This window comes from Asparagus officinalis, chromosome 10, assembly GCF_001876935.1.
Source record: "Asparagus officinalis chromosome 10, Aspof.V1, whole genome shotgun sequence".
Lineage (NCBI taxonomy): Eukaryota > Viridiplantae > Streptophyta > Magnoliopsida > Asparagales > Asparagaceae > Asparagus > Asparagus officinalis.
In genome coordinates this window covers 19,678,438-19,814,928 of record NC_033803.1, presented here as the reverse complement: position 1 = coordinate 19,814,928, position 136,491 = coordinate 19,678,438, and the positions used below count along the sequence as shown (strand labels likewise).

At 39.1% G+C, this 136,491-nt stretch overlaps 2 protein-coding genes across 2 annotated transcripts; one reads left to right on the top strand and one right to left on the bottom strand.

The window, feature by feature from the left end:
* LOC109825202 lies at positions 17,595 to 60,184 on the top strand. The gene is given in 8 exon segments (XM_020391984.1): positions 17,595 to 17,810; positions 17,812 to 17,860; positions 23,859 to 23,897; positions 28,356 to 28,493; positions 42,525 to 42,664; positions 42,750 to 42,853; positions 55,293 to 55,402; positions 59,531 to 60,184. Coding segments are annotated over 8 exon segments (1,029 nt in total). The 5' UTR covers positions 17,595 to 17,754; the 3' UTR covers positions 59,924 to 60,184.
* Positions 72,818 to 75,696, bottom strand: LOC109825880 (probable transcription factor At5g61620). Its single transcript, XM_020392789.1, has 5 exons — positions 75,348 to 75,696; positions 74,003 to 74,217; positions 73,827 to 73,910; positions 73,631 to 73,720; positions 72,818 to 73,298 (listed from the first exon to the last, which is right to left on the bottom strand). The coding sequence occupies exons 1-5, from the start codon at positions 75,559 to 75,561 to the stop codon at positions 73,068 to 73,070; spliced, it is 834 nt and encodes a 277-aa protein (XP_020248378.1). The 5' UTR covers positions 75,562 to 75,696; the 3' UTR covers positions 72,818 to 73,067.

Here is a 136,491-nt window from a genome sequence, read left to right as displayed (position 1 = left end):
AACCTCCTACAGCTCCTCTCGTCCCCCACAACCACCGCCAGCTCTCCTTGCAGCCCACGACCAGCGAAGCCCTCGCCCATGCGTTCGCCTCGTCGTCGAACCCCGGTTCCCTCCCTTCGTCGTCGAGCAGCCCCTCGCCGTCGATGCCTCTCTCAGCAACCCCCAACGTCTAGATCCGTTCGCCTCACCCGCTATGCGTGTCGCCAAAGTAGTAAGCAGCAAGCAGCGGCGCTGTCGTCTCGTGCACGGGCCCGTAGTCTCGCACGTCAGCGTCGATTCGTTCGACGAACCCCCGAGGCAAGATCCCGCTCCTCTTGACTCGTCAATTCCTATTCATATCTATCGTTAATTAGTTGCATAAATTAGATTATAAATTGTTATTATCTGCGTGGGCTTGTTGATGAATTGGTGAATTATCTGTTTATGTTAATTTATAATTTTTATTATCTGCGTGGGTTTGATGAATAATATTGAATGGATAGAAATTATGTGATAAATAGTATTTTATTTTGGGTAACAGAATTATTTTAGATTAATTATAATATTTTTAGAATTTTTATCGTGGAAGAAAATTATTTTAGAATGATAAATATTTTTAAAGAAGTTATTTTGGTGAAAGATTATTTTTGTGTTATGATTGTGTGAGTGATAGTTGTAGAACACGATATTTCATGTACATTGACACCGATTTGTTGACATTCTTATTTACACTCACTCATGTCATATAAGCACGCCTGATTTCATCGCTAGCTTATATAGTCATGTTCATCATATGATTTACATAAGATTAGTTGTATTTATTTATTATTTCTTGTTTTGTTGAGAACCGTTAGTAGTTCATGTCCTTAGTTGCCCAGCGTGTCGTGTACAAGACCTAGAGACTTGTGTATTGTTGACTTAGAAAATAAGAAGAGTTGGGATGGGAAGGTCTGGGTTCATGTTATCGGATATGTTGTTGTTTATTTCCAGGCTCGCACCAGTGAATCGTTTCGCACTGGGGTGGGTCTGAGGAGCAGTGATCAGATATGTTTATTATTATTTCTAGGCTCGCACCAGTGAATCGTTTCGCACTGGGGTGGGTCTGAGGAGCAGTGATCGGATGTGTTTATTGTTTATTCCAGGCTCGCACTAGTGAATCGTTTCGCACTGGGGTGGGTCTGAGGTGATGTGATATTGTGATTGTTGATTATTTCCAGGCTCGCACCAGTGAATCGTTTCGCACTGGGGTGGGTCTGAGGAACGATGATATTGTGATTATTGATTATTTCTAGGCACGCACCAGTGAATCGTTTCGCACTGGGGCGGGTCTGAGGTACTAGTGAGATGTGGTTGTTAACCAGATATCTGATAATGTGAACTTTGACTCTGTGAGAGATGTAAACTAGTGACCTGTATAGAATGGCTAGTTACATGACCTCGTTCTTGGCTAGGTATGAATTCTTGTGAGAGGTAGTCCAGTTGTGTCTCTTTTCATACATAGATAGGAATTAATATTTAATTATTTATAATTTGAGACATATGGTATATACATGAGGGTTTCCTTGTTTGGATTATTTTCGCTAGCTGCATGATCTCGTTACCCGTTTGATTTATGGATTCTTATGTTTATCATGTTTTAGTAGTGTTTTCGCATGTCGGTTTTTGTGGAATTTCCAGTTACACATTCTTTTATAAATTCTGTTATCGTATCGTATCCGTTTTGTTTTTCATTGTTCTATTTTCCTTGTGGGGTCTTGCCGTGTGCCTTGCACCCTGACGTACACCTGTTTTCTCTGGTGTACGTCAGACTTAGAGGAAGAATAGGTTCAGCTAGGAGATCGCCAGGAGCCGGAAGATCCTCAGCAGCTGCTTGATCGATGTATTTTTTGTATCTCTTCAGTATTCATTTGTTCAGATTTGTATAAGGGCATGTTTGACCCGTATTTTATGTCTCGGATGTTATCCCATTTGTGATATGATATTTTTATTCTGAGTTTGTCTATTATATTCTTGCTGATTGTGATCGGGGACCTGTGACTTCGCATTGTATTTATTTCCAGACGCTTAGCGTATTAGGTTGAGGAGAAACATTTATTTTTATTTATTCTCATTGATCTAATACGTCGCGGGCTTGTTCACGTTCCGGTTCCCGGGTATTTTGGGAAGCGGGGCGTGACACCCGTGAACTAGAGGGTCGGATCTGGGTGACCCGCAGACTGAAGGGTCGGATCTGGGTGACCTGCGAATCGACAGGTCGGATCTGGGTGACCTGCGAATTGGCGGGTCGGATTTGAGTGACCCGTGTTTCGGCGGGTCGGATTTGAGTGACCCGCGCGCTGGAGGGTCGGATTTGGGTGACCCGCGCTTTTTGATCTTTTCGGCCGCCGTCTTAGACTTTGGCCTCCAAGTTTGATGCAGTCTTGGTTTTTTCTTGGCTATATCCTTCTGCATCTTTTGTGCCTTCTGCATAAGAATTCGCACGTGCGCAAGCAACGCACGACGTTTCAGGATCCATTCTTCGAGCGTTGAACGCGTCCTTTTGATGCGGACCCATTTATTTATCGTTGGCTTGGAAAAAAGGCCATTTGTTAGCTGTTGAGGGGGTTGGCACCTTCTGGACTTCAGATCCGCTTCGTAACGTATCCCGTCAACTGGCTCCAAAGCATTAGCAAGTTGACACGCACGGCGTTGGCGCTACCTTTGGTGAGTTCTTTTCGATAAAGTAGGCGTGCCTTCAGTACTCAACTCCCTAATTGAGGAGGAGTTCAGATATACAGATCCGGTCTTGTTGGAGGCCGGAGGGGCGTTGTAAGGTGCAGCTACCGCAGCAATGGGGACGTTGATCTTCCTGCGCGTGCGAGAGGCGGAATATCTGGAGGAGGAGGAGGACAGATGCTCCTCGAACTTCAGTTGGTCGAACTCGTATTCGACCACTTCTTTAACCGGGATGCAGATCCGAGGTTACGACACGACAGTTTTGGCAGCGAAGCTGTTGGCTCCCACTGTGGTCGCCAGTTTGTTTTCACTGAAAGCTTCCTTCATCATTGATTTCATTAAACTTCAAACGTTACAAATGAATTCAAATAACGGAAATAAAACAATTACAACTCCCTTGAAAATAAACACAAGATCCGTTTATCGGCTCTTGCTTATGTGGGTTCTTCGCCGGTGCCGGGGTTTATCCGTGGACCGCCTTAGATCTGGATCCGGTTGATGGAAAATTAGGCAGAGCTTCACCTTCACCGAGGGAGTGTTTGATTCGAAGCGCTGAGATCGACCAAGCGAAATCAGTAGCTCTTCTCGAAATCAAGACCAAGCATGATCTCAAGGAAATAAGGGAAACGGACGTCGGATCTCTCGAACTCTCATTCTTTATGCCGAAGAACTCACCAAGATCTGTCAACCCTTGCTAAAATTCGTGCTCCTTTGACTCCTCAATTCGGCAGCACCTCCTCGTCTTAATAATTAATTCCCCCCTGAAAAGAGGCCATAGGCCTGTATTTATAGGCTTCAGTTTGGGGGTTTTCGGATAAGAATGGGTGATTTGATCTTATCTTCAGTTAATAACGGTCTAACCACGTTTGTAGATGATATCTAGGTAGTTAAGAACCCTTGGAACAGATAAATTCCGAGAAAACCACGTAAAACCATCAAAAAACGCATTTTCGGGTCAAAACAACACGACAGACGGATCCGTCCCGCTGGGGCGTGGGTCGGACGGGCCCGGCCCGCAGTTACTATAGCACCAATCCGACCCGTGGTTACTGTAGTCTGTAGGGGAAAATCCGACCATGCGGTTACTATAGCAGAAATCTGACCAGCGGCTACTGTAGCAGAAATTCTGACCCACGGGTACTGTAGCACCCGCGGTCACTGTAGCAGAAATCCGACCCGCGGCCACTGTAGCAGAAATCCGACCCACGGCCACTGTAGCAGAAATCCGACCCCGGGCCACTGTAGCAGAAACCCGACCCGCGGTACTGTAGCAATAATACGAACGTAGTTACTGTAGCAGAAAAATCTGACCGCGGTTACTGTAGCAGAAAATATGATCTGCGGCTACTGTAGCAGAAATCCGACCCGCGACTACTGTAGCGCGGGTACGCTGTTACTGTAACGCAGTATTATAGCGGCCTTAACTCACTCATCCGACCTCGGAATGAGGTGATTCAAGATGAGTTAGAAAGCTGACGAAGAAACCTTCAACTTTTGTCTTTTGAATTTTTCCAGCTTCAAATTGTATCATGGTTAAAATGTCAATCCTTTGTGCGGGCCATTTTGAGATGTTTGACACATTCTGACTTCTCCGGACTTGTATTGCACATTTCATCATTCCGTTGACTTGTACAATCCAATGACTCACTTTGTATATTCGTTAGCTTCCACGGGACCGGATAATCCTTTCCTGACTTGAATGATGATGCTTATCGTTTGCATTTCGCCTCGAGCTGTGTACGGGAACCTATAAGCAATTATTAACGCCTACACCAAAGGGGGAGAAAATTAAGGAGTGAGATTGTTTGTGAGTATATTGTATTCATTTTCAATTGGTTTTATTATCTTACTATGCACATTGGTAAATTGTTTGTCATCATCAAAAATGGGGAGATTGTTGGGTCTCTTGTTTTAATAATGATTTAACAAATAATTTATAACTAATAGTGTGTTTAGCGTTTTGTTTTGTATTGTTTAGTACATACAGGTATATTCAAGAATTTGAGCAAACACGATATATTGAAGCCATGCATAACAAGTCAATCTACTCAAGTCCAAGCTTCAGAAGAATCTCTCTTGGTATACTTAGTATAGGATTATATTATGTGTGTTAATTCTATAAGCTCAAATATACACACACATTACATTTGTGAATTTTCATGAATTATGTGTGTTAATTCTATAAGCTCAAATATACACACACATTACATTTGTGAATTTTCATGAAAATAGGCGTTTTTATACAAAATACATTCAAATATGTTTTGGACTTTACAAACCTTGTCTATAAATTTTATTATGTCCATAAAACTATTTCACAAGTTTTCATAACTTGATTTGAGCCAAAATATCAAAATCAACATATTTGAAAAACATGTATTTTTGTACTTTTGAATATTTCTGAGTTTTTACAAATGGTAAGAGCAATTTGAAAAACTCTTTTTCCAACATGTTCATATTCATGATTATAAACTTTTCCCAAAGTTTTATATTTTTAGAATTTATTTGCTACTTTTAATAGAGCCTTGAAACTCACTTTCAAAAATCAATTCAGGCTGATAACTGGTTATCAGTCGACTAATCAGTCGACTAATGAAAGTGCCTGCAATTGTCATTTTACTCTCTGTTGTGTTTTGGTCGACTGACCAGTCAACTGATGAGATTGTCAGTCGACTGATAAGATCGTCAGTCGACTGATGAGCTGGAAAACGCATGTAACAGTCAGCTTATCAGTCGATTGATGCATTCCGTCAATCGACTGATAAGCTCCAACGGCTATATTTCCAGTCTTTTGCAGTTTTGTCTTTTTGCTAGTTTTTCTTGGGTTTTGTGCCTTGGTTTTTTCATCCTATATAAACCCCTATTTGTTCTCATCTGAAAAACTAACTAAGAGGTTTTATAACATGAGTTTGAAAGTGTTTAAAGTTTGTTTTAAAAGTTTCTAAGGTTGAGTTTACAAGGAGGAGAATTGCATTTTCAATTGAGGAATTCATCCTCAATCTTCTTCAACCTCTATTGTATTTATAGAGAAGTTTTCCTAACTCTATTCTCTTGCAATTTGTTTTGATTTTCATATTATCATTTTATTGCTAGTTTGCTAATTGAGTTAGTTTTTTTATACTCATATTATCACACACACCCTATTTGAGCTTGTAGCATTTCATACATCATATATTGGGTTTTGGGATTGTGATTTATGAGATTGAGCATTCATTGAGTTCTCATCCAATTAGAGAACATTTTATTGTAATTGAGCATTATTGTGAGTTACACATTGTATTACACTTGTACACCGAGAGGAGTGGTTGGTGAGAGACATGGTCAATTCTAAGAGGAGTGGCGTCGGTTGTAAAGCCTAGAGAGAGGTTGTAAATCCGAGCACTTAAGAAAGAGGATACAGACTAGGCCAACACTTAGAGGGTGTAGAGTGTGATTGTAAGTGTGTAGTTATAATGTTTTCGGTGAACTAGAAAACCGTATTGTGAGGTGTATATGTTATTCGGGTGAGCGTAGAAAACCTAGTTGTGATAGTGGATTTCTCCCCGGGAGTGGGGAGCGGAGATGTAGGATGGAAGGTCCGAACACCGTGATCATATCTTGTATTTGTGTTTGTCTTTTGCGCACTATTACGTGTTTATTTACTCTTGTTCATATATCCTTGCATATATTAATTTGAATATCAATATTGTTAGGATATATTTGTTAATAAGTTTTAATCGGCATTAATATCTAATAAGATTAGCAATAACCCTATTCACCTCCCTCTAGGGAACTTTCACTTGATTCTATACACTCATTTGTTACTCAAAGCTCTCTTTCCCATTGGCAACTTCGCAAGTTCCCAAGTCTTGTTAGAGTTCAGGGACTTTATCTCATCTTTCATAGCAAGCTCTCACTTGTTTGCATCATCCACTCGACACGCTTCATCATAGCTTTCTGGCTATCCATCGTCACTCAATAATAAGTAGTTAAAATGAGCTTTGGACTGTAGTGATGGATACTTCGGATTTGGCTTTGGAACTCTTGTTGACTGCCTCAACTCTTTAACGGGTGAACCATCACTACAACAAAACTGTTTTTTTATAGCGTTGAACGATAGCGTTTATGTTACAAGTGCTATAGATTTTTTTTTATAGCGTTGAACGATAGCGTTTATGTTACAAGTGCTATAGATTGTATGTGTCTTATTTTTTGATAGCGTTTGTAAAATTTTAAACGCTATAAGCTCTTGATGGCAAATTTTTTTTTCTGACGCGTCGTTGAATACTTAAACGGAGACTGAAAATTAAAACATGCCGCCCAAAATTTTCATTCGTCTCCTCCCCCAAATTTCATTGGTCCCGCCCCGAGAAAAAAAAACCCTAACCCAAAAAAAATCCGCACTCCTCTCTTTCAGACCCACTCCTCTCTTCCCTTGCTCGCCTCAGCTCTCCCCTCACCGTGCGCTCCCTCTCCTCTCTCCTCTCCCGCTCCCAGCAAAAGATCGCCGACCTCAGCTCTCCGGTTCTGGTGCGTTTTCTTCTCCGTCGACGTTATTAAAGAAATATAAGAATTGCCCATGAGTTATGATGTGTAGAAGTTATGATGCGAAGAACCCTAACCAAAACCCTAATGGCCTGTTTGGATGGAGGGTAGAGAGGGGGAAGGGAAGGGAAATTTTATTTTAATCTTGTTTGGGAGTTTTATTTTGGAGGGTAGAGGAGGGGAATGGAGGGGAAATTTGGCCCAAATTCTTACACCCCAAATTGGGGTGTAATGGAGGGGAAGGGAAGGAAGGGGAAAAATTCCCCTTCCTTCCCCTTCCTTCCCTTCCCTAAGTAAACTCCCAAACACACCATAAGGGTTTCTAGGGTTTTTGCTCACTGATCCAAGATGGTAAGCTAGGGTTTCTAGGGTTTCTCTCATTATCTCCCTTTTGCAATTTTTGCTAATTTATTACGTTTCTTGGTTTGATCGTAGTCGGATATAAGGAAGTGGTTCATTAAGCAGCACGATAAAGGCAACGGCAGCGCTGCGCCCAAACCCACCAAGCCCCCGGAGAAACCCTCGGCTCCTTCTGCCGTCGAGAAACCTGTGAAGTCCTCACCTTTTGCTTTTCTTTTATATTCTTTGTGTAGTTTGATCTCAGAATTTGAGAATTGAATCGTCTTGATGAGAAAATAGGTTGAACGAGGTCAAGAGAGGAGGAAAACCAGCAAGTATTTTGTGAATTCTGACTGTTCTAAAGAACAGGCGGCTAAAGCTGTTAAAGATGAGGTTATGACCGAGAAAACTATCCCGGCGAAGAGGAAGACCACACAGAAGAGTGGGGAGGATGTGAAACCCACGCCGGTGAAAAAGATCCATAAGGTAGAAGAAGATGATGACGACTTTGAACCGCCATCCAGCGAGAAGAAGAAGGTCGTTGAGGCTAAGCCGCCCAAGAAACCAATTGTGAAGAAATCTGTTGTTATGGATGAAAGTGATGATGACAATGAAGAAGTCGAGGAGAAAGAGGTAAAGATGCCGACGAAATCGGGTGGGAGAGGCAGAGGCGGGAGAGGATCAGGTGCGGGTCCCGCGGCTTCTGCAGGAAGGGGAAGAGGAGGAGGGGGAAGGGGTGTCTTTGCTTGTGATGTTGGTTCAGGAAGTTCCGGAGGGTGCTCCTGAATGCTTGGCTGGCCTTACATTCGTTATAAGCGGCACACTTGATAGGTACATTGTAACATTGCTTCTCAAAATTGGAGATTTCTTGCTGTTTTCACTATATATATCTTAAGGATGCCTAACCCTAACCTTGATAACATGCCCCAATGTGTGGGTTGTCCTTTTAAGAGGCAATACCTGGGTTGCCCTAATAACATCTTAAAGATTCGTTCCACTGCACTAAAACTTCGAAGTTATAGTCAATTTTGTACCCTTAACACATAAATTTTTAGTTCCACCTATTGAAGTATATTTATGTCCTTAATTGTGTTCATTTCTTCTTATTGTTGCTAACAAAATATCTAAATTTGGCTATTGTTAAATTTGAAGTTTGGAACGGGAGGAAGCAGAGGATTTGATTAAACGGCATGGTGGGTGGGTTACTGGGTCTGTCAGCAAGAAAACTATAGGTTATTTTGTATCTTTGGTTTTGGTTTAGCCCGATTTTAGTGGTTACACTTTATGATTGTTGATGTTTATTCACAGAATTTTCTTTTAGCTGACGAAGATATTGGTGGAAAGAAATCAACCAAAGCCAAGGATCTGGGGTATGAATGATCTTATATTTCTTCTGTCTTTTCTCTTTAATAATACTTCTTATCAGTTTTTATTAACTTCTTCTGATGCATGCAGTACCAAGTTTTTAACTGAAGATGAATTGTTTGACATGATTCGAAAATCAAATCCTGCTAAAGCTCCAGTAAAAGAAGACCTAACAAAGAAACATGAAGAGAAGGCAAACAAGTCTCATATAAAGAGCAGTCCTATGAAGGTAAAGGTCGAAGGTATGTATTTAGCATTTGAATTTGTTATTGTGTCTGTCTATATAAATATATATGTACATACATGCATAAATGTACACACACATATTAGTTATTGGAAGGCTCGGTTTATCATTGAAGCACTGGCATAACCTACTCCACAGTTAGCATATTGCACTTAAACCTGCGAAAGTCCAGTAGGCTTTGTAAAAGTTATAGAAGCTTCTACACCTGACATTCGGTTCAGTTTTCAAAAGATATTAGTTTTTGAGCTCTGAAGCGCAATATATCTGGAGCTGGAGCAAAGAGACGCGAACCAATTGAGCGATTCTACTCTTAAAATTGTTCAAAAGAGTGATGCTACAGCCAAAGTGTGATTTCAGCATTCCTTTCATAGAGAGTGCATGACTGTAGATATATCTCACATACCAACATATCCCGAAATCACCTTAGAATTCCAACTAGGATATATCGCTGACTCTAGCATTCCTGTGCTTGTTTGCCGCGTGATCGCTTTAGAGTGCTTCTAACGATAAATTCTTCACTTAAAAGCTGGATGATTTTGTATTTTCAGTTTTTAAAGAGTGTATCAAGCATGTAAAATTTCCAGCCTCCCTTGTCAGATCCTCGTCAAATTCGTCAGATCCTCGTATTCGTCGTCTTCCCCGTTCGTCATCTTCGCCGTTCGCCGTTCGCCTAGGCGTCGTCATCCTCTTCCAGGCGTCGTTCGTCATCTTCGTCGTCAGATCCTCGTCCAGGCGTCAGATCCTCGTCCAGTCGTCATCCTCATCCAACTCCAACATATATCACAATGATGTTTAACAATAAAAGCTCTTGTTACAAATTAAGTTCTTCTAATTTCTCACAATCATTTTCTCTGTAGGAATTGTGCTTGGAGTTTTCGAAGACAACAGGTTCAAGTCAGAATCGAAAAAAGCATCACTTAAGTCTGTAGATATTATTGGCTTTGGTTCCGGGCCATATTTGGATAACAAGCTCAAATTTGCAAGTGATGTTTGCTCTGGAGTGATTTTCGGAAAAGAGCTAGTAAATGCACCAGCCAATGTACTTACACCTGGTAATTAAGAAATAACAGACAAGAATTACATGAAGCTTGACGTTTGATTTGAGAAGTATGAGGTTTGAGCTTACCCTGGCCCATGCTAGGGGTCAAAATTGCTTTTTATTATCTATCTGTTAACTTTTGTCAAAGATCTAGGATAAAATCTTCACTGTTATTATGTTGTTTGTCATTGCAGGTAAACAATACTGATGCAGAACGAAGGCTTACTCTTGCAAATGCTTTGGTTTATACCTGTAACCAAGCTACATTAACAGGTGCTTGTATAGTTGCACTTGCACTTGGGCCTAGTATTGCAGGTACAGTGATTACTGACTTTAATTATATATATATTCCATGAGTTTAACTATGCTATTGTGGTAATTTTGAATGAAATCTAGCCAGAGGGTTAATTAATTTCATTTGTCGAATATCCGTTTATATCCGTGATCATATCCGATCCGATTCTCAAATATCCGAACCGTATCCGTTTCCGATAAGTGCGGATATGGTTAATGTTTTTTCTTACCGAAGATAATCCGTATCCGTATCCGTATCCGTATCCGTATACGTTTATAAAAAGCGGATATGAATATGGTAAGTGTTATATCCGAACCGTATCCGCTCCGATAACACCCCTAAATTCATAAGTCATTTGGAAGCATCATAGATGAAATGATCATTCTTATATTTGTGATAATTTGCAATACTTCTACACATTTTCCTTATATTGGTGGCAACATTCAGCTACCCTTGCTGGTTATGAGCAGCAAGATGTCCATGAGTTCTTCATCTCAATGCTTGACAGGATTCATGAGAAAGAGCAACCTAACCATTCAAATAAAGGTATTGACTCTTTGCTATCATTAAAGCCAGTTTTTCATGCAGAAATTAATAAAGAACAAATTATTATCTTCTTATTTTCATTAATAACAAATTTAAACAAAATTATTAAAGAAATTAATATAAGCTTGTGATTTCTAATTATTGGTGTTGTTGTTTTCTGTTTTGTGTCCTTATAATGTTCATGGCTTTAGGATCTCATTATTGGTGTTGTTAATTTCTGTTTTTGCAGCAGTACAAGTACTCAATTGCTGAAGATGATGAGTCTCCCAAGTCATATGTAATGCAACAAATTTAGTTTCTGTTATTCTGTGTACTATGGTTAATTTCTTGTACTCCATGTTGGACTATCCAAAGGCTAGTATTTATTTTTTGACACATTTGTGTTGACTCTTCTTGTATGCTACAACTTGGTTATGTATCAGTTTGAACCTTTAAATGAAATATTTGCTTTAATGGTTGTCACAATTGGAAGTTATTTCTAGTTCAACCTCAAAGGTTTATAGGCACAACTGAAATGCTATAAGAAGTGGAAACAATTGCTGAAATGCTATTAAAAAAAGAAAGACAACATTCACTGAAATGCCATTGTAGTAACTCAAACGCTATTAAATGTAAGATAATAGCAGCGTAGAAATGCTATGAATGAAAACTAACTAATAGCGTTTTTTAACCGCTATGAAATATATTTGTCATAGCAATATAGAAACGCTATTAAATACTCTTTTATAGCTACATAAAAACGCTATGGTTGGAAACTAACTAATAGCGTTTTTCAACCGCTATGAAAGATATTTGTCATAGCAATATAGAAACGCTATTGAATACTCTTTTATAGCTACATAAAAACGCTATGGTTGGAAACTTTTTGATAGCGTTTGGGGAAACGCTATGTAAAGCCATAGACCTACTATAGCGGGTTCTGACACAGCGTTGATTAAAACGCTATGAAATAATACCATAGCGTTTTTCGGCCGCTATGGTAGATTTCAGGTGTTGTAGTGTGCATCCTATACATCTACCTCCTCTGAAGTAGTTTCCTCCATCATCTCTTCTTCAGCTTCTTCTCATGCATCCTCATTAGAACTAGATTCAAAGTTGATTCCTTCTGGAACATCATCTGGCTCAAAGTATGTAGGCTCTGACTGCACTGAGCTTGTGGACTTAAACAGCATCACAGTCTTTATATAAGACTGCTTCATTGAATACAATGTCCCTGCTTCTGATGACTTTCTTGTTCTGTTCATCCCATAACTTATAGGCAAACTCATCACCACCATAGCCAATAAAATAGCATTTCAAAGACTTAGCGTCAAGTTTGTTTCTAACATGATAACTCAAATGAACATATGAAACACATCCAAAAACTTTTAGGTGAGAAAGGTTTACCTTCTTCCCACTCCATACTTATTCAGGTATTTTGTGTTCCAAAGGCACTGATGGTCCCCGGTTGATTAGGTAGGCAGCTGTGTTGACTGCTTCTACCTAGAATTACTTTGAGAGTCCTCCTTAAAGTCGCATGCTTCTAGCTCTTTCAGTTAATATTCTGTTCATTCGTTCTGCTATGTTGTTTTGCTGAGGTGTACCTAGCACTGTTCTCTCCAATCTGATGCCACTCTCATAGAAAAATTTCTCGAACTTTGAATCTTCATATTCGCCTCCATTATCTGATCGCAATTTCTTGACCTTCAACCATGTTTCATTTTCTACCATAGCCTTCTATCTCTTGAAGACTTCAAACACTTCTGATTTGTGTTTCATGAAATAGACCCAAGTCTTCCTCGAGTGATCATCTATGAAAGTCACAAAGTATAAGCTTCCACCAGCGGATTGTATTGATGCTGGACCCCACACATCTGTGTGAACTAGCTCAAGCTTCTCTTCCTTCGGTGTTCTGCCAACTCTTTTAAGACTTATTCTCTTTTGTTTCTCGAAGATGCAACTTTCACATAAGTCAAAATCAGCCGACCTCAAACCTGGTAACTTTCCTTTCGGCTGCATAACCTTCAGGCTTTTGCTACTCATGTGACCAAACCTCTGGTGCCACAAATTTGAATCTTTTTTACTTTCAACCACTGCAATGGATCCACATGCATTTGTCATCATGTAGAGAGATCCACTCTTCGTACCATAGGAAATAATCATAGACCCTTTGGTAACATTCTACGTATCACATACGAAGGTTGATGTATATCCCTTTGGTAACCTTCTACGTATCACATACGAAGGCAGATTCTTCCTTAATCTAGGAATATGACTCACATCATTCAGCTTCCATATAGACCCATTGAGTTCAATTTGCACCGTTCCTTTTCCAACTATATCACACGGTTGATCATCGCCAAGATAGACTTTTCCTAAGTTTCCTGAAACATAGTTCTCAAATAAATCTCTATTTGAGGTAGCATGAAACGAAGCTCCTGAATCCAGCACCCATGATTCTGTCTTGCTCTCTAACGAGCAAATAAGGGTATCATCTGATTCTCCTGAGACGACGTTCGCTTTAGTCTTGTTCTCCTTATCTTTCTTGGGCTACACTGATTCTCATAGTGCCCAAACTTGCCACAATTCTAGCAGTCAATCTCTTTCTTGCTTTTGCGATTTCTGGATCTTGACCTGCCATTCCTTGAATTAGGTCTACCACGGTTATTCCCTCTATTTTTGTTTCTATTCCTGCCTCTACTCTCAAAATTCAATGCCGACCCTGAATTAGAAACTCCTTCTTCTTGTCTTCTTATCTCCTCAGTCATAATCATGTCTACAACTTCTGAAAACTTCACTTTCGGTTTTTCACATGACCTGCTAATCGAAATAACAGTGCCCTTCTAACTATCAGGCAACTGACCAAGTATTAACAGAGCTTGAATTGCATCATCAAATTTAATATTGACGGAGTTTAGTTGATCCGTAATCTCATTAAACTCATTCAGGTGTTTCTTGAATTTTTGGCTCTCGGACATCCTCAAATTAAACAGCTTCTTTATGAGATGTACCTTATTCACCGCAGAGGGTTGTTCGCGCAGCTATTAGATCCGCCGTCGAATTCTGATTCTTGATGTTGAAAGCTACAGATTTGGACAAGGTCAACCTGATTGCTCTAAGGGCCTTCCGATCTAATAGCTTCCACTCTTCATCCTTTATATCCGTCGGCTTCTCTCCCAATGGCAGATATAGATCCTTTTGATAGAGGTAGTCTTCCATTTGCATCTTCTAGAACCCGAAGTTTGTCCCATCAAACTTCTCGATCTTGGACGTCTCCTTCTCAGATCACATGTCTCTAACCTCAAATTACCTGCACCAAACCTGGTCGCTCTGATACGACTTGATAGGGTTTTAACTAACCCCCAGATGTGATTTGGAAATAAAGATGAGAGAGAGGAGAGAGAAAAAACAATCACACAAAACACACAAGATTTACGTGGTTTACTTCTTGATGTGAGAAGCTATGTCTACGGCCGCCGCAGGAGAAAATTTTACTATTTTCGTTAATCTTACAAGTTTCCCTAATATCCCCTTTAATAACACAAGGATTAATACAAATATGATTCTAAAACAGTTCAGCAAAAAACGAGCCTAGGCCCAAAAAACCTGACTCGCGGTTGACCGTAGAAACAGTCACGGTCGACTGCAGATATAGTCGCGGTCGACCGTAAAAAATCCCGAGACCAAATCTGATTACATGGTTTGGCGCGGTCGACCGCACATGATGTCGCGGTCGATCGCAAAAAGTCCAGAGACTTTTTGTGGACCTGTGCACGTTCGCGGTCAACCACAGCGCCACTCGTGGTCGACCGTGAAGCCTACAAGCTGATTCCTTCATCGTTTTGCCTGACCTTCATCGCCGTCGTTCTTATTCCTCCATTTTTTTATGTTTCCTCTTCAAAAATAAGGTATAGAGCAAGTCGGATAGTTAGGCTCCACATATCCTAACAATGTCCTTGTGGGATTAAGTGAAAAAATAAAATATTTTGGGGGATTTTCTAAAATTCCCATACTTATTGGGTGGTTTCAAAAAATTTAGACCTCAATGTCAAATGACTAAACTTATTGTAGGTTTAGTGACATTTATCATAATTTTAAATCCCCCCAAATTACTTCATTCTCCTAAGTTTGCCCTTCTGCTTAACGAATAAAGCATCGACATAGAATATTTTGTTAAATGAATGAATACTTTTTAAAAATAACTAATCTATTCTTAAATAAATAAATTTAATAATTTTAATCAAAATTTAATAGCCATTAATTCATATTTTCTTTGCCCAAAATCCCATAAACTAGATGATGGCAAAATATGCAATATGCCTTCTCTTTTTTTCCTTCTCGGTAAATTTTTGCAAAATCTCACAATCATGAATCCAAGTCAAATCGATTAAGCGACATCAAAACAAGTCAGACACATTAAATTTCATTTAGCTATGAGAAATATTCTATTTAGTGTCATTTATCCTTTTAAGAAAAAAATTTAGATATATATTTAGTGTCATTTATCCTTTTAAGAAAAAAGATTTTAGATATATACACCGTGAATTATAGACATTTTTAAAATTTGCCCATTAAGTCATCATAATTTTAAATCCCTCGAAATTACTTCATTCTCCTAAGTTTGCTCTCAAGCTTAATGAATAAAGCATCAACATAGGATATTCAATTAAATTAATGAAGACTTCTTTAAAATGGCTTGAAAATTTAAAATTTATAAAAAAGCCTAAAGTTTTCAAAACGGTACAAAAAAAATCTAAGAATTACAAACAGCTCCATAATTATTTTTGAATTTTTAAAAAACACCCTAAAACTTTTAAAAGCTTCAAAAAATACCCTAAAAATTTAAAACTTACAAAAAATTCTTTAAACAGACATATAGTAAATTGATAACTAGGATTACAAATATCCCCTTAAAAATTTTAGAATTTTATAAAAAACATCCTAAAACATTCAAAAGTAGCAAAAAAACCTTCTAATTTGAAATTTATAAAGAAAACCATGAGAATTTCAAACCTACAACCGTTATGCTGAAAATGTAAGAATTACAAGCAGCTCCTATAAAATTTTAAATTTATAGAAAACAACCTAAAAGTTTTATAAATTGCTACAAACTAGCTCAAAAATTAAAATTATAAGAAAACACCTCTCTATAATTTTTTTATCTTTTCAGGTTGTAAATGTCAAAATTTAAGGGTATTTTTAAGTTTTAGGGTATGTTTTGAAAATTCCAAAATTTTCAAGGTGCTCTTTGTAACCTAGATTTTCAATTTACTATTGTAGGTAAAAATGTTTTAAGGAGTTTCTTGAAAAATTTTCATTTTATGGTGTTTTTTGCACCTTTTGAAAGTTTTAGAGTTTTTTTTGCAAATAAAATATTTGTTGAGGTCTATTTGTAATTCTTATGTTTTTTCAGTGCACTGTTCTTGGTTTAATATTTTAGGTCCTTTTTGCAAATTTTAAAATTTTGAGGGTTGTTTGTAAGTTTTAAAAGTTTTAGGGTTTTTTGTGCAAATCCCAAAATTTTTAGAGCGCTATTTCTTATTCTAAGATTTTCAATGTACTATATATGAATTTGAAATATGTACACTTTATTGTGAATTTTAAAATTTTGAGGGTGTTTATTGTAATTTTAAAAGTTTAAATTTTTTTTTGCAAATTATAAAGTTTTATGGTGGTGTTTGCCATTCATAGATTTCCTCTGTTCCTTTTAGGTTTGAAAATTTCAAGCTTTTTTTGTAAGCATTAAAATTCTAGGGTGTTTTTACAAAATTTTAAAAGTTTTAGGGTGTTTTTTGTAAATTTAAAACTTTTCAAGGCCAATTGTGTGTCTTAAATTTCAGTTTATTCTTTTATGTTTGAATTTTTTTGTAAATTTATAATATTTATGGTGATTTTTTGTAAGTTTTTAATATTTTATTGTGTTTACTACAAATTCTAAAACTTAAAGCCTACAAATTCAGTCTATAGGTTGTTGTTGGAGTATGCAAGCCGCAGAATATAAAACTTAAACAATCAAGAAACCCAAAATCTACCAAGCAATCAAGACAAACAGCAAACAATAAGATTTAACGTGGTTCCACGCGATCAAGATGATCCGTGTACGTCCACTGGGAGAAGGGGGAAGATATTATTTCTTTTGAGAAGAGATTACAAGAGGTTGAAACTACACACCCCTAATAATGATGGAATATAGATCTCTTTTTTTTTTCTTGTTTGCAAACCCATGGATTGATACAATATATATAGAGATTGATTTTGCTCAATCCTATTAGAATTCTAACTTGAATCCTAATTGAATTTCCCAATTCAATTAATTCATTCAATTCAATCCTAATTAGAATAGTATAACTAATCCTAATTAGAGTCCAAACTCAATCTTGCTTATCAACTGATTTGAGTCATCCCCAACTCAACAGTTGCAGCTTTAAAGTTTAAATCTATGCAACTCGATATTTTAAGTCTCTCAAATCCTAATGTTATTACAATTAGGTCCATCCATAATAAAAATATCCTCATTTAATATTTCTTTAAAAGATTATTCGCAAAAAATACTAACTTATCTATATTAGAACGCAAATGCCGCGGCAAGATCAATTTTGATCGTCACTTTTTTCAGACAACACCGGTAGAAATTTACAAATAGTCCAGCTGCGAGAAAAGCCTCACTTTTCCTCAGCTCCCAATATTTCATACCGATCATCGAGAGTTTAGGGTTCGCAAGAAAGAGAGATGGCAGAGGAACAGGAGATACGATCAGAAGTCGAGGCTGTTCTGGCCGTCTACGGATCTCGCCGTCCACATCAGGCCTCGCACCGCCGACGATTCAACCCAACAAGTAATCCTCTCTCTCTCTCTGGTTCTAGGGTTTGTCTCTAATTCAAGATTTCTGTGCTGCAAGTGATTTGATTGTTATTATGTTCTTATTGATTGCTAGGTTTTGCATAAATCTCGCAGTTAAGCTAAAAGTTTAGTCTTTTTTTTTTCTTCCGAAAGTTCAATTTTTGTGAAGTTTTTGTAGTAGAGTGAACTGAACATTGATGAATGTATCAAGGAAAATAGTCAGTCTTTACAGAAGTACAAGAAAGACAAGTTCTTTCAGAGATACAGATTAAACCTCAGAGAACAGCACATCTACTTCATTTCGACAAAATCCTACAAAAACAACAGAAAAACTACCGAAACAAGCTAGAAAACTAAACTTTAGTCTATCAAATACATAAGAGGAAATTAACATCCATCTATGTGAACCACTATTATAAATAGCGGTAAATAGCTCCGCAATAACGGCGCTAATAGCGTTAGCGGTCCCTTCCTACTACACTATGCCGTCGCCTAATAACGGTGACATATTACGTAATATACGTTTTTTTCTTGCAAAATCGGCCAATAGTGCACCATAGCAGTGAGTAGTGGGCGATTGCGGGCAAAATCCGTTTTTTTATCGCTATTTAAAAGCGGTTTGAGATTTATTTTTTTAAAGTTAAACTCGACCCGCAACAACTACATCCCACCGCCTCCCTCGCTTTCCGGCATACTCCCGCCGCCTTCCATAGCCTCTGGCACCTCCATCAGCACTTCCTCTCACCTCCTCTCGCCGTAAGCTCCTCCTAGTGCAGTCCTCTCACCGCTTAGCTCATCTTCTCGAAGATGACAACTCTTTGACTTCTCCAGTTATCTTCGGTATGATGTGATGATTACATGTCTATTTCATGTTTAGAATCTCTTTAAATCATCAAATGCACTTTTAGATTTTCTAAACTTTTTTTATAATTTTTTTTAATATTTATACATATCTAAATTAGGTCGTTATTTGACTTTGCGTTTTTATCGTTATTTTACCGCAATAGCCCCAAATAGCCTTAGCGATGCCTCACCGTTACGCTATCCGATATCGATAACCTTGATGTGAATCTAGCTTAACATGGGAAAAACTAAGTAGAAAACACAAATGAGTAGATTCATCTTACTATAAGGTAAGAGAATCCAAGGAGGAAAATGTTAGCAAAGGATAAGAGGCTTAAGAGCTACATTTTATCATTACCAGAACCTTGGTTCTCTCGTAGAGAGTTTTATACAGGGTTAAGTGGGGAAACTGGTTAGATTTGGAGCTGTTCGGTCTTGCATCAATTACTCCCCCGATGAAATCGATCTACCTTGGCCAAGGTCGAACCAGGATCCAGCAGAGGTAGCAAATGGCGCGGTGCAATGATGAAGCTAAGATTTTTTTTCTTCCGTGGGCCAACGTAACGATCATACTAGACAATTAATCAAAAAGCAAAAAATGACGATGTATAAGAAACTCTCATATTTTTAAGTAGATGAAAGAAAAATCTGGAATAGAAGTTTTATCAAAAATCATTTTCAGGAATACTTGAGGCATTTCAATATATCCACCAATCATTGAATCAACATGCTCCAATGTTCTAAAGTTTCTTCTTAACTACAAAGAAGCATGGAAAAATGTGTAATACCAAAAAAGAAAGTATCTTGTGTGTATTTACAAACATTTACATAACAATATAGATATCATATTTAGTTTCACATTTAACCAAAAGCTACAACATACTTATGCTCAAAAGGTGCATAATACATTTTTAGAAAAAAAATTAAGAAAAAAGATATTATATCACAATTATCATATTACAAGAGTCATAGTATTTTTGATAAACAAACTTAAACTAGCTAAGTTGTCGTCGACATTCTTTTAATTGAACTAAACTCCTCTATGATTGCATCTGTGCAAAATTTCTTTGCACTTTCTTTGTCCATGTACGAAATCAAGGAATAATTAAGAATTCATTTTCCATCTTACTTCGAAGCTTTGTCTTGACTATCTTCATGATCGAGAATGCTCATTCTATAGTTGCCATTGATACAGAAAGAGTAAACGCAAGCCAATCAATCTATCAATAAGTGGATAAATTGTTGACTTGCTTGTTCTCGGCAAGCCTTGACATAATCCGTGAATGTTAGACGACATTTATAATTTGGAATGATTGCAAACATCATGCTCATAATGTTGAAGTTCCACTTTCAAGCGCACTGACTAGTTCTTGCTCTAAGAAATCTGTAGTATACTTTTCTGCTATCTTAGAAATGTCACCAAATTTGAGTGACATAAATCTCTCTCTAAAGCGGTGCTAAGAACAAGTAACTCCACTTTATGCTCATTGAGTCTGTTATCTAGTTCTTACAATTAATAATCAATTGTTATAAGAAAACCAAGTGTGCTCAACACCAGCGGGATCTTCTTGCCTTAGAGATGGGCCACACCTCGCAACATATCGAGAACCCATATCCGGGAGCTCAATATAATGTTGGTCGCAAAATGATTTAACTTTCTTAAAGAAAGCATTCCAACCAACCCGAATATCAGAGATTCTAAATCAGTCGTTTCATGCTTGAAACAAGATGCGTAGCATTCAAAACGTCTTGAGATTGACATTGTAAAGCTTGACAAAGACGATAAGTGATTTCCATAATATCCTTCATAAGATGTTAGATGAAAGCAAATTCAAGTGATAATAGATGATCCAAAGCATAATCCACATCTCCACATTGAGAGAAATTTCCTTCCTTGGTAAGGCCATCTAGAGCCATAAAAGTTGCATTAAACATCTTTAGCCTTGAATCTAGATGAGAACTCCATCGAGTATGTCTGACACATTTTAAAGTGCCATTAAGTCCTCTTTCGGTCTCAACTTTATTATTTGCAATCATGGATGCAAATTTTCAGAGTGAACATCCTCTAATTCATCATTATATTTGCTAGATGTACTAACAACATTGATGATAAAAACGAAGGTGTCGAAGAATTAATGAACGGAAGATACTTTTCAAGATGCCGTAACCAACGCAAGTTGGAGGCGATGAGCTTAGCAATGAATATAATAAGCTTGTGGTTATTGCTTGCGAATTAGAGCTTGCAAGGTATTCCATTCACCTGTCATATTACTAGCCCTGTCATATCCTTGCCCTCTAATATTTTGAACATCGAACCCATGATGAGAAAGAACATAAAAATGTCATTGTTCAAAGCCGCGGTGTCTTGTACATGGACAAGACCAAAGAAACGTTCGTGTATGAATCCATCTTTATCCACAGATCTCAAAACAATGGTCATTCGTTCTCTTTTAGATTCATCATGTAATTCATCAACAATGATGCAAAATTTTGCATCACCTATTGCTTCTCGAATTTCTCTCTTGACTTTGCAAGAAAAGACATGAAAACTTTTCTTTTGAATATGTGATGATGTATAAGATGGACTTCCAGGAGCTTTGTCTAAGATAACATTTGAAAATTTTTCATCGTAAGAGGCCAACAACTTTGTAAGTTCTATAAAGTTGCCATGAGAGAATTCATGTTTCCATCATGACCATGAAAAGCTCAAGCCTGAAATGTAAACCATTGAATTATGTCCATTGATACTCGAAGTCGTAGCCAATTTATCACAACTTGTTCATAAGTATGCTTTTCAGCCAACTTTTCAATGTGTTGAGAGGCATTTTTTAAATCATTGCTTGCTTTTACAACATTTTTATGGAATGACTTTGGGTTTTTTCCGATATGTCATAGAAAATCCCAACTTTTCCTATTATTGACTTTCTTCCAAGCTCTAAAGCCTCCTTAAACATATGTATTTTTTTCCAACTCGACCCATTGGCTTGATAAAAAGATAACGAGATAAGCGGAAAGCTGTATCACTAGGTGGAGAATATTCAAGCCACTATGGAAACAATTCAAACAAAAAATGGGAAAAGTGACGACGATGCTTCTCTAGACCTGATACATGATAACTTTGAAGTTTGCATTGATATGGATCGGCTCTCAAATAATATTGTCAAATCTTATCTTGTTGGTTTACATTATATTTTCATATCGGTGAGTGCAATCCTGGATCACGCTCCGAAGAAGAGAAGTCAATTGTTTCAAGTTCAAACTTTTGGAGTTTTTTAGGGCGAAGTAATGAAGTTTCTTGAATTAGAGTTACATGTTCATTATGTATGGGTTGTTGAAGAGATCTTCTCTTCAAATGCATCAATTGTATTTGGTTTGCCCATAACCGCAAACTACATATAGGATTACTTCATTAGACTGAATCTACCTACAAAGAAATTATTGATAATGATAAGATTCGCAATCTTCATATATTTGATTAAAATTATTTCAAAAGTGTTAAAGTTTTTATTTCATGCATCATTATATATAATCAAAAAAATAAATAACTTCTAGAATCTTACAGGAAACACTAATTCCACACTCAAATTTCTTTTAGAAGTAGACAAATACCAAATTTGAACTTAATAAAACAAAACTAATAGAGATCTTAAATAATGACAAAAAATTTCCCTTAAATCACTGACCATAGGTAGGTTCATAAGCATCTGTAGGGCAAAGAATTAGAGAAATAATCCCCTAAGATGAAGAGGGTCTAAGAAGGCGATCATCATCTCAGAGTCGTATACTCAAGAATCAAAGTCGGAGGGGCTTGTCGTGGTTTTGAAGCGGAGTATGTCAAAGAGCTCAAAGAGATTGATTTAGAGCTGGGTATAATTGATTAGGTTTGGAGAAGGGAATATGTTGTGAACGGGTTGTGTTATAAATGGGTTAGGTTTGAGTTTGAGCCTTTGATCTTTTGTGTTTGGGCCTAATTGCTTGCTCAGTTTCCAAGTAGCTCACGATTTATATACTTGAGACTACTATCTCCTATCGTTTTTGCAAAAATACAAGGGGAACGTGGCCACCTGCTCCCCATCTTTGCCAGTGGTGTGCTGGTAAATGACAACAGATGGCAGTTGGCGATGTTAACACCTAAGGTGGGTGAGGCAAGGTGGCCTGGTGGCGGAATTTATCAGGTCGCGCGTCAACTCAAGTGATAAATTTCTGGGACATTCTGTTGAACACTTGATGACATCATTAGGTAGGTGGAGAGGGCCTAACATATATGAGAGTTGTGGCAATCATAGGCCGAGGAGGAAGGGTGGTGGCAGTGATCAAGTTGGCACGCCATGTGAAGAGATTAAAGTTCCCTTGGATATTCTGTCGGCCATGTTGCAAGCATCCGCAGAGGTGAAGCTGATCAAGTTGGCACGCCATGTGAAGAGATTAAAGTTCCCTTGGATATTCTGTCAGCCACGTTGCAAGCATCATTGTTGGCGGGTGGAGAGGGACTCAAAGGTGGGAGTGTGGTAGTTGAAGGCGGAGGAGGGGATGATTGCAATCATTGGCCGCAGTGGACACGGCCTGCGACCTAGCTATGATGTCGTTAATGCATCAAACATCTGTTACATGACTTAAGGAACTAATTAAATGTTTCTCTTTCATTTCTATGAACAAAATTTTAAGAAACACAAGTTCTTTACACTGATATAGATTAAACCTCAAAGAGCAATGTATCTATCATTAGAGTTCATAACAAATTCAAATTCAAATTTCTCTTAAACATCTCTGGTTGGGAGTGAGTTTAATAAAAACCTACCCTCTCTTGACTTTTTTTTTTCAACAATGTCAATTTTCTTTACTTGATTCAGATTTTAATTTAATTGGATTATTTTTCTTGGTGCTAAGCTTATAATATTTTTACTATTTTAATTTCTCTTTTGAATTTCAATATATTAACAATTTTATCTTATCATAATAGTAGCTTCCTTTGTCAATAATTTGAGTTTATTAATGAATGATGAAGAAGGAGTTACTAATACAGTTAATTTGATTATATTGTTAATAGAAGCAATTCTTTAAATTCTTCTCAAAATTTCAAATATCATTTTCTACTTCTTGATGTACTAGTCTCCTTGTGGATTTTGAGATATATTTTTGTTTGCATGCAGTTTGTAGAAGTAATATTGGGGCTTAAATTAGATGGGCAGGTATGATTAAACATGCTGAAATAATTTTATCTTTTATCTTTATACACTTAAGCATAATATCTTGCGAATTTTTTAAATTTATAAATATTTAATCTAATGAGTTTTAGAATGTCCATAAAATTTTGACATTTTATATAATGAAATGATGAAGCAATCAGACCGAGAAAATATTGTCCATATATATGTGTGTGTGCGCGCGCGTTAATTTTCGTTCCTTATGCCATCTATAGTGTTTGCCTTCTGTTGTTTGAAACTTTAACATTTTTGGACCATGCTCTCGATCTGACTATGGTTTTTATCTGGCTTCTTGCTATGACTATTTTGTTGAGGAAGTGATACTACCATGAATAAAGAAGAGTATGGATGAAGGAGGAAATGGTTTTTTTAATCCTAATGAACCCGTATTATTAGGAAATAGCCTCCAAACTGTCTTACTTTCTTTTAAACCATACATGACATAAGGAATTTCATCATTAAGCCCCATTGCAATGTCTCTAAGATTATTCTCATTATGGAAACATAAATAGCAAACTTGATATGTTAAATGTTAGATCCTATGTTGTATGGACACAAGTATTGGTACGAGTGCGGATACAGGTATAAGACACGGCAAATTCATAACGAACGGGTTATGAGGAGCCGACTATATACGCATATTGAACAATTTATGTAAGATCGATATTATTTTTTTGTTCTTATGTTATGAGAATTAAAAGTCCAATAACATTTTTATGTTTCTTTCATTTAGATTATGAATTGGAATAAAACCATTGTTTTTTAGTTAGCTACCCTTATGACCTTTAAAATAATAGTTCTAAACTAGGTATGACCTGAAATGAACCCAACCCATGTTCAACGAGAAGTAGTTGTGAAGTGTAGGATAAACATCCATGAAGTGTATGACGAGTGTTCTAAATTAAAACATGCATTATATGATTGAGCATACGTTTGAATGGATGTATGTGTATGTTCAAGGAGTGCCCTATGAGTATCATTATTTGGTACAATACGGGTATGACACAAGATAGAAGTACCCACAACGTGTCCAAGGAGTGTTGGTGTCAGGTATATCTCGGGTATGAATACGGCTTCATGATAGAGGTACCTGCATAACATAGGCCGGATATCATAAGTTATAACATGTGGAGTGATGCCTAGAAGAGTGATGCCTAGATTCATCTGTAGGACATATAGTTCTACTATTTTTATTTATCTTAACTATGTTACTTTGATATTCTGTGCATGAACCTAATCAAACTGGCTGACTTTCTCATTATTGCTTTATAGCTGAAGTATCCAATTGATGTAGTGCCTATTTTACAACAGCAGGATAAAAGAGGAGCCTTCATCAATGATTTTTACATTGGCTTTATGAGTTCGTGTGCATACTCTTTAGCTTTGTTTAGGGGTGAACTCCTTTGCTAGATTAATGACTATTTCCATTTCCTCCATATTTGTTCTGATCCCTCTTTCACTAAATATCCTATCACTTCTAGCTGGTGTATATGTCAGGGTATTGGTTTAGACCACATTTATAAAACTTGGTGATTCTTCCTCAGCTTGCTCTCAATTAAAAGCTACCTCAACCTTGTGGAATGCATGAATATTTTATCTGATATTTTAGTGTCTTGTTGCCTATCCATTTCAATGTTCTCTATCTGGTTAAGCTCATTTTGGGCATGTTGTTACATGTGAGTCGTATTTGATCTTTCCACTCCCATCTTCTTGTTAAATTCTTTGAAACCATCCTTAATTTGACCGGGTCACCATACGATGAATGATTGATCTTGAAAACGTGAAAATGGTCTGGTATTGGAATTACACCCCCAATTCATATAAGTTTTCCAATTTGCATGTGTCTAGATTTGTGTTATTTCTAAATGTTTAGATTCTAGACATTTCCTTCGTAGTCTACTTTAATTATTGTCCCTTATTTAGTTTCATCAGATAAAAGATTAATGAGCATTGATATACACCAATAGATTGTACTTGGATTTTGTAGTAAGGCCATGAATAACTAATGCAAAGAGGTAAAATCTGACTATGATGTTCCCTGATTCTTTGTTCCCCCCTCAATCTCATCCAATCTATTAATGTAGTAGGTAAATAGCTTGCATGATAGAGCTCCTTGCCTAAAAACTAGAATTGATCTTTGCAAATGACTTTTTTTGCTCAATTGTTCTTTCTTTAAAATTTCGCGATATCTTCAAGTTGTTTCTTTCTTTCTCTCTTTAGTTAAAAGTGTTTTTTATATTTAGCGTCATGAAGTTTTTTGCTCATTCCCATCAACTAAAACTCATCAACAATCACATCATGACTCCAAGCTATTACCTGTTCCAGTTATTTGGATTAGGTGTTGAAAGTAGTATGTAAGAGTTTCTTATTAAAAAAAAAAAGCTAATTAAGCATTGAAAAGAGGGTTTTGTGAAGAACTTCAATAGTTGGAACACCTCTATAAGAAGTCGATCACATGTTTATGATTTGTTATTATATGATGTCGACCCTTCATGTGTTCAGAATTTTCATAGAAGTATGTACAAGAGAGGATGATGTAAAACGGGGGAGGGGGTCTATCGGAATCAGCGATTCAATTCGAATAATACAACGTTTCGCTAAAATTCATGATATTCGGTAGGAAATTTAATAAAACAAACAGTTAAGGTGACCGATGGGTTTTAACAAGATTTTCAATGATAACCATAAACAATTCCAATCTTGAATAATTTATTCGCAATATCAATTATCATTTTCGCAAGTTCTAAGATCAATATTAATTTTTCAACAGTCACAAATTCAGTTCTCTCAACTCACAATATAATTTAAGCAATGAATATATGATAAGAGTTTAGAGATTTAATACGCATGCAATTAACTGATAAAAATGAGATTAACAGAAAATAATAAGAAAGCGAAACCTTCGTATCGGACTCGAGTTGGAATCCAAACAGATCTGAAACAGACTTTGAATTACATACGAAGCATTAACGGGTCTGTTACTATACGGGTCGGGTCTGAACTGAAATCAGATCCCAAATGAACAGTGCGATCTGATTAAAAGTCGAATCCAATTAGATCAGGGGTCTGATTAAATGGGAACGGATCTAATCAGCGCCTCCTCTGCGTTGGCCTCAACCTGTGGGAAAGAGAGAACGACGAAGGACGCGACGATGGCGGGACTGAACTCCGACGAAGGACGACGCGGGCCGGGCTGGTGACTCGTCATAGGACTTGCAACTGATGGAGAGCGGAGAGGGGATCTCGGGTGTGGAGGCGGCGCTGCTCGGGTTGTCGGCTTTGGAGGTCAACAGGGGTTTCGAGGCTTGAGGAGGTGGAGATGATCGGGGGGTTTGGTTGCTGTTCTGGGCAGTGAGGACAGGGAGTTGGCGGTGTGAATCTGGGTGGAGGAGACAAGGAGTTGGTGGAACGGAGGTTGAAGGAGATGAATAGGAGATTTTGGTGATTGAGTTCTTTTTTTTTTTACGTGCGGCTGAGAACAATGAACAGAGAAAAGAAAACTCGGCTAGGGTTTCACACCCATTGGTTTCACACCAAAATAATCAGCCAACAATTTTCATTTTTATTCATCAATGATTTTTTTTCATGATTACAGCAGGGTTTATAAAGAGAAAATATTAGAGATTTACAAATCTCTCACAAAATCAAATCTCTCAAAATAAAATCTCACCAAATAAAAATTCCCTCAAATCACTCAATTACCAAAACTGCTAACTACTAAATTTAACCAAATTCGAAATTCAAATTTAAACTACTAAAAACCGAAATAAATAAAAACAAAAGTCAAATAACAACTAATATGGAAGCTTGTCCTCATCAGAGGACCCTAATACAAACCTTAACTGTGAGTTGAGAACTGGTAATCCTACCTTTTAATCTCGCAGGTTATGCTCACAAAACTAATGCAAACTTTAAATTAGTCTACTAAGTCTAGTGCAGAGAAGTGTCTAGTAGAGCAGGGAGGACAATAGTATCTACTATAGATCACATTCGTCCCCTAGGCATGAAGTGTGCCAAAGAGCTAGAGAAACTATGCTATCTACCTTTGCATTACTTGCCATCATCTTTTTCAGTGTTTCTTATTTCTAAAAAATATTTGAATGTTTGATTATTATGTGAACAGTGCACATGTGACTATGTTATAAAGAAATTGATATCAAACTATTGAATCTTCTTTTTCTCCTTTTGTCTACTATTTTTCAAGTTATTCTGCTATCTAGGCTCATTTTGTGTGCGTCAATTGTACATTTTATTATTCCGTTTTCAACTTGAAGTTTTATGTTCTTTTTCAACTAGCACAGATCTTGGACTTATTGTTGTTCTCTGAAAAACAATGCTGCCAAAATATTCTTAACCTTTTTGGTCCTCTTTAGAAGTTGTTCTAATCTTTATAAAAGTAACTTAAAATGTTGTTGCTTCTAACAAGTTGAAATTTTTTGACAGTATCCAGATAAACCTCCTTATGTATATATAGTAGACATGAAGGGTCTTGATGACAAACGACAATCATATTTGGTTACAAGGATAAATGACAAAGCCCACGAGCTCTCTTCATACCTGATGCTTGTAGCACTTTGTGAGGTACCTATTCTTTGAACTTTTAATGTTAATGGTTGGTGGCATATAAGTAGTGAACTAGCATGATTACTGGTACATTGATGTGATAATGTCTTTATCTTCTTATAGGAGCATGCTTTTTGTGTTGTCTTCCCCAGAGGGTTAAATATGATACCTTTTGCTCTTTTATAATTACTAATACAACTGAGGACATAATCGCATCTCGGGAAGCAGAAACGTTTACTAAATTGCATAAATGTATTAGGATCAAGAAATCTTTCTTCTTTTCACAATGGAAGACACGGTACAAGCTTCTTCATGCTAATCACCACATGAAGCAGAATCTTTCCCAAGATGTTAAGTAGGAGCAAGTGAGTCTGACTTCAAGTAGGAGCAAGTTAATAAGATGCAATGGCTTATATTTTGTATACTAGTGTCTTTAGTAAGTCAAGAAAAGAGCTCTTCGAGACTGTAATTCAGCACAAGTGGTGGTCTCACTGCTCTTGCAAAGTGACCAGTGGTTAACACAACCAGCTTCCCGAGGCGACTCCTAGCATGCTTGAATACCTTATTATCGGCACCACCTTGGATGTGCATGTAGTGGTTTTACTGTCACCATTGCCATCTCTGCTTGATGCCGATCACACCTAGCACAAACCAAGTTTGATTGGTGGTTTCCTTTGTGATAAAGCCCCTACCCTTAGCGCTGCACGCATCACCCGGTAATCTTGGAGTGAACATCCTATCAGAACCAGTCTCACGGTTACAATTATGCGGAAGAATAGCCTCTTGACATGTGTATAACCGTATGAGTACCAACCCCTTAATAGAGAGCTGCTTCTCATGTTTAGCCTCTGTTAGAACTAACAATTTTTTTTCCTAAAATACTAAGCACTGTCAGTATCCTGATGAGAAATGGTGTATCCCACTAAACTAATTCTTGTATCACATTAAACTAAAGAATCCTACCAAACATTGGTATCTCACAAGAATCCTCTAAATGTTGGTTTTTTTTTTGTGATGGCCTTCTTAAGTTCAAAAATATCACAAAGTCCCTTTCAGTTTGGCAAATTTAAAAATGTCATTTAACCCCCTTTAAGTTTGGTATGATCCAGAATTTTTTTGTTATGGCCTTCTTAAGTTCAAAAATATCACAAAGGCCCTTTCAGTTTGGCAAATTTAAAAATATATTTTAACTCCTTTTAAGTTTTCAAATTAAAATTCTAATTATTAATTTAAATTAACTAAGAATTGAACTATCTAAATCCCTAGCCCTAATTTAAGAAGCTCTTTAGAAAATTACCTTTAAAAATATTAAAAAGGACATAAAAAGGTTCTTTTTAGTAGGGGGTTATCTGATACAACTTAAGCGTCATTAAGCGACATTTTTAGAGTTTAAGGGAGTATCTCAGAAACGGTAAAAACTTAAAGGGGGTTAAGTGACATTTTTAAACATATGTAATGTTATCTCGAAAAGGGCCAAACTTAAGTGGGGTCTTAAGGAATTTACTTTTTTTTCCTTTAACCAATTTCTTGCGTCTTGCCAATCTTCCAAGGATTAGTTTATTCACAACTAAATAGAAACTTTATCTAACGAGCAATAGAAAATTTGGAAGTGATAGAATAGTTTCTGGAGGTCTTCTATAGAGTTTCTCGTATGTTCATCATTGAACATATAACATAAAAAAAGATAAATTGGATTTCATGTGCCATCATCTTTAAACAATCAATAAGAAAAGTAAACTCAAGCAATGCTGCCAATGCATAATACAATCAATATCTACTACTACAATGTCAGGAAGTTAATGTTAGTTATGCAATAAAAGAATTTTCAAGTAGTCTTATACTCCATCAAATCTTTGATGAGGAACATTGAGCTTGATAGAATTAACAAAGAAAATATTGAGCTTCATATGAGTATGAAGTTGCTCCCCTTTACATCGATATCTTGATCTGTACAAAGATATACTCTATTGGTACATGAAAAGCTAGATACAAAATGGGAACTAGAGCTAAAATTATCAGCAAACCTTGATAATCATCAAAGGTTAACGTTCGCAGTATTGCTTGATTTTGACTCAAAAAATTGAAATGCTAAAATAGTTAAATAATCACTTGTAGTACCTTTGTCTAGTCTAGTGTAAACAATACGGTCAAGTATTAATCAACCCCGAGTAAAAGATCACTATGAAAAATAAGTGGGACATAATCACCAAACATTTAAAGAATTGCTCTAAATTCTTTATAAATCTTTTCATTTATGTCTGGAATCACTATAATTCCTACTATAATAAATACACGAGTCATTTGCAGTCCGTACATTTGTTCACATAATTATTACAAATGATGCAATATGATTGGGATATACTAATTCTATATGATAATTTCAACAAATTTGGAAAAAATATACACTTGTCACTAAGGATATGAATTGAAATATTCAACTACCAATAAGGCTCTGGCATAAAAAATGAAGTAAAGTAAATCTAAGTAGGCAATAAACGAACTTGAGAGCGAACCATAGATTCTAAAATGAACCACATGCAATGGGTTCTTCTTAATACTTAGAACCTTCTTAGACTTGTTCTGAGTTGATGAGCAGTTAAGTTGACCTATTTTCACAAAATAATATAGATATAAACTTTTGGTGATGCAGCATATAAGAGGAAATAAATAATATATTATATACCTCTATCTCATTTTCTCTTTAGTAAGTGGGAACATGTACTTGCATATCTTGAAACAGTGTTTCTTTGGAATCTTCTCTTAAGTATGCACTGTAGTCTACAATGGGCTATAAGTAGGGGTGCTAAACCGTATCCGTATCCGAGGAAATATTCGTCACCGTATCCGTTAGGACACAGATATGGTTAGTCAAATCTATAACCGATAGGATATGGTTACGGATATGGTTTTGTAGTGAAATGTTCGGATCCGTATACGAAATATCCGAATACATATTAGTCATACTCTTACGATAGTTTTACTTTTTAGATTATGGATTTGTGGTTAATTTTGATGATCAAGATATCTAATCTTAGCTTTTCGGTTATAATGAACATAATGACGAGCTCTTTCGTATCACATTAATTATGTTTTTCTCAATACTATCTAATTTTCTCATATCCGTTTTGTATCCGCATGCATATTGTCTTATATATATGTATATGTATGTATGTATGCATGTGTATATATATATACATGCATACATATACACACATATGTATATATATGTATATATATATGTGTGTGTATATGTATGTATGTATGTACACACACACACACATACATACATACATACATACATATACACATATATGTGTGTGTATATATATATATGTACGTATGTGTATATGTATGTATATATATGTATATATATATGTATATATGTGTGTGTATATAAATACACACACACACATATATATATATATACATATATACACACACACATATATATGCGCGCACACACACACACACATATATACATACATACATACATATATATACACACACACACGCATACATATACACACATATATATAGACATATATGTGTATATGTATGTATGTGTATACACCCATATATATATATATATAGAGAGAGAGAGAGCAAGACTTCTATCAGCTTAAGTGGATATGGAATAGTTGTCCACCAAACTTTTTAGCCACTCATTTATTAATATAAAAAATCTCTTCATATCATGCAAGGATCCCTAGGCAAGATCCATGGATAAAAAGTTTGGTGGATAACTATTTCCTATCCACTTAAGTTGACACAAGTTTTCACCTATATATATATATATATATATATAAAGAGAGAAATTCTTATGTCAACGTAAGTGGATCATCCACCCGTTTCCTTCATTTTCCAAAAACGATTTTCTTTCACTTTTTTGTGTTTCCTTCACTTTCATGAAAAGTGTTTCTTGTATTTGTTTCGCCAAAAAATATGGGCTGAAAATACTTTCCACCACTTTTCTTAGTTTGGTTTAACTTGAAAAAAAAAAACAATTGATGTGTGAATAGATTCCCTCATTTTCTAGTGTTTAGTTCAAACTAAAAAATCAAGAAAACTTGATTATGGTCACCATGGTGTGATTACCACCCATATAAGACAAAATATTAACAACAAAAATTAAGGCACACAAAATATAATGTAACGCACTTAATTGGCTGCAAATTCAAAAAAGCAAGCAAACATTGCCTGAAATTCAGAAGTCAAACATACGACTCGACTTGGCCAACTCGATTGAAACCAAACCAACATTGCCTGAAACGAACTTGACTTTGACCAAACCAAGTTTGAAAATATCCAAGACTGAACCAAGGCTGTAACCAACTCGAGAGAAACCAAGACTCCAACAACCTAAGATTGAAATCAAACCAAGCCTGACAATCTTTCATGAAACTAAAGGCCAAGCACACAACTGAAACCAAACTCCAAGCAACAATTGAAACCAAAGGCCAAGCCTCTACATCACTACTCGAAAATAGAGGCTCAACTACTTTTCACCTACTCCAATATAGATGTAGGGACCGGATCAGTCCACATCACTACCAAGTTCAATGGAGCAACTTGGTACCAAGTTTCTCTATTTTTCTCTCTCTATATATATGTATGTATGTATGTATATGTATGTATGTACATACATACATAAATATATACATACATATATGTATGTATGTATGTATACATACATACATACACATGTGTTCTTTACCCTCTGAAGTAATCACTTCTCTAGCCTTATCTTCCATGACTCCATCCTTAGCAAATAATATGTGTTCTTTACCCTCTGAAGTATCATTTTCTCTAGCCTTATCTTCTATGACTCCATCCTTAGCAAATATGATCCATCTCTTTGACAACTAAATTTCATTGCATGCCCAATAGATTTAGTTTAACAAGTCCAGGACAAGATGAATTTGGGCATGAAACTTTATAGTTGTTAAGTGCAAGTAAGTTGACCTTTAAATTCTTCTTCAAAGACTTTGTAGATATTCCTCGTATATATAATTTTGCATATATATATATATATATATACATACATACATATATGTGTTCTTTACCCTCTGAAGTAATCACTTCTCTAGCCTTATCTTCTATGACTCCATCCTTAGCAAATATGATCCATCTCTTTGACAACTAAATTTCATTGCATGCCCAATAGATTTAGTTTAACAAGTCCAGGACAAGATGAATTTGGGCATGAAACTTTATAGTTGTTAAGTGCAAGTAAGTTGACCTTTAAATTCTTCTTCAAAGACTTTGTAGATATTCCTCGTATATATAATTTTGCAGGTTGTTGTAAGTTGTAACATAGGCGCATCAATGAATAAAATCTGTTTAGAATGTTTTGGTTTGAAATTTTAATATATTTTCTTCTCTTGAAATGAACACATTGGTCTTTCATATTGATTGATCTGTATAGATAGTTTTGGTTGTCGACCGGACATTGCAATCTTAATTTTTTTAAATAACCAAACAAATGAAGGTATTATTTCATCAAAAAAGAGAGCGTCACCAAATACGACAGTTTGTTTGTGATGATTTATGCCAATAATTGGAGCAAATGACACACCATACTTGTTCATATTGAAAGTAGTGTTAAGAGAAACATCACCAACTTATGTGTAAAAATAATTGAATGAGTATGGTCCAAAAAATGTTTGTGAGTGGCTCCTTATCAACCACTTATACAACTTAAAAAATGAGGGATCTTCTAACTGGTTAGTATTTTAAAAGAACATGTGCTTCTCCCTTTTCAAAATCTCTTTTATGTACAGGCCGTATGTAATGTTTTGATCTAGTGAAAGAAACCCAATATTATGGATGCCTCGGAGTTCTACAAAATAATCATATACTTGAGTAGGTCTTGGACTCAAATTATTCATGCCTTCTATTAAGTCATGTTGTGCCGACAAAATTTTTATTTGTGACCTAAACATGTGAGTCTTATACGGGCTTTCAAGAAAACTCGTACAAAACATGTCCCCTCACGGTCGACCTTAACTGTAGTTATACCAAAAAAAGTTATTCTTTCAGTTGAATGTGGTTATTTTGTTACGTAAGTTGAATGCTCCTTACAAACTCCTTTATTGCATACTACTAGTTAATTGTAGATTGGTCCATCACTTCTTTTTTCTAGACTCCTTATTCGAACTCTAAAATCGCTTCCTTTTACATATGAGTTATAAAATTCATAAGCTTCATTTTCTGAGTAAACTTTCATACTATCTTCTAGTTGTGATCATGAAATTTCACTTTTTGAGAAATGTTATGTTGCTGATACATCAACAATATCAATCAAAATTTTTGATTCAATTCCAAACTATTGTTATCTTTCAAAAGTTTGAGATCACAATGTACATTTAGTTGGTCCTGAGCTTCAAAATCATGACCACTATTTGCATCTAGATGTTCATCATCATTTGATTGATTCATTTCTAAAATACAATTGTCAAAGTAAAGACAATTGAGTCATTTTGTACACAAACACATAATTAAATATCTTTATAGTCATCTACCTACACTAGATGAAATATTTTGATTAAAATTAAGACATAATAAAATAAAAATGGATGAGTAAAATAAAACATAGATGAAAAGAATTCTTGAAGAATAGCAATAAGACATCCTTGATGTTGTTCTTCGTTGCTACACTCACACATCATCTTCAAGCTATTTTCCTAAGCTTCTCTTTAACAATGGATAGAGGAGAGAACGCATAAGATGGTTAGGGTTCTAGGTTTTTGTTCTACCAGAGGCTAAACGTGAGAAGCAACTTTCCGTTAAAGGAGTTGATACTCATACACGTGTCAAGAGGCTATTTTTTCGCATAATCAGAACCATGCTAGTTCTAAACTTTTGATAGGATATGCACTTGTTAACTTTGGGCAAAACATAGTGCTATTATGTGTGAAACCTCCTTTAGGAGGACTAATACAATTCAAAACACTATATGCACTACAAAGGGATAAGTCAGACCTGGAATTGCATGTAGCATGCGGCATAACCTGACTGCTATCACGCCATTGTGCACATTCCTTCTTGCGCTAGTGCGTCTTCATGTGTGCCTTTTGGTTCTGTTGTAGTTCAGTAAGAGGTTTTATTTATAGCTTAAAGCCTATGTCAAGTCATTGGAGAAAATTTCATCGATTGAATGAGATCAAATTGCTTATCAAGAATGCTCTTCACTAGATATTCAAACATACCTCTGATGTATTTGTCCTTGTCTTCATTTGGCACCAATACTAAAGCTGATGAATGACAAAATCTATAGAGTTTTTAAATTAAGAATCTAAAGAACCGATGCAATGTAGATGAAAAACTAACACTATAGAACTGTAAAAATATTACTATGAATAATGAAATTATAAATCCAAAATAAGTAAACTAAACACCAATAATGATTGTAACTATGAAAAGATTAGTTCGAATAGATCCAAAGCACCTAAGATGTTCATGAACGATTCTCAGTTCCATTTGAGTACTAAAAGATTGAATTGAATTCCTAGAATTAAACCTGCAAAAGATATTTGATTTGAGGATTTTACCAAATATCAACCTTATAATCACAACTTTGTGATGATTTATGCTTGTTCGAACTTGAGAAGAGGAGCTTCATTGTCGAAGGTCTGTGGTTGTCAACGAAGAAGATGTGAACTCAAGCGATGACCTCTCTCATCGATGGCGAAATCAATAACTTGGGTTTAAATTGGAAAAAAATGGAGTTGATTTCAACAGTTGGAGATGATCGGAAGTGGCGGTCTGGTTTGCTAGTGGTTAGAATAGCGATGGTGAGGACAAGGTTGGTGTTCTATTCGAGATTGCTTTAGGAGTTGGGGTTTCTGACTTTGTTCGCAAGAAGAAGTGATGGATTTTCTTCAATCGCATGAGAATAGAGGGAAGGGCAACTTGATGACATGGCTAAGGAATTGAAGGCTAGAGTTGTTTTGAATAGAGATGGAGGCTGATATTTAATCTGGAGATAATTATGCTATATACCGAAGTTCATGGGGATGAATAATGCTTAGCTACAACTCATGCCCAAAAATTTTAGAATAAAGCAGAAAATGTGAATTATAACTAGAAGATAAAGTAGCCATGTGGCCCATTGCAATGACTCTGCTTATATATGAGCGGTACAAATCCAAAGTATTATCTGGACAACTCTGGATACGACCAAAGCTTTACCCACCGACTACTTTTTAAATCCACTCTCTTCCAAAATTTTATTGTGGGTTTTTTTTGCCTATAAACCCAAAGTTGTACCCCAATTTATTTGTAAGCATCACTTCCCAAGAGTCCTTTGTCTACGAAAGTTTTATCCCCATTTATTTTTAAACCCATTTGCTTTCAAAATCAAACCCGGAGTTGTACCCCAATTTATTTGTGTGTGTCACTTCCCAATAGTCTTTTGTCTACCAAAGTTTTATCCTCATTTATCTTTAAACCCACCTGCTTCCAAAATCAATCTTCAACCTAAAGTATTTAATCACGTTAAATTAAAATTTACTTCTATTTTAGTAATTTTGTATAACTAGACAAAGTGTTATATTTTTGCAAAATCTGCTATATTAAGTGATTAGGTGTACAATACATTTCTAAAACAGATGCTTAAATCATTATTTATCGTGACTTTTTACAAACTAATACCGCAACGACATCGTGAGAGACAATTTTCCTGTTGAGGAAAGATTTTTAACAGGGTGGTGGACCTTTTTATAATGTTAATTATAAAATTAATTCAAAAATATTTTTAAAAGGTAACAAATGAGAAGAGACGCGTGACCTAATTTCTGACCTTTTGAATAAGATAAAAATTCACATACATGTTTTGCACCCAACAATTCCCTCTCTACATATGAATATACCTAATCATGGGTCAAGTTCGGGCTTAGCCCGAGCCGAACCCACCAGGCCCTGAGGGGATGAGCCTGGTTGTGCCTGATTTATACAGGGCCAGTCTGGAGCCTGGAATTTCGGGTTTGGGTGCTGCCTAAACCCAGCCAGCTGGCTCGACCCTCTAGGCTTTCGTCTGAGCCAAGCCCTTTTTTATTTTTTTGATTTTTTTGATTTTTTTCAAACTAATAAAATAACAAAATATTATATATACAATAATATTGACAAAAGAAGATAAACTTATTAATAAATTAATAACTAGATACATACTTCTAGAATAAAAGAGTTGCATACTCAAAAGAAAGCATTTATATTAAAGGAAGTATTACAATACTATAGAAAATAGAAAATAAATATTGAGCGCATGATTCCATTAATTTCTTCAACCTCGGGATGGTTTCGCTCCTCTTTCTTCGAGCTTCATTTTTAGCAACACTTAGCTAATGTTTTTTTTTCATTTCATAAAACATATATCTCAAAGAGAATCGTGGCCTTTCCCTATGCATATGAAGTTTTAGATGTCTACATAAATTTCTCGAGCCACCGCTTGTTGGAGCTTGTAATACTATCTAACATTTGTTACATATAGCAACTCTATTAGCACCCTTACCTTTTATTGTGAAGTTTGTAAGTCTAAGATTCGCTGACTTTCAGAACTTGATTTGAAAATGAGAGTATTAGAACTTGAGAGAGTTTGAGAAAACAATGAAAAGAGAAGTCGGGAATATTAGTGTGAGGAAGAAGTGAGGCATGAAGGATATTTATAGATTTAGAAATCATTTTACAAGACCCCCAAAAAATATTTAAAAAATAACATAAATAAGAGACCAATTCCTATTGTTTTTTATATACTGAAGATGTTTTTTTAAATTAGATGCTCATCCCATTGTTTTTGGCCCAATTTCTAAGTACCTTTTTCTAAATTTTAATTTTTTTGGGCTTCAATGGGCCTCTAGCCTATTTATATTAAAAATCCCATCGGGTTGGGCTAGCTTTCGAGCTAGCAAACCCGATGGTCAGCTCTAATGTGGACCCATAGTAAAATTTGACATGACTAGTACCCAACCTTAATGCCAATTAATTTCACTCACCACCTTTGTAGTGCTTGTTATGCAGTCATTGTTGATTTTAACTGGTTTTTTAAATAAAACTTACTAAAAAGTTATTTCTATTGTTTAAAATGTATATGTTTTTTTATAACTAAATCCCTGGTTCATTTAGATAAGATATCATGTACCCTTTGACTTTTAAGGTGTCTCAAAAGCCCCATAACATCCTAACTTTTTTCTATGTCCCATAAACTAACTTTTTTCAACATACCCTTTCCCAGATGTTATCGAATGAAGTAGTAAACAATCCAAATATCTTTTAAGAGACACTCCAATTATTAGGCTAGTAACTCTAGTTAACCTCAAATTAGTTTTAAATTAGAAAGAGAAAGATAGATAGCGAAGGAGAGGAGAGGATGTCACGTGACAAGAGAGGATGTGTAGTGATGAAGGAGATTGTTGGCGGGCAATGATAGAGTGAACTAGGGTTAGAGGGAGAAAGGGAGAGAGGGAGGAGGTGGTCACTGGCGACTAGCTAGGAAAAGGCATCGAGTTAGGATTATGGTTAGAAAGAGAGGAGAGGGGACAACATGTGAGGGGGAAACATGGAAAAGAAAAATGATTGTTAGCGATGGAGGCGAGCTAGGGTCAAAAGAGATGGAGGGAGGGGAGAGAGGAGGGGAGGCCCGGAGGGCATCACAAGCAACAACTGGTCATGGTTAGAGGGAGGGTTATAGTTTGGGGGGGTGGGGAGGGGGAGAGAGAGAGAGTAATGTAGGGAAGGTGAGGGTTGTTGATGAACGCCTAGAATTAGGGTTAGAGAGAGGTGGGGAAGGTGGGGGTTGTTGATGAACGCCTAGAATTAGGGTTGGAGAGAGGTGGAGAAAGTCGACAAAGGAGTAGCTAATAATTGGAGCTAGGGTTTGGGTTTAAGAGAGAAAATAGAGGGGTACATGTGCAAAACTAAAAAGATGCATGCACAAAATATTATTGTTATTAAGCTCTTGTTGCAAGATTTATTCAAAATACCATAAGTGAGTGATTAGTAAAGATACTAAAGCATTATTAGCAAAAGTTACAGTTTGTAGTATATATATCATGATGATAAGTTTGAAGTTCTGACTTTCAGATTTGGTTGTGGGGCTTATATTTAGAAGCTTTTTAAGTTACGTTAACTTTAGCTAGTTTTTGACTTATGTGATAAAATTTTTGTAAAACATGTATGAATAAAATAGTCATTTGCTTGTTCAAATCCAGCTTATTTAGGCGATCTTTTAAGCTAATTTTCCTAAATTTGTTTAAAAACCTACTTTAAGAAATCCACAAACACCTTCGACATTTGGAGAAAGTAGCCAGTGCATTGACTGTACCACGCCATTAGTACATAAACCATTTGTTAGTTGAAGTTCGCTAACAACATCTTTATTCTTTGATTTCTGACTCGAGTAGCTCTGAGGAGATCCACTGAAGACTTATTTTTTTTATTAGAGCTAGAGGTGTGACCAACAATACTTCCCCCATCCCCCTCCTATCTTCAAGAACCTGCTTCCAAGCACCACCACCATCTTCATAATCTTGCTTTCTGAGATAAAACTGGTTTCTTTTTAAGAGATAAACTTATGTAAGCTTCAATTAAACCTTTTCTACCTCCAGTAAATTCGAGTTCAAATTCCACTTATTTATCCAATTTTCAGGGAATCGGGGTTTTCAGATTTGTTGTTTAAGCTGATTTTTCATGTCATCTCTAATATTGCATTCGTTATTATCAAATGTCACTACTGTCTAGCAATGCTCCAGCTCAAAATCAAAGTAAAGGTGAGAACTTTACCTCCAATGATCATAGAACCCAAAATCTTCGAGAGGTAATTTTAAAACTATCTAGTTAACTCTAAAACTAATAGAAAATGCTAGTTTCACATACGAACTCCTAATAGAAAGCACAATGGCTTCACGTCTTTGAGGAATCACTCCACAATCTTCTCTTAACCTAATTTTCTTTTTTCAAATAAAAATCTCATGCTACATTTCTCAACTTTATTTAACTTTTCTTCATAGTTTTCTAATTACTATGAAGTTCGTAACCATATAATAGGGTTTAAGATCCTATCTCTACTAAACTCAAATTAGAATTTTAAACTCGAACAAAATTCTAATCCTATTATAATTCAAACTCAAAATTGACTCTACCTCAGAATTAGAATTGAAATCAAATACTAATTTAAACTTTTAAATCTTGCTAACCTAATCTGCTTACAAATTTATCTATCCAAATTACTTCTTCCATTAGGTCAAGACTCTTCAATGAATTTTAACTTAATCTTCAATTGTCCCACATCAGCGAAGCTAAATTATATATTTTTTTCCTCATATCCATCAAATCCATAAATAATATACTTTACCAAGTTTCAGAAGATTAAATTTACATGAAGGAGAAAGCTGATGTTTACCCATGATAGTCATGGATCGGTGAACTTGATCGTATATCAATTGATACGGGATGAAATCATCGTCTATAGGAGGGAGTGTAAACAAATCCTTTAGTTTTTGTAGACTCAAAGAAAGTCTTGAGAAAGGAGGGCTCAATAGAAATTTATTAATGTTTGTTTTGTCTTAGTGGACATGATGTCACTGAGCACATGGGCTTTTGATTTATTGCGAAAGTGGGTTTGGACCTTTTGTTTGGTGTTCTAACAAGCACATATCATAGGGGAGTTGTGTAACTTGTGTTCGTAAGGTTTTTCTTTTATATTTATAAGATCCTCGATTTGAATATCGTTTGTAGGTTTAGTTCTAGGAATTCGATTCAATCTTTCATCGTAGGGACTTGAATCGTTCGTGAACTTCTCATGTGTCTTTGGTCTATTCGAATTAACCTTTTCATAGTTACAATTATTGTAGGTGTTTAGTTTATTTATTGTTGATTTATAATTTTGTTGTTTATTGTTTTATTTTTGCCATTCTTTAGTCTTCGTTTTGCATCTGCATTGCATCGAGTTCTTAGATTATTAGTTTTGAAAACCTTATAGATTCTGTCCTGCATCAACCTCCTTTGGTTGATGGTTTTATATTGAACTAACTAAGAATTAACTGTTTTCAGTGACCGTGATACTGGAATCATAATTTTTTTGCGAAGTTTCATGGACCTTTTTTGGTGTTGATAGGAAGATTATTCTATTGTATTTTTTCCTCCTTTGTCAAGAATAGGATTATAAGTCTAGCTTCTTCCTTGACATGTGACTGAAAGATTTTTCTAATTGAATAAGGTAGTTGACGGCTTCTTTTTACATTAGGAAATGGTGCCCCATGTTCAACCACAGAAGTGATTTTCATAGTAAATATGATGTGTGCCGGCATTATTTTTTAAATTGACTTTCATAAGTGAGATAGTTGATAGCTGAGATAAAGTTTAGGCTTCCCATAGTTTGGGGTTTTGGGGCTAAATATTCCTCTATATATTCCGAGCTTTAGTTTCAGTAGTGTTATTTGATTGATAATCAAATAATAAATGTTGTTAGGTGATCCTTTAAAATTTGTTTCTCAATCATGTCTAATAGTAGGGTGAATTAGTTGAATCATGAAGGCTTTGATCTTCAAGAAGAATTTGTTTCTGTATGCCTCAGATATATGCTATGTTTACAAAGTTTTGTCAGGAAATCCTTTCAAATTTTCATTTATCACACTGACATACTATATTCAAAAGGATAAAAATGATAAGATTGAAACATATGTACGAACTTAAAATTATGGAAGTGATAACCCTGTGAAGCCTGTCAAAATTTTAGTTTTTCATCAATGCGTTCATGTCCTATATTTCTTCACTTATTCTCTTATCCAGGACTGTACTTTCAGAGTTCTGTCATCTATGCAATCACTATATAACACCGTAAAAGATCTAATTCTGATGATTAACAAAAATCCTGTGCAATTAAATGAGGAACTGTGGCGGTGAGTAGTTCTTCACAATTCAGTTGGTTTTACCTTACTTATTCCATGTGTTAATTCTCCAGGGCATGGATGTTGAATAATTTCTTAACCCTGAATGCATAACCATGAGAGTGCTATTTTATATCATTGAAGCATATCTAATAATTTGAAACACCAGGAAGCGGTGGAGATTCTTTCCAACATGAACCATCCTGAAGGAGATTGCCCATTGTGCCTATACCCTTTGGTCAGAGAAGATAACTCTGGTACTGCTTTGCCATTTATGAAGTTGATGTCCTGCTACCACTGCTTCCACAGGTAGATGCCGTTTGATGTTTTAGTGTGAATGGTTGTGCACCTTTGTGATTAACCTTTGATATTTTATATTTCCAACTTCATGTAGTGAGTGCATAATCAGGCTGTGGAAGTGGTTTCAAGAACAAAAAGAAACCAAAGAAATGAACCAGGCTGATGAAGCTTCTGCTGTTAGTGTAGGAGATGAAAGAGGTATGCACTCCTTTTTGTGGTAGTTTTTGGCTTTTGGAGCTTTTTTTGTCATCCAAAATGCTGCTGAAGATACTGTATTGGGGGCATTACATTTTAAATATGTACAATAGAAATTATATTTCGAATTCTCCATTCATCTATGGAGGGTCGTTGTTGGAAATTAAAGAGGAGATAATATTTTCTATATTATTCATCAACTGAAAGTGCCTTTATATAGACTTACAAAACAACTTAATCACCATAAAAATCTAAACTAATTTCAGATTTATTAGCCACTACTCCACTAACAAAATAACAACTAAAGACAAAGTCAACTTTGAATCAGTCTTCAACACTCCCCCTTGATTCAAAGTTTCTTGTCATTCCTTTTGAATCTTCATAGAGCACTTCTCTCCATAATCTTGTAAAGCATTTCTCTTCACTTTGTGATGCACTTCTCATCTCAATCTTGTTGATGCACATAATCACCAACATTCTCTTAAAGGAGCACCTCTCTCCACAAATATTGATAGAGCACTTGTCTCAATCTCTCCATGGCGCACATCTCACCATGATTCCTAGAATAAAATTTCTTCTTCAACTGCTGTGTTTTGCTTTCTGACGCCAGCAGCAGCTAGGTCAGCTACAACTTTTTGTGATCCTTCTGAAGCTGCCTTGGATCGATAGTACTTGACAATGGGCAGCTTGGGAAAGACAAATGCATAGAGAAGAACACAAAGCAGTCCCAAAATGCTGAGATTCCAGAGAACAGCATGGCTCCCTTGCGTAGACCATCTTGAGAATTCTCAAAACCTGCTTTTGTAATGAACCTCAATGCCGAGGTCATAGCACCTGATGCAGCTAAACCAGCAAGAAAAGACTGAATAAATTCTGGGCACATCAAAGACAGATCACCAACCATTCCACCTTGAGCAAGAGCATCTGCAACTCCAAATGCTCCACTTATTGTGCATACTCCAATAAAAGGTCCAATTCCTCCTTTACCAGATGTTGCCGCATCCAAAACAATAATCAAAGAATTGAACATGGTGGCCACATGTCTCGATCGAAGCAAAAATGCTGCAGTTCAGATACCAACAAGCTTCAGATATCAGCGGAGTAATGATCAAGATCAGCGACGGGGAAGAGGACGAGGTTTTCGTCCCGATCCATCAAGCAACGAATTATCAACCGTGATTCAAGCTAGCTTGGAAACAACAGCTGCAGATTCTTCTATTGCTCAACCAGGCTCTGATACCATGTTGGAAATTAAAGAGGAGATAATATTTTCTATATTATTCATCAACTGAAAGTGCCTTTATAAGGCTTACAAAACAACTTAATCACCATAAAAATCTAAACTAATTTCAGATTTATTAGCCACTACTCCACTAACAAAATAACAACTAAAGACAAAGTCAACTTTGAATCAGTCTTCAACAGTCGTTGCTAGAGACCCATTTAGTGTAGTGTACTTTTGAATTGTGGAAAGACCAGATCTGTACTGCTTCACGTGTTGGGAAGGGGGTCATTACTTTTTAGCCAATAAATTGTTTAAATGTTTGTGCTCTATGTGATAATTATCCATTTTTCTATGGAGGGTCGTCACTAGAGACACATTTAAATGTAGTGTATACAATTAAAATTATACTTCAGATTATCCAGTTGTCTGTGTAGGGTCGTTGATAGAGACCCATTTAAATGTAGCGTACTTCTTTTGAATTGTGGAAAGACTCAGTTGTTGGGAGGGTAGTCAATTACTTTTTAGCCATTAAATTGTTTAAAAGTTTGTGCATGATGTGATCGTTGTGGTTTTGGTGTATGCTTTGGTGGTTTAATGCATCACCACCGAGGATGCATGAATTTTCTTGTGAATGTATGCAAATGTTTAGTTTATCCATGAAATCTCCAAGATAGGAAAGGCATATAGTTCACATATGACACTAGCAATCTGTGCAGGTGAAGCTTTGTGGTCATACCTCAACTAAACAACTGTTATTTTTAGAGTTTCTTGCAGATAGAATGTCATGTTGTCCAACGTATAATTCTGAGATATCACTTCAGCTATAAGATTAATTGGCCAAACCATTTTGCGTTTGCATCCTTCTGTTATGCTTGTGAAAATATAATAACCCCGTGTCGTGGGAGATGGTCTTCTTTGAATGCAAGATGTAGTGCTTTCTTTATGCTGCCATCTAAAGAATTAAGACATATGGCATGTCATCAGGATTCTTTTTCCTTGCAAGAAATGACATTAAAAAGGAAAAATATCTGGCATTTTTCATTAGAGAACATTTGTTTCTAGTTTTTGCAGTTCCTACTTTTTAGGAACTTAGAACTTATTTTTTTTTCTTGGTCAAAACATTTGGAAACATGAAGGTGCAAATAGCACAAAAGAAATAACTTTATAAAAATGATGAATCTACCTATTTTCAATAAAACCGTAAGTGTGAGCCTTTTAAATGATTTGTGTAACCTACACACAGTTTCACATATTATCTTTTAGTGATCCACTGATCCAATTCTCAAAAGCATCACCAAGAAGATCCTATGACAATATGTATACACAAAAACAAGGTCTCTAAACACTGTTGGTTCTTGGACTACATAGTAGATAACATTTTAATATTTCTTTTATTATGTAGATTATGGATTGAAAAATTGCTCAATTTTGAACTAGATACCCAAACAGCGACTTAAAATCATTGTTCTGAATTGGTTATGGGTTAATGAACTAGATCCATGTCCAACAAGTTTGAGGAAGTGGATGTGAAGTGTAGGATGTACGTTAAAAAAGTGTAGCACGCGTTATATGATAGAGGACTTGCCCAAATATATGTATGCATATGTTCAAGGAGTGTCCAAGAAAGTGTCGCTGTTGGTATGCTTCAAATAGAAGTCCGCAAGTAACAAAGTTAACGTTCAGTATAGACACTTACAAAATTTTTCTTGCGCAAAAAAAAGAAAAAGAAAAAAGAAAAGAAAAGAACACTCACAGCTTATAAGTTCCAGTTTAACCTGTTACTCGACTTTGCAAGATTTAGTTCATTTACTTGGTGATTATAGTGCTTATGCTTGGATCCCACCAGGTGATGATGGATGGTGGCTAAGAGGAGGTCTATGTTCGAAGCTAGGTTACCCGGGCACTTTATTTTGGGTGACTTATCTGTGTAAGACATGTGTTCACTGTTTTAAAAAACCTCCGCCTAGTCCGCTTAGGTGTACGCCTAGGCCTAGGCGGTACCTAGGCCGCCTAACTAGCGCCTAGTGCCTAGACGGTATTTATACTATCCATCTAGATTTTACGAGCGTTTAGGGGAGCATTGTCTGCTTACGTGGATTGTACCTTGTAGGCCTTGATTGTGATTTTATGCGTTCTAGTCTACACGTCCTCCAAACTCCATTAACCTCCAAATATGAACACCTTCACTATCTCCTCCGACCTTCAGCAAAACCTCATCGACAACCACTTAAATGAAGAAAGAGAAAAAACGCCCAGAAACCGCTTAGGCGTCCGCCTAGGTGACTAAGCGCTGGGCGCCAAGTCCGACATCTAGAAGCGCCCAACGTGTAATGTAACATTGCATGTGTTGGACAACGATTTTCCACTACTGACACGCCATGGACATGTGTGGTTCGAAGCAAAACCCGATTTCTCTAAACTAGATTATTTGGCTTATCGAGCTCAAAACCAATATGTTTTAGACCAAAAACCAAACCCAGTGCTTGAAGATTTGAAAAATACTCATTGTATCACATGCGAGTAAAACTAAACTTTTGTTGTTAAACCTTAATTCTTAGTTTGACTTAATTTGATTTTTAATTGTTATAGATAGTAAAAAAGACATAAATATTATAGGTATTTTAATTCAACTTTTGGTCTAATGTACATATTATAAGCTCACATTATGTACATTCTATGTGTGTTATAAACACGTTTGTGTGGATGTGTATGTGTGTGGAAATATATTTTTAAAGAGGCACTTTAGACTCAATCTAAAAATGTATCTCTTGATACATGGATTAGATTATTTCAATGAATGATCCGCTCCATTCATCATGATCTAAATGTCTCAAAACATCTATAAAATAAAAATCATGATGTTTCAATACTTCTAAGTTCTAACACATATTTTCATGGACAAAACTTTTAAAAATGACCTTTTTCGAAATAATATTAGCAAAATGGACCTATCTATACTAAAATTAGCAAAACCGATCATTTTTTGGCAGCGCATCTGGGTAGAAAATGGTCGATTTTACTGAGAGAATGTTTCGGATGTATAGTCCTGTGTAATTAGTGCGCACTAATCTTCTCAAAGAGTACACACGGGACTAGCAGCCCCGTGTTTTGGGCAGAGACTTTGGAGTGCCCAAATGATTTACATAGGACTGCTAGTCCCATATTTTGGGCAAAGAGTTTCAAGCCCCAGAATGATTTACATGGGACTAGTAGTCTCGTGTACTCTCTGAGCCAAAAACAAAATGCATGGGACTAGTGGTCCCGTGCATTTCTCGGGCAGCACTTCACATTTGCACGTTTTATGTGCATTTCATGTACAAATTCAAAAACTATCTCACATTTTGTGTATTTCCTGTACAAATCCAAAAACCGTCTCACATTGATTCATATCGTAATAAAACTAACACAAACCACATTTGCATTTCCTCACAAACTCATTTTAAATTCCTACTCGATACATATCGTAATAAAACTGTTAAAAAATGATACATACACTCCACACAAACATCGCAAACATTATATAACCCTTCTCATCTCACCACACATCACAAGAAATAACTTAGCACAAATAGTTTCAAGTGTTCTTCACATACTACCTCAATACATATTAGAATAAAGCCAAGATACAAATAATATACTTCGTAAAAAAACATTGAAAACATACCAAATATAGGTTTGTAAAGTAGATAACGAAAATGATTAGTTTACATACATCTAAGAACTCTTTTCCTCCTCTGTCTTGTTTCTTGGACCTATTCTCATCCTCTCCCATCTCCATTATCCCGAGCTTGGACGAGTTCGTTATCCGATTGTGTTTGTGGTTGTGACGAGACGTATACATGTCGTGAAGATCCAACTTCATCGTCGTTTCTGCTATGTCCTCGTCTGTCATTGTGGTTGACGTGTGTATAAGATATTGATATTATCCTGTGTCATGACCTCTCATCCATCATGAAGATCTTCATGAGTTCGTCTTAAAGGCTTGGTGAACCCTCTGCACTATTGACTGATACTGAGATGCATGTGCTCCGGGATTCATACCGACGACAAATAATGATAGGCCATGATTTGCAATGGATTCGTTATCATCTACAATTGCTATCTATAAATAAGTTAAAAAACGCATGTTAGCAATATCGAGGAATACCAAACAAATGGACTTGAAAATTATCTTTGAAAATATTTACAAATTCTCTCATCTATACCCCTAGGCACGTATCTTTTTTGCAGGTCAGTATCGACCGGAGCTATGGTCGCATTTATTATCCATCTCCTAGTTATCCCCCAATATCAATTAATGTAATCTGATTCCTGAGGAGTTGGATCAATCTGCTCCACACTATAAAATGCTGATCATTCCATCTATGTATGTACTGTCGATGATCATTTGCTCAGTCCTTCTGATGTCCTCCTTTCTTTGTCTTCCTCTCTATTTTTTTAACAAATTTCGGAACATGTGCACGACTAAATTGTCGAAGCACGCGATCCGGCAGATGCATCTCTATAATCTCAAAACATATAAGAGGAACTCTCTCCATATAACTTGGTGTTCTGTGCATACCTGTGGTAGGCAATTGAGAAAAGCGTTGTACGTCTCTGATGAGAAATGGAAATTATTACGCATATTATTAGCATATTTTTAAACTTAAGAGACCTATAAAAGAAAAAGCTCAACATTTAACTAAGAGCCAAGCTCATTTCTGTAGAAAGGATATCTGAAAAACCTTCATGCAATCAAGCTTATTTCTGTGAAAATCTAATTGTCTAGCCGAGATCTCATCATAACAGTTTTGGATGTTCTATCTGTGTTGTTTTCAAATTTTAATCTCTCTTATGACAACTATAATTATATTTGCTACATTAAAAAATTGTTATCTGCATCCTAGTGAAATTTGTCCATCTAATTGTATGAATGCATAGCCTCGGCTTCAAAACAAGTCTCTTTCATGTCCAAACTTACAATAATGTTAGACACCCTTTGAGCTCTTTGTTTTGCATGAATGCAACCTTAGACATTTATTTATACAGATATACTAAAACATTACTACCCCACGATAATGTACCGTAGTTGTCCAAGTCCTCGAGGAGTGGTAACCACCCATCATGTTCATGAAACACATTACAATTTATTAAAAGAAGCTAATTCAATTAAATACAGATTCAAATGACAAATACACTTACCTCGCATATACTTTATCTTTACACGAATCGGAAAATAATAGCGAACAGATCATGTGCATAATATATGCACGTGCATGTTGCTCAGTCATATTATGTTATGCATCAGTAGACAATGACTCTAAGAAGGCCTCTTTCAACCACTTCAGTTTAAGATTCCCTCCAGGAATTGAGTCCGAATCTACTCCTAACCGCTGCTTGCATTGTGAACCACATTCATGTCTGTCATTGCTAGTAACACAAGGACCGTCAACACGGAGACCGGGTATGATAGATACGTCTTGCAGAGTAATGGTCGACTCTTCAATGCGTAAATGGAAAATGTTAATCTACGATCTCCGTCTATCTATCAAAGCGGTGAGAAGGGGCTAATCTAGCCTCATCCATCGTAGCTTTAAACATGTCAACAAACTGGCCCGTCCTACAGCTGTAATGATACGCTCATCCTCTAGTGGCCAACGGGTATGGTCGAGGCTATGATCATCCATGATGAGATCCGGGCCTCTCTGTAGAGCAAGGAAATAGAGTATAAGAATACAAGATTTAAAAGTATAGAGAAATTAACAATAGGTATTGAACAAATTGATTACCTCTGTAAATGATATGATCTCGAAATGGTGTCGAGACTGGTCATAAAGGACTTCATAACTAACTGGCCTGCGTCGCATGGCGTAGATACCTGCACATATAATTGATTACACATTAATAAAACTACATACTAATTAAATTTCTTAATTAACATATATTAAAATTAGTAATCTTATTTAGTACCAATTAATTGCTATCTATTGGGTCTAGATGGACAACGAGGTCGATTATGTCCCGGTTGTTTACAAATACTACATTTATTATGTTTCACAACTCCTCGCCCTTAATCCATAGTTCCCCTAATGCGTAGATCATGGTCGACCTGCTTGTCTCTTGTATTGAGGTGGTATTAAACGTGGTCTATTATATTCAGGCCAAATCAACTATCATCGGGAGGATGAACTCTCATTATATGCCTTTTGGTAGTAAAGTGTTGAATACTATGGCGAGCAATACCGGTAATAAGGAATTCTAGCACCTCCAATTTGATTGGAAGAAGCCGCTAGAACATATGCACAAAGCGTCTTTTTGCAGTTGTGGCATTTTATAAGTGCAAGTGCTATCTATATCAAACAGTTTAACGGTGTAAGTACTGTTACAATCTTGTAACTACCATTTGTTGTCATTGAATGCAGTAATTTGACATGATCTTGCAGCCACAATTCTTTTATGCAAAATGGACTTATTTTTCAGTGTGTAATGTATTGTCCATTCTACGCCATCATTACGTCTTTTATTAAAGTATGCGTATAGGCTATGTGTTGTCCATTCTACACCATCACCACGTCTTTTGTTAAAGTATACGTTTAGCCTATAGAATGTTCTCGCAACCAAGGATTGCATTGGCATAGTTCGTGCTTCTTTAAGTACGTCGTTAAAGCTCTCAGAGCAATTATTTCTCATCATGCAAAATCACACCTCACCATCTTTACATAATGCCCATTGATGCTCGAATTGCTGCTTTAAGTTATATTCAATCCAGTTATGTGCATCTACTGACAATGACTTGATTTTCTCCCTACAATGTTCATACATCAATGTGTTTGTTGCACACCCAGCTTACCACAAAAGATTTTATAAATTAAGCTCACTGTGTTTTGTTTTTGAAATTATCTCTGATGTGCTTTAAGCAATATTGATGGTGATGTGGTGCACAAAACCCTTATGCAATATACTTATAATTCTTTTCATCCTGTCTGAGATAAAAGTAATTGTTTTCAGCATTTGAACACGAATTAACCTGTATATAAGTTCAAAGAACTACTTTCAACTCGATATATCCTCTACCTCCATGACTGCAAATGCTAAAGGAAATAAACTGCCATTTGCGTTTACATCGGTGGCCACAAGCACGCCTTTATAATTGCTATATAAATGTGTGACATCGATGCTCAATAACAGACAACAAAAAGTAAAACCCTTGATAGCAGGATCAAATGCACAAAATATTCGAGTGAACCTCTCCACCCTAGGTGTGATCTCTTCAGACATTATTTAACCTATCCACACTAAGTGCGATCTCTTCAGATATTATTTCATATTCAATACCCTGATTATTTTGCTTGATTGCTTCAAGGTATTGTGGAAGTAATTCATAAGATTTATTCCAATCTCCAAATATTTTAGACAATACTTTTCTCCTTGCATCATATTATGCCTTATATTTAGATATCTTAATGCCCCGCGTGTCATATGCTCTTTGAAATATCAGACCTATTTTAGATCAAGTTCTGGCCCACTTCAGGCATAATTATCTTAAATATATAAGAAGATGTCGCTTTATGATCAACATCCATCAACGGATTACAACATGTATGAAGCCTGCAGTATCTAGAGTTACAAATTGCCCATTTGATGATTTTCTCACAGCTGCATTTAGCTTTCAAGGACATTTCACGTTTCTCTCATCCTACTCACTTGCATGCTGTACTGGAATCTTCTCGTTAAAGTAACACTTGGTAGTTTGTTGTATCAGATTTTATCGGCTTGAATTTGACCTGATTCTTGATGGATCGTTCTCAGATTGCATAAATCAACAGCTCCTTGTTCTCGAATAGATCTCTTTTTTAAAAGTGAAGTACTCAGACCGTTGAAAATTTAAGCCAATATTAACAAATTTAGCTTGGGAGGTATTTATCCAATCCTTAATTTGGAACTCATCACGCAACAGGTCTTTAGATAACATAAATATTTTTCTAGAACCTTCCTCATACATAGACATACTTTTCCAATGCCGAGACTTCCATTGAAGAAGTAAATAACGGGTATTGAGTTCGCCATCGAAACTGAAAGATCAACATTACATCATAATAATCTATAGTTGAAATCAAATTCTCGATTGAAAATCAAATTTAAAACCCCAAATTCTAGTTAAACCCTAATTTTAGCCAAACCACATTATTCATCATATTTCACAAAAGAAAACCTAAAACTTTCACCACAAATTTTATATCCCAATTAAACCTAAACCCTAATCAATCCATATCATTCATCAAGATTCTCACAAAAAAATACAAATTGCACTACAAATTTCATAGAACGCATTAAAATTAAACCCTAAATCAAAATCTATATCATTCATATCAAAATCAAACCCTAACCTAATCCATCCATATCATTCATCAAATTCACAACTAGAAAAACAAATTGCACCGCAAGTTTCATTTCCCATTTTAAATTAAACATTAAAACAAATTGCACCACAAATTTCATATCCTAATTAAAATAAAACCCTAAATCAAAATTATAGTTGAATACTATTCCTAATCAATTCATATCATTCATCAAAATCCACAAGAGAGAAAATTTTCACATTGATCAAGGATTGACATGGCCTAATTGGTGAAGGGAGGCGTCTAACTTTGGTGAAGTCACAGAGGTAGAGACGAGCATGGTGGAGTCAAAGTTGGAAGTGAGAGTTGGATGCGAGACACGAGCGTGGTGGAGTCAGAGGTGGAGGTGAGATGTTGAGGTGAGCTTGGTGGACTCAGAGGTGGCCTTGGAGCTTGGTGGATGCGAGCGGTTGAGGCGAGCTTCGTTGGTTTGAGGGCGTGAGAATTGGGAGTAGAGAGGTTAGGGCACGAGAAGTGGGTTAGAGCGTGGAAACAGAGTTAAAGACATGGGCGGGTGTTTTATTGGGGGTGGGGGGGATATACGAGACTGCTAGTCTCATCTAATTCGTTCGCTAGTTTAGCGCTTCGTAATTGCATGGGACTAGTAGTCCCGTGTAATTTCAAACATCAATTTTGCAAAATCGAGCTCTTTTTGGCAAGCAGTGATGAGCTGGCAAAAGGAGGTCGATTTTGCTTATATTGTTTCAAAAAAGGTCTATTTTAAATTTTTTTAAACAATCCTATTTTCATTGTCTGCAAAACCGTTTATTTTATAATCACTTAATGCATAAGTAAGAATAACTCAATATGCCTTTTTTTGTTTATTTACCATCCAAAACATATTAGATCGAAATGAACGGAGTGGATCAGTTGAATTGATTGCATATAACGTAGTTTTTTAAAGGTGTGTCCTTAGATTGAATCTAAAATGCCTCACTGGAAACATATTTCCACACACATATAGAAATAGAAATGTATAACCTTTGTACTAAGGAAAAAGTTGGTCCTTGATAGTGAGGTGCCCAAAGCTTAACCACTTATATTAATGGTCCCACTTGAAGATGTCCTCTCCAACCCATGTGCAACAGGTCTCCTTTGAATGTATGGATAAGAATGAGTCACCTCACTACTAAGGATCATTTATGGTTCTTCGTGCGCGCATACATAAGGGTAAATCAAAGCAGCTCAACTGGTTCAAAGAACTTGTCCTTTCGGCCTATTTTGACGATAGATTTATTCTAGAAAACTTTCACCCAATTTTGATTATGTTATGAAAGAAGCATGGCTCATGATGGGGTGTGTGTATGTATGTATGTATACACACACATATGAGAGAGAGAGAGAGTAAAGCTCTTGTAAACGTAAGTTGATAGAAGCCATTTGTCCACCAATTTTTTTATCACTTAATTTTTCATTGAGATTTGTGTTAGCATGTGATACACATCAAGGCACAAATCTTAAAGATAGTCTTGATGTGTAGGACAAATCTCAAAGCATAATGAACATATAAAACAGTTGATGGACAAGTGCTTCTATCCACTTAAGTTTATTCTAACTTTACCATGTATGTATGTATTGCACGCATGCTTTGTGTGTTTGTATGTCTGTATGTGTGTGCGCATCTGTATGCATATGTATATGTATATTTGTATGTGTGTGTCCCCATATCCTGCCTTCTACAAATTTTTTGTGCCCGTGCCTGCACCCATATCTGTGTAACCTAGGTTTGGAGAGATGGAGAAGAGGAGAAGAAAAGGGGGTGGTTAGGAATGGGGGTTGGCCGATGCGATTCTCATGTGATTGGTCAAAAAAAGGCAAGTTAGCAATTGATATACGTGTTGCTTGGAGAATTCCAGTTGTTCCGTAGGTAAACTATTGGCCGCATGTTTCCATGTTTCACTTCGAGAGAGGGATATTAGTCTCTAATGCCTCAACATCTATCTTTGTATAAATTTTAAGGAGTATCTAGGAGGATAATAGCTTCACTTGAAGTTGCAAGATGGGCGACGAAAAATTTAAATGTGAATCAACATTATACAAATGATATGCATTCCCTAAAATAGAACAAAATTAAAAAAACTAGTTGCATTCTAGATGTTCTTCCCATGCTTCATATGGCAGTAAATGAACATTTACAAAAAACCATTAAATATTTAATTTATTGTAATTTGATGCATTGATAAAGCATGTGGAAGCAGCTAGTTTTTTAACTTTTGTGAAAGTAGCTAGTTTTTTAACTTTTGTAGATATTTTAAGTGACGTAATGTTAACGTTCTAAATTCTGAAGCCTGCCGTTGGAGAACAGCCAAGTAAACAACTGAGTTATGTGCTGCTTCACAGCTACCAAAATAGATTACCAGACAAATTTAAAAAAAAAGTATGATAGCATAAGAGTCCTTTTCATTACTTATGATGAGATTAAGGTTCTTCTGACTTCGTATTGAGAATCATGGAAATGCGACTCAATTCCATGATAACATTGGAAATTCAATTAATTAGGTATCTCTGTTATTTGTACTCTACCTAATTTTAACTCATATATATGAACATTTTGATAACATTGTGGGTATGACTCAATCCTCACATCATTATTTTACTCCGTCACCTATGTAGATATATCAAAAATTAGATGACTACTCTTTTTCTCCTATTCCATACCATGTTTGGCGGTTTTTGTTAAAAAATGGTGAAACTCATAGTTGATGGAATAAGTTATGCTTTATTTTTGACGGAGTGAAATGAAATGTATGTTGGTATATCATTATTTTTGTTGCACTGTGTCAACCCCTGTTGTGCTTTACAAATATGAGTGAGAATTTTTTTTTTTTATCCAGCTCAGGTTTGCAAGTAAAACAGCAAAAGACAAATTGTCCGGTTTGTCGAAAGGAGTTTGATGCAAAGGATATGGAACATATTATCGGTTATCTGGGCACGAGTTCATCTCAGTCGGTATGTTCACTGCATTCATTCTGTGAAAACAAGAGAAAACTTATATTTGGAGTATAAATTTCTCTGCTAGCATGAGATTTGTATTCTTTACTCTGTTATTTTGCATTAAAATATTCCATGCCTAACTTAACCATAAAAAGAAAATGATTGCATGACAATTTACCATTATTGTGGGAAGAAAAATTAATTTTCTGTTATCTCTCTGACCGGAGCAGAATACTTCTACGTCTACTGTGCTTTATTCTTGATTTCTACACCTTCTTTTGTTTTGTTCTTGTTATAGGCTTCGGAAAGGCTCTTACTTCTTACTATTACATTGTGTGTTAGATTTGGTGGAGAGAAGTTGGTGAAACAATTCAAAATATCATGTGGGCATAAGCTAAAGTACAGACATATGGTCACCATCAGATTATGTTACCTACTAATGAAGTAACAACTTCTAGTAGCACAAATACATAAGGTACCTACCATGATAACTAAATGCTCTCTTAATCCCAAAGCGGGTACTAAAGGCTGTATAAGATTAATGAACTAGCAAGCTAAGAAACAAACAGAAGATTTGTAGTATATGGGTCGGGTGACGTAACTGGTGCTCAAATCTAATAATATTTGTAACAATAAGAAGATTTGTAGCAGATGGGTCGATGAGGTAACCAGATTAGTAGCAGATCAGTCTATATAAATAGAGTATTGTCATCAACAAAGTGAAGTTCTGGAGAAAACTTTGTGCTGCTTAAAACATCTCTCTCAAATACATGCACGAGCACCCGCGGTTTGGTATCTGTTTTGGAGTGTCATGTTCGCTGGTCCAAATCAATTGAAGTGGCTAATTAACTACTATTTGACTGAACTGTACTACTTTCAAAGTCTGGGAAGCCTCAGTGGATCAAACCGTTCTGGTTGGGTTTAGATTACTTTTAGTTTTGTTAAAATGAGATGTTCATTTAATTTGTAGTTCTGGGAGCGTTTACATGTGGGTGATTGAGTTCATTTGTTTCATTTACATCAGTTTTATCTTTATTGGACAATGTTATTTTAGATATATTTTGGATTTTTTTGATGGAGTTTTTACTTAGTTATTGTTTATGTTTTTAAAAACAAAAAAAAGGTAAAGCTAGGGCCTTAGGAAAGAGCAATAGAGATATTGGTAAATTTCTTTTTTTGGCTATTAATTCTTCAGGGAAAAGCATTTAATTCTTCATCAGTTTGCTTCTTTTCTTCTTTCCTTTATTATTCATTTCCGGTTGTTCAGATGTGAAATTATCTAATTCTTTTTAACTTTTTCTCCATCATCGACTCCATTCATTTTCGTAGCAGGGCTTCTTAGAAAATCACTGTATCCTGAATTGAACATAATTCCGAGATATTCATATCTGAAATCATCTATAATTTCAAAGCAGAATTTGAATTCAAACTTTGCTTGTCGGGCTCTTAATTAAAGAGTTTGTATTCAATTATTTTTGTCCAAACCAAATTGAATATTCTGGTAACCTATTTGTTCTGTTTGGTTTAAATGTTTAAACAGTTTGTTCATTTTATTTGAATTATATTGGGGAATTCTGCATCAAGATGTTGGACAAACTTGCAATTCAAATATTCAATTAAGAATTCGATTGAAGAGTCATTTATTTCACCAGTTCTTTTATATTTCCTCAATGTTTTTTAAAACTTTTTATGCATATTAAAGATCATACTATTTATATTCGTATAAAGTGCAGAGGTCAGAATGTTTTGTACTCAGCGAATATCCATAAGTAAAATGATTGAACATGTGATTTATTGTATATGATTCACTTACTAACTGGATAGTGAAATCTATTTAATTATGCTTAATTGACCATCCAAATTAAATCTGGCAAGTAGTTGTAGGAGAATTATCTGAATTAATTTATAGTTATTCCTTCCACTTCCACAAACAGTGTGACACCATCACTTTAGTTCCACATGGACTAGTGTGAAGAAATGTTAGTGATTTAAATAGAGAAGCCCAATGCCCAAGAACAACTAATGCTAGCATTTTGACGGTGGATTTAGCCAACCCACGAGTTACTCTCCGTGGACCCATAGCTTGCACGCGCCAACGGGCCCGTAGGCCTGGGGCTATGTGAGACTAAAGTGGGAGTGTCACAATCATCCCACCTTACAAAGACGACGTGCTCGTCATCACGACATGACAATTGGCACATCCCAGTATCACTACCAGGCGATGTGGACTCTAGAGGTGGTTCCTACGGGTTCTAGAGGTGGCTCCCACCGCATCCACATGGTGTAGCACTTAACCCCGTATAGCACTTAGCTCCACACTTCCGGCTGACAACTGCTCTGATACCATTTGTCACGCCCAAGCCCAAGAACAAGTAGTGCTAGCATTTTGGCGATGGATTTAGCCCAACCCACGAGTTGCTCTCCGTAGACCCATGGCTTGCACGGGCCTGTGGGCCTGGGGCGTGACAAACAGTGTGTTATTAGTATATGTCAAACATTATCTTAAATCTTCCCCTTGATATCGGGCCATGCAGAAAGGTCTTCAAACAAGATGTTATTGGAAAGGAAAATTAGAATAGAGTTTTAAAAACACATTTCAAATCATTAAACCATCGACATGACATTTTAAAACCCGCTATTCGGGTCAAACAATCGCTTCATCCAAAAGCCTAGCCTAGTGGGTTGTTGCCAATATTTATGCATGAATGAACATATCAAGAGCTTACTCAATAGGGTAGCTCAAATAATACTCAAAATAGTGTAGGTGTCAGCAGAAGATTGACACATGGAAAATAAGTGATTACTCAAATGTCAACAATAGGACGAGTCACTTTACATAAAACACAGATAAAGATCATTGGGTTCTTTGGCAAATTAAGGGTTCAGCTAGATGGAAAATCAAGTCACATTAGCTTCAACTAGATTAAGACAAGAAATTGACAAAAGTTTAAAACATTTAGTTACAGATATCAGGCAGCGGAGTAGCTATTTTCTCTTGGATAGCCAGAAAGGAGTGTGCACTGTTGGGCTGTTGGCTTATTGGCTAGCGTATATCACCTTTAAAGGCTATGTTTGAATATGCTATATTTGGATATGGATTTGTGTCGAAATTGTGTTCTTATTCATTTAATATTGATTATTGAGAACTGTTTGAGAGGTTACTTCACTGAGATAACCAAATTTAGTTTTTGAGCCTGATAGAGTTTGGAGCTTTTGTTGGTCATCGCATCTATTCTTATTGAGATACCATTCTTTTTTAGAGTGTTACTGCAGTGGTTAGCTTATTGGCCGAGAATCTCGGTGTCATATAATAATGTTATTGTATACGCTTATTAGCAACGATTTTTATCTGACAGTTTGCCAGAGGTGCAAGGCCTTGTAATATAAAATTGAGGCAAAAGTTTGTTGAAGGCTAGATCTCCCTTCAGGACATCAGATATGGTGGAAAATCCTAGGTGGAGGTGGTTGAGTACTTACCGTAGATTGTAAAAGGGCTAAAAGCTTGGATATAATGGTGTTGCACGCTGGCGTTTTGTTTAATCTATAAATCTATTTCATAAGATATCATCTCATATAAAGACCGGACTAAGTTTAAGCAGGAAGCTGATTACCAAATTTAACCCTCCTTTGTCCTGCGTTGAACTGTCAATCAGGAGCAAAATATTAGGCACAAACCTCCAGCATGAAGGTAAGTTAAGAGTGTATTTCGTAGTTTACACAAAACTTAGCTTGATATCCCTATGATATGAAGCCGTTTGTTCTGTTGCTTATTATTTTATCTGTGGATCTGTTTCATAGATCTGTTTCATAGGATATCATCTTATGTCTATGCAGCTAAGTCTTTTGCAAGATGTGAGCTACTAAATTCAAACTTCCTCTGTCCTGCCTCGGGACTATCTGTGAATGAAACATAGACACAGCACATACAAAATTGTTTTATGTTGATTGACTGTGTAAATTTTGCTGATATCTATCAATTTTTTGTTGGATTATCTTATACCCTAATCATTCGAATTTAGTTGTAAGATTTACTGTGGGGGCACCAGAAATTCTACCATTAACCAAAATAATTTCACATGCCATGTCGTTTAGTTTATAATAGCCATATAATGCAATGCTGACCACCCTATTTTCTGTCACCAGAGTTGTGCAAGCTTGGACATAGATGAAGATGAAAAATCTTATCTCCAGTCTGAGTCAGAGAATAACAGAAGGGAGAAATTTGAGGCCCTGTTAAAGCTACAACAAGAAAATAACGGTCTCATTGAACCGAGGAAGAATCTTGCGATACTGCCCGGAATGTTCCTCCCTGAAAATGTGACAAAACCTAGCACATCAAAAGAAACCGAGAATGAACAATGTGTAGATGATGCTTCTGGTGCAAAAATTGAAGTGAAATCTGGACACTCTTTGAACAAAGCTTCAACAAGCAGGCATAGCCACAGAGATTCGAGAAGAAAGAACAAGTATCAGAGTTCAAAAAAGCCACCTCATGCACCACCTAATAGACAACAATGGGTTAAGAGAGAACTATAAAGGTATTAGTCATCAAAGTTGCTCTTGCTTTTGAGAAGAAAAACTATTTATCTTTATGGATATTGTGTGAAGGAAAGAAGCCTTACAGTTGTGTTGCACAAATTGTTAACTTGGAACTGTATGGTACGGGCAGGAGTATATTCTACTTTTATTTCCTTTTTCGTGTACTCAAATGTGTTTGCTTCTCGGGTAAGTGTTGATTCCTATCATGTTACTTCTTCACGTGTCAATGCTTTATTTGTTCTGAATTTAATTTAGTTTTCAATTGCTCTTGGCTGGGGGATTAAACAAAGTGATCTCCTTTTCGCTTCGCCCTTTATTTCGTTGGGGAGCTATATTACCATGTACGGATGGAACATGCGCGCAGCGATGCTTGCTTGTAAAACTTTTTCTGTTGGGGAGCATGAGTGCTTACTTTATGGATGGGTTGAAGTTAACAAAACCGCCCAACTTTGCGGGGTTTTGCACGTACGCCCCTGGGGTATCTTTATTACACTAAACACCCCCAAACTATATACGGTGTCTCATACTATCCCTTGAACTTTAAGCTTTTCCGCATGGACGGTGTTAGCGGCTGCTGTAAACTGACAAGCCACCCATTTAAAAATAGCCAATATTAGCACCGTCAAGGTTTGTTGGGGGTTAAAAAAAGTTTAGCGGGGTATGGAGAGACAAATTTGGGAGTGTTTAGTGAAATAAAAATAGTTCAGGGGATTATATTCCAAACCCTTAAAGTTAGGGTGATTTTGTGAAATTAACCCTTTTTGGATCTTCTACGTTGAGCACACTTCATGATTCAAAGTCAGGCTTATAAACGATCCGTTGAGCTTTTCCATGATATTTCGAAGTAATCATGATCATGGGCTGAAAGCACCTCTTCTGAATTTTAACTAGGACGCAACTGAATTACTATTTTCTCCCAAGTCGGTATTTTCTCACTCGGTGTAGACTCCAGCTGTACATATGTTTGTCACGTCTCATATTTAAAACGTCAAAATGTTGGTTGGCTTGGTGACCCGGAGTCGGCTCGTTTTGTGGATTTTCAGGCTTAAACTTGTTCAAACTTCGCTAATTACTACCACTAGCAGTTTTCATGGTGGGTCAAATTTAGGTGAGCTAACCAATCTCCAAGATTTTTCTTGATTGGGATAACCTAGGATCGTCCACTATATTTGAACATCTAACATACTACTCGGCATCATAATTTCTAAACCCCAAAATTTTGTCCGCTTATTCCTAGAATAATTACAAGTAGTTTCAAGATAACTATCATTACTTTGGACCTTTTATTCCTTTAGAAAGTACCTAAAAATTAGGATAATTATACAAAAACTGACTTTCAGCGTGAATTTATACATAATCCACTTTTAAAGTGAGCTTGTGTTTGCAATCAACCACCTTCCGGTCAACTTTTTTTCCTCTAAAAACTCAAAAATACCCTTAAAAACTCACATTTAAAGACAAGCGACTCATTTTGTTAATGCTTATGTCTAGTTAGGATACAAGTCATATATATTGGATGTGAAAATTTTAAGTTTATTGTTGGTTTTTTAGTGAAAAATTAACTAGGAGGTGGTTGATTACAACACAAACCCATTTTAAAGATGGTTTATGTATAAATTGACATTGAAAGGTGGTTTCTATATAATTATCCTATTTTGAAGGCGGTTTCTGGAGGGGAAAACCGTATACTTTCGTAAATCATACAAATGTTCGCTCTTTGTGGAAAATAAATCATAATCATGCACTCAATGATAATTGATTATTAATTACAGCAGCAGACTTTTCACAATGTATCTGCAACAATTTTTTCTTCCTTGCTAGAATCCTTTGTCTAATTCAGTCAAACGGAGTAAGAATGAGATGACTCCCTATTATGAAAAGTTTGAAATAGTTCAAAATCATATAATAAAAAAAGTAATAATGCCTCTCTTATGTGTGGAACATTTGTGGGATCATAGACTTGACTCATAACCATTCTGCACCAACATTGGACAAAATGAAACGGCTAGTCATTCCAGCCACAAGAGATCTTAGACCAATATCTATATTATTTTTTTCCATATATTCCAAGAATGTGACATTTGATTTGCTAATGAATATCAACAAGATCCATATAGTGGATAATTACATCTCCACTTGCAAAAGGCATTCAAGAATATGATGTTATTCTCCTAATGGTTGGCTTCCCTACATGATCATGAAAGACCATGACCATTGAATAATTCTTAATTATTTTTATTTTCTGATAATATTTTTTATTCGCTGTGAGAGAGCAACTCATTTGTTATTGGATATTGCCGGCAAAATGATTGATGACGAACGAGTGGTCATGGCGAATGACAAATCTATATATGTAGCAATGAAGATCCAATGGATGGCAAAATAGAATGGTATACTTTTGGCTATGCTTTCTCTTCCTATTGAAACGCTTTTCTATTTCTATTGAAACGCAAAACTCATCATATTATCTTTGATATATAGTTCAGAAAGCCATAAAGGCCATGCTCAGTAGTCTAGTGGAAGTCACATCATGAGAAATCTGATTCATAACGTGACTAAGCCATTGTTGAAGAAGAAAAATTGCTAACGGAAATAGTGATTAAAAAAAATAAAAGTTGCAACAAAATGATGATAGTTATCTTAGCAAAGAGGTTTTTTTTTATTACTTTTATACAAAGATACCCAATTCTAAACATCTTTATTAAATATCGCATAATTTTTCGGACACGTGAACATTTTTTCTTCACGCTAAAAGGTAAGCCGTCATTGTGAAATATCAAGAAGAGTGTTTTTCTAATGGGTGTTCATGAGCACTTATTAGAGGATAAGAGAGAGAGAGAGGGGGGAAAATATTAAGTCCACCCGGATCAATGATATTAAATATGCACCAAATGAATATCAGATCATTAGATAAACCATTTCCATTGGATATTCTATAAATAGAGAAAAACGATAAATAAAAAAATTAGTGCAAATCGCAAAGGACCATTTCTCTCTCCTCTCATCTCCAAATGTCCTTAGAAAAACATTAAAGAATAAAATAAAAATAAGCAAAGGATGTTTTTAGGTAGGTTTGGGTCAGTTGATTTTCTAATGAATACCAACAATCATAACATGCTTTCATTATTATTATTATTATTATTTGTTTATGTGGTTGAATGACGTTAACTTAATTTAAATCTCACGTCTTCCTGTTCTTAACGCAAGTTAGCTAACACAACCCCATGAATTCTCTATATCAAAGGAGTCACCCACTTGAAAGCTAAATTCCAAACAATTTTAACATGGCACGTCTCTTTAATTAGCGTCTGGCATTATAACCAAGTCTTACGTTTCCTGTAATTAAAAAAGCGTACTTAATTCATTTATGATGATTGACACAAATGACTTGTATCTTATCAGTCTCATGATAAATTAGGGAGTGTTAGAATGAGTTATATACTATAGTAATGCGTGGAAATTAACAAGGTCTTCTTTTAGATGGAGAATGTAATACTTGAGCCCTACAATATTTGCTAGCAGCATCAGATATGACTCCATTAATTTATGCGATGAATTTGCAATTAAAGTGCTCGCTACGGGCGTAACACTTGCAGATGGATTTGGGTCTTTTCCGCTGCGAACTGGTTAGCACAATGTTTGCTTCCTTATCGTAACCCTCCAATTATACATAACATTGTTAATGATTCATTATAATTACTAATCTAACATTATGGCTTACATGGGTTGAACACAGTCCCACTCTCATTCAAGGCAAATCTTCCTTGCTCTTCATCAAATGATGTGTGATTAATAATTAATTAAAGAAGAACTGCTATATCTATAGCCATATAAGTAGGTAGCACATTATTATGTCAAGAGATTTAAGAGATTAGAGAGAGAATAAGGCACCCTTATAGCGTTTAGTAAGATATTTTTCTTTTCTCCCATAACCAATGAGGGAAGGAACTTTTCTTGCTGGACGATAGCTGAAGTCACAAATTTGATATTTCTAATTGAATTTAGAAGATATTTCTTTTCTTAAACTCAAGATATGAAGGCAAATTATTGGGATGTTGATAATAGTGTATTGTAGTGGGTTTTAGTCCCACATTAGTTGTGAGAACACACATCAACCTCCTCTACTTGTATAAATATATGTGTACACTCAATATTCAACCAAAATGGAAATTTACCCAATATTCTCTCTCTCTTACTTTAACATGATTGTAGGCTGTCTAAAAATCACAATAGATAGTTGATCCCCCATCAAACACCGATGATGGAAGTTACAATCTGACGACTTCCAGAAGGCTACAATTTGAGGACTTTCACGTAGATGTTACAATCTGACGACCTTCACAACAACTAATGAAAGCCCCAATTCAACAGCCTTCACAATCAACATCGGGAGTTACAATCTGACGACTCTCATATTTTCAAGGAGCCAAGACGAAGATTACAAGAGGACGATCTGTGCAAAGCTCTAGCAAAAGAAACTACAAATTGACGGTCTCTTCATATTAGAATGCAGATATCTCTCAAACCGTAAGGAATTTGGCGAAACAGAGGAAGCGAACCGAAGCCTTTGGCTCGGTTCGGATGACCCCGTCTCGTTGAGATAGCCGATTTTCATATATAATTCGTCCAATTCCGACTTACGGTTTGAAAGTTATGACCTGTTCTTCGCAGCAAGTTATGTTCTGAAGTCCGTCTGCAAGACTGGACTTCGTCAGAACATCGGACTTAGCCTGAAGCTCGCCGAGCCCACCTAAGGCTCACCTCTGCATCTAAGATTCAAAACGCAGAGGTCGTTCCCGCGTTCTAAACTCAAAACGCAGAGGTCGTGGCTGCGTTCCAGATTCAAAACGCAGAGGTCGTAGCTGCGTTCCAAACTCGAAACGCAGAGTTCATGCAGAACCCAATTCTGCGTTCCAGGTCCAAAACGCAGAGTTCATGCAGAACTCAACTCTGCGTTCCAGGTCCAAAACGCAGAGTTCACCTCTGCGTCTCAGATGCCAAAACACAGAGTTCACCTCTGCGTCTCAGATGCCAAAACGCAGAGTTCATCTCTGCGTCTCAGATGTCAAAACACAGAATTCATCTCTGCGTCCCAACTGTGCGTCTCTAATTTACAGAACGCGTGCGGCCTGTGCGTTTCCAATCTCTAGCAGAGATTTAACTCTGCGTCTCATCTCTAAGACGCAGAGTTAAGGTCCAGAACGCCAATTTAGGCGTTTGACTTGTTTAAACACAAGTTGAACGGCCTCAAAACCGTTTATCCCACGTTCTGAGGGATTTTCGCCCCACTCAGCCCATTGAGGAGCGGATTAAGGGGGTAGTTACCACCCTTAATCTCCTATAAATAGTGGGAAACTCAACTGAGTTCGGATCCTTCTTTTGGGGGGAGCAAAGAAGAGATCTTCGTCTAGCTTTGGAGGGGATTTTCTCTCATCAACAAAGGGAAATTCGGTCAAGGGCTGGCATTTTCGGATCTGGGACTTGGCAGCAAAGAAAGAGATCTGCATTCATCCTTTGGAGCATTCCTTGAAGCCTTCGGCCTTGGCTTGAGAACCGATTCTCGGTTCAAATCAACTCTTTTTCAAGAGTTTCAAACTCGATCGGAGTTATCAACTCATCAAGATTTTTAAACTTACTTTGCAAGTTCTCCACAGCGTCAAATCGTGAGGAGAAGACTACGTTCCAGTGAATCAAGACGTGCGGAAATCGTGAGGAGAAGACTACGTTCCAGTGAATCAAGACGTGCGGATCGTCAACGGAGAGCAAACTCGACACGAGCATTCGAGTGAGGCACTCCATCGCCACTGTGAAGAACCCAGTTTTAAACAAAGGGGAGAATCAAATTCATTCTCCTCTCTTTTGTAATCGGAATCCAAATTGTAATTGATTTTAAGAGGAATACAAGTCAATTTTTCTTTCATTGTCTTTTTACTGCAAATTTCCAACAAACAATGATATTAGAGCTAGGGTTATTATTTCCCTTCCAATAATTTTTTTAACGCTTCTGCGTTCTTTAGCCAAATCTTGGCATTGCTGCTTTGCAGTCATTTAACGCTTTTTTTGCAATCCTCTTCTAGATTTTTGGCATTGCCGCTCTGTGGCTTCTTAACGCATTCCGCGTTCTCGTTTAACCTTCGGGTTCCATTTTAATCTTCGGGGTTATATTTTAAACATTCGGGTTTCATCCTAACCTTCGGATTCTATTTTAAACATTCAGGTTCTATTTTAACGGCATTGTCGTTTCAAAATCATCTCTTGATCTTAAATTTACGGCATAGCCGTTTTTCAAGACCGTTTCTCGGTCTCAAATTAATAGCATCGCCGTTTCAAGCCGTCTCTCGGCTTCAAACAAACGGCATCGCCGTCTCAATCCATCTCGACGTCTCAACGTCTCAACACCGGCATTAATCCGTTGTAGGTCTCCGGCGTGAGCATCAGATCCGGCCGATCTTCAGGACACCTTGGTCGCCGATTTCATTCAAGGATTATTATCTTGAACTTTGAATTGATGCTATTATGGACTCTTCACTGGCACTTGCTTCTCAGGCTCGGTCTAAGCTCTTTTGCACCTATTGCAAGAAGGAGGGACACCGCTTTGAGACATGTTTTTGCTTCATCCTGAGTTACGTTCCTCAGGAACTGGCCGTAGTCAGCGATCCCCTCAATCCCGATTCTCTAGTGCACTAGAATTACCGGTCAATGTTATGTCATCTACCACTTCAGACCCTACCATTTAAGCTATTACAAATATTAGCCGTCAAATTACGGATCTTCAGCATACCACCTCTCCATTTGCTGCAACACTCTCTGATATTCGCCGTCAAATTGAGGTTCTTCAAGTTATTGCAAATATTAGCCATCAAATTGCGGCTCTTCAGCATACCACCTCTCCATCTGCTGCACAACTCTCTGATATTCACCATTAAATTGATGCTCTTCAACATAGAGCCTCTACATCTACCGCACAACTCTCTGGTATGCGTCTTGTTGGTTCTTCACCCAACCCTTCGGTCTCTGGTATGAATGATCTCTGGATTTTTAACTCTGGCTGTTCTTTTCATATGACTCGTAATGCTTCCCTCTTATCTTCTGTCTTCACTTCCTCTTCTCTTCCCCTTATCTACACGGTTGCTGGATAACCTTTGTCTATCACTCAGTATGGTTCTATCATCCCACAAACTGATCTATCTGGTCGTTTAACTCTTGGCCCCATCTATATGGCTTCTCAGTTGTGTTTGAATTTAATTTCTGTTAGCTCCTTATGTATGGATGACCTACTTGTCTCATTTTCTTCTGATAGTTATATTGTGCAGGATCCACAGACGGGCAAGACTGTTAGGGTCGGTCGGAGGAGACACAAGCTGTATTTTCTGGAATATCTTTACCTTCCAAAGTCCATATGTCCACGTTCTCTTATTGCTTCTGTAAGTCTAAAATCCTCTACCTTGCTTTCTGCAGATTTGTGGCATAGACGACTTGGTCATTTGTCTCATAAAAGGCTAAAAAGTCTTATCCAGTCCGGAGTACTTGGTCCTTTATCCTCTCGTTCTCATATTGAGTCATGTACTGGTTGTAAATTGGCTAAATTCATTGCTCTAACGTTTCCAACCAGTACATCTATTTCTACTTTCTTATTTGATTTGGTTCATTCTGATATCTGGGGGCCAGCTCCTCTGCCTTCTTCATCTGGCTACTTATATTATGTTAGTTTTATTGATGATTTCTCTCGTTATACATGGGTCTACCTACTTAAAAATTGCTCTGACGTACTTGTTGCTTATCAATCCTTTACTACGACGATCTTCACTCAATGGCAAGCTCGTATTAAAGTTTTTCGTTCTGACTGTGCCAAAGAGTACCTATCCTCTACTATGCGCTCTATCATGTCCTCTCATGGGACTATCTTTCAACAGTCATATCCCTACACTCATGAACAAAAAGGTGTTGCAGAACGTAAACATCATCATATTCTCGATACTGCTCGATCCATGCTCATTTCTTACTCTGTTCCTAGTCGTTTCTGGGCTGAGGCCATTCTCACCTCTACTCATGCCATTAATATCACTCCATCTACCTCTCTTTCTGGTGCTACTCCTCATAGTCGTGTTTATACTCATCCTCCCCGTTATGATTTGGTCTGTATTTTTGGTTGTCGATGTTTCGTTCTTCTGCCATCTCACGAACGTGATAAATTGTCTCCCAGAGTTGTTCTATGTATCTATTTAGGAATTAGTTCGGAACATCGAGATTATCGTTGTTATGATCCCGCATCTCGTCGAGTTCATATATCTCGACATGTTCAGCTCGAAGAGGATTCTCCATTTTATTCTGTTTCCGATGATTTCAATTTTCTCCATACTACTGATCGTTCTTCTCTGTTAGCTACATCACCCACTTCCTTACCTTAGTTTTCCTTTCGGGATCTCCCTGAAATCGCTCCATCTTCTTCTGTGGACTCTCCCTCACCCGAGCCTTCTCTTCTACCATCTGATCCCTATCCCGTAAGCATGACACCCACTCCAGAAAATATTGTTGACCTATATACACCTGTACCAGCATCTCCCCCGCCTGAGGTTCCTCTAGCTCTTTGTCGAGGCAAATGCCCACATGTCATGCATGCACAGTATTCTTCGGTTACGTCCTATTCATCTATCTTTCATAATTTTCTTGTTGCTATTTATACTAAAATTGAGCCAAAGTCCTTTCAAGAGGCCGTTCAATTTTTAGAGTGGCGACAGACTATGGTTGAGGAATTTTAGGTTTTTCAACAAACACATACCTGGGATGTTGTTCCATGTCACCCTGGCATCTCTTTAGTTGGCAGTAAATGAGTTTATAAGGTCAAGTATCGTCCTGATGGCAGCATTAAACGTCGGAAAGCTCGTTTAGTGGCTCGAGGTTTTACTCAGCAACAAGGTATTGATTATGAGGAGACTTTTGCTACTGTTGCTCAGATGCCCACCGTTCGTACTCTTCTTACGGTCACTGCTGCTCATCGTTGGCCCTTATACCATATGGATGTCAAAAATGTTTTTCTCCATGGCTCTTTATCTGAGACAGTATATATACAACTGCCTCCAGGGTCTAATATTCCTACGATACATGTATGTCTCCTTCGCCGTGCTATATATGGTCTCAAGCAGGCATCCCGCGCTTGGTTTGAGTGTTTTCATGATATCGTGCTCAAGGCAGGCTTTATGGAAAGTCATCAAGATACTTCTCTGTTTGTTCGAACTACATCGCGTGGTAGAGTTTTATTACTTATCTATGTAGATGATATGATCATTACAGGTGACGATGTGGCTGGTATACAGTACGTAAAATCTCAGTTGCAACAACAGTTCCACATGAAGGATCTTGGATCTCTTCGATATTTTCTTGGTCTAGAAATTTCTCAAGACCCGCAGGGTGTACTACTGTCTCAACAGAAGTATTTCTCGGATATTCTAGATCGAGCTGAGCTAACTGACGATGCAACTGTCGATACTCCACTCCAACAGAATGTCAAACTTCGCTCTACTGATGGTGAGCCCCTATCTGATCCTACTCGATATCGACATCTTGTTGGCCAGTTGGTCTATCTGTGCATATCTCGACCAGATATCTCTCATGATGTTGGCATTGTCAGTCAATTTGTTAGTGCCCCACGTTCTGTATACTATGCTACTTTATTACGAATTCTTCGGTATCTCCGGGGTACTAGCACTCGCTCTCTTCTGTTTCCTGCTACATCCAAGTTAGAGCTTTCTTCGGTATCTCCGGGGTACTAGCACTCGCTCTCTTCTGTTTCCTGCTACATCCAAGTTAGAGCTTTGTGCATATTCTGATGCTACTAGCACTCGCTCTCTTCTGTTTCCTGCTACATCCAAGTTAGAGCTTTGTGCATATTCTGATGCTGATTAGGTTGGTGATCCCATTACCAGGAAGTCTACCACATGTTATTGTATATTTCTTGGTGATTCCCTAATTTCTTGGTGGAGTAAGAAACAAGATGTTGTTGTTCTTTCTAACACTGAGGCAGAGTATCGTACAATGTTCACAACAGCTAAAGAGATTATTCATCTTCGTCGTCTTCTTGGTGATTTCGCTATTTCTGTTACGACTTGTACTCCTCTCTACTGTGATAATAAGAATGCCATCCAGATTGCTAATAATCCAGTATTTCATGAGAGGACTAAACATATTGAGATCGATGCTCATTTTGTCCGTCAACAAATTATCAAGGACAAGACAATTCTACTTCCTCATGTCTCATCCGCTAACGAGCTTGCAGAGTTCTTCACAAAAGCCTTACATGTTCATCGATTCCAGTTTCTTGTAAGCAAACTCACTTTGTTTGCTCCAATATGAGTTTGAGGGAGGGGAGGGGGGGTTGGGGGGCTGTTGATAATAGTGTATTGTAGTGGGTTTTAATCCCACATGGTTGTGAGACTACACATCAACCTCCTCTACTTGTATAAATATATGTGTACACTCAATATTCAACCAAAAGGAAAATTTACCCAAGATTCTCTCTTATTTTAATAGAATTATTTTAATAAAATGGGTTGATGCGATATCTCATATTCCAAAATCTTTTTGCGCAATGAGTCAGCCATTTGATTAATGGAATGTGCTCCTCCTCCTCTCTCTCTCACGAGTCATCGTGCCAAAAGAAGAAGGTTAATTATCCTTCTTTGAGGAGATCAGCTACCAAACAAAGTTTTGAGTTCAAATGCACATGGTGCGTACTCACACTCATCAATCAAGATGCTTGCACAACGCTTCTTTTTTTCCCATTATCAAGGTAAAGAGGCTTTTGCTCAATCAAACTCGCACTTGTACAAGATCCAGGGGTATGTATAGATTTATGTATCCCTAGTGCCTGTGATGACATGGATACTGGTAAATGCAACTGTCCTAAAAGAACATTAAGAGAGAATTCTGCAAATTGATGATGAAGAAAGTTGAGAAAAGATTCTGCTGTACGGATTTTTTAAGATCTCGCAACCCCGAAAAACCACCTAAACGTAGCAAATAAAATCACATAAGATTTAACGTGGAAAACCCTCAATAAAGAAAAACCACGGGATCAAAATCAATTCACTATCACCTCCAAATTATAATCTTTTGCACGGACAAAGACTGTCAAACCCTCTCTCTCTTTCTCTCTACACTTCTTCTTCTTAGTTTTTGCTCTAATAATAGAAGGACATATATAGGGAAACCAAAACTCTATCTCTAGCCTAACTTCCCAATTAGAATAAGATTTAAACTCCTAATCATGAAGGAACCCAAACTCCTAATCATGATAGATCTCTAACCCTATCTAATTTTCATGAAGTCCTACGAAGAGTTAAAAACACTATACTAACTTGGAGTTTGAGTTGATACCCAACATCTGCAATTATGATAATGATAATTATACCATCTATTTTTTGATTAGCGGGCTTCGAGATTTGAACATTGATCCAATGGTAGACATTGTTTAGTTACATCATTAATACAAATGATTCGAGGTCGCTAGACATTGTGCAGATGCATATTAATACAAGGAATTAAGACTGCAAGTTACTTCCACCTACTCGGATGTAGAGCCTGTTAGTCCTCCGATTTTATTTTAGCTTAACATTCTAGTACAAGTTCACAAAATATATGAAAGATCACAACCGTCCTTCATGGCCCCAAAGCGAAAATCGTAAGTTCTGATTCTGGGGAAGTTTGCCAAAAGATACTAGATTCCTTGCTCCGTTGACCACAACGACGTCGTTCTTGTTGAAGTTGGTTATTTGTTGTCAGCTTTGGAGTTGAAGGGAACTCGTTTGATGTGGAACCCAACTCGTTAGAGAGGGATCAGGGGGCAATCTTTGATAGAGCCATGCTCTGCACAACAATGTCATGGACGTGTCATCCCTAGCATTTAATGCGGGGATACGGTGATCTAACATCGGACATTGGTCACCAACCACCATCATTGCGCCGTCATCCCTGTGAACCGCACGCAAGGTTGGGCCCACACAGGGCTATGCTTGCGCGGAGTTGACACACACGCAGGGTTCAGCTCCCGCGAGGCTAAGCGCCACTAGTAGGAACTAATTGCTCACAAGGGGCTAAAAGCGTCACTCGGAGGTAAGCTCCGTTTGAGCTAGCCCGTCCTCCTCCTTCGAGTTGATTTCAGGCCTGCTTTTTAGCTTTTTTTTTTAAGATTTTACAGTTCTGTATCCTTATTGGCCAACTCGCGATCTATCTCGATTTCATCGAGCCCATTGATCACGCTGAAGGACCAAAGTGCCCATGGTGGGACCCACGTCTGTATTGCCTTCCAGAAGCAAGAAACAAAGCAAAAGCAGCTCATCTTGCCTTTGTTGTTAGGAAAATGATAGGGACACACCCCCAACCACAATCTCAACCACACCCCCTCTCTCATTTGCTACAGTACACCGGGCCCCACATGGGATTTTAAAATTTAAAATCTCATGTGGAGCCCGGTGTACTGTAGCAAATGAGAGAGGGGGTGTGGTTGAGATTATGGTTGGGGGTATGACCCTAATGCCACCCTTGTTGTTAATCAACACAGCCTGAGTCGTCCGTAGAGCAATGATTTACATGGAACATACGTATCACAATCACGGTTTTTTGGATCCGGATACTCTGAAGCAAGCTAAGGTTTCAACGTGAGAAGAATTCCATCAGCCATTCACGTACCCGTCACTCTAAAGTTAGTAGGTGGCTGTCTCTTCTCCACGCTTTAGCCTCCACCCACCAAAGCAAAATACTCCCCAACCAGCTCACAATCTTCAATCCAATCATGGACCGCAGGGGTCTCATTCCTTCACTAGTAAAACTATCTAGATTCTTATCCTCTTATCAAAAGCGAAGCCAAAAAGCCAAGAAAACAACAAAAATACAAGGGAAACACAACAGCCACCCAAACATCATCCCATTTCACATTTGTTTATCGCAGCACAGAGGCCTCTGCTATTGCTGCTCTACCTTAAATTTTGGGAAGAGACAATGACATGAGTGGCACTGAGAGAAGCATTTTAAGTATGTTGTGCTCGGAGATGAGTGACGTTAATAACCTCCATTATAGGGCATCTGTTTATTGATAAGCATGTTCGAGGGGTAGAAACATGTGTATAAATATAAATATTGAACAAATTTAAATCACCCAAATTGCGCCCGTGGCATTATGCGAAGGTAATATAGCAAGAGGCTGAGGCTGAGGAGGGGCAATGCTGAGCTCAAGATCATTGTTGTCTACTGAAGGAAAATTTATCGGTTGCTGAACTGGAAAATTTGCTAGAGGGAGCTGGAGGATATCTGACCCAACTGGTAGAGTTGTAGAGCTTGCGTAGAGCCTTGAGTTCACTTGATCGGTGAAGCTTGTGTTCTGTATAAACTCAATCATTAGCAATGAACATCATATAGGATAAGAAAATTGGAGTGAAGTAGAATAACTTAAAGTGAACTGAGGGCGATGTCCACCAACCATTTTATCCACTGATTTTGTTTTAAGGTTCGTGGTCGTGTGAATACACATCAAAGCACACAACTCAAAGATATCTTTGATGCGTATCAAACACCAACACAAATCTCAAAGCAAATCTAACATATCATAAGAGTTACAAAGTCACTAGACAGAGACCTCAATTCACTTATGTTTATTAATACTTTTACTTGACAAAATTGCATGGTTAATCAAATAATCAAGAGACTGCTGACATTTTTATGATTCGAAGTGTTGGTATCCTTTGTTGCCATGATAAAGGCTTGCAAGGGTTCTGCAACTCCAACGAAAGATGGTGCATTCACCTAGTAGTTTAGGACAATTGGACAATGTTAGTTTGCTCATATCGTAGAGCCAAAGAGGAACCAGAAGAAAAGAAATTTGAACTTGTGGATTTACCAACTGACCAACCTGCGATTGATTATTATTCCTTTCAGCATCATCAACTTTATTTGAAGATAATTCAGTGGGAGTTTCAGTAAGGGCAAGGTTAGCCTGTGGAAGAGTTTTATCATGAACTGAATGGTATGTCAAAGAGTAGTATATATTACGAGTATTTTAATGGAAATGAGCGAAAGAAAGGTTACATTATTATCATTGATCCCCATGTCAAAGAGGCTAGATCGCCTCTTCTTTTTATTGGGATTACTCTGCCTAAGGAAATACTTTTGAGCATGACTTGCTACTTGAGTCGGAGTTCTCGTTGTCACAAAGTTCTTCGAAATTCCTCTCCAATCTCCCTTGCCAAGCTTTTCGAGTCCGGCAAGAAATGTCCTGTGTTCTTCTTCGGTCCATGGAACTCCTGAATGAGTAAAAATTCTTTTTGAGATTAAACTCCACATCATCATCATCATCATCATAAGTTCATAACTACTCACCAAGTCTAAAATTTTACAATTGTCAATAAAATGGATAGTAGTAACAGTCAGGGCATTACGTTAATACATTCTCTACACATCTTTTAAAGAAAAGGGGCCAACTACTTTAGATCAGTCACATTGTTGCATGAAATAGAAGTTTTATATGAGTTAATTCTTGCGTTATTTCTGTACTCCTATTGTGCTTTATATCTCAGAACAATTCATAGCTCTATTGGATACTTCATGTAATTTTCCACTGACTTCTACTTTAATTGTAAACTACGCAAGTGATCGCAAAACCATGACATCAGTCAAGAGGAACCTTGTAAACTACTTAATTGACAAAGCCTTGTAAACTACTTAATTGACAAAGCTAATGCCTATAATGAATTCATTGCAAACTAGAAAACAACATTAGCAAGATTACACAATCCATAGAGAACCTAATAATATCCATCTCAAGAAACCCAAACTAGCAATAAGCTTTTCTTATCAACGGACTAAAAAATAAAAATATAAACAACTCGTTTGACCAAAAGATTTGCATCTGTGATTTCTGAGGGGGAGAAAGCCACGGATTCCAAGTCACAATCTTATCCGTCAAGAATCAGCTGCTATAAGAATTGCACAAGATATCCAGCATCCAATTACCTAAATTATCACTACTAAATAAAGGTAGGTATTAATTGGAAGAAACAATCTTTATCATATCTTTATTTTAAAGTAGAATAATTTGGCATTTTGAGAATAATAAATTGCAGATAACTCCCCTCTCTCTTACGAATTGAGGGGTGCGAGGTGCTAATAAATGAGTTGAGGGGGGGACGAGTTACGAATTCATAAAAACCCATGCTTATATTGATTCCACATCCTCGAAAAATCCAAGGTATTCACATAACCGTACAAATATAGGACAAATCGAACAAATCAAGCCAACTCAAAAGTTCCCGTAAAATGGAAAAAAATAAAAATAAACGAATCCCTCAACTAAATCTCGCCGAAGGAATGAGACCCAGGAATCAAATCTCAATATTATCCCCAAAATTACGACTTCTAAACTCGGAAAAGTTACCTCTTTTCCTCTCTGGTCGAGCCCTAGTCCTCGAGTTCTGAGCGAGGCCGCCATCGGACAGGTACCCACTATCCAGAGAGCTCTGGTTCGCTGCGCACGACGCCAAATCCCCAGTGCTCTTGCTCTTTCTCATCACCTCCTCCTCGATTGGCTCCCCGACCGCCGCCGCCTCGATTAGGACGCCGAACAGCTTCAGTCCCTTCTCCTTCTCCATCGCAGCGATGTCCCTCCCCGCACGAATGTTGATGCAGCGATCTTATTTATTGGGTTTTTTTTTCAGCAGGGAGGAGTGGGGGCAAACGGCGGAGAGAAATAGGAGGAAGAAAATGGAGTAGTTGTGTTGGAAAACGTAGGTTATTATTTTATGGGGGGAGGTATATCTTATATAGGAGCGCGTGTTTGTAAATGGGCGCGGATGCGTGAGGAATTACGAAGATGCCACCTCATCGTGTTTTTTTTAAATGGATAATAATTTTTGATTAAGAATTAGTCAATGATGCTTCATTTGGATTGGGATCGGGTAACCGCCCAAGATGAGTTTTCGTCCATGATATTTATGGTGACCACCCAGATTTGGAATTTTATATACTAATATATATATTAATTTGTTATATGTTTGATGTATCATTAAGGGGCTGTTTGGTTCGTTTCCTTGATATAGGGAAATGCAATTCCATATAAAAAAATACAAGTTTTGAGTTTTTCAAACTTTTCCAAGAAATGGATTATTTTGCTTTGGTTCGCACATAAAAAATAGTGAGAAACCAATGTATTTATTTTTCTTGTGTTTGGTTCGCATAGAAAAAAAGGAAAACTTTTGTAAACAAAGCAGAGAAGGAAAAAATCTGACGTGGCAGAGTTTTCATCAATTTTACTCGGTTGGGGAAGAAAATCGGAGAGGGAAAAAAATCTGAGCTGGCGGCGATTTCAGCAGAGTTTTCCCTCTTCCATCCGAGCGAACCAAAGCGGCACAAAGAAATGGACGGAAACAAAAAAAAACAGACGTGGAGGACTAAAATCTGACGTGGAGAGGTTTTCTGAGTTTTCCACCCCTTATAATAGCAAACCAAACAGCCCCTAAGGGTAAGTTTCAAAAAAAACCCTAAAAAGTTTAGCTGGTTTTGAGATAACCGGCAAAATTTAGAAATGTCACTTAGTCCTTAAGGTGCCGTTTGGCAAAGGATTAAATGGGGGATTAAGGAAACTTAACCCCTTCTTAAGGGTTAAAGTGAGTTAACCCTTCATAATTTACCAAACACAAAAAAAATAGAAGTGATTAAGCCAACCCTTCTAGATGGATTAAATGAGTTAACCCCTCAAAATAAGGGGTCTACTAATACTCGTATTTAGAATGATTAAGAGTTAACCCTTCTAATTATAAAGAAAATAGTCAAATGCTTGTTATTCCCAAACACTAAAAATGGTCACAATGGCTAAAATAAAACTTATATAATGAGTTAATAATTTAGTCTTTCGGATTATCAAGTAGGTTAACTATGTTAATCATTCTTCTTAATCTCTCTTCCTTAACCCTTAACCCTTTACCAAACAGAGCCTAACTTATCTAAGATAAACCCTCTACCTAGCGTTACACCTCACTGTGCATATGAAAAGATCATGAATGAGTAAATGACCAAACTCTCTTAATTATTTGAAATGTAATTTTCAAACCCACCCCCTCCCCCCTAAAAAAACCCCAAACACCAATCACAAAAAAAATAATAAAGAGAAAAATGTGTCGAGGCCCCAAAAGTAGTAACTACATGTGACCAGACCCCCACTTATTTCTCCCGTGTGGATCAGCCCCAAAAGTACTGTTTAATGTGTCAAGACCCCTCCACGTCAGCAGCATACAAAAAAGAGATTGTATTTTGGAAAAAAAACCAGAAATTGTCATTCTCCTTCTTCCCTAAACGCCTCGTCCACAAAAGCACGGAAAGTCACGTTCTATTAATGCGATCCGACGGAAGAAATTGAGGCCCCCCCCCCCCCCCCCCAATCTTTTTTTACTCTATCATGAGCAATAACTAGTTAGTTGTTCATTACTATTCCCCAGCCCAAAATTCTCTTCATTACTCTTTCTATTACTCCTTTTATCCTTAAATTCGATCCATTACTCTTACATTCCCTTCATAATGGCTAAGAAGGCTATCATCTGCATTGTCTCTTTGCAGTATTCTTGAAGATTAACTCTTCAACCACCATATTGGATCTCAAATTTGATGTGTCAGAGAGATTAGATCTTCCATATGATTCATTAACTTTGTCATACAAAGATGAAACAAACGAAAGCTTCAAATTTCCTATTGAGAATGAAGATGACTTATCGTTTATGGTGGAGCATTGCACAATATTGGATTTCATGTTAGTTCTAATGGATATTTAAAGAATCATCTGGGACAAGACTAGTAAGTTATTGGATTTTTTTGATGCTATGATCAATATTTATTACGTTAAGTGTAAAATAAGTTCATGTTAGTTCCATGTTAGTTCTATGTTATGTGTAATTAGAGTTCATGTTAGTTCTAATTGCAGTTCATATTAGTTCTAATTGGAGTTTATGTTATTCTAATCAATTTCTTGTTAGCTCTAATGGATTTCGTGTTAGTTCTAATGGATTTTATGTTAGTTCTAGTTCCAGTTCCATGTTAGGTCAAATATACAGCTCGTGTTAGATCTAGTTGAGTTCGTATTAGTTCTAATGGATTTCGTGTTAGTTCTAATATATTTTGTGTTAGTTCTAGTTTCAGTTCCATGTTAGGTCAAATATGCAGTTCATGTTAGTTCTAATTGAGTTCGTGTTAGTTCTAATTGAGATTGTGTTAGTTCTAATGGATTTCATATTAGTTGTAAAAGCAGTTCACATTAGTTAGTTGAAATCGTGTTAGTTCTAATTCGATTCGTGCTAGTTCTAGTAGAGATCGTGTTAGTTCTAATGAATTTTGTGTTAGTTCTAATTCCAGTGCTATGTTAGTTCTAATATGCAGTTCACGTTAGTTCTAATTCGATTCATTTTAGTTCTAATGGATTTCATGTTAGTTCTAATTTAGTTCTAATGGATATTTAAAGAATCATCTGTTTCTTGAAAAGCTTACAGGTGAATCTCTTTTAATCCAATATTGTGCAATACTCCACCATAAACGACAGATCATCTTCCTTCTCAATAGGAAATTTGAAGCTTCTGTTAGACCCTAGAAGGGGAAGAGGGGGGGGGGTGATTAGTGTCTTATGCTAATCTAATATGATTTTATGCAAATAAAAACTAATTCAACAAACTATTCTTGCAAGATAGATATGTTGGGGAATCCGAAACAATCAAATCGGATCCTTGCCCTTCCGGACCTTGTGTTGAAAGTAGGAAAGTAGAAAATTCACCACAAATAAAAAAGATAAAAGAGACGAACACACAGATTTAACGAGGTTCGGTAACGTGACTACGTTCTCGAGAGCCACACCACATAATTCCTTTATTAATTGAAGAAGAATTACAAGCTCTCAAACTAGGATTTTATCTCTCTGAGATTCTCTCTCTTTTCTACAGTCAAAAACTCTCTTTTTTCGTGCTCTATCAAACCCTAAAACATTTAGGTATTTATATCAAACTCAGCCCAAACAAAATTCCTAAACAGTTTAGGAAACTGTCATAGCGTCACGGTCGATCGCTAAGTTCCCGCAGTCGACCGTGAAAATTAGCAGAGCCTAGAAAAGTTACAGGGTTTGGCGCGGTCGACCGCCAAGCCAGGCGCAATCGATCGTGATCAAAAAACAAAAACTAAAATCCTACAGGGTTTGTACGGTCGACCAACACGGTCGACCACGATCAGCTCCAGACTCTTCAGAGCTCCTGTGCACGTTCGCGATCGACCGTCGCAAACTCGCGGTCGACCGTGGATCAGTCTGGTAGTTTTCTTCCTCGTTCTGATTCCAGCTTTGGCTTCGACTTTGGGTCTATAATTTAGACTAACAATCTCTCACTTGGAGACCAAAGTGCCTTCAGTGAGTTCACCCGAACTCTCCCCTTCTTCACATGTATCTTCTCCTCCCTTGAAAAATTCTTTCTTCAATCAACAATATCCCGACGATCTCGCCGATCCTCATAGTGTGGCTCCGCCTTCGTCTTCTACTCGTGAATGCCAACTGAAGTTACGCACAACTCCAGTTTCTCTATGGTGACTGCCTTCGTCAACATGTCCGCCGGATTTTAACTCCCCAAAATCTTCATTAAATGTAACTTTCCGTCTTCAACTAGCGAGCATATAAAATAATATTTAACGTCGATGTGCTTCGTTCTGGCATGATATACTGGATTCTTGGTAAGATGTATAGCGTTCTGACTATCACAATAAAGAACCCCTCTCTCTTACTTCTAATCCAACTATTCCAAGCACCCGTTCAACCAGATCATTTCCTTGATTGCTTCGGTCACCGTGACATACTCAGACTCGGTTGTAGACAAAGTCACAATCTTCTGCAGATGTGAGACCCAGCTCACTGCTGTCAACGCTAAGGTATAAATATACCCCGTAGTGCTTCGTCTCGTATCATGATCACCGACGAAGTCCGCATCCACGTATCCCTGCAGCACCAACTCCTTTCTCCTGAAACATAGTGGGTCATTAGTTGTTCCCCTCAAGTACCACATTATCCACTTCACGATCTCCCAATGCTGCTTCCCTGGATTGCTAGCAAACCTGCTCACAACTCCCACTGCATGGGTAATGTCCGGCCTCGTGTAAACCATCACGTACATGAGACTCCCAATGGCCGAAGAATATGACACCCTGCTCATATGCTCTCTATCTGCATCTGTCTTAGGTGATTGCTCTTCAGATAGCTTGAACTGACATCCAAGGGGCGTGCTAACAACCTTAGCATTCTACATATTAAACCTCTGAAGTACCTTCTCGATATATTCAGCTTGGCTCAAACTCAATGTCCCTTTAGCTTCATTCCTACTAATTCACATCCCTAGAATCTGCTTCGTTGCACCGAGATCTTTCATTACAAACTCCTTTGCTAGCTGCTTCTTCAGACTGTTTATATTTTCTAAACACGGTCCTGCCTTTGCTAGCTGCTTCTTCAGACTGTTTATATTTTCTAAACACGGTCCTGCTACCAACATGTCATCAACATATAATAACAAGATAATTGCTACCAACATGTCATCAACATATAATAACAAGATAATGAAGCTGGACTCGAACCTTTTGAAATAACAGTAATGATCCGAATTACATCTTCTATAGCCATTGTTTTGCATGAAGTTTTCAAACTTCTTGTACCACTGTTTCAGAGCCTGTTTCAAACCATATAAGCTCTTCTTGAGCTTGCACAACATCTCTTCCTTTCCTTCTTCAATAAAGTCAACATGTTGCTTCATGTAGATTTTTTTATCCAAGTTATCATGAAGAAAGACAGTATTCACATCTAACTACTCAAGAAAGAGGTCTTCTGTAGCTACCAAACTCAATACCACTCTAATGGTTGTGAGCTTCACAACAGGGGAAAGTATCTCCGTGTAGTCCACTCCTTCCCGCTGTTAAAACCCCTTCACTACTAATCTGCCCTTAAATCTCTTGCTTCCATCACTTTCTTGCTTGACCCGATAGACCTATTTGTTATGTAAGGCCTTCTTCTGTGCAGGTAGCTGGGCTAACTTCTATGTCTCATTAGTGAGTAGAGAATCCATCTTCTCCTGCATCATATGCTCTCACTGCTAAGACTCACTCACTTGCATTGCCTCTTCATAGCACTCCGGCTCACCACTGTCTGTCAACAATAAGTAGTCAAGAGACAAAAGATATCTGGGATTTGGTTTGGATACCCTGGATGACCTCCTAAGCTCCACACCCTGGGTAGTTTCTTCTGCACCTGGAGCCTCCTCCGTTCTGTGGTCAGAACAAACATCATCATCCCTATCTGGAAGTTCCTCTATATCCATGTACCCGGATCCACCTGCATCTGAAGTGCTGCTCCCACTGCTTTGGTTATCCTTGGCATTTTCCATGTTCTTGTACATCACCTCCTCATTGAATATCACGTCCCTGCTTCTGATGATCTTTCTGTTCTTCTCATCCCAAAGATGATACCCGAACTCATCAATACCATATCCAATGAATGTGCACTTCTGTGACTTAGCTTCTAGCTTGTCACTGATATGAATATAAGCCATGCAACCAAATACCCGCAAGTGTGAGAGATTTATCTTCTTTCTACTCCAAACCTCCTCTGGAATCCTAAAATCTAATGGAATTGGTGGCTCGTGTTTAATAAGGTAAGCTGTTGTATATACCGCATCCGCCCAAAATGTCTTAGGCAGACCTGCATGTAATCGCATGCTCCTGGCACACTCCTTCAAGGTCATGTTCATCCTCTCTGCAATGCCATTCTGTTGCGGCGTCCCTGGAGTAGTCCTCTCTAAACGAATGTCATTCGTAGCACAGAACCTCTTAAACTCCTCCAGCTCGTAGTCTCCACCATTGTCTGATCTCAGACACTTTACCTTTAGATTTGTCTCGTTCTCCACTATAGCCTTCAACTTCTTGAAGACTCTAAACACCTCTGACTTGTGCTTCATGAAGTAGATCCACACCTTTCTCGAGTGATCGTCGATAAAGGTGACATAATATCTCGAACCGTCAAAAGAAGACACACTGGCTGGACCCCATACATCTGTATGAATCAACTCTAGCTTCCCAAAGATGCAATCTTTATAAACCCCGACTTCCACGGCGTTGATCTCGGATAGCTTTCCCTGTGAATGTAAGATATTCACCCCCTTCTCGCTCATGTGCCCTAGCCTATTGTACCATAGATCTGTACTCTCTTTGCTAGCTATAATTGCGAGGGTGTTACTTGCATATAAGGTGAGGTAGAGAGTTCCTAGTTTGTTGCCTCGAGCAACAACCATCGTACCGTTGGGGATTCTCCACGAATCCTCTGTGAATATCGAAACATAGCCTTCTGCTCCAAACCGTCCCACCAAAAGAAGATTCATCTTCAGCTTCGGCACGTGTCTCATGTTCTTCAAGGTCTACTTAGAGCCCTTCATCCGAGTCTGCACTTCGCCCTTTCCAACAATATTACATGGCTTATTATTCCCCAAATATAATTTTCCAAAGTCCTCTGCTACATGATTCTGAAAGAGCTTCCTGTTAGCAGTGGCGTGGAAAGAGGCACCTGAGTCGATGACCCAAGAATCTGAGTCGCTATCCATAGCAAGGATCAAGGCATCCTGCACGATGTGAGCCTCTTGCTTACCAGCATCCTTCTTTGGACTCTTACAGACTGAAGACATATGACCCTCCTGGCCGCAGTTTCAACACTTCCCTTTAATAGGTGTAGGCTGTCTAAAAATCACAATAGATAGTTGATCCCCCATAAAACACCGATGATAGAAGTTACATTCTGACGACTTCCAGAAGGCTACAATTTGAGGACTTTCACGTAGAAGGTTACAATCTGACGACCTTCACAACAACTAATGAAGGCCCCAATTCAACAGCCTTCACAATCAACATCGGGAGTTACAATCTGACGACTCTCATATTTTCAAGGAGCCAAGATGAAGATTACAAGAGGACGATCTGTGCAAAGCTCTGGCAAAAGAGACTACAAATTGACGGTCTCTTCATATTAGAATGCAGATATCTCTCAAATCGTAAGGAATTTGGTAAAACGGAGGAAGTGAACCAAAGCCTTCGGCTTGGTTCGGATAGCCCCGTCTCGTCGAGATAGCCGATTTTCATATATAATTCGTCTAATTCCGACTTACGGTTTGAAAGTTATGACCTGTTCTTCGTAGCAGATTATGTTCTGAAGTCCGTCTGCAAGACCAGACTTCGTCAGAACATTGGATTTAGCTTGAAGCTCGCCAAGCTCGCCTAAGGTTCGCCTCTGCATTACAGAGTCAAAACGTACAGGTGGAACCAGCGTTATAACCTTAAAACGCAGAGGTTATCCTTGTGATATAACATCAAAACGCAGAGTTACGGTCCAACTCTGCGTTTTCAGCCTAAAACGCAGAGTTCACCTCTAAAACGGCCCAACTGTGCGTTTTCAACCTAAAACAGGCTCAACTCTGCGTTTTCAGTCTAAAACACAGAGTTCATCTCTAAAACAGCACGACCTGTGCGTTTTCAGCCTTTAAACAGGCTCAACTCTGCGTTTTCAGCCTAAAACGCAGAGTCCATCTCTAAAACAGCACGACATGTGTGTTTTCAGCCTTTAAACAGGCCCAACTGTGCGTTTTCAGGCCTAACTCTGCGTTTCAGGTCCAGAAACGTACAGTTCGGGCCCAGAACGCTGTTTTCAGCGTTTTGACTCGTTCAAAGCACTAACAGAACGGTTTCAAAACCGTTTTCCCCATGATTTAGGGAGCTGTTTAAGAGGGGGCGGTTACACCCCCACTCAGCCCATTGAGGAGCAGATTAAGGGGATAGTTACCACCCTTAATCCCCTATAAATAGTGGGAAACTCAACTGAGTTCGGGGCTCTTGGATCTTTTCTTTTTGGACAGCAAAGAAGAGATCTTCGGCTAGCTTCTGATCGGATTTTATCTCATCAACAGAGGGAGATTCGGTCAAGGGCTTTTGGGATCTGAGACTTGGCAGCAGAGGGGGAATTTCTTGGAGATCGGATCATTCTCCAACAGAGATCATCTTCAAGATCGGCAACAGGAGCATTCCCTTGGCTTATAACCGACTTTCGGTTCAAATCAACTCTTTTTCAAGAGTTCAAACTCGTTCAGAGTTATCAAACTCATTCAGAGTTATCAACTCGTTAAGAGTTATTTTCAAACTTGCCACGCAAGTTCTCCACAGCGTCGAATCGTGAGGAGAAGACTACGTTCCAGTGAATCAAGACGTGCGGATCGTCAATGGAGAGCAAGTTCGACACAATCAATCGAAGGAGGCACTCCATCGCTACCGTGAAGAACCCAGAATTAAACAAAGGGGAGAATCAAATTCATTCTCCTCTCTTTTGTAATCGGGATCCAAATTGTAATCGATTTTGAGAGGAATACAAGTCAATTTTTCTTTCATTGTCTTTTTACTGCAAATTTCCAACAAACAATAGGTCTAACCTTCGAGTTCGACCTCTTATTTACTGATTTCGACCGATTCCTGTTCTGGATTTCTTTCTTCTGGCTTCTGCCTCTCTGTTCGAAGTTTAGCGCTGAACCTGAACCTTCTGATTCGGATGATTTCTTTCTAACCTCCTCAGATAGAATCATGCTGACAACCTCACTCAACTTCAACTTCTCCTTCCCTGTCGAATTGCTGATTATCATCACACAACCTACCTAACTATCCGGCAACTGCAATAGAATCAATAGGGCTTGCACTTCATCATCAAACGTGATGTCTACGAAGATGAGTTGATCAATAATATGTTGAACTCGCTGAGGTGCATCTTGAAGGACCGTCCTTCTGCCATCTTGAGGTTGAAAAGAGTTTTGACGAGATACATCTTGTTTGCTGCCGATGGTTGCTCGTACATCTTCGCGAGCACTTCCATAAGCCCCACCATCGTCTTCTCCTTTAATATGTTATAGGCTACTGATTTGATGAACGACAAATGGATTTGCCCTAGAGTCTTCCTATCCAATATCTCCTAATAACCATCTGACTCCTCTTTCTTCTGTCCCTTCTCCTTGTCCATCAACGGATGATACAAGTCTTTCTGGTACAGATAGTCCTCCATCTACGACTTCCAGTAGGCGAAGTCTGAACCGTCAAACTTCTCGATCTTTGATTTGATTTCCTCTGCCATGGCTTTCACACAAATTGCTGAACAAAGCTCTGATACCAGTTGTAGGGGAATCCGAAATAATAAAATCGGATCCTTATCCTTCCACACCTTGTGTTGAAAGTAGGAAAGTAGGAAATTCACCACAAATAAAAATCAAAACTTGTAAAGAAGATAAAAGAGACGAACACATAGATTTAACAAGGTTCGGTAATGTGCCTACGTCCTCGAGAGCCACACCACACAATTCCTTTATTAATTAAAGAAGAATTACAACCTCTCAAACTAGGGTTTATCTCTCTGAGATTCTCTCTTTTTTTTTATAGTTAAAAACTCTCTTTTTTCGTGCACTATCAATTCCTAAAATGTTTGGGTATTTATATCAAACTCAACCCAAACAGAATTCCTAAACAGTTTAGGAAACTGCCAAACAGTGTCGTGGTCGACCGCCAAGTTCTCGCGGTCGACAGTGAAAATCGACAAAGCCTAAAAAAGTTATAGGGTTTGGCGCGGTCGACTGCCAAGCCAGGCGTGGTCGACCGTGATCAAAAGACAGAAACTAAAATCCTACAGGGTTTGTGCGGTCGACCGCGATCAGCTCCAGACTCTCCTGAGCTCCTGTGCATGTTCGCGGTTGACCATCGCAAACTCACGGTCAACCATGGATCAGTCTTGTAGTTTTCTTCCTCGTTCTGATTCTAACTCCGGCTTCGATTTTGGGTCTACACTTTAGACTAACAAAATATATAATGTGTTATGAGCAAGAATAAGCAATATGAGCAAAGGGATATATTCTAGCAAAGAGATATATGGTGAATTATATGCAATGATATATAAACTAATACAAGGGTGAAATAAACAATCTACAAATGTGATAGGGCAATATAAAGAGTAATACACAAAGGCAATATAAGATACGAATACAAGAATAAATACGCCTAAAAATCACAAACAAAAGATATGATCACGAAGTTCGGTCCCTACAACCTACGTCTCCGCTCCTCATCTCGAGGAGATCTCTACCATCATAATCAGGTTTTCTACACTCAACGGAATAACGTTTACACCATACAATACGGTTTTCTAGCTAACCGAAAACTTTACAATCCACACTCTTGCAATCCCACTTTACACCCTATAAGTGTTGGTCTCTAGCCCGTGTCTCCCTCAAGTGTTAGGAATTACAACCTACCTCTAAGCATTACCACCTACCCTACTCCTCTTGGGACGACCTCGTCTCTCACCACACACTCCTCTCGATGTACAAGTGTATTACAAAATGTATCTCACAATGAAGCTCTCAATACAACAAATTTGTTCTCTACAATAGATGAGAACTCAATGTAGGCTCGCTCTCTAAGTCATACAATTCCACAACCCAATTATACAATGTATGCAAATACAATAAGCTCAATGGTTGTGTGTGTAAACAAAGAGAAATAAAATCAAACTCAATTAAAGTCTAGCAAATATAAATATGACAATGTAAATATAAACAAGCTAGATAATTGAGTTGAGAAAACTTTTCTAGAATAAGAGAGATGGAGATATGAAGTGGAAAGCTCAAACCAAAGATGATCTACTCTTCTTGTAAAACAATCTTCACAAACTAGAAACTTTTAACCCACACTTAAACAAAACTTAAACTCTTATAAAAACTTATTTAAAACATCCCTTAGTAGTAGAAAATAGTTACGGCAAAGGGGTATATATATGGTAGAAGAAAACAACCCAAACAACCCCAAAAACCCACTAAAAACAAAAATCAGCAAGTTACCATTACTGTGTAACGGTAACTTCGGCGGTCGACCGCGGCTACTGTAGCAATCGACCGCAAGAGCCAGAATGCTCTCTGGACTACGTCCGGTTGACCGTGGTGGTCGACCATACTGTAGTATGGTCGACTGTAGCGGTCGACCACGAAAAACTGACAATTTCAGCAACTGGAAAATTACATATTTGGCTTTGTAAAATCAATTAAAAATAGTAATTTAGTTTAAAAATGATGAAATTTTGAGGAACATTTCTACACATGTAGATGAACATGTTAGAGAAATAATTTCTTAAATAACACTTCCTATTTGTGAAATAATTGTTTGAACACAGATATACAGTTTCTGAAAAACTACTGAAAACTCATTTTTGTAAATTCAATTGAAAATAACAAAACAACTCCAAAATTAGGAAAACTTGGGGAAATGTTTGTATATATAATAATAAACATGTAAACAAAGAAATTTTTCAAATCGTATTTCCCAATTGTGAAAACCCATCTGTTTTACAAAAACATGCACGAACATGTGCACGAATATGAACTTATTTAAAACTTGATTTTGTAAATTCAATTAAACATAACAAATTATTTCTAAAATTGATAAAACTTTAGTAAACATTTATAAGCATGAAATTGAACATGTTAGAAAAAAAATTCTCAAATTGAATTTTCCATTTATGAAAACTCATGTATTTTGCAAAACTTATAAATACATGTGTACATAAACTTCTTGATTTTTGACTATTGAGTTAAACAATGTTTTGAAACCTTATAAAATAATTTTATAGACTTAGTAGCATATGTATATAATGGTCGTTATATCCAAAAACCAATAACTCAATATTTTGTCAAAATTACTCAAAATCAAGAATTATGTGTATGTGTGATATAGAGCTTAGAGTATCTAACACACATAATATAAACTCCTAAACTAAATTACTCAAGCTTGATCTTGATCTTCAATATGCTCTTCTTGGTAAACTTGCAGATGAAGCTTGAACTTGAATCTTTAAATTGAATTACATATTGCTTCACTCCACTATTCCACCAACCTTCATTTGATGTGATCGTGAATGCTCAATTCCATCCATCCTCCAACATGTTATTTGTCTATAATAAATAGAAAACCACAAATACTAGATAAACAACATTAGTTGTAAATTATTTGTTAAACATCATCAAAATAAGAAGGTCAACAATCTCCCCTATTTTGATGATGACAAATAATTTATAAAAGAGATATATATGCATGAAAGAAATGAATATATAAATTAGAATATATCATGCATATAAATAAGAAAGGCTATACTCACAATATTCCCCCCTGCCCCCCTTTGACAATATCAAAAAGGGGAAAACAAAAGAATGAAGAGAGCAAAAGCTCCCCCTACAAATAAGTATGTGTGAGTATAACAAAAAAAAGATATATAGGGATTGCTCCCCCTATCAAAATGCCTTATAGGATACATGAAATGAATGCTAAGGTAAGCATGTGAGCAAGCATAAAAAATATTTTAAATATTACTCATATACAAGAGGACAAAGAGAACACATATAGATATGTCATTATGAAGATAGTGTCTCATTATACTAACATAAAAACGATGTATAAAAATAGATTTATAAAATCAAAAGAAATGGAACATGAGAATCATGCAAAAAGTTTTCAAATGAAAAAAAATAATCAATGAAATCATAAATCAATATTTAAGCCCAAAAATAATGTTTGATCAATAAAAAAAAAATTCTTTGAAGAACTTGATCAAACCATTCATAGAATACATTATAAAGCACAAATAGATGATCCATAAGCACAAACACATAAATATCATCATATAAGTAAAATATAATGAATTCAAGGCAACAAATCAAAACACAATTTTTGACAAAATGCAAGAGAGGCAACAATATCAAGCTCTTGAGCTTGTTCCGATCCATATAAAGACTTTTAGTACCTGGTAAACAAGATTTGGGAATAAACACCTAATAAACCCGGGGGCTTATATAAACACAAACCTCTTATCAAAACAAAACAAATAATCATAAAAATAAAAGAATTTGATCAATAAAAAGAATTGTTTTCATGTTCAAAAATTTAAAGTATAATTTTCAAAACCAAGAAAAAAGAAAAATAAAAATACTAAAATTCTTGGTTTAAAATCAAAATTATTTTGGTACCCAAGTATTCTTGGTACCAAAATGTTTAGGGATATGATCCCTATCATTTAAGCTCAAAACCCTTGGGTTATGAACACATTTGGGCGTATTTAGTACACTAACACGGTCAAAGCAATAATCACTCAAATGACCCTTCCGATTATAATATGTGCAATGAAAGAGATCCATTTGTTTTTGTGGACCATTAGCTCGTGCACGAGAATCATTTGAAAATAAAGACTGCCTTTTAAAATTATTTTACAAATGAAAAATATCATTAAACAAAGGTGGTCTACTTGAGAAATTTGGTAAGTTTGAATATTTTTTTAAATCATAACAAAACTTTGCCAAATGGCCAAATCTACCACAAATATCACATTCAAAAATATGTGGTCTACTAGAAACATTTGGCAAATATGTTTTTCTTTTCAAATCAAAACAATACTTGGCCAAATGATCAAAACGACTACAAAGATCACATTGATACACATGAGCATGCTTATGATGTACTTTTTGTGTATGTGTGTGTACATGCGATGAAGAAACTTGATGAGATGCACAATAAGCATTAGTATTCTTATGTTTGTGTGCATCATAGCAAAATTTAGATAAATGGCCCTTACGACCACAAATTGAACATTTGTAAACTTTGCTATATATGTGTGCATGGTGAATGAGATATCTAGATGTAGTAGCATGAGACTTAACACACATATCCATAAGCTTCTTATGATTATTAATGCATATTTTTAAAGTTGAATCTAAAGATGAAATACGTTTATTCACAAGATTCAAATCTTCATTATTAGACACATATGCATTTTTATTAGAATTAAAACATATATAGTCATTTATAAAAGAAGCAGTATCATTTTTTATATTCTCTACTTCTAACATGGTATCAATCTTAGCATGAGATAGGCTAGCAATTGATGATGTTAATTTTTTATTTTCTAAATTTAATAAGTCATTGTTTTCTTTAAGCATAATATTTTCTTTTGCATTGACATCAAATTATTGCTTGTGCTTCTTATGATCGGATTTTAAAACTACATGCTTGCTTTGTAAATTAATAAAATCTTTATGCAATTTGTTATGTGCATGCAATAATTTCGGAAGCACAAGCAAGTTCATCATTACAGAAATCATTAATATATTTGAACTCGCAAACCTCACTAGGGCTATCGCCTAGTGCTCGTGTGCATGATGCTCCTTTTAAACTTGAAGCGAGATCCTCCAAAGCTTGTCGGATCACCTCCAAGTCTCCTTGATATGCTTCAATAAGTTTTCATAAGGTGTAAGTACTATCAAAATAAACAAACTTGTTAGACATAGATGAATCAAAAGCATTTAGCAAATATTCTAACAAAATCTTATTCATTGTAAACATTCGATGATCATTTTTATTCCACTTGGATTTCTCTGAAGTGGGCACAATATAAGCATCATCTATAATTTCCCATAAATTAAAGTGTCTAGATCGAATAAAGAGTTTAAATCTAACACATCATTGGGCATAGGGAAAATTATCTAAACGAGGAGCAACATTAATGGCATAACCTAAACAAGATGCACCGTGCATATTCATAATGTATATATGTGCAAGAAATATAACAATAAAATCACAAAACTAGATTAGCATAAAAATAAGATAACTTGGATCTTTAACTCAAGGCGATTAGTCCTTAAATCAAAGAGAACCAATCTCTGATACCAATTTAGACCCTAAGGTCGCTATGAAAGAACCCTTGAGGGGGGTGAATAGGGTTTATGCTAATCTAATCTGATTTTATCCCAATTAAAACTTATTAATAAATATATTCTTGCAAGATGATATAGCAAGAATATGCAATATGAACAAATGTGATATATCCTAGCAATGAGATATACTATATGATGTATGCAAGGATATATAAACTATCACAAGGGTGAAATAAACAAGATGCAATAGGCTATAAGATGAATAGTTATAAGTGCGCTAATGCAAACCAAACACGCTATATGTTCACGAGGTTTGGATCTTCCGTCCTACATCCCTGCTCCCCACTCTAGAGGAGAATCTACTACACAACCGGTTTGGAAGCCAGAACTTCTCTACACACTCGGTTTTCTAGCTAACCGAAAACTCTACACACTTAGTTATCAAGTCAACTGACAACTCTCACAAATCCTCACAAAGTACATACACAAGCTATAACCTCAAGTGTTGGTCCTCACGTATCGACTCCCTCAAGTGCTCGGAATTATCACCTCTCACTAGGCCACCGACGCCACTCCTCTCGGTATCGACTCCGTCCTCACCACACACTCCTCTCGGTGTATAAGTGTATTACAAAGTGAACTTCACAAATTAAGCACAACAAATGATTGTTCTCTAAACAAGGTGAGAACTTAATTAGACACAACTCTAAGTCACAAACCCAACAACCAAAAATATACTATGAATGTAAATACTATAAGCTCAATAGGTTGTGTGTGAACAAAGAGATTCAATAAAAACAATTTAACTAAACTCAATATAAATCTAGCTTATGGAAATTAGAAACAAAACAATAAATAGCTAGAATGAGTTTAGAAAAACTTCTCTATAGATCAAGAGAGAGAGAGAGAGAGATGAGTTGAAGCTCAAAGACCAAAAGATGATCTCTTCTTCCTCTTGTGAAATTATCTTCACAAAACCAAAACTTTGAAACAAGGCTTTAAACACCTTTAAACAAACTTAAACCCTTATTAAACTTGATTAAAATATTTTCTTAGTTAGATGAAGAGCTAAAGGCAATGGGGTATTTATACCCACTCAAAACTTCAGCAAAAACCCCAAGGAAAAGACCAAAAACCCATAAACAAATAAATCAGAAAACTAGCCGTTACTGTGCAATGGCTCTCTGATAAGTCGACTTATATGAATCGACTTAGCAGAAGAAAAATCACAACAGCGCTGTACTTTGTGAGTCGACTTATGAGTCGACTCATGAATCGACTAATGAGTCGACTAGACATGCACAGATCTGAAGTGCACAGAAAAACTCAACTTTAAACTGGGTTTAAAAATATCAAATAAATTCAGAAAAATGTAAAACTTTGTGAAATGATTGTAGGCATGATAATACACATGCTATAAAAACTAGTTTTCTAAAAGGACCTCCCAAATATAAAATATCATCATTTTGCAAAATAGTCCAAAACATAAAAATGTAAACACATGAGTTTCGACATTTTAGCTTAATCATATTTTGAAACATTACAAAATGAATATATAGACTTAATAGAAGATGTATATCATTATTGTTAAGTCCATATACCAAGAAAATAACATTTTCACAAAAATACTTGTTTTGCAAACTTTCAAAACAACAAACATGATTTCATTAAACTAAATAAAATTAATATTGATGAAATCGTATGTAAGCATATAAACATGAAACAAAAATGTATTTTCTAATTATATTCAATTGTTTCATATTTAAACATGAAAAACCAAAACAATAAATATGAAAGATGTAAATTCATATTTATATAAACTTGGAAACCAAAATATGTATGTATATATGAAACTATATATATATATATATATATACAAGGAAACCAATATAATATGTGTGTATATATGATTTAGCTTAAAGTACCAACACCTATAATATAAACCTAAACTAATGTTACCCAAGCTTGATCTTGATCTTCATTGTAGCTCAACTTGGTAAACTTGGATGAAACTTGTAATTGGATCTTTAATTTGATAGCAAGGCTTCACTCCACTATTTCACCAACCTCCGTTTGATATGATCGTTATGACATAATCCATCCATCCTCCAACTTATTATTTGTCTATAATAAATAAAAAAACACAAATACTAGACAAACAATATTAGATGTAAATTGTTTGTTAAATTATCATCAAAACAAGAAGGCGAACACCCTTTCCCCTCAACCTGGAAATGTACCAATCCAAGAGCCAATGTATGTATTATTAGTGTCATGCATTTTGTATTTTTTAATAAACTTAGACTCTTGTATTGTGAATTTTTGTTTTCTAACAACCAATTCTTCTGTAGCATTTTCCTTAACCCCAAGATTCATGGTTGAGTTCTGAAAATTTGGTTGTTGATTATTCTCTAAGAATCTAAGTTCATCAAGAAAGAGTTCTTCAAAATTTAATTCAAGGCAGCAAATATTTAACACAGTTTCATCATTCTCAATGACCTGATCTGCTTCTTCTAAAAACTCCAACTCTTCATAAAAAATTTCCTCAAAACTCAAATCAGACTCTTCTTCTTCTTTTGATCTTTCCTGAATGTAATTTATTTCTAGAGGAAGATTATTTGGTTGGTCCTCTGGATTGAAAATGTTGAGATCAGCAGTCAAATTCCTAAAGGATAGCTTCATTTGACCAGTTCTATAGTTGATGAGAGCATTAAAAGTGGGTAAGAATAGTCATCCTAAGATGACAGGTGTCTGTCCTTTGGGATTGGAAACGGGCTGTGTTTTCAAGACTACAAAATCTACTAAAAAAATGAAATCTCTAACCTTAATCAGAACATCCTCTAACTCACCCATAGGGACCTTGACAGATATTTCAGCCAACTGCAAAGTGCAGCGGGTTGGGTTCAGTACACCTAGACCCAATTACTGTTAGACTGAATATGGAAGCAAATTAACACTGGCCCCTAAGTCTAAAAGCACCTTATCAATGTGAGTATTACTAATGACACATGACATGATAGGAGAACCTGGATCCTTACTTTTCAAAGGTATGGGATTTGAGAGCATATCACTGATATTGGAGGCTAAAAAGACTTTCTTTGGAACATTTATTCTCCTCTTCTTAGTGCATAATTCTTTTAAAAATTTGGCATAAGATGGAATTTGTTTAATTACATCTAAGAGAGGAATATTGACCTTAACCTGCTTGAATGTTTCTAGGATCTTTTCTTCTTGAGGGGAGTGTTTCTTAGGCCTAAGTCTATCTGGAAAAGGAGTAACTGGTCTAAACCTATCAAAAGCAGGCTCAGGTTCGAGTTCAGGTTCTTGGTCATCTGAGGAGGGTGATTGTTGAATAGATTCATCAGAAAGAGAAGGAGAAGGAATTTGTACTGGATCAAGAGTTTGACTTGGAGGAGTTCTTACTTGATTATCGACCTGTCTACCTGACCGAAGTGAATGGATTGCATTCACTTGAGTTTCATAGGATGAACTGTATCCTGTGTCCTTAGGGTTGACCATGGGTTGACTTGAAAATTTTTGACTTGAAAATTTTCCTTTCTCTCTTTCACTCATGGCACTAGCTAGTTGACCAAGTTGGGATTCTAATCTAGCTATAGCTTGAGTGTTGGAGTTGAGTATTTGTCCAGTTGATTGCATAAAGGAATTCAAAGTGCTGGACGTTTGAGTCAACATATTCATGGTTTGAGTGGAGGCCTTAATTATGGTTTCCAAACCCCTTTCCAAGACATTAAGACGTTTATCCTGATCTGGATTATGAGGAGTCTGAATTACAGCTTGATGATGAGGAGACTGATTTTGATACGACAGATTGGGTTGTTAAAATTGTGGATGAGAATTGAAAGGAATTGTGTTTCCCCTAGGAAATTGGTTGTTTGAAGAGAGAGTGAAGTTTTGAGTTCCAGAGTGAGTTCCCTGATTACATGCAAAATTTGGGTGATTTCTCTAACCTGGGTTGTAGGTTGGAGAGAATTGATCATTTGCGTAACGCTAGAATTTAGCGTTGACCTATCCTAATGGCTGATTATTTCCTAAGAGAGGACATTCTTCTGAAACATGAGATGGTGACAGACAGTTTTGACATCCTGATGCTGAAACTTTATTGATTTGAGCCGGGGCTCTTTCCTTAATTTCTAAGGCTTCTAACCTACGCATGATTGTGGCTATCTTAGCTTCAGATGCAATATTTGACTCTAAGGAAATACCACTGGACTTGGTTTGGGGAACTGATGACACTCGGTCATCACAGTGTTCCCATTGCATGGTTTTTTTAGAAAGACTCTCTAAAAACTCCCAAGCTTCATCAGCGTTTTTCCTCATGAAATCCCCGTGGCACATTGACTCTAAGGAAGTTTTTAAAGAATAATCTAATCCCTCATAAATTATTTGGCACATTCGCTATTTTTCTAAACCGTGATGAGGATATTGGATGAGAAGATCTTTAAATCGGTCAAAATACTTCCAAAAAGGTTCTCCCGGGACAATTTTAAAATTCATGATGCTATTTTTTAGCTTTACCATTTTATGGATCGGAAATTTTTTTTACGAAAAACGGTGATAAATTCCTCCCAAGTTGTGATGGAATTTATGGGTAAGCTGTATAGCCATTTTTTTTCTTTGTCTTTGAGGTAAAAAGGAATAAATCTGAGTTTAACTGTATCTTCTATTAATTCTCTCATTTTAATCATCATACATACTTCTTCAAATTCTGAGATAAAAATATATGCATCTTCAGTTTCATTCCCTAGAAATTTTGGAAGCATGTTGATATATTACGGTCGAAGCTCAAAGTTAGTTCCATTTGCCTCGGGGAGCCTAATGCAAGAGGGGATTGCATTCCTAGTGGGATAGCACATATCTTGAAGAACGGGTTATATATATATATATATATATATATATATATTTAAGGAAAAAAAATTAGGTTTTTTATGAGAAGAAAATGGAAAAAATCCTAACTAAAATAAATCAAAAGCAATCACTTTTAATCACTCTAACTCTAGGGTTTAGCCTAACGCAACTAGACTAGCTCCTAACCAAAAACTTCTAAAGTGAAAAGATTAAAGTTTTACCCGGGTAGTTAGCTAGGTAAGGATAGTACTAGAGGGTGATTAGAGATCAATTAAGTACCTCGTTCCTTACGGAGCGCTTTACGCAACCCCTAAACCTTACCTTAGATACCAACTAATCCAAAAAAAACTTAAACCGATTCACTTAAGGATTCTTTGTTCCTTATTGAGCTCGAATCCTTAGAGCCAACGTCTAATGAGTTTTATTAGGCTTGGATGGTGTAGTAAGGAATTAGTGATTTTTAGGCTAAGAAAAGGGTGATAAAATCCCTCACCTTATCTTAATTATGAGGTTTTACCCTTAAAAATATTTTTAAGTGTGTGCCAAATCAAGATGCTCAAATCACTTTGGTGAATTCCTACTAACTATATCAAATGCAACCCTAAAAATTAAAAGCGACTAAAAAGGATGGGGAAAAAACCTTTATATTTTTTATTAGGGTTAACAATCAAACAACTATGGGAAGGGTGAACATTGTTTGAGTTTATTATCTTGTTAGTTAATGTCAAAGTGAAAGGTGAATTTTATTATGGTCAACAAAAAAAATCCCTTTTTTTATCCTAATTTTCTCAAATTGTGAAGCTAACTAAAAAGGGTGGAATTGAAAATGCTAGAAAAAAGAGTTACCTAAAAGTAATTCTCCAAGTTCTAAATCTCCAATCCGCGATCTTCAAGCTCCAAACGGTTCCTTCAGAAAAAACACACAAGTTAAAGAACCAAATTAAATAAAATCCTACTTAAGCACCTTCCCCGGCAACGACACCAAAAACTTGATGCGGCATAAACATATACCCAAAAATTATAAGTGCATAATCAATCAAGTTATAGTATAAAAAGTTATCGATCTCACGAGGAAGGTGTTTTGTAGGAGAAAATTAAAATTGGTTCTCATGTTGGGTGCGTGACAATTAGGAGTGATGAGTGAATATGATTGTGGAGAGATAGAGAGAATAAAAATGATGTGTAAATAGTGTAGGCGTATAAAACTGCCTATAGGTCCCTTAACACAGCTCGACGACGCCGATTCGACCATCGGATGACGTATCCAAACACGACTGTTAGTCCACAACACCGAAGCCAAACAATACGCGACGAAGCGGATTAACAAGGTTACGAAGCTAATGAACCACACGCAAACAACGGAATAAATCCACTAGCGTGCGGAATCAAGTTAGCGGGTTGAAGAGTCAACGAGTCATCCAACCAAGGGCGGGCTCGGACGAATCACGATCGAATCAAGATCAGTTTCGGACTCAAACACCGAGGCAGATTTACTGCCATATTGGGATTCGGACTGTCAAATCAGAGTCTGGATCAACAAAGAAGCTCAGATAAACCGCAGAACCGGATAACGGACACAACATGGCAATACCTGGGGGACTCGGGCCAAATCGAGCCACCATCTGGTGGCTCCCCGTGGCCCCGAGCCACCCATAGGTGCGTCGGCAAACCCGAGCCCACCTATGGGTGGCCGCCCAGATCTGTGCGCAGGCACAGTTCAGAGAGGCTATAAATAGGAGAAGTGGTTCATTTGTTCAAGGGTTGGATTTTTTGGAGGCGATGCTCTGCTGAATTGAGATCTGAGCCTTGGAGATTTGAAGCTTCGAAGACTTGTTCTTTCAGATCCGGTGGTCGGCGATCGTCCACGTCAGAAAAGGCAGGAGTTCGAGAGGGATCGGATCTGAGATCCATACGGTATTACTCCGGATTAAAGCTTGGCCTTTGATCCCGAGAGGGCGATTATTTCCTTGGTGAATTAATCCCCCACGGCTATTATTTCCTTTGCGAGATAATACCCGTTATACCGTTTAGATCTAACCGGATCTAGATCACGCGGTGGTCCACGGATAAACCCTGGCGCAGGCGAAGAACCCACAGAAGCGAGCGACCGCAAAACAGGAGCTCGTGATTCGTTCGACAAATAAGGAAATAGTTGTAATTTTCTTTTTTATTTTGATCTCGTTGTAACCGGATCTTATAAAAAGACCGGATTTTTGTAATCGATAAACTATTACAAGAGTGTGCAATGAAATCAATGAAAGCTACGATTTTTCCCGCGAACAATCTGGCGACGCTGCCGAGATCGGAGCGTCGCAGCCGCGGATCTCGATCCCGGTCGTGGAGGAGGTCGAATACGAGTTCGACCAGCAGAAGTTCGAGGAGTACTTGTCGTCCTCGTCCGGATCAACCTCCCCCCGCAAGTCCAAAAAGCTCTCCTCCCGGAGAAAAACTCGTTGGTTTGAAGACGTTGAAAACACCAACGAAGATCTCACCCCGCTGGATGCCAAAGCCGCATCGGGTGAGATTCCTCCAATTCCCAACCAAGGCAGATCTGCTCTGGCCAACCCTTTTGCCGCAGAGGGCGTGGTGACTCTCTCGAAGAGAGCCCGCCAAAGGCAACGTCAACGCCTTGCGAAACAATTCGCAAAGGCCATGGAGTCAGTTGACGGGATCCGCTACAATGCGGATCTGAAGAACAAGAGAGGCAAACAGCCTCAACAACAGATGAACGGCACCTCTTCCAAGCCGCCAACAATGGAATGGATCCGTGTCAAACGGAATCGTTCGACGCTGGAAGAACGCATCCGCAAACGCCGCGCACTATCAGCGCAGGCACGGGCTCAAGCTGAAGAAGCCCGTAGAAAGCTGCAGAAGGAAGTGGCCAAGAAACCGCCATCAATTCGCAAAGTTTGGAGGCCGAAATCTGAAGGAACGAGGCAAAGCTCCAGTTCAAGAACATTTGGGCCCAATGAAGAAGCCCCGAACGATTCAACACGCTGGGGGTCGCCACAACCCTCAATATGACGAGGAAATCAGGGCAACTAAGTGCACTACGCTGCGTATTGAAGTTCAGGAGCCTGTTGAGAATTCACGCCCACAAAGGCGTGTGTCGAGACGCGTGACTCTTGAAAGCTCGAAGAAGGTAGTTCGCTATCGGAAGGAAACGTTATCGTCTGATGATGATTGCGTTATACCTGAGAAATCGTGCCAACACACGATAGGTTGCTCCGACTTTCAAACGGAAGAGCTGTACTATCGTGCTGGGGGTATGAGCAAAGCCAGAAAGAGAAGTCCTCGAAGACTAGAAACTCAGTGCCCTTGTTCAAAGCTCATTCAGGCGATACTGTCTGAGTGCAACTGCATCAAGGCAGTCCCCGAGAGAATCTCAGTGTTCGAAAGGCTTAGTACCGAAACGCCAAAGCCAAGGCCTAGGCGTTTCCGACGAAGAAGAACGGTGGTTGAAGACGGAGAATTTCCGAGAGTCACCACTAATATGACCAGCAAAGGGACATCAGCACGGAATAATCCCGAGTTGATTTTGCAAACATCCCGGCCTATGACCCGTCTACAGTCTGGGGCCATCAAACGAGGAACCTACGGTAGGGTTCGGACAAGGGTACCTTCAGAAGATGAAGAATCAGATGCAGGCTCTACAGTTGCATCAGATAATACGGTATCCAGCGAGGGACAACCCCGCGAGGCACTTATGATAAGTGCGGAGCAAGTGGCCAAGATGCTTGAAGATGCCTTGGCTAAGCAACAGGAGACCTTCAGGTTCGAAATGCAGATGGCCATGCAAAACATGAGAGAAATGCATGACCAACAAATCCAAGCATTGACGAACCAGCAAGGCGAGCCAAGTCGTCGTAACCCGGTTAATCTGGAAGATGAAGATACAAATGCGAATGAGACTCATAATACCAATAATCCTCCCGTCAATGCAGGGGGTGGTAACGAGAATGCTAGTGAAAACACAGGTGAAAGCTTGAAAATTAAAAACCTCGAGAGCAAAATCAATACGTTGATTTTCGCTCAAGAGACGAAGAAGACAGACATTCCTTGTCCATACCCAAGAGAGTGGGAATCGATCCCATATCCGGCAAAGTTTAATCTAATTAACTTCACGTCGTTTAATGGGATGGGTTCACCCACCCAACATTTGATTTACTTCAAATCACATCTGGGGGTTATTTCTGGTAATGAGCCTTTGATGGTGCGGTCATTCGTTGGCACTCTTCGCGGAGCCGCCTTCGATTGGTATCGCCGCCTCAAGCCAGGTAGTGTGAACAGCTGGGACGACATGGAGACCAAGTTCCTCACCAATTTCTTCGATGATGACACCGAGATATCTATCGGATCGTTGCTCGATGAGAAGCAGAAGGATGGGGAGTTAGTCGACACCTTCGTCAAAAGGTTCCGGAACAAGGCGATGAACTGCCGGGACCCGATCACCGAGGAGTTCATTCTCCAGACTTGCCACAACAACCTCGCATTGGATGTGCTGGAAGCAATGGGGACAGCGTCGTCCAAAACCTGGAAGGATCTGAAGGTCCGAGGGGAGCAAGCCGAGCGATTCCTCAGAAGGAAGAAGGCGGAAAGATGCCAACAGGCGACGAACGCTCCGCAACAGAATTTTGTCCCACGGGGGAAAGGTAAGGCACATGCTAATGCAGTTGATGCTAACCAAACTTTCCAATTGCAACCTCAGCAACAGCAGCAGCAACAAGCACCACAACAATCTCGGGGGCAATGGCAACAACGGCCTCAGAAGCAGAAGTCTTCAGAGCCGAGGTTTCCTAAAGTGTACTCCTTCAAAGATGACGAAGTTCCCGGCATCTTTAAGTACCTGCTGGAGAACAACAAAATCCAGCTGCCAGCGATCGTGGACCAAGAAGGGGCCAGCAGAGTGACGGATCCAAAGTATTGCGCATACCATAGAGCGGTCCATCACCCTACCAAATCGTGCTACCACCTCAAGGACAAGATCCAGGCGCTAATTGATGTAGGCGTCATAACCCCAAAGCCGTCCAAGAATGTCGGAACGAATGCAGTGACAATCAGCTTTGGATCGGTGCCCACAACATGGTTCAAACCAGAGCGCATCACCAAAGTAGGAATGAAGACAGTGAACAATGACCCACATGGACAGCGCCAAAAAGGACTTGTGCCACACACAGCCCCAAACGGTGAAATCCTCTGGGTTCATCCCGATCTAATCGAAGACGAGCAGTGGACAACTTCCTCGACCAGGAAAGGTAAAGGCAAGTCCTGCAATGGTACTTCCATAATTTTCTAAGAGGATGGGGATGAAGCTCCTACTTTCCCGCTCTCCGAAGAAGAACAAGAAGTCTTCGCCACTAGAAGCGGAAACGAGTATCACTACAATTATCCACCACCTAATGAGCAGGGGGTGAATAAACGGGAACCAGCCAAAACTCTCACGGAGATGAGGGTGATTACGAGTCCTACACCGGGTGAAGAAGCTCGACGATAGCCGGTGAATAAACCGAAAGAGAAGAATCCCCAGGAGGTTCAGAATCCGAAGCAGTCTCGTTTCAGTCGCCCAATTGGAAGAGACAAACTGGAAAGCCCGAGAACTCCGCAAATCTTCGATATAATGGCTCAACTAGCCAACATTCCAGCACGGATAACGCTGTATGAGTTGCTGCGGTTGTCCAAGGAAACCAGGGAGGCCTTGCAAGAAGCTTTGGCCAATTCAGAGGTGTTTCTGACTCAAATCAAGCCGGTGCCTGAAGAGCCAGAACCGCTGAGTCAACAATGCAATATAGCGACTAAGAAGCTTCCCTGCATTACTTTCACCAAAGAGGATATGCAGACGAAGAATTCGAACCACGATCGACCGCTATACTTCATCGGGTACATTGGCTCCAGCAAAATCAACCGAATCCAAGTGGATCCGGGTTCTGCTGTGAGTATTATGCCGCTTCGCTTGATGCATTTCCTCAGCATTCCAGTTAGCAAGTTGGCGTCCACAGGCACTGTCATCTACGGATTCAACACTAGCGGGTCAAGACCCTTGGGTAAGATCCGGATAAAGTGTCAAATGGGAGATTTGAAGACAGAAGTCACGTGTTATGTGATCGATGCCGAGACTTCGTATAACTTGCTATTGGGTCGACCTTGGATCCATAGTAACGTTATAATTCCCTCAACTCTCCATCAGTGTTTGAAGTATGTCGACACTGATAATAAGGTTAGGACGGTGGTCGCGGATAAGCAACCATTCAAAGGGTATGAGAATTATTTCACTGATTCTCTCCTTTATGGTAACGAATCCGATACTGAATCATCGGCCCATGGCACGGACAGCGGAGAAGAAGCTGATACCGAAGTCGGATTTGATTACAATGGAGGTTATGTTTTAAACGACATTGTACCCTTTGTAATCAACCTTGACGATGAACAATCGTCAGAGGGCAGTTGTAACTGGCAACTTGCCAATAATGAAATAAATAACGATTTAGAGTACTCCCTGTCTCTTGATGATGTGATAACAGAATTGTACAATAATCCCGATTTGTATATGCCGCTTCGATCGTCCTATGTAGCAAAGGAACGCCTCCAGCATTCTTTCGGAACGACCATGGTCATCCCGAACAAAATAGGAGGCGCAAAAGAAGTGATTTACGGTAAAGAAAAAAGCTCTCCATTACCAGATAATTTCTTAAGAGAAGATGAGGATGATGACAAACCTGGTCGGCATTTATCAAAATACAGTCCAGAAGCGCGCAAGCTCATGGAAAAATAGGGATATGATTTTACTCTGGGAGAAGGTTTATACTTCGATCGAGGTCCTCGGAATCCAGCCAAAGCGGCACATGTACCAAAAGGGAAACCCGACGACTATTACAAATACAGACGAGGGTTAGGGTATGAATCTTCCTCAGAAGACGAATGTTGCTAGTTAATCAATGACCAATCATCTGAGCGATACAAAGAGAGACGTCCGTCAGATTCCTCAGAATGGGATTCTGATACAAGTCTGGGGGAAGCATTCAAAGCCCTAATGGCGAATATGGCTACAGCTGATCCGTCCACAATGGAGAACGATGATCAAATGCCAACATGGGAAGATCCATGGGTTCATCATCTGAACCTGCAGTACGGAGATAGGTTTGAACAGAGAGAACCCCCCACTGAGGACAAAATAGTCCAAATCAATATGTGCGATGAAGCCAACCCAAAGCCAATATTCATCAGCGATAGTCTTTCTCCAGATGAGAAGGAGGAATTAATTGCCCTTATCAGGGAATATATCGACGTCTTCGCTTGGAACTACGAAGACATGCCAGGGCTCGACCCCAATGTGGCAATGCATCGCCTCGATATCAAGTCGGATGCCAAACCTGTCAAACAACAGCAAAGACGGTTTCGTCCGTAGATTATGGAAGCCATTGAGGCAGAGGTTAAGAAACTGATCGACTCAGGATTTATCCGAGAGGAACAACATCCAGACTGGCTAGCTAATATTGTCCCAGTCATGAAGAAAAATGGTAAGATCAGGATATGCATCGACTTCAGGGACCTGAATGCGGCATGTCCGAAAGACGACTTTCCCCTCCCAATCACGGACGTCATCATCGACAATACGTGCGGATTTGAGAGGATATCCTTCATGGATGGCTTTTCAGGGTATAACCAAATCAAGATGCACCCAGATGACGAGAAGCATACAGCGTTCAGAACGCCCCTCGGTGTCTTTTGCTACATGGTGATGCCTTTCGGTCTAAAGAACGCAGGCGCCACGTACCAGCGAGCGATGACTAAGATTTTCCAGGAACACCTTCGGAAAACAGTCGAATGCTACGTCGATGACTTGGTTGTTAAAAGTCGCAACAAAGAAGATCACATCAAAGACTTGAAGACGATGTTCGATCTCATGCGGAGTCATCAATTGAAGATGAACCCCACTAAATCCTTCCTTGGAATGTCCAGCGGAAAATTCCTTGGATTCGTCGTCACCACTAAAGGTATACATATCGATCCCGATAAGGTGAAAGCGATACATGAACTGCAACCCCCTAGAAATCTAAGAGAGCTCAGAGGATTGCAAGGGCGTTTAGCTTACATCCGGCGGTTCATCTCAAATCTCTCTGGGAAGTGCCAACCGTTCTCTAAGCTAAACAAGAAAGGGGTGTCATTTATTTGGGACGACGCCTGCCAAAAAGCATTCGAAGATATCAAAACATATCTGACGAATCCTCCTGTTCTCGTTGCACCAAAACCAGGTAGACCGTTCTTGATTTATCTCAAGGCGATGAACCAATCGATAAGTGCTTTACTAGCACAAGACGATGATAATGGTCACGAACAGGCAGTCTATTACCTAAGTCGGACCTTGATAGGCGCCGAGTCTCGATATCCGATGATTGAGAAAGAATGCCTCGCATTGGTATTCGCAATGCAAAAGATGCGGCATTACTTGGTTGGGCAGACGATTTATGTCATTTCCAACGTTAATCTAGTACGGGTATTTATGACGCAACCGGCCTCTATGAATTGGCGGTTAGCGAAATGGGCCCTGCTCTTGTCCTAATATGATTTGCACTTCAAACAGCAGAAGTCGATCAAAGGACAAGCGATTTGTGATCTTTTGGCGGCAAACCCGACAACGGATACGGCAGAAGTATATGATGACTTGCCTGATGAAACCCACGAGGTTAACACTACATTGCACCAACAAGTATGGCAATTATACTTTGATGGTGCTTCAAGAGCAGTGGCAATAACCCCGGGAGGTTCTACAGTTTCCTCCAGAGTTGGAGTGGTCTTAATTTCCCCGGGGAAGCATGTGATGCCTCGGGCTTATTCACTAACTAGTCCGTGTTCTAATAACGTGGCCAAATACAACGCGCTTCTCATTGGACTCAGTTTTGCCAAAGAGCTGGGGGTCGAATATCTCGAAGCTTTTGGGGATTCTCAACTGATAATCAACCAAGTCCGTGGAGAGTATGAAGTCAGGAACCAAGACCTGATCCCGTACCACCAGGAGGCCATCAAAATGGCAGAATCTTTTGAAGAATTCTTCATTGAATATATCCCTCGTCTCCAGAACGCTCGTCTTCAGAACGCTTATGCGGATGCACTGGCAGCACTAGCGGTATCCCTAGCACAGCCTCCCGAAACTGAACTACTAGTCACAGTAAGGACGCATCAACTCTGCATACCCATATACGATATGGATATTGAAGAAGAAGATGACGGAAACAAAAACGCCAAGGAAGTGAATTCAACTCAAATTGGGTCTGAATCCCGAGATTGGCGTTTTCCTATCATTGACTACGTCCAATATGGTATTTTGCCAGAGGATGTAAAAGAAAGAGAATCAATCCGCCGAAGAGCACCAAGATTCTTCTATAATACCGAGACCCATACATTATGCACCAAGATTCTTCTATAATACCGAGACCTATACGTTATACCGTAGAGGGTACGATGGTTTGTTACTCTGATGCCTTTCGAACAAAGAAGCAGAAGAACGCACGAAGGAGAATGCGGTGCGCATCAACCTGGTCCCAAGCTATATGATCGAATCAGAAGAATGGGATATTATTGGCCAACAATGGTACGTGACGCAATCGAATATGCACGAGAATGTCACGCCTGTCAAGTGCATGCAAATTATATGCACCAACCGCCAGAACGATTACACACATCAACCACATCCTGGCCATTCGAGACTTGGGGTATGGACATTGTCGGTCCAATTTTTCCCCCTTCAGTCAAAGGTGATCGGTTTATTCTCGCTATCACTGACTACTTTTCAAAGTGGGCTGAGGCGATTCCGCTTAAGGAAGTGAAGACGAATAATGTCATCAGTTTTATCAAACATCATGTCATATACCGACACGGCGTGCCAAGACGGATCATTCATGACAACGGTCCACAGTTCATAAGCAACGCCTTCGTCAGGTTTTGTGACAAGTTCAAAATTGAAGATATTTCGTCAACAGCTTAACAAACAACGTCATCAACTTCATCAAGCATCATGTCATATACCGACACGGCGTGCCGAGACGGATCATCCACGATAACGGTCCACAGTTCATAAGCAACGCTTTCATCAGGTTTTGTGATAAATTCAAGATCGAGGATGTATCGTCAACAGCGTATTATCCAGCTGCAAACGGATTAGCTGAAGCTTTCAATAAGACGATCATTAAGATCCTGTCTAAGCTCGTGAAGACCAACAAACGAGACTGGGACGATAAACTTGGGGAGGCACTCTGGGCTTATCGCACCACCATACGCACTCCTACGGGAGCTACTCCGTACTCGTTAGTATATGGATGCGAAGCGGTGCTACCTTTGGAAATTCAAATTCCCTCCCTTCGGATCGCTCTCGCAACGGAGATGACGACCGAAGAACAACATCAGAAGCGTCTCGAAGAGCTCGAGAGGCTGGATGAAAAGCGCTTGGAAGCTCAACAACATATCGAATTCTACCAGGCTAGGATGTCAAGGGCTTTTGACAAAAGAGTCCGCCGAAGAAGCTTCAAGGAAGGAGATCTGGTCCTCGCTGCTCGCCGACCAATAATTCTCACCTCCAAGAAGAAAGGTAAATTCGAACCCAAATGGGAAGGACCGTTTATAATAGACACAGTCTATTCAAACGGCGCATATCGCCTGATTACTCAAGAAGGCGCCAGGCAATTAATGCCAATAAATGGGAAGTTCCTGAAAAAGTACTATCCCTAGTACATTCAGGATAACCCATTTACCGGGAAGTTCCTCGAAGAATATTACACTCAATATTCTAGAGGATAACCCAAAAACATCTTTACCACCAAAATCTTTCACTGATCAAGTCCAACTGGCGGTGAATCCACAAAAATGTTTATCCGGCCCTCTTGATTCCGTCCATGAACAAGAAGTCCATTTTCAGTTCGGAGTCCCCTTTCGATAAACGAAAGAACTCCCCTCCTTTCTCTTTGGTTAAACTTTTTTATAGTTATAATCAAAGTTGAAATTTCGCTTCGATAAACGAAGAATTCATCTTTCGATCAGATAACCAATCCTATAAAAGGTAAGTTTATCTAGATCTTCCAGATTCTCGGAGTGGACACCCCACTTCTAGTTTCTTCCTCGCTGGAAATAGAATATAAAATTCTTCCTTTCCAGGATCAGGGAATAGAATATAAAATTCTTCCTTCCTTGTTTTCGGGTTCGCCTTCACCCTAAAAGAAGACCGGGAAATAGAATATAAAATTCTTCCTTTCCCGCATCGATCTTTTCCGAAATTTATCAATTTAGGATTCATCCTAGGAAGTTTATCCCGAATCCTAAGCAGGGATAAGTCTGCGCCTGACACGCGCTGCCGGTTAGTTCTTAACCGTTTAAAAAGAACACCCGTTCACATATTCGACATTGTGACAGGTTGTTATTAATAACACCAGAATCCATGCCTTACACGCATGGGGAATTTCATCCCGAATCCTAAGAAAGGATATGCCGACGCCTAACACGCGTCACATGCGGAACGGATTTAGACAATTCGCATGCTAGCCCGACTCAAACGGTAGTCGGTAAAGGCTAATCAAATCCGTTGAAGGCTGGGGGTTAGCCAAAAATCCTAAAGTCAACACCTAACACGTGTTGCTGGGTAGCCTATTCCCATAACAATGGCGAAGTCTACGTATTCGAAGTCGTAGCAGCAAAGTCTAAGAGAATTCACTCTCTTAGCACAACGTTACATGCGGAACGGATTTAGACAATCCGCATGCTAGCCCGACTCAAACGGTAGTCGGTAAAGGCTTATCAAACCCGTTGAAGGCTGGGGGTTAGCCAAAAAGCCTAAAGTCAACACCTAACACGTGTCGCCGGGTAGCCTATTCCCGTAACAATGGCGAAGTCTATGTATTCAACATCATAGCACAAAGTCTAGGGGAGTTCATTCCTTTAGCACAACGTCACATGCGGAACGGACTAAAACAATCCAGTCATTAATTGAAGATGAACCCTACTAAATCCTTCCTTGGAATGTCCAGCGGAAAATTCCTTGGATTCGTCGTCACCACTAAAGGTATACATATCGATCCCGATAAGGTGAAAGCGATACATGAACTGCAACCTCCTAAAAATCTAAGAGAACTCAGAGGATTGCAAGGGCGTTTAGCTTACATCCGGCGGTTCATCTCAAATCTCTCTGGTAATGCGAGAGTCACTGACGCATCAGCTTCATATCGATCCCGATAAGGTGAAAGCGATACATGAACTGCAACCTCCTAAAAATCTAAGAGAACTCAGAGGATTGCAAGGGCGTTTAGCTTACATCCGGCGGTTCATCTCAAATCTCTCTGGGAAGTGCCAACCGTTCTCTAAGCTAAACAAGAAAGGGGTGTCATTTATTTGGGACGACGCCTGCCAAAAAGCATTCGAAGATATCAAAACATATCTGACGAATCTCGTTGCACCGAAATCGTGTAAACCGTTCTTGATTTACATCAAGGCGATGAACCAATCGATAAGTGCTTTACTAGCACAAGACGATGATAATGGTCACGAACAGGCAGTTTATTACCTAAGTCGGACCTTGATAGGCGCCGAGTCTCGATATCCGATGATTGAGAAAGAATGCCTCGCATTGGTATTCGCAATGCAAAAGATGCGGCATTACTTGGTTGGACAGACGATCTATGTCATCTCCAACGTTCCTCTATGAATTGGCGGTTAGCAAAATGGGCTCTTCTCTTGTCCCAATACGATTTGCACTTCAAGCAGCAGAAGTCGATAAAAGGACAGGCGATTTGTGATCTTTTGGCGGCAAACCCGACAACGGATACGGCAGAAGTATATGATGACTTGCCTGATGAAACCCACGAGGTTAACACTACATTGCACCAACAAGTATGGCAATTATACTTTGATGGTGCTTCAAGAGCAGTGAATAGGGTAATAACCCCCGGATGTCCCAAAGTCTCCTCCAGAGTTGGAGTGGTCTTAATTTCCCCGGGGAAGCATGTGATGCCTCGGGCTTATTCACTAACTAGTCCGTGTTCTAATAACGTGGCCAAATACAACGCGCTTCTCATTGGACTCAGTTTTGCCAAAGAGCTGGGGGTCGAATATCTCGAAGCTTTTGGGGATTCTCAACTGATAATCAACCAAGTCCGTGGAGAGTATGAAGTCAGGAACCAAGACCTCAACCAAGTCCGTGGAGAGTATGAAGTCAGGAACCAAGACCTGATCCCGTACCACCAGGAGCCCATCAAAATGGCAAATTCTTTTGAAGAATTTTATATTGAATACATCCCCCGTCTCCAGAACGCTTATGCGGATGCACTGGCAGCACTAGCGGTATCCCTAGCACAGCCTCCCGAAACTGAACTACTAGTCATAGTAAGGACGCATCAACTCTGCATACCCATATACGATATGGATATTGAAGAGGAAGATGATGGAAACATAAACGCCAAGGAGGTGAATTCAACTCAAATTGGGTCTGAGTCCCGAGATTGGCGTTTTCCCATCATTGACTACGTCCAGTATGGTATTCTGCCAGAAGACGTAAAAGAAAGGGAATCAATTCGCCGAAGAGCACCAAGATTCTTCTACAATACCGAGACCCATACGTTATATCGTAGAGGGTACGATGGTTTGCTACTCCGATGCCTTTCGAACAAAGAAGCAGAGGAAGTTCTTAAGGAAGCACACGAAGGAGAATGTGGTGCGCATCAGCCCAGTCCCAAACTATATGATCGCATCAGGAGAATGGGATATTATTAGCCAACAATGGTTCGTGACGCAATCGAATACGCCCGAGAGTGTCATGCTTGTCAAATACATGCAAATTATATGCACCAACCACCGGAGCAGTTACACACGTCAACCACGTCGTGGCCGTTCGAGACATGGGGCTTGGACATCGTCGGTCCTATTTTTCCTCCTTCAGTCAAAGGTGATCGATTTATTCTCGCAATCACGGACTACTTTTCAAAGTGGGATGAAGCGATCCTGCTTAGAGAAGTGAAGACGAACAACATCATCAATTTCATCAAACATCATGTCATATACCAACACGGCGTGCCAAGACGGATCATTCATGACAACGGTCCACAATTCATAAGCAACGCCTTCATCAGGTTTTGTGACAAGTTCAAGATTGAAGATGTTTCGTCAACAGCTTATTATCCCGCTGCGAATGGATTAGCTGAGGCGTTTAACAAGACGATCATCAAGATCCTGTCAAAGCTCGTGAAGACCAATAAACGAGACTGGGACGATAAACTCGGTGAAGCACTCTGGGCTTATCGCACCACCATACGCACACCTATAGGAGCTACCCCATATTCGTTGGTATACGGATGTGAAGCCGTGCTACCATTGGAGATTCCAATCCCGTCACTTCGGATCGCTCTCGCAACTGAGATGACGACAGAAGAACAGCATCAAAAACGTCTCGAAGAACTCGAGAGGTTGGATGAAAAGCGCTCGGAAGCTCAACAACAAATTGAGTTTTATCAAGCCAGAATATCTAGGGTTTTTAACAAAAGAGTCCGACAGAGAAGCTTCAAGGAAGGAGATCTGGTCCTCGCTGCTCGCCGACCGATAATCCTCAATTCCAAGAAGAAAGGTAAATTCGAACCCAAATGGGAAGGGCCGTTTGTGATAGACACAGTCTACTCAAACGGCGCATATCGCCTCATTTCTATAGAGGGCGTCAGGCAATTAATGCCAATAAATGGGAAGTTCCTGAAAAAGTACTATCCCTAGTACATTCAGGATAACCCATTTACCGGGAAGTTTCTTGAAGAATATTACACTTAATGTTCTAGAGGATAACCCAAAATCATCTTCCACCACCAAAATCCCTCAATGATCAATTTCAATTGATAGTGAGTCCACCAAAAATGTCCTTCTGGCCTCTTGACTCTTTCCATGAACAAGAGGTCCATTTTCAGCTCGGAGTCCCCTTTCGATAAACGAAAGAACTCCCTTCTTTTTCTCTTTGGTTAAGCCCTCTCATGGTTATAACCAAAGTTGAAATTTCATTTTGATAAATGAAAAATTCATCTAGATAACCAATCCTATAAAAGGTAAGCTTATTTAGATCTTCCGGATTCTCGGAGTGGAGATCCCACTTCTAGTTTCTTTCTCGCACTGGAAATAGAATATAAAATTCTTCCTTTCCAGAATCAAGGAATAGAATATAAAATTCTTCCTTCTTTGTTTGGGGAACAGAATATAAAATTCTTCCTTCCCACACCAACTCTTTTCCAAGTATTTAAGATTTATCCTAGGAAGTTTATCTCGACTCCTAAGCAGGGATAAGTCTGCGCCTAACACGCGCTGCCGATTTAGTCGTTCTCTGTACAAAAAGACACCAGAGTTCAATTCTAGGGTATTCTATCCTGAAACCTAAGCAAGGATAAGTCTGCGCTTAACCCACGCTGCCGGTTAGTTCTTAACCGCTAAAAAGAACACCCGTTCACATATTCAACATTGTGGCAGGTTGTTATTAATAACACCAAAATCTATGCCTTACACGCATGGGGAAATTCATCCTGAATCCTAAGAAAGGATATGCCGACACCTAACACGTGTCGCCGGTTTAGTCTTTTTCCGTAGAAAAAGACACCAGAGTTCGATTTTGGGGTATTTTATCCCGAAGCCTAAGTAGGGATGAGTCAGCGTCTAATACACGTTGCTGGGTAGCCTATTCCCATAACAATGGTGAAGCCTATGTATTCGACATCATAGCATAAAGTCTCGGAGAATTCACTCTCTTAGCACAACGTTACATGCGGAACGCATTTAGACAATCCGCATGCTAGCCCGACTCAAACGGTAGTCGGTAAAGACTTATCAAACGGATAAAGTCAACGTCTAACACGTGTCGCCGGGTAGCCTATTCCCGTAACAATGGCGAAGTCTATGTATTCAACATCATAGCACAAAGTCTAGGGGAGTTCATTCCTTTAGCACAACGTCACATGCGGAACGGATTTAGACAATCCGCATGCTAGCCCGACTCAAACGGTAGTCGGTAAAGGCTAATCAAATCCGTTGAAAGGCTGGGGGTTAGCCAAAAACCCCAAAGTCCAAAAATCCTAAGTCAACGTCTGATACACGTTGCTGTTTAGTCTTTTCACAGGAGAAAGACGAAGTCTACGTATTCAATATCGTAGCACTAAAAGGGTTAACTCTTTTAGCTTAACGTTACATGCGGAACAGACTTAAATAATCCACATGCTAGCCCGACTCAAACGGTAGTCGGTAAAGGCTCATCAAACCCGTTGATGGCTGAGGATTTGCCAAAAATCCTATAAATACGAAAGTCACTGACGCATCAGCTCCATTAGTTGGTCTCGTGACTCGAGCATCCAACGACCTTGGGATAAGATCCATGCTCCAATTCCTTAAGAGCTTAAACCGTGTGTACTCCAGCAGACGTACGAGTATAAACTGTGTCAAATGCCGAACAGTGCATCATAATGAAGCCTGGACGCCGGACAACGCGTCGCAATGAAGCTCAAACGCCAGACAACGCGTTATAGATGAAGATTCAACGCAGTCAATCGATGATAAGTTCTGTGTTGAAGCAGCAAACTCGGGTCACGAACAGGCAATCTATTACCTAAGTCAGACCTTGATAGGTGCCGAGTCTCTATATCCGATGATTGAGAAAGAATGCCTCGCATTGGTATTCGCAATGCAAAAGATGCGGCATTATTTGGTTGGACAGACGATCTACGTCATTTCTAACGTTAATCCAGTGCGGGTATTTATGACGCAACCGGCCTCTATGAATTGGCGGTTAGCGAAATGGGCTCTTCTCTTGTCCCAATATGATTTGCACTTCAAACAGCAGAAGTCGATCAAAGGACAAGCGATTTGTGATCTTTTGGCGGCAAACCCGACAACGGATACGGCAGAAGTATATGATGACTTGCCTGATGAAACCCACGAGGTTAACACTACATTGCACCAACAAGTATGGCAATTATACTTTGATGGTGCTTCAAGAGCAGTGAATAGGGTAATAACCCCCGGATGTCCCAAAGTCTCCTCTGGAGTTGGAGTGGTCTTAATTTCCCCAGGGAAGCACTTATTCATTGACTAGTCCGTGTTCTAATAACGTGGCCAAATACAACGCGCTTCTCATTGGACTCAGTTTTGCCAAAGAGCTGGGGGTCGAATATCTCGAAGCTTTTGGGGATTCTCAACTGATAATCAACCAAGTCCGTGGAGAGTATGAAGTCAGGAACCAAGACCTGATCCCGTACCACCAGGAGGCCATCAAAATGGCAAATTCTTTTGAAGAATTTTATATTGAATACATCCCCCGTCTTCAGAACGCTTATGCGGATGCACTGGCAGCACTAGCGGTATCCCTAGCACAGCCTCCCGAAACTGAACTACTAGTCACAGTAAGGACGCATCAACTCTGCATACCCATATACGATATGGATATTGAAGAGGAAGATGATAGAGACATAAACGCCAAGGAGGTGAATTCAACTCAAATTGGGTCTGAGTCCCGAGATTGGCGTTTTCCTATCATTGACTACGTCCAATATGGTATTTTGCCAAAGGATGTAAAAGAAAGGGAATCAATCCGCCGAAGAGCGCCAAGATTCTTCTACAATACCGAGACCCATACGTTATATCATAGAGGGTACGATGGTTTGTTACTCTGATGCCTTTCGAACAAAGAAGCAGAAGAAGTTCTTAAGGAAGCACACGAAGGAGAATGTGGTGCGCATCAGCCCGGTCCCAAACTGTATGATCGCATCAGGAGAATGGGATATTTTTGGCCAACAATGGTTCGTGACGCAATCGAATACGCCCGAGAGTGTCATGCTTGTCAAATACATGCAAATTATATGCACCAACCACCGGAGCAGTTACACACGTCAACCACGTCGTGGCCGTTCGAGACATGGGGCATGGACATCGTCGGTCCTATTTTTCCTCCTTCAGTCAAAGGTGATCGATTTATTCTCGCAATCACGGACTACTTTTCAAAGTTGGATGAAGCGATCCCGCTTAGAGAAGTGAAGACGAACAACGTCATCAATTTCATCAAACATCATGTCATATACCAACACGGCGTGCCAAGACGGATCATTCATGACAACGGTTCACAATTCATAAGCAACGCCTTCATCAGGTTTTGTGACAAGTTCAAGATTGAAGATGTTTCGTCAACAGCTTATTATCCCGCTGCAAATGGATTAGTTGAGGCGTTTAACAAGACGATTATTAAGATTTTGTCAAAGCTCGTGAAGACCAATAAACGAGACTGGGACGATAAACTCGGTGAAGCACTCTGGGCTTATCGCACCACCATACGCACACCTACGGGAGCTACCCCATATTCGTTGGTATACGGATGTGAAGCCGTGCTACCATTGGAGATTCAAATCCCGTCACTTCGGATCGCTCTCGCAACTGAGATGATGACAGAAGAACAGCATCAAAAATGTCTCTAAGAACTCGAGAGGTTGGATGAAAAGCGCTCGGAAGCTCAACAACAAATTGAGTTTTATCAAGCCAGAATATCTAGGGTTTTTAACAAAAGAGTCCGACAGAGAAGCTTCAAGGAAGGAGATCTGGTCCTCGCTGCTCGCTGACTGATAATCCTCAATTCCAAGAAGAAAGGTAAATTTGAACCCAAATGGGAAGGGCCGTTTGTGATAGACACAGTCTACTCAAACGGTGCATATCGCCTGATTACTCAAGAAGGCACCAGGCAATTAATGCCAATAAACGGGAAGTTCCTGAAAAAGTACTATCCCTAGTACATTCACATTTACCGGGAAGTTTCTTGAAGAATATTACACTTAATGTTCTAGAGGATAACCCAAAATCATCTTCCACCACCAAAATCCCTCAATGATCAATTTCAATTGACAGTGAGTCCACCAAAAATGTCCTTCTGGCCTCTTGACTCTTTCCATGAACAAGAGGTCCATTTTCAACTCGGAGTCCCCTTTCGATAAACGAAAGAACTCCCTTCTTTTTCTCTTTGGTTAAGCCCTCTCATGGTTATAACCAAAGTTGAAATTTCATTTCGATAAACGAAAAATTCATCTAGATAACCAATCCTATAAAAGGTAAGCTTATTTAGATCTTCCGGATTCTCGGAGTGGAGATCCCACTTCTAGTTTCTTTCTCGCACTGGAAATAGAATATAAAATTCTTCCTTTCCAGAATCAAGGAATAGAATATAAAATTCTTCCTTCCTTGTTTGGGGAACAGAATATAAAATTCTTCCTTCCCACACCAACTCTTTTCCAAGTATTTAAGATTTATCCTAGGAAGTTTATCCCGACTCCTAAACAGGGATAAGTCTGCACCTAACACGCGCTGCCGGTTTAGTCGTTCTCCGTACAAAATGACACCAAAGTTCGATTCTGGGGTATTCTATCCTGAAACCTAAGCAATGATAAGTCTGTGCTTAACCCGCGCTGCTGGTTAGTTCTTAACCGCTAAAAAGAACACCCGTTCACATATTCAACATTGTGGCAGGTTGTTATTAATAACACCAAAATCCATGCCTTACACGCATGGGGAAATTCATCCTGAATCCTAAGAAAGGATATGCCGGCACCTAACACGTGTCGCCGGTTTAGTCTTTTTCCGTAGAGTAGCACTAAGAGCGTTAACTCTCTTAGCACAACGTTACATGCGGAACGGATTTAGACAATCCGCATGCTAGCCCGACTCAAACGATAGTCGGCAAAGGCTAATCAAATCCATTTAGGGCTGGGGGTTAGCCAAAAATCCTAAAGTCAACACCTAACACGTGTCGCCGGGTAGCCTATTCCCGTAACAATGGCGAAGTCTATGTATTCAACATCATAGCACAAAGTCTAGGGGAGTTCATTCCTTTAGCACAACGTCCCATGCGGAACGGACTAAAACAATCCACATGTAAGCCCGACTCAAACGGTAGTCAGTAAAAGCACGTCAAATCCGTTGAAGGCTGAGGATTTGCCAAAAATCCTAAGTCAACGTCTCACACACGTTGTTGTTTAGTCTTTTCACAGGAGAAAGACGAAGTCTACGTATTCAATATCGTAGCACTAAAAGGGTTAACTCTTTTAGCTTAACGTTACATGCGGAACGGACTTAAATAATCCGCATGCTAGCCCGACTCAAACGGTAATCGGTAAAGGCTCATCAAACCCGTTGATGGCTGGGGGTTTGCCAAAAATCCTATAAATGCGAGAGTCACTGACCCATCAGCTTCATTAGTTAGTCTCGTGACTTGAGCATCCAACGCCGGTCAACGCGTAACCCTAGGTCAACACCAGTCAGCGCGTTGCGATCAAAGAGTCAGCGTACGACGTTCAAAACCCTAAGGTTAACGCCGGTCAACGCGTAACCCTAGGTCAACGCCAGTCATCGTACGACGATCCGAAACCCTAGGTCAACGCCGGTCAACGCGTAACCCTAGGTCAACGCCAATCAATGCGTTGCAATGAAAGAATCAATACTCCGAAAAGAATACGAGTATAAACTGCTTCTTAACACTCCAATAAGGTATACGAGTATAAACTATTCCCTATTTTTGGTTGAGAAGTTTCTGGAGAATATTTTTCTAAAAATATTCTTAAGGATAACTCAACAACACTACGCCGGTCAATGCGTAACCCTAGGTCAACGCCAATCAATGCGTTGCAATGAAAGAATCAATACTCCGAAAAGAATACGAGTATAAACTGCTTCTTAACACTCCAATAAGGTATACGAGTATAAACTATTCCCTATTTTTGGTTGAGAAGTTTCTGGAGAATATTTTTCTAAAAATATTCTTAAGGATAACTCAACAACACTACGCCGGACAACGCGTCGCAAACGAGAACTCAACGTCAACGACCGATGGTCAGTTCTGTGTTGAAATAACCAACTCGAGCTAAAAAGTCAGAAAATCGAGAATCGACTTCAAATTCAAAATTCCGACAGACGGTCAGACAATAAATGCAGCACCGGAACCCTTACAGACATTCGACAAAGCACCGAACAGCCTGGAGGACTGAAGGAATCAAGAATGGAAGCCACTCCAAATATCCCGTCGTAACCAATCGAAGGATGGGACAATCATATCCAAAGTATTCCAGACTCTTCTATAAAAGAACGAGGCTGAAATACTTTGGAGGGGGTATCTGTAGGCGTATAAAACTGCCTATAGGTCCCTTAACACAGCTCGACGACGCCGATTCGACCATCGGACGACGTATCCAAACACGACTGTTAGTCCACAACACCGAAGCCAAGCAATACGCGACGAAGCGGATTAACAAGGTTACGAAGCTAATGAACCACACGCAAACAACGGAATAAATCCACTCGCGTGCGGAATCAAGTTAGCGGGTTGAAGAGTCAACGAGTGATCCAACCAAGGGCGGGCTCGGACGAATCACGATCAGTTTCGGACTCAAACACCGAGGTGGATTTACTGCCATATTGGGATTCAGACTATCAAATCAGAGTCTGGATCAACAAAGAAGCTCAGATAAACCGCAGAACCGGATAACGGACACAACATGGCAACACCTGGGGGACTCGGCCAAAGCCGAGCCACCCCTAGGTGGCTCGGTGGCCGAGCCACATCTGTGCGCGGGCACAGTTCAGATGGCCTATAAATAGAGGGCTTGGTTCATTTGTTGAGGGGTTGGAATTTTTGACGGCGAAGCTCTGCTGAATTGAGATCTGAGCCTTGGAGATTTGAAGCTTCGAAGACTTGTTCTTTCAGATCCGGTGCTCGGCGATCGTCCACGTCAGAAAAGGCAGGAGTTCGAGAGAGATCGGATCTGAGATCCATACGGTATTACTCCGGATTAAAGCTTGGCCTTTGATCCCGAGATGGCGATTATTTCCTTTGTGAATTAATCCCCCACGGCTATTATTTCCTTTGCGAGATAATACCCGTTATACCATTTAGATCTAACCCACAGAAGCGAGCGACCGCAAAACAGGAGCTCGTGATTCGTTCGACAATAAGGAAAGAGTTGTAATTTTCTTTTTTCTTTTGATCTCGTTGTAACCGGATCTTATAAAAAGACCGGATTTTTGTAATCGATAAACTATTACAAGAGTGTGCAATGGAATCAATGAAAGCTACGATTTTTCCCGCGAACAAATAGGTGCAAAATGTAAGTGAGAGTGGGTGTGATAATGAATGAATGATTTTCACAAGGAGAGATGAATAAAATCAAGAATCAAAAAGGAAAATCAAGAATAAAAATAAAATTTAAGAAAGTATAGATGACAGATTCAATTAAAAATATGGGTAATCTAGAATTGAATCCACTTATTAGAAAATGGTGATTCCCTAGAAGGTTCTAGCCTAAAGACGAATCAAAGAAAATAAAAATGAACAAAAAAAAACTAAACCCATGAGGGTTCTAGCCTCAAGGTGAATAGTATAAGAAATTAAAATCTAACTATAAAATAAATTGCAAAATCTAAACTACAAAACAAATTACAAGAATTAAATGTAAGAAAATAAATCTACTCTATAAGCTTGAAATAAATCTAAGGCAAAAGGGTTCTAGCCTCTTGGCTATTTAAACAAGAAAATAAAATCTAACTACAAGCATAGAAATAAATCTAAACTAATAAGCAATAAAAAAGAAATAAAAGAGAAAAAAAACCCTCCAAATAAATCTTCATCTTCATCTTCATCATCCAACAAAGAGAAAAAAATTTTAAAGTGATGAAAAAAATTCTTTTATTAATTGTAATAAAAAGTTAAAAATTTGGAAGGTCTTCTCAATTAAGAGTAACCCTCCTCTCCAAAAGGAGATACAAAATTTTTTACACCCACAACCCCTCACTCTCTACCCCTATTTATAGTAAACATTAGTGAATGAGAGCCATTAGATTGAAATCTTATCCAAAACAAGCAAATTTCAGCCATTGATCTGTAACAGAACGACATAGGTATCAATACCAGCATCGATGCTGGTATCGATACGGGTATCGATGTTGGCATCGATACCCATATCCCTCCTTTTGCAATCCACTGATTTTCTCTTTCATTTGGCTTTGGCTTTGGGCTTTTGGACTTGGGCTTGGGCTCTTTCATGTATTTGCATATATTATTCATTAATTCATGGGCTTTGTTGAGAGAAGAGATATTAGGTTTTTTATTTTTGATTAATCTATAATTAAAGATAAAAATAATTATTAGTGGCATATTTATTCATATAAAATAGATAATGAGGGTATAAAATTATAATAAAATATGATTATCAACGATTGTGAGTGAAATTCACCAGAACAGGTGACACGCCCCATATGGTCTATTGGGCAAAGCTCGTTGCTGCTTGGCTGAGCTTCACTACAACTTTGGTGAGCTTCGCTACAGCTTTGGGTTTAGCAAACTTCGCTAAGTCTTCGGCGAACTTCGCTATGTGTCCCACATGAACTATTTGAGTGAAGCTCATTATGGACGAACCTTGCTAGAAGATTCACTTTAACTTGGTCTTGAGAGAAAGCTTCATTATGTTCTGGACAAGCTTCGCTATGGCTTTGGCGAACTCCGCTATGGGCATGTGCTTGGGCCATTTTGATCTAGGCGTCCACTTTGATCTGGGTGTCCACTTCCTGAGCATATGTTGCACTCAAGTATCAGACTTGTGTCGAGTATCGATCCAGGTCTCTCATGACTTGAGAGATTAATTGTTTGTCTACAATCCTTGGGATGCAGATGATGTGACCCATATAGGTGTTTTGGGTGAAGTTTGAATAAGACTTTCAACAAACTTTGCTACTACACTTGGACTTGGCCTAGAGTCCAATTTGAGAACGCCATTTGACTCTATCCACAATCCTACTTGAGGATTGACTCGGATTTAGGTATTCTTTGACGCAGATGTTTGGGTCAAAAATCGTTGTTTTCATTGTTATTGAATCTATTACAACTTTAATCATTTACAATAAACTCAAATAAAAAGTTGATCTTTTTATAAGATCTTCTTATACAATGAAAATACAAAAGATACGACTCTTGTCAAACAGCGCAACGGACGTTTATCACCCGCTGCTTGCGTGGGATCTTTGCCAGTGCCGGAGACGTTAATATCTGTGGACCACCGCGTATCAGATCCGGTTGACAGATTGATGATCAAGGCTCTTACTTCACGAAGGAAGTAATCGCTACAGCGATGATCTCGACTAAGCGAGATCACAGCTCTTCTCGAGATTTAAGACTAAGCTTAAATCCGGAGGAATAGGGGACGGGTCTCAGATCTCTCGAACTCCACTCTTTATGCACAGTAGTTCACCAAGATCTGCTAACCCTCTGAAATTCGTGCTCCAATCTCCAATTCGACAGCACCTCGTCCTCTTGATATCCCGCCCCTAAGAAATGAGCACCCGAGCTCGTATTTATAAGCTTTGGGAGCGGGTATTTGGATAAGAACGAAGGATTCCTCCTTATCTTCAGTTGAGAACTGAATAACCATAGTATCAGATCAGTTATGATGCTCAGGAATGAACAAATCTTAAGAAAAATTGTCAAAACCGAAACAGGATCAAATCTGGCCGAAGCGTCACCCGGTGGCTCAGCCTTGGCCGGGCCACCAAATGGTGGCTCGGCCCTGGGCCGAGCCACTGGCCCGACCAGATCGTTTTGACGTGATCCGGCCGCCAGGACCGGATCGTTTTGATGCGATCCGGCCGCCAGAGACTTTCTTGGTTTTCTCGGGTTTGACTCGTTCCGTCGTTATGTGTATTTTATCGTTTCGTTGATCTGTACGCTGTTTTGGTGGCCGATGAGCATGCGGGTCACTTGGTGGTAGACGGTGAGCACGCGGGCCACTTGGTTCGCCGATTTGGTGGCCAATGAGCGTGCGAGCCACTTGATGGTGGTCGGTGAGTGCACAGGCTATTCGATTCGCCGTTTCGCTTCATGTGTTCATCGGTGTTGGATAATCCTCTTAGACTTAGATAATGGCGTTCATCACCTTCTTTCTGTCTCGAGCTGTATTCGGGGATCTATAGGTAATTTTTGACGCCTACAAATACCCCCTCCAAAGAATTTCAGACTCGTTCTTTTATAGGGGAGTCTGGAATGCTTTGGATAAGATAGGCCTTTTACTCAATCCCATAGAGGGACCTGTGAACTGCTTTAATTCTTAACTTTTTCAGCCTTCGGTCTATTCAGTATTTTGTCAAATAGATGAAGTTCTTTTGGTGCTTCGTTTATCGTCTGACCATTGTCGAAATCTTGGCTTGAAGTTGGTGAGTTAGTTTTGGTTCGTGTCATTGAGTTGACTTTGAACTGATTATCTTCGTCGCAACGCGTTGACCGACTTTGACCTAGGGCTACGCATTGATCGGCGCTTGCCTTAGGGTTTTGTATCGATCGGTGTTGACTTTCATCGAAACGTGTTAAACGGTGTTAACACAGTTTATACTCGTATGTTTGCTGGAGTCTACATAGTTTAAGCTCTTAAGGCGTTGGAGCGTAACGGTCCCAAATGTTGGGGCTACAGGACCAACTATTATAGCTGATTCATCTGCATGTGTGGATCTTATCCCGAATTTGTTGCATGTCTAAGTCATGAGACCAACTAATGGGGCTGGTGTGTCAGTGACTTTCGCATATATAGGATTTTTGGCAAACCCTTAGCCATTAACGGGTTTGATGAGCTTTTACCGACTACCGTTTGAATCGGGATAGCATGCGGATTGTTTAAATCCGTTCCGTATGTAACGTTATGCTAAAAGAGTTAACTCTTTTAGTGCTACGACATTGAATACGTAGACTTCATCTTTCTCACATGAAAAGATTAAATGGTGACGCGTGTTAGGCGTAGATTTTAAGGTTTTTGGCAAACCCTCAACCTTCAACGGGTTTGACGTGCCTTTACTGATTACCGTTTGAATCGGGCTTGCATGCGGATTGTTTAAGTCCGTTCCGCATGTGATGTTGTACTAAGAGAGTCAACTCTCTTAGTGCTACAATATTGAATATGTAGACATTGTCTTTTTTACGGGAATAGACTACTCGACAACGCGTGTCAGGCGCTGACTTATCCCTACTTAGGCTTCAGGATAAAATTCCCTAGACTTGGACTCTGGTGTCTTCTTCAATCGGTGAAAGACTAAACCGGCAACACATATTAGGCGTTGACTTATCCCTGCTCAAGATTCGGGATAAAATTCCCTATGCGTGTGAAGCACGGATTTTGTCGTTATGAATAACAACCTGCCATAATGTTGAATATGTGGGCTTTTGTTCTTTTTATGGTTAAGAACTAACCCGCAACGCGTTGGCATTGACTTATCCCTGCTCAGGATTCGGGATAAAATTCCTCATGCATAAAAGGCATAGATTTTTGTTGCTACGATGTTGAATACGTAGACTCGGTCATTTTTACGGGAACGAACCACCCAGCAACGCAGGTTAAGCGCTGACTTATCCCTGCTTAGGCTTCGGGATAAAATACCCCAGACTGGTATTTTGGTGTCTTTTTTAATCGGTGAAAGACTAAACCGGCAATGCGTGTTAGGTATTGACTTATCCCTACTTAGGATTCGGGATAAAATTCCCCGTGCGTGTGAAGCACGGATTTTGAGAGTTGAAAAAGTAGTGTCTTCTCTTGGGGCAAAGACGAACCTAATATGGGAGAGGAAGAATTTTATATTCTATCTCCCAAAGCTGAAGAGGAAGAATTTTATATTCTATTTCGAGTTACAAAAGGATACTCAAAGTGGGATCTCTACTTTAAGAATCCGGGAAGGTAAAACTAAGGGTGAGATCTTTACTCCGAGAATCAAAAAGATTCGGATAACCCTAACTGTCGAAAGGTTTGATTACCGAACTAAAGATAGATTTCTCGTCTATCGAGAGTGAATTGTGATTTTGGCCCTAACTGTAGGAAGGTTTGACCAAGTGAAAGTGGGAGGTTTGAGACGATTCTAACTGTAGGAAGGTTTGATCGCTCGATTTGTGGACCTCTCATTTATTGGAGGAATCGAGAGGGGATTTTGATTGTGGTCCTAACTGTAAGAAGGTTTGATCAGGTAAACAGTGGGAGTGAGAGTACAAATCACAGTGGGAGTGTTAACTTGTACCGAGACCTCAATGAGGATTCTTGGTGTCAAGTGATAAGAACTTAACACGAATGGGTTTAACAATTCGTCAAGGATTAGGACATTAAAATCCCAAGTACCATGTCCGGACTCTAACAATGAGGATGTTGAGTGCACAGATACATCGAAAGTTTGAGTGGATTTAACCAAAAAGAATTTCGGTGGTTCCACCGTCAATTAGTGTGATCAGTGGGGGATTTTTATAGTGAAAGACTGTGAGTCGTTAACAAAAGGGTTTTCGGAAATCACAGTGAGAGTTTAGTATTTATCACTTTATTCGTAATGATCGGGTCATCCCTAAGAATATTACATTTAACATTCTTTCGAGAACTTCCCGTTACATGAATTATCCACCCCCAGCTTTCTTTACAAAACTGGGTCCAATGAGGAGTATGTTGTCCTCAGTCGCATGTTCGGGTTATCCTTAAGAATATAAGATTCTCTAGGAACTTCTTGTGAAAGAAAGAAAACAGTTTAGACTCATACACATGTTAGAGTATTGAGAAGCAGTTTATACTCGTATACTTTCGGAGTGTTTATTTGACTTAATTGAGCATTATGACGCCGGCTTCAATCAAGGTTTGGATACTATTCTTAAGAGCAAAGCAATCCTTAGTGGGATGAATGACCCTCCTGTGGTACACACAGTACTTTGGGTCCACAGTGTTGTCAGCTTCCTCTTGATTTGTGATAGGTGGTAGCTTGATCTTATTGTTTTCAAGGAGGGATTCGAAGATGACTGGAACGTCTTCGTCCTTGAAAGAGTACTCTTTTTGGAGTCTCGAATCCGAAGTCTTTTGTTGTCTCCAGGATTGTTGTTGTGACATTTGATTAGCATCAATAACTGCTGCAGTTGCCTTCCCTTTACCACGGGAGACGAAGACCAAAACAACAATTCACTCTCGATAAACGAGAAATTCACCTTTAGTTCGGTAATCAAACCTTCTGACAGTTAGGATTATCCGAAGTTTTCGATTCTCGGAGTGGAGGTCCCACTCCTAGTTTCATCTTTCCAGATTCTGGGGATGGAGATCCCACCTCGAGTCTCCTTTCCAACTGGAAATAGAATATAAAATTCTTCCTTTCCAGAATCAAGGAATAGAATATAAAATTCTTCCTTCCTTGTATTCGGGTTCGCCTTCACCCTAAAAGAAGACCGGGAAATAGAATATAAAATTCTTCCTTTCCCGCGAACAATCTGGCGACCACAGTGGGAATCGATCCCATATCCGGCGAAGTTTAATCTAATTAACTTCACGCCGTTTAATGGGATGGGTTCACCCACCCAACATTTGATTTACTTCAAATCACATCTGGGGGTTTGCCAAAAATCCTATAAATGCGAGAGTCACTGACGCATCAGCTTCATTAGTTGGTCTCGTGACTTGAGCATCCTACGATGTTCGAAACCCTAGGGTTAACGCCGGTCAACGCGTACCCCTAGGCCAACGCCAGTCAACGCGTTACAACCAAAAATCGATGTCAGGCGATCCAAAACCCTAGGTCAACGCCAATCAATGCGTTGCAATGGAAGGATCCATACTCCGAAAAGTATACGAGTATAAACTGCTTCTTAATACTCCGAAAAGTATACGAGTATAAACTGCTTCTTAATACTCCGAAAAGTATACGAGTATAATCTGCTTCTTATTATTCCAATGAGGATAACTCAATAACACTACGCCGGACAACGCGTCGCAAGTGAGAATTCAACGCCAACAATCAATGGCTAGCTAAAGATCAGGAAATCGAGAATCGACTTCAAATTCAAAATTCCGACAGACGGTCAGACAATAAATGCAGCACCGGAACCCTTACAGATATTCGACAAAGCACCGAATAGCCTCGAGGACTGAAGGAATCAAGAACAGAAGTCATTCCAAATATCCCTTCGTTACCGATTGAAAGATGGGACAATCATATCCAAAGTATTCCAGACTCTTCTATAAAAGAACGAGGCTGAAATACTTTGGAGGGGGTATCTGTAGGCGTATAAAACTGCTTATAGGTCCCCTAGCATAGCTCGGCACAAACCGACGAACCAACGAGGCGACGAGGTCGATTCTAGTTGCACCAAAATCAGGTAAACTGTTCTTGATTTATCTCAAGGCGATGAACCAATCGATAAGTGCTTTACTAGCACAAGACGATGATAATGGTCACGAACAGGCAGTTTATTACCTAAGTCGGACCTTGATAGGCGCCGAGTCTCGATATCCGATGATTGAGAAAGAATGCCTCGCATTGGTATTCGCAATGCAAAAGATGCGGCATAACTTGGTTGGACAGACGATTTATGTCATTTCCAACGTCAATCCAGTACGGGTATTTATGACGCAACCGGCCTCTATGAATTGGCGGTTAGCGAAGTGGGCCCTTCTCTTGTCCCAATATGATTTGCACTTCAAACAACAGAAGTCGATCAAAGGACAAGCGATTTGCGATCTTTTGGCAGCAAACCCGACAACGGATACGGCAGAAGTATATGATGACTTGCCTGATGAAACCCACGAGGTTAACACTACATCGCACCAACAAGTATGGCAATTATACTTCGATGGTGCTTCGAGAGCAGTGAATAGGGTAATAACCCCCGGATGTCCCAAAGTCTCCTCTGGAGTTGGAGTGGTCTTAATTTCCCCGGGGAAGCATGTGATGCCTCGGGCTTATTCACTAACTAGTCCGTGTTCCAATAACGTGGCCGAATACAACGCGCTTCTCATTGGACTCAGTTTTGCCAAAGAGCTGGGGGTCGAATATCTCGAAGCTTTTGGGGATTCTCAACTGAAGTCAACCAAGTCCGTGGAGAGTATGAAATCAGGAACCAAGACCTGATCCCGTACCACCAGGAGGCCATCAAAATGGCAGATTCTTTTGAAGAATTTTATATTGAATACATCCCCCGTCTCCAGAACGCTTATGCGGATGCACTGGCAGCACTAGCGGTATCCCTGGCACAGCCTCCCGAAACTGAACTACTAGTCACTGTAAGGACGCATCAACTCTGCGTACCCATATACGATATGGACATTGAAGAGGGAGATGATGGAAACATAAACGCCAAGGAGGTGAATTCAACTCAAATTGGGTCTGAATCCCGAGATTGGCGTTTTCCTATCATTGACTACGTCCAATATGGTATTTTGCCAGAGGATATAAAAGAAAGGGAATCAATCCGCCGAAGAGCGCCAAGATTCTTCTACAATACCGAGACCCATACGTTATATCATAGAGGGTACGATGGTTTGCTACTCCGATGCCTTTCGAACAAAGAAGCAGAGGAAGTTCTTAAGGAAGCACATGAAGGAGAATGTGGTGCGCATCAGCCCGGTCCCAAACTATATGATCGTATCAGGAGAATGGGATATTTTTGGCCAACAATGGTTCGTGACGCAATCGAATACGCCCGAGACTGTCATGCTTGTCAAATACATGCAAATTATATGCACCAACCACCAGAGCAGTTACACACGTCAACCACATCGTGGCCATTTGAGACATGGGGCATGGACAATGTCGGTCCTATTTTTCCCCCTTCAGTCAAAGGTGATCGATTCATCCTCGCAATCACGGATTACTTCTCAAAGTGGGCTGAAGCAATTCCGCTTAAAGAGGTGAAAACGAACAACGTCATCAATTTTATCAAGCATCATGTCATATACCGACACGGTGTGCCAAGACGGATCATTCATGACAATGGTCCACAGTTCATAAGCAACGCATTCGTCAGGTTTTGCGACAAGTTCAAAATTGAAGATATTTCGTCAACAACTTACTATCCCGCTGCGAATGGATTAGCTGAGGCGTTCAACAAGACGATCATTAAGATTTTGTCAAAACTCGTGAAGACCAATAAACGAGATTGGGACGATAAACTCGGTGAAGCACTCTGGGCTTATCGTACCACCATACGCACACCTACGGGAGCTACCCCATACTCGTTGGTATACGGATGTGAAGCTGTACTACCATTGGAGATCCAAATCCCCTCCCTTCGGATCGCTCTCGCAACTGAGATGACAACAGAAGAACAACATCAAAAGCGTCTCGAAGAACTCGAGAGGTTGGATGAAAAGCGATTGGAAGCTCAACAACAAATTGAGTTTTATCAAGCCCGAATATCTAGGGCCTTTAACAAAAGAGTCTGACAGAGAAGCTTCAAGGAAGGAGATCTGGTCCTCGCTGCTCGCCGACCGATAATCCTCAACTCCAAGAAGAAAGGTAAATTCAAACCCAAATGGGAAGGCCCGTTTGTGATAGACACAGTCTACTCAAACGGCGCATATCGCCGAATTACTCAAGAGGGCGCCAGGCAATTAATGCCAATAAATGGGAAGTTCCTGAAAAAGTACTATCCCTAGTACCTTCAGGATAACTCATTTATCGAGAAGTTCCTCGAAGAATATTACACTTAATATTCTAGAGGATAACCCAAAATCTTTTTTTTTACCACCAAAATCCCTCACTGATCAATTTCAATTGACAGTGAGTCCACCAAAAATGTCTTTTTGGCCCAAACTGCCAGCAATTTCCCCTCTTGATTCTTCTCATGAACAACAGGTCCACTTTCAGTCTAGAGTCTCCTTTCGATAAACGAAAGAACTCCCTTCTTTTTCTCTTTGGTTAAGCCCTCTCATGGTTATAACCAAAGTTGAAATTTCATTTCGATAAACGAAAAGCTCATCTAGATAACTAATCCTATAAAGGGAAAGCTTATTTAGATCTTCCGGATTCTCGGAGTGGAGATCCCACTTCTAGTTTCTTTCTCGCACTGGAAATAGAATATAAAATTCTTTCTTTCCAGAATCAAGGAACAGAATATAAAATTCTTCCTTCCTTGTTTGGGGAACAGAATATAAAATTCTTCCTTCCCACACCAACTCTTTTCCAAGCGTTTAAGATTTATCCTAGGAAGTTTATCCCAAATCCTAAGCAGGGATAAGTCTGCGCCTAACATGCGCTGCCGGTTTAGTCTTTTCCCGCAGAAAAAGACACCAGAGTTCGATTCTGGGGTATTCTATCCTGAAACCTAAAAAGGGATAAGTCTGCGCTTAACCCGCGCTGCCGGTTAGTTCTTAACCGTTAAAAAGAACACCCGCTCACATATTCAATATTGTGGAAGGTTGTTATTAATAACACCAAAATCCATGCCTCACACGTATGGGGAATTTCATCCTGAATCCTAGGAAAGGATATGCCGACGCCTAACACGCGTCGCCGGTTTAGTCTTTTCCGTAGAAAAAGACACCAGAGTTTGATTCTGGGGTATTTTATCCCGAAGCCTAAGTAGGGATAAGAAGACACCAGAGTTTGATTCTGGGGTATTTTATCCCGAAGCCTAAGTAGGGATAAGTCAGCGTCTAACACACGCTGCTGGGTAGCCTATTCCCATAACAATGGCGAAGTCTATGTATTCGAAGTCATGGCAATAAGTCTCAGAGGATTCAATCTCTGAGCGCAACGTTACATGCGAACGGATTTAGACAATCCGCATGCTAGCCCGACTCAAACGGTAGTCGGTAAAGGCTAATCAAATCCGTTAAAGGCTGAGGGTTAGCCAAAAATCCTAAAGTCAACACCTAACACGTGTCGCCGGGTAGCCTATTCCCGTAACAATGGCGAAGTCTATGTATTCGACATCATAGCACAAAGTCTCAGAGAATTCACTCTCTTAGCACAACGTTACATGCGGAACGGGTTTAAATAATCCGTATGTAAGCCCGATTCAAACGGTAGTCGGTAAGAGCACGTCAAATCCGTTGAAGGCTAAGGATTTGCCAAAAATCCTAAGTCAACGTCTCATACACGTTGTTGTTTAGTCTTTTCACAGGAGAAAGACGAAGTCTACGTATTCAATATCGTAGCACTAAAAGGGTTAACTCTTTTAGCTTAACGTCACATGCGGAACGGACTTGAACAATCCGCATGCTAGCCCGACTCAAACGGTAGTCGGTAAAGGCGCATCAAACCCGTTGATGGCTGAGGATTTGCCAAAAATCCTATAAATATGCGAGTCATTGACGCATCAACTTTATGAGTTGGTCTCGTGACTCGAGCATCCAACGACCTTGGGATAAGATCCATGCTCCAATTCCTTAAGAGCTTAAACCGTGTGTACTCCAGCAGACGTACGAGTAAAAGGTCCCGTTACACCGATCGAAGGATGGGACAATCATATCCAAAGTATTCCAGACTCTTCTATAAAAGAACGAGGCTGAAATACTTTGGAGGGGGTATCTGTAGGCGTATAAAACTACCTATAGGTCCCTTAACACAGCTCGACGACGCCGATTCGACCATCGGACAACGTATCCAAACACGACTGTTAGTCCACAACACCGAAGCTAAGCGATACGCGACGAAGCGGATTAACGAGGCTACAAAGCTAATGAACCACACGCAAACAACGGAATAAATCCACTCGCGTGCGGAATCAAGTTAACGGGTTGAAGAGTCAACGAGTCATCCAACCAAGGGCGGACTCGGACGAATCACGATCGAATCAAGATCAGTTTCGGACTCGAACTCAGAAGTGGATTTACTGCCAAATCAGGAATCGGATTTACTGCCAAATCAGGTCAACGAATCGAGTCCAGACAAATCGACCACAGAACCGAAAAATGGATACAACGACGGAAAACAACGGAAACCCAACACCTAGAGGGGCTCCAGATCTGTGCGCGGGCACAGTTCAGGTGGCCTATAAATAGAGGGCTTGGTTCATTTGTTGAGGGGTGGGGAAATTTTGGAGAGGCGAAGCTCTGCTGGATTCGAGGCTCAGATCTAAAAAAGATTGAAGCTTTAGGACTTTGAGGACTTGCTCTTCCAGATCCGGTGCTCGGCGATCGTCAACGCCAAATAAGGCAAGAGTTCGAGAGGGACCAGATCTCAGATCTACGCAGTCATCCTCCGGATCAAAGATTGGTCTTTGATCCTGAGAATTGGACGATTATTTCCTTGGTGAACTAATTCCCCCCGGCTATTATTTCCTTGGCGAAATAATACCCGTCATACTGCGTAGATCCGACCGGATCTAGATCGCGCGGTGGTCCACGGATAAACCCCGGCGCAGGCGAAGAACCCACGCAAGCGAGTGACCGCAAAACAGGAGCTCGTGATTTGTTCGACAAAAGAGAAAAGCTGTAATTTTTATTTCTTTTTGTGATCTCATTGTAACCGGATCTTATAAAAAGACCGGATCTTTGTAATCGATAAACTATTACAAGAGTGTGCAATGGAATCAATGAAGAAAGCTACGATTTTTCCCGCGAACACCCCCCTAGCCTTCGTCGATACCCGACGCCGGCAGCGAGCCGGCCAACGGCCGCCGGCGTCGGCCGACGAGAGAGAGGGAGAGAGAAGGAGAGATTGAAGGGGGGGGGGGGAGAGATGCATTTGTTATTTTTTGTAATTATAATTTAATTTTTATAATTAGAGTTTAATTTTGTTAAAATAAAAAAATTGTGCAAAAAACCCAAACCCTAATAAAAAATGTTCATCTTGATAAAATTATAATATAAAAAAATTAATTTTAATTAGGGTTAGGGTTAGGGTTCGGTGAGGGTAAGGGTTAGGCGAGGGTTAGGGTTAGGGTTAGGGTTTGGGTTAGGATTAGGGTTAGAGGAGGGTTAGGTGAGGATGGGGGTGATGGTGAGGGTGAGGGTTAGGGTTAGGGTTAGGCGAGGGTTAGGGTTAGGGTTAGGGTTAGGGTTAGGCGAGGGTTAGGGTTAGGGTTTGGGTTAGGATTAGGGTTAGAGGAGGGTTAGGTGAGGGTGGGGGTGATGGTGAGGGTGAGGGTTAGGGTTAGGGTTAGGCGAGGGTTAGGGTTAAATTAATTTCTTTTATGTAATCAACTATTATTATAAATAAACTGATAGTTTTTTATTTTACAATAATATTCATGTTTCATCAAAATGATTGTGTTATTAGTTATTCTAAGGACATATTAACCTTATGTATATTTGTTGTAGATCTGATCAATTTCTTAGGCAGGTTTATAAAGCTTAACAATATTATGGTAACGACTTTGTTAATTTTGATCAAGGACTGATCGTAATTCTTATGTTTGACCTTCTTTGAATACCAGGTAAATAAACCTTATTCTCGTTAAACTGTTTGGCGGATAAAGCAGTGTTTGCTAATTACATAGAAATTGCACACACTGTACACTCATATTTTCGAGCCGTAGAATACCCCGTCCAATAAATACTATATATAATCTCTTTATTTACTTGTCACATACGCGTACAGGATCGTTGGCGGATACGAGACCATCTTGTTCGGTCCGATAACTTTTTTGTACGCGTATGTGAGAGGGGGCTTATATATAAATATTTATTGGATCTGTCCAGTTTGGACGGGTTAGGTATGTAAACATGGCGTGTATATGTATTTACTTGTGTTCTTGTGTACTTTCTTTTCGTCAGAGTTTCGACAGCGCTTACTCGTTTTTCTCCGTGTACAAATTGCGGAGGGATATGCAGGAGTATATCCTTCCCACTATAGTGTACTCGGAGAACAGCGGGTAGGTGCTGCCAAAATTTTGACGAATTGAAAGTACACTTGAACACACGTAAATACATATACACGTCACGTTTACATACCTAATGGGATAGAAGCCTTCCTCTGACAGCCGGTCACACATGCGGTCCTCTGAACACACGTTTACATCACTAAATTAAAATGATATATATAGAGATATGGTCACTTCTATTAATTTTTATATTCTAGATACGGACAGTTCCTGACAAATCGTTCATGAGCATACCACGTGATCGAAGGCATCTAGACACCCGATACAAGCCTGACAAATCGTTCATGAGCATACCACGTGATCGAAGGCATCTAGACACCCGATACAAGGATGGGATTAAAGCTTTCTTAGCCTACTCTGACACAAACCCTCTATGGTCGCTAAGCGGGTCGATTTTCTGTCCTTGTAAGAATTGCAGGAACAGTAAAATGCTCGCTAGGAGTGACGTAAGTTTTCATCTGTCAATCAATGGATTTGATAGCTCTTATGTATTTTGGAGTCATCACGGTGAAGGCGTCCCGGTGATACAATCAGAGGAAGAATTCACTGAAGTCAGCAATCCGACAGTTGACACGACTGATATGTTAGAAGATATTCTTGTAGCGCCGTCGGTGAGTGATGTCAACACTAATGATGTGTCTCAAGATGTAGATCGATTGATGAGACTTGTTGAAGAAAACGAGTCACCGTTATACGAGGGGTGTAAGGAGTTCACAAGGCTTTCTTTTATGCTGAGGCTTATTCATATCCAAACACTCAGTGGGATGGCTGTTACACATTTTGAGATGTTATTAGATTTGTTGAGGAAAGTCATTCCAAGTGGCGAGAAAAGCATCCTCGTGACCTATTATGAAGCTCACAAGATTGTTGATACGCTGGGGCTTGATTACAAGAAGATAGACGCATGTCCTAACGACTACATCTTGTACAATAAGGGTAATGAAGCTCTGGAGAAATGTCCGACGTGTTATGTATCACGTTAGAAAGGAGAAGCTGCAAGCACATCCGAAGGTGGTGCATCCAATAAGCAGAGCAGAATCCCTGCGAAGGTTCTCCGATATTTTCCAATTATTCCTAGGATGCAGTGGTTTTATATGTCTGCTGAGCTGGTTGAGAATATGCGATGGCACTCGACCGACCGCAAAGAGGACGGGAAACTGAGACATCCTGCGGACGGTGAGGCATGGAAGCACATTGACCGTATATACCCCGACTTCGGTAAAGAGTCTCGGAATATTAGGCTGGGGCTTGCTAGCGACGAATTTAATCCGTTTGGATTATGTCACGCCCCGCTTCCCAAAATACCCGGGAACCGGAACGTGAACAAGCCCACGACGTATTAGATTGAGAAGAAATATACTCTACTTTTTTTTTCTTTTCTTTTCTTCTCAATCCAATACGCTAAGCGTCTGGAAATAAGTACAATGCGAAGGCACATGTCCCCGATCACACATAGCAAGAATATAAAGACAACCCAGAATAAAAAATAGACATATCATCAATGGTAAATCATCCCAGACCGAAACATATGGGTCCAACATACCCTTATTACAAAATAGTCCAACTAGGAAATAAGAAATACATAGTCCATAAAGAAAATACTGTTAAAATACTAAGTCCAACATCAACTAAAGAAAAGTACGGTAAAAGAGTTTTAATGTCCAACTACTACTACGTCCTTCTGCAAGACACCCCTGCTAAGAATCTTCTGGCTCCTGTACTATCCCGAACTGAGGCTGCTCGTCTCCTAAATCTGACGTACACCCAGAAAATAGGAGTACGTCAGCGTGTGAAACACACGGCAAGATCCCCCAAGGCAGGAATAATTACAATAACAGTAATGATAATATTTGCGTGGTTAATGCGATAACAGAAATAGAAATAGAACATGTGATGATAGTAATAACGATAGAGGCATGCAACTGGAATACTAATAATCAAAAGAATCCAAAAATCAACCAAGTGACAAGATCATGCAGGTAGCGATCAGAAACCATCCAAACAATAAGATCATACAATAGATGGAATTAATATTAAGAATCTACAACAAGAGACGTAGTACGTCGAGCGAAATAATCCAAACAAGGAAACCCTCATGTATATACCATATGTCTCAAATTATAGATAATTAAATATTAATCCTGATCTATGTATGAAAAGAAAACAACTAGCCATCCTATCACAACTCACTGGTCCTTATCTCACACAGAGTCAACATTCATATCCTCGGGTAACTGACTAATCGCAAATCACAAATATCCCAACTCCTCAGACCCACCCCAGAGTGAAACGATCCACTGGTGCGAGCCTGGAAAATAATCAACAACCACGATACACAATCACGATATCACTGCTCCTCAGACCCACCCCAGAGTGAAACGATCCACTGGTGCGAGCCTGGAAAATACATAAACATCCACATATCACTGCTCCTCAGACCCACCCCAGAGTGAAACGATCCACTGGTGCGAGCCTAGAAAATGACCAACAACCACGATACACAATCACGATATCACTGCTCCTCAGACCCACCCCAGAGTGAAACGATCCACTGCATCCACATATCACTGCTCCTCAGACCCACCCCAGAGTGAAACGATCCACTGGTGCGAGCCTGGAAAATGACCAACAACCACGATACACAATTACGATATCACTGCTCCTCAGACCCACCCCAGAGTGAAACGATCCACTGGTGCGAGCCTGGAAATAATCAACATCCACGATATCACCTGAACCAAGAATTTCCATCCCAACACTCATTGTTTTTCTAAGTCAACAAAACACAGGTATCTAGGTCTTGTACATGACACGCCAGGCCACTAAGGACATGAACTACTAAGGTTCTCAATCACAGCATGGAACAACAAGTAATTAAGACTAATAAAATAAAGATTATAAAACATGATTAGAGACTACGAACAAAACGTTATTGTAGGCGTATAAAACTGCCTGTAGGTCCCTTAACACAGCTCGACGACATCAGACGAACCATCGGGTGACGTATCCAAACACGATCGTTAGTCCACAACACCAAAGCCAAGTGATACGCGACGAAACGGATTAACGAGGCTACGAGGCTAACGAACCGCACGCAAACAACGGAATAAATCCACTCGCGTGCGGAATTTAGCTAACGGGTTAAGGAATCAACGAGTTATCCAACTAAGAACGGACTCGGACGAATTACGATCGAATCAAGATCAGTTTCGGACTCAAACTCAGAAGTGGATTTACTGCCAAATCAGGTCAACGAATCGAGTCCGAACAAGTCAACCACACAACCAAATCACGGGCAGAACAGGAAGACGGAAAACGATGGAAAACGGCACCTAGAGGGGCTCGGCCGAAACCGAGCCACCCTGAGGTGGCTCGGTGGCGGTGGCCGAGCCACCAAGGTGGCCGGCCACCTTGTGCCCAAGGCACAGTGAGGGTTGCCTATAAATAGGCCCCCCTTGGTTCATTTTCAAAGGTTGGAATTTTTGGAGGCGAAGCTCTGCTGGATTCAAGACTCAGATCTAAAAAAGATTGAAGCTTTGGGAATTTGAGGACTTGCACCTCCAGATCCGGTGCTCGGTGATCGTCAACGCCAAATAAGGCAAGAGTTCGAGAGGAACCGGATCTCAGATCTACGTAGTCATCCTCCGGATCAAAGCTTGGCCTTTGATCCCGAGAACTAAAGGCTACTATTTCCTTAGCGAAATAGTACCCTCGGCTATTATTTCCTTGGTGAAATAATACACATCATACTGCGTAGATCCGACCGGATCTAGATCGCGCGGTGGTCCACGGATAAACCCCGGCGCAGGCGAAGAACCCACGTAAGCGAGCGACCGCAAAATAGGAGCTCGCGATTTGTTCGACAAAAGAGAAAAAGTTGTAATTTTTAATTTTCTTTTATTTGATTTTCTTTGTAACCGGATCTTATAAAAAGACTGGATCTTTGTAACCGAAAAACTGTTATTCAAGATAGCAATGGAATCAGTGAAGAAAGCAACGATTTTTCCCGCGAACAATCTGGCGACCACAGTGGGAGCCGCTGATCTCGCTGCCGAGATCGTCACGTTGCAGCCGCGGATCTCAATCCCGGTCGAGGAGGAGGTCGAGTATGAATTCGACCAGGCCAAGTTCGAGGAGTACCTTTCATCCTCGTCCGGATCCGCCAACAATGGAATGGGTCCGTGTCAAACGGAATCGTTCGACACTGGAAGAATGCATCCGCAAACGCCGCGCACTATCAGTGCAGGTGCGGGCTCAAGCCGAAGAAGCCCGCAGAAAGCTGCAGAAAGAGGTGGCCAAGAAGCCGCCATCAACCCGCAAAGCTTGGAGACCAAAGTCTGAAACGGCGATTCAGACGAAGGAGCAACAACTACAGCCTCCGAAAGTTCAATCTCCGGCGAATCAATCCAGACCGTCGATGATTTCCACAACTGCTCCGGGAGATCCCGCAGGACCATCCCAGAAAAGAAAGTCAGTCTTGGAGCGCCTCGGTCCGCTTCCCGAGGAGCGAAGCAAAGCTCCAATCCAAGGACGTTTGGGCCCACTAAGAAAGCCCCAAACGAATCAACATGCTGGGGGTCGCCGCAACCCTCGACATGACAAAGAAATCATAGCACCCAAGCACACTACTTTGCGCATTGAAGTTCAAGAGCCCGTTGAGAATTCACGCCCACAAAGGCGCGTTTCGAGGCGCGTGACTCTCGAAAGTCCGAAGAAGGTAATTCGCTCTCAGAAGGAAACGTTATCGTCTGATGATGATTTCGTTATACCTAAGAAATCGTGCCAACACACGATAGGTTGTTCCGACTTTCAAACGGAAGAGTTGTACTATCGTGCTGGGGGTACGAGCAAAGCCAGAAAGAGAAGTCCTCGAAGGCTAGAAACTCAGTGCCCTTGTTCGAAGCTCATTCGGGCGGTACTGTCTGAGTGCAACTGCATCAAGGCAGTCCCCGAGAGAATCTCAGTGTTCGAAAGGCTTAGTACCGAAACGCCAAAACCAAGGCATAGGCGTTTCCGACAAAGAAGAACGGTGGTTGAAGACGGAGAATTTCCGAGGGTCACCACTAATATGACCAGCAAGGGGACATCAGCACGGAATAATCCCGAGTCGATTCCGCAAGCATCCCGGCCTATGACCCGTCTACAGTCTGGGGCCATCAAACGAGGAACCTACGGTAGGGTTCGGACAAGGGTACCTTCAGAAGATGAAGAATCGGATGCAGGCTCTGCAGTTGCATCAAATAATACGGTATCCAGTGAGGGACAACCCCGCGAGGCACTTATGATAA

Coding starts and splice junctions, on each gene's coding strand:
- LOC109825880 (XM_020392789.1), bottom strand. CDS start 75,561: ATGGAGAAGGAGAAGGGACTGAAGCTGTTCGGCGTCCTAATCGAGGCG. Junction 73,911..74,002: donor TGGGGATCAATGATAATAAT/GTAACCTTTCTT, acceptor ACTCTTCCACAG/GCTAACCTTGCCCTTACTGA. Junction 73,721..73,826: donor GGAATAATAATCAATCGCAG/GTTGGTCAGTTG, acceptor CTAAACTACTAG/GTGAATGCACCATCTTTCGT.